At 45.0% G+C, this 141357-nt stretch overlaps 7 protein-coding genes, 1 long non-coding RNA gene and 2 pseudogenes across 12 annotated transcripts; 6 read left to right on the top strand and 4 right to left on the bottom strand.

Annotated features, from left to right (window-relative positions):
• Positions 1 to 6161: 6161 nt before the first annotated feature.
• On the bottom strand, positions 6162 to 7229 carry LOC136470281 (uncharacterized). Its single transcript, XM_066468176.1, has 2 exons — positions 6888 to 7229; positions 6162 to 6803 (listed from the first exon to the last, which is right to left on the bottom strand). The coding sequence occupies exons 1-2, from the start codon at positions 7227 to 7229 to the stop codon at positions 6162 to 6164; spliced, it is 984 nt and encodes a 327-aa protein (XP_066324273.1).
• A 137-nt stretch (positions 7230 to 7366) lies between these two features.
• Positions 7367 to 8946, bottom strand: LOC136470282 (protein ALP1-like; annotated as a pseudogene).
• Positions 8947 to 33138: 24192 nt separating this feature from the next.
• LOC136474205 (acetolactate synthase small subunit 1, chloroplastic-like) lies at positions 33139 to 38258 on the top strand. The gene is made up of 12 exons (XM_066471806.1): positions 33139 to 33475; positions 33626 to 33851; positions 34695 to 34778; positions 34895 to 34963; positions 35059 to 35142; positions 35222 to 35377; positions 36156 to 36245; positions 36513 to 36617; positions 36695 to 36817; positions 36901 to 37053; positions 37365 to 37430; positions 37850 to 38258. The coding sequence occupies exons 1-12, from the start codon at positions 33237 to 33239 to the stop codon at positions 37931 to 37933; spliced, it is 1479 nt and encodes a 492-aa protein (XP_066327903.1). The 5' UTR covers positions 33139 to 33236; the 3' UTR covers positions 37934 to 38258.
• Positions 38259 to 38501: 243 nt separating this feature from the next.
• Positions 38502 to 42517, top strand: LOC136474206 (uncharacterized). 2 transcript variants are annotated; one of them, XR_010762872.1, is made up of 6 exons: positions 38502 to 39052; positions 40931 to 41222; positions 41295 to 41364; positions 41449 to 41713; positions 41790 to 42006; positions 42114 to 42517. It is a non-coding gene; the product is annotated as an uncharacterized lncRNA (long non-coding RNA). The 2 variants fall into 2 exon arrangements; XR_010762871.1 differs by having other exon boundaries at positions 41790 to 42517.
• A 6508-nt stretch (positions 42518 to 49025) lies between these two features.
• Positions 49026 to 54715, bottom strand: LOC136474207 (probable GPI-anchored adhesin-like protein PGA55). Of its 4 annotated transcripts, XM_066471807.1 has the most exons (13): positions 54594 to 54715; positions 53995 to 54150; positions 53660 to 53916; positions 53471 to 53539; positions 53181 to 53322; positions 52920 to 53011; positions 52627 to 52797; positions 51284 to 51992; positions 50815 to 51175; positions 50622 to 50733; positions 49971 to 50083; positions 49770 to 49850; positions 49026 to 49477 (listed from the first exon to the last, which is right to left on the bottom strand). In XM_066471807.1, the coding sequence occupies exons 1-13, from the start codon at positions 54634 to 54636 to the stop codon at positions 49363 to 49365; spliced, it is 2421 nt and encodes an 806-aa protein (XP_066327904.1). In that variant the 5' UTR covers positions 54637 to 54715; the 3' UTR covers positions 49026 to 49362. The 4 variants fall into 4 exon arrangements, 3 of the variants coding, with proteins under 3 accessions (XP_066327904.1, XP_066327905.1, XP_066327906.1); XM_066471808.1 differs by lacking the exon at positions 49971 to 50083; XR_010762873.1 differs by lacking the exon at positions 49026 to 49477 and having other exon boundaries at positions 49815 to 49850; positions 49971 to 50357.
• Positions 54716 to 57230: 2515 nt separating this feature from the next.
• LOC136474209 (protein ALP1-like) lies at positions 57231 to 58583 on the top strand (annotated as a pseudogene).
• A 189-nt stretch (positions 58584 to 58772) lies between these two features.
• On the top strand, positions 58773 to 59720 carry LOC136474210 (uncharacterized). Its single transcript, XM_066471811.1, has 2 exons — positions 58773 to 59030; positions 59135 to 59720. The coding sequence occupies exons 1-2, from the start codon at positions 58773 to 58775 to the stop codon at positions 59687 to 59689; spliced, it is 813 nt and encodes a 270-aa protein (XP_066327908.1). The 3' UTR covers positions 59690 to 59720.
• A 1819-nt stretch (positions 59721 to 61539) lies between these two features.
• LOC136470283 (uncharacterized) lies at positions 61540 to 105247 on the top strand. Its single transcript, XM_066468178.1, has 7 exons — positions 61540 to 61681; positions 61726 to 61853; positions 61940 to 62221; positions 62405 to 62535; positions 64275 to 64455; positions 64525 to 64723; positions 105048 to 105247. The coding sequence occupies exons 1-7, from the start codon at positions 61540 to 61542 to the stop codon at positions 105245 to 105247; spliced, it is 1263 nt and encodes a 420-aa protein (XP_066324275.1).
• Positions 105248 to 112023: 6776 nt separating this feature from the next.
• On the top strand, positions 112024 to 112539 carry LOC136470284 (uncharacterized mitochondrial protein AtMg00810-like). Its single transcript, XM_066468179.1, has one exon. The coding sequence runs from the start codon at positions 112024 to 112026 to the stop codon at positions 112537 to 112539; it is 516 nt and encodes a 171-aa protein (XP_066324276.1).
• An 8895-nt stretch (positions 112540 to 121434) lies between these two features.
• Positions 121435 to 125445, bottom strand: LOC136470285 (uncharacterized). Its single transcript, XM_066468180.1, has 5 exons — positions 125418 to 125445; positions 125138 to 125305; positions 124873 to 125006; positions 124504 to 124785; positions 121435 to 121800 (listed from the first exon to the last, which is right to left on the bottom strand). The coding sequence occupies exons 1-5, from the start codon at positions 125443 to 125445 to the stop codon at positions 121435 to 121437; spliced, it is 978 nt and encodes a 325-aa protein (XP_066324277.1).
• Between the last annotated feature and the right edge of the window lie 15912 nt (positions 125446 to 141357).

The following is a 141357-nucleotide window of genomic DNA, read 5'->3' on the forward strand; positions in this document are numbered from 1 at the left end:
GTCCTTTTTGAGTAGTGGGCAAACCCGTGATAAAATCCATACTGATATCGTCCCACTTCCAACTTGGGACTAATAAGGGTTGCAACATACCGGCAGGTTTCATGTGAATGGCTTTCACTCGGCAACATGTGTCACATCTGACAACATATGCTGTAATTTTTTTCTTCATTTTGGTCCACCAATAACAAGATCTTAGTTCTTGATACATCTTACTACTTCTGGGATGGATAGATAGCTTAGAAAGGTGAGCTTCATCCATGAGTTTATTCCTAATCTCTCGATCCTTGGGAACCACAAGACGGTCGTCAAACCACAACACGCCCTGTTCATCCACTTTAAAGTGTTGAGACGACTTTTCTTTTATTTTCTCTTTGATGTGGAATATCCCCTTGTCGGTTTTCTAGCCTTCTATTATCTTACTCTCCAAAGAGCAACTAATCTGAATACTATGTAACACAGCAAGATGCATTAGATCAAACCCATCTTAAAGTAATGGCTGCACATTCAAGTAATGTGACTTTCTGCTCAAAGCATCTGCCACTACATTGGCTTTTCCAGGATGATATTGCACATTCAAGTTGTAATCCTTGATCAATTCCAACCATCTGCGCTGTCTCATGTTTAACTCTGGTTGGGTAAAGATATACTTAAGACTCTTGTGATCCGTGAAAATATTGCACATATTACCAAGTAGGTAATGTCTCCAAATTTTTAGGGCGTGCACAACTGCAGCAAGTTCAAGATCATGTGTTGGATAGTTGACCTCGTGCTTTCTCAATTGACATGATCCATAAGCAATGACTCTCCTTTCTTGCATAAGAACACAGCCTAATCCAGTTTTTGATACGTCGCAAAACACATCAAATGGTTTCTCGATATCTGGTTGTACTAGAACATGAGCAGTGGTCAACAGTTTCCGCAAAGTGTGGAAAGCTGCTTCACACTCCTCTATCCACACAAACTTGTGATCCTTCTGTAGGAGACTTGTCATCGGTTTGGCAATTTTTGAGAAATCTGCTATAAAGCGACGGTAATAACCCGCTAGTCCTAAGAAACTTCTAATCTTAGGAACTGTGGTCGGTGCTTTCCAATTCATAACTTCTTGCACCTTACTTGGATCGACTGAAACCCCATTCTCTGACAGAATGTGACCAAGGAAAGGAACTTCCTTCAACTAGAATTCGCATTTGCTAAACTTAGCATACAGTTGATGATCCCTAAGTCTGGTCAAGATAGTTCTCAGATGCTCTTCATGATCTTTCTCGTTCTTAGAGTACACCAGAATGTTATCGATGAACACCACCACAAACTTATCCAATTCTGGCATGAAAACTGTATTTATCAAAAACATAAAGTATGCAGGAGCATTCGTCAAGCCAAAGGACATGACAAGATACTCATACAACCCGTATCTAGTGGAAAATGCAGTTTTTGGTATATCCTGTGGCCTAATCTTGATCTGATGATAACCGGATCTTAAATCTATTTTTGAGAACACCTTGGCCTTGGATAATTGGTCAAACAGAACATCAATATGAGGCAAGGGATACTTATTCTTGATGGTCATAGCGTTGAGTGGCCTGTAATCTACGCACATTCTCAACGTCCCCTCTTTCTTCTTTTTCACAAACAAGGCGGGACATCCCCATTCAGACTTGCTTGGCCGAATAAACCCCTTTTTTGATAAATCTTCTAATTGCTTCTTCAGCTCAACTAACTCATCTGAAGGCATCCGATAGGGTCTCCTTGAAATCGGAGCTGTTCCGGGGACTAACTCAATTCCAAACTCAATCTCCCTATCCGGCGGAAGACCAGGTAGCTCATCCGGGAATACATCCAGAAATTCACACACTACTGGAATCTGATGAATAGGAATGACTGCCGTAGCACATGTAACACTTATAAGGTCTGTTCTTCGAGGCAATGGTACTTGGAAAGTACCCTCACCTAGGGGATCCTTAAGGGTAAGTACTCGACTTCCAGTATCTATGACTGCTCCCCAATCCTTCATCTAATTCATCCCTATAATGACATCCAAAACTAATCTAGGCATAACTATCAAGTTCACTCAGAACTTCTTGCTACCTAATTCAAGGGTTGCCCCTCGAACCATCCGGTTGGTCAAAACATCAGCCCCTGCTGAACTTATACGGTAACCATAACCCAATTCTGTGCATAATTGTTCATGTTTCTATGCAAATGCTTGACTCATAAAAGAATACGATGATCTAGAATCAAATAGAACAACTATAGGGTTTTTGTTGACAGGAAACTTACCAGCAGTGATAGGCTCTCCCTTAGGAATTTCATCCACTGTTGTACTATGCACTCTAGCATTATAAGTCTGCTGCTTCTTCTTGGGTGGGTATGGACAAAACCTCGAGAAATGGCTGGGTTGATCACAGTTATAGCAGGGTCCCCTCACTATCCTGACAGATCCCACAGCTCCCTTGGAACTGCCTTGTACCGCAGTTGCGGCTGCTTTGTTGGGCTGTACTGCCATCTTGTAAGGCTTCTGAGGTCCACAGAAATTCTGACTTCTTTGCTGAGGTGGCCTAAACCTAGCACCCGGTGCCGATGGGCGATATGGAGGATGACCTCCCATATGTGCTCTAGCTTGGGAAGGACCACCTTCAAGGGCTCTCTTACGTGTCTTGGCTGTGGTGCTAGCGTTCTTATTCTTCTCCTGCTTCAGACAGTCACTAATGAAGTCATTAAATCTGACGCGGTTGTTGGTACCAACATGCTTCATCATTTTTGGATTGAGTCCCCTCTTGAAACTGGCTATTCTTTTAGCATCTGTGTCAACCATGTCGGGAGCATAGCGACACAAGTTGTTGAAGGCATGCAGATATTGCGTCACGGTCTTGGTGCCCTTGTTCAACGCCAGAAACTCTCCCAACTTCATCTCGGTCAGCCCGGGTGGAATATAGACTCCACGAAAGGCCTCAGCAAACTCTCTCTAAGAAATCTGAGCATTTGGAGGGAAGGTGGTGCGATGGTGCTTCCACCACATTCCCACTGGTCCTTGCAACTGAAGTGCAGCATACTTCGTTTTCAACACCTCAGTCATCCTCAACACACGGAATTTATCTTCCATTGTGTTGATCCATTCCTCAGCATCGAGTGGCTCTGTTGCTTCCTTAAATACTGGCGGCCTAGTGTCCATAAAATCTTTGAAGCTGCTATATTGGTTCACACCCATGCCACCGCCTTGATTGTTACCATGTTGAACGTTGTTGGCGATGGTGCACAGAAAATCCTCCATGTTCTTCTGAGATTGTTCCGCATTGCGCTGACTCCCGAGCAACTGTGCGAGGAACATCTCAGGGGTAAACGGGGGAGGAGGTGGCAAATGCGGTTCATGGGGAGGTTCATTGTTGTTGCCGTGGTTTCCACCACCACCACCACCAGTCCCCGCACCATTAGCACCGGTCTCAGCGGCCTCATACGTGGTTCGGCGAGTGTTTGTCATCTGCATATTTCAGCAACAAGTAATGATTGAGTGAAGCTGTAATAATTGTGAGTGAAGGAAAAATTATGCTATACTGAATTTACTGGAGAGAATAAATTCATACAATAAAACAGAGGCACAACAATCGCATCCCAATTAAAACAACAGCACTTAATCAAATTACTTCAACGGCAAACATCGCGTCCATACAACCAATTTGCCAGCATACGTACACTAGACTTTTATGCGTTCAGATATCGCATTTGAAAATCAAGTTCCAACCACATGCCAAGTCTCATACGTTCTAAGCAACATACAATAGGTCACATGCCAACAAAAGAAAGGTCATCGCGACAGGACCTAGATACTAGCGCAAGGCAACTAGCCTACTCCTCGGGGCCATCGTCGGGATTGGAGACGTCACCATCGCCCCCAGGTGAAACTACAGGCTCATCCTCGTTGTCGTCGTCGATGTCCATGCCAGCGGCGTCTGGTGGAGCATATGGGCCAACCCCATTGTAGAGTGCGTGAAACTTCTCGTGCAGGTTGCCGTTGTATTCCTCTAGCTCATCGACCCTTTGCAACAGAAGGTCCCTCTTGTCCCAGGCTTTATTCCTTTTCTGAACCAACTGTCCAATCATGCGGTCTTCATTGTTGTTGGCTTGAGTCAACGTATGCACCCATTGCATAGCTCTATCACCTCTCTCAACCGCCTAATCTCGCTGTAAGTTCATATCAGCCAACTGCTCCTGCAAACTAGCTATAGCACATGCCTGTCTCTTCTTCTGCTTTCTACCCTTGAGCTTATCCTCGCCACGCAAGCCAGTCAAAGTCCAGTAGGTACTCTCGAGACCCTCATATGCTCTAATGGCGGCGAACATAGCACTCATTGCCTGGTTGTCGCTAGCCTGTCCTTTAGCTGGACCTCTGACCAATGCACTTCCCTAAGGCTGAACCCAAATGGCATCATGAGGATCATCCCTAGGAAAAGTGCCAGCTAGAGCTGCTGCAAGCTCACTGGGAAATCTGCTCATAATGTCCCTGATGACACAGAAGGTTGCTCCCTCTGCACCCTCAGCTGGAGTGCGACCCTCAAACTCCAAATGCCAACCATCCCAATCTGGAGCATCACCGAGAGCAGGAACTGTGATCTCCACCACTGCGAGTCCATCCTCTACTAACTGGCTCTCATTCCAAGAGTACACCGGCTCTTGACCCTCTGGGTACCCCACATCATGGAGCACTCTCCAAAGCAAGGTCGGCATGCCAAACTCGCTCAAGAAGGTGTCCGTGGTGTGGTGCTCCCTCAGGGCCAACGGATGTCGAGGTGATCTTCCTCCAGTGGACTTACGGGCGGTCTGCTTCGTGCGGGCCATCTATAGCAAAAGTTCTTTCATTACCTCGGGGAAACATATTTTTAGGTGATACAACTTTTATCAAAATGAGATAATCAATTTATAAGGGGAGGAATGCATGACATGAATAAAATGCACAAGTAACATGATGTATGTACGTGCCGTACGTTCTCACAAACTTAGGAAATAAATAATTTCTAACGACGAATTCGGTGGCATACAAACGATCTCTCAATACGTAGCTAATACGTTCTACACGATAGCGTTGTTATGTACCTGCAGAAGATTCATTTCAGCCCAATTCCCAATAAATGCATAAAAGCAGTAAATTTTTATCTACACGCTCTACACGAATCCCTAGATACGTGTACAACGGTAGTAACTACCCGAACCATCGTCCTATTGACGGCATCGCCTCCACAGACGGAAGACCCATACATGAGATACCTTTGTAAAACATGCGTAGAACATGTAATTACAACAGCATCATATAAGCATTCACCCTAGATCGGCGGTGTATCCGATCATGCTCTCACAACTCACACTTACCAAGGCATAGAGGCAAATGATTCATTCATTACCACTCAACAAGTGGCACTCATACAATAGCATGCCGTATGAGCGACGAAAGAGAAATATGATGCAAGAACCCCAAGTCAGTACTTAATTAAGCCACCTAGGGTCCGTTTGGTTCATAGCCAGAGTTTGCCACAACTAAGGTTAGGCATATGCCAGAGTAGTGGCATGCCAACTTTGCGGCAAAAACAAGGTGTTTGGTTCACTACCATGCCAAACTTTAGATGTGGCAGATTTAACTCCGGCAACTGTTTGGTTCATAGCCATATGAGCTGCCACAAGTTTGGCAAATGTATGTGGTAGGTGTTTGGTTCACGGCTAAAGTTTATTACAATTACCTTATTCTAGGAAGAGGTGAGCTTACCACTTGAAGTCACCACACCAGAATTTCGACACTTTTCACTCCAACATGGTGGAAAAGAATGCAAGTAATTAGCACCAGTGAACATACTGAGCAATAATTAACAGCAGGATGACAACTTGACATATCCATTCTAGTTCCTAGCTATATTAGTATACACAAAAGCATGATGAGTTGCAAAGGACCACTTCAGTCTGTCCTATACAAAAGCAGCAGCACCTACTGGTCTTCAGATTTGGGCTATATATAGTCATACAGAACCATCAACTACTACCAACCCTATCCAAAAGCATAAGCACATAATTTACTAAAGCCTCAATGATCAGTAGGCTTAGATGATGAGCACTTCCATAGTTCCATGTGCAAAAGAAGCAAAAGAAGTTCACCAAAAGACCCTTCAGCAAAAGTCCGACTATCATGGCTTACCATCTTGGTTACACAAGAACCGGTACACCCAAGTCTCCAAAGTTGTGTTACTGGAAGCACTGAGCCAACCACGCATACCTTCATTTTCAGCTCGTGCCAAGTAAACACCAACGGTGATTTTATCATCTGCATGGATAGGCAAAGCTTCTAACCTCTTCCACAATTCAGCATGTGGATCCATGGAAATTGGGACTGGCGGTGGAGGAGGTGGTTGAGTAAGAGTGTTTGCAATGACCTTCATAGTTGTGCTGATGTCTTCAGTGGCATCTGCAAAACGACTCTTAGACTTTGTTGGCTTCTTACTAGGCGACTTGACCCCTCTTGGTCGCTTCTTTCCAGATCGACGTGGGCTCTTTGAGCTATTTTCTCCACTACCTTCATAGTTAGGACTAGTTTTAGGACCTTCAGGTGAGGGTAATGTGTCAGAGTCATCACCTTCAAGGTCAATTCGATGTGCATAACTAGATATGTCATTAAGGCCTCCACTATCATCACTATCAGAGCCCTTATCATCATCCAAGCATGTTTCTTGATCCATGGCAAGAGAACCATCTGCATGGCTACCTTTGAAGAGCTCTTCCATCTCATTATAGAATTTGATGGGCTTAGAAAGCAAGCGCCTCTCTACATCCTGCATGTGAATACAAGACAATATTTAAGACTATGACCATGTAAATTCTGTATTTGTAATGCCAAGCAAAATTATGAGACATACCTTTAGCTTTTTCTTTTCAGATTCAGAAATAGTTACCTTGCACCTGATTGCATCAAATCCATTTCCACTGTTACTTAAAGCTGTCTCAACTATCCTCCACTTGTCCTTGTACTCCCTGTAGTGATGATTAACCTGTTCAATGGTTACACCCATGCCAAACTCTTTGTTTAAGGCATCAGCACACTTTGCATGGTGTGGCTTCTTCCACACAAAACCTGCATGCTGGTGTTTCCTATACTCAATATACCAATTCAGCATGAACTTAGTCTGGTCCTCCTCCCAAGTTATGGTTCTTGCACGGATAGGCCCATCAACATCCAACTTTCCTTTTTTCTTCACCATCTTGCCCAGTTGCAAGAAAGATGCAACAACTACAGGTATGCATAGGCTACAGACAATCATTCATCAGGAAAAAACTAAAACGGAAAAGGGCAACAAAAATTATTCTTTTATCTATACTCTATAATAAACAGAAATTTTCATATGCTATAACCTGATAACATTAGAATCAACCAGCACACTGCAGAAGTCTCATTACATTGCTCGCAAAAAAAGAAGTCTCATTACATGCCACACATATTTAGGAATATTGCATTCTTCATTACATGCCAATTATTTGTGCGTCACTACATACCAATCATATTCTCAGTGGGGTGATTCAACTCAGAGCTTGATTCACCTACTTTATCTCTCCACATACTACGTGCTATCTGATCTCTTTTAAGTACCCAGGCTTGACTCTCAGCACGTATGTCACGATATGTCCTATTGCTCCTTGGCAAAGCCCTGTACCATGATTCTTCATCGTAGACGTACTCATCATCAGCAGCATGCTCTAGTATCCAGTTGTGAAGCCCACAACATGCGAGAACAATCTTAACTTGTATTTTCAAAGGAAAATTTGGTTGACTTTTAAGGATTTGAAATCGATTCTTCAAGGTACCAAAAGCACGCTCAACTGTTGTCCTAAGAGAGGAGTGGCAGTGATTGTATAACTCCTTATAATTTTTAGGTTCTCTACCACCTTTATATTCTTTTAGGTGATAACGGACGCCACGATGTGGAGGGAGTATACCAGGTCTTGCTGCATATCCAGCATCTGCCAGAAAGAATTTTCCTAAAATATGAACATGTTGCTTAAGGTTAGAGATGAACTATGTATTGTTTAATTTGTCAAAAACATGACTCCCTACCTTCAGGTATTTTTAGGCCAGTGGGGCGTCTTAGAGCATCTTCAAGTACATAAGAGTCATGAGCTGATCCCTCCCATCCAGCTAAGACGTATATGAACCATAGGTCAAAATCAACGGCCGCAAGAACATTTTGAGTCAGGATAGACTTTCTACCCCTAAACCTGCCTTGCATGTGTGCAGGGACAAATGCTGGTATATGAGTACCATCCAAAGCTCCTATGCATCCCTAAGGAAGACAAATGATGTTTTGTTAGACTAATTAGCATGCCTCTCCTTTATGTTTCAATATCCTAGCTGAAGGTGTTTCATGACTATACCTCAAAGTAAGGGTGGAACCTTCCTAGGTTACTTGTGATCTTTGGATGTTTTTAAGTGGTCCTGATGTATATGAGTTCTCTAGCAAGTATTGCACACGCATCTAAAACCTCATTAAAGCACCTACTAACAGTCTCACCTGATCGAATGAACTCAAAACCAATAGCTCTATTAGACCATTTATGACCCACAACATGCATAAACATTGCCACTTGTTCTTCCACAGTCACATTCAATGTGTCCATCAAAAGACCATGTGATCTGAGACTTTGACAGAGCATATGAAAAACATTCTTTTGCATGCGCAGTTCAGAAATACAATGGGCCTCCGTACCATTATACAAACGATTTAAATGGGTTTCTCTTGAGATATCTCTGTCCAACATGGGTCCATATGTCACAGCTTCTCTGTCTCACTTTTGCATGTTTAGCAGATAAGTGTAACTAGCTAGACACAAAGCAATAGCAGCTAACAACCTTCTCCTCCAAATGTAGTACTGGTAGTAGTAAATGAAGTAATAATATATGAACCGACTCATCCTTCGATCCATCTGGTTAGCAAATATTCCCAAAAAAATAAAAATTTCAACACACATCGGATTGGGGAAAAATAATTTAGACAAATATTACTCACTTCTGCTAGATGATCTCTACCAACAACTCGTCAAAAAAAGCATTTTGAATGTCATATGTTTTTTGTATGGACTCAATAGAAATGCATTTGTCTTTTAGCAAAAGAAGCCACAAATAATGATCAGTACACAAGCCTCTGCAATCAGCTACCGAGAAAAACTTCCCTATTGGGAGATGTGCAGATGCATGTACCTGCATACAAGATGGTCTGACCTCGACACCGTCGCCCTGTGGCAGCGATGCGGAGGAACGCGACGCCGGAGGTAGAACCTCCACGCCAGGCCAACAAGCCGCGCAGCGTCGGATGCCGGGCCCCGCGGTGTTGCAATGGGAGAGCGACGCGCCCTCCGTGGAGAGCCGCGGCGGCGGCGGGCACGGTGTTCTTTTCCCCCCAACAGCGAACAGATAAGGAAGGATAAGGATAAGCGGTGAAGAAATATCCAGGAAAGGGTCCGCGCTCAGTTTCGCGCCATATATGCACACACGCGGCAAAGTTACGCGCCATTTTTTCCCGGGCTGAAGGCAGCTCGCGTCGGCACGCCAGAGTTGCGGCGAAGGAATCGTTCGCCGCACTTTCGGCAAAAAATCCTGTGGCAAAGCACTGTGGCAGCGCCGGAGATTCTTTGGCAGCCTCACCTAGGGTAGTAAACCAAACACCTACCTAACTCGGTTTGGCATGCCTAAAATGCGGCGCGGCAGATTATGGACACGAACCAAATAGACCCCTAAAGTCCTTAACTAGGCATAAAGGATATGATCACTGGCACACTTTATATTTTGAAAATCACGTTTTCTAAATGCCTTTTTGTTTTAAATACATTTGTGAACAGTAACACGCTAAACCATGCTCTGATGCCAGCTGTAACAGAACCGACCAATTATACGAAATTAAGTAAGAAAATCATCCGCTAGAGCAGACGATTTAGCAAACTTAAGCCCGTATAACCCGGTAGTCCGTGAAATCACAAAGGATTTCAAACCAACTTCCATTCCAGCCAAGATCGTAATAAGTTTAGCGGTCACCATCACATATTATATAAAAGTTTGCAATCTCAAATACATCAGAGTTTCAACATAGTTATTACAAAACAAGTTCGAATAAAAGTAGCGGAAGCCATTTGTTCAAACCACACACACACTCACGCGGAGTTCAAATATAGTGCCAGCGAATGATCATCTCCAACAAAAGCATTAGACGAGACGTAAGGAATGACCATGCCCATGGTCCTAAGCATCACCCATCACAGGATACAGGCAGTTGATACAGTAGCCGTAATACATCTGCCCATCTGCAATAAGTGGGAATAAAACCCTGAGTATGAGAAGGTACTCAGCTAGACTTACCCGACATAACCAAAAATAAATGACACCAAGGATTATGAAGGGCTTTATAGTAGGGTAGCTAACTCATTTGCAAAAGAAGCATTTTAAGCATTTTAAGACCCTTTTTATGAGCATTATTGCCAAGTTAATTATTATTAACCTGTCGACTAGATTTGCACCTATACTAGAGCAAACATGTGATTAAGCAGATAATGATAACCAATGATCATTAAACAACTTCCATACTGTCATATTCACTATAACTGTCCAAGTGTTCCATAAACATTTACTACGATGAAGTAACTCAAGTCAAGTGCTCACTATCCAGGAGCGATGGCGATTCGAATCGATTCCTAACCAGCTGGTGATTTATTCCTTACACAAACCTCACTCACCCGCTAAAGTGAGATATTGATCACCGAGTCAACTATCCAGGAATCTCGAGTTTGCTAGGAACCACATGTACCTAGGGGCCGACCGACTGCACTTTGGTCTTATCATCTCGCCCCCGTGTCCTACCACACCTGCTCTGGCACAGTGCGTTGCGGGCAATCTACTCGGCCCGAATAATCTCTCAGCTTCATGGTCAGAAGGTACTTTATCCGGCCAGCTAAATGTAAGGCATGCGTTTAACATGACTCGAGGCCCAACAATGGTTGGTCCTTAATCGACACAGACGGAAACACTACAGTCCAAAACTCTGCAAGTCTCCGTCCGGTCTCAATTTCATTTAACACTTAGTTATACCATGACTTCATAGTCATCCAAGCAGATCCAGGTAACCACCTATAGCTCGTAGGTGACAGGAAATCACCCGACTTGTACCTGTCTAAGCCAGCTAAGCATTGACTCAACTGCGGATACCCGGGTAACAAGGATATAGTATAACAAAGGTAGGCAAGGTATAATGCAGCAACAGTTGCAAATAACTCCTGAACGTAATGCATCAATTAAAGTAAAGCATTGAATTAATGATTGCAAACTAGGAGAAAATGCTCCGGGGCTTGCCTCTCTCGAAGGAGCTCGGACGGTGATCGGGGCACTCCGGAAGTTCCTCAACGTCCTCCTCGTCGGCTTCGGGCACTTCCTACGGCTACACCTCGAACTGCTCCTCGGGCTCCTTGGATATAACGACTGGGTTCTTGGTTTGTGATCCTATATGATGCAATGTATGTAAGTGCTTATGCAATCGGTGCATCGGATGAGATGAATACAATGGATATTTTTGAATGCAAGGTAGTCAACATCATCCAAGAAAATATACTACAAGCACATGTCATCTACTGCATTCTCTTCTACTACTAATATGTTAAGTCAACACATCTTATTAAATGCTTCAAAGATACACCAAAGCGAACATTATTAACTAACTTGCATTAAAGAGGATTATTTTATTTCATTTTAAACTAGGGCTACAACAGCAACCTATATTTCTGGTGCCTATAAAAATCTAAGAAAATTACAGTAGTATAGTACTACTCTAAGTAGACTACCATAAAATTTTCATGGTATTTGGATAAGTAAAATAGTCTACACAAAAATGACAAGGCATAAGTGCTTAAAAAGGCATAAATAGGAAACCTTAGTTAAAAGTGTCAAGCAACAGATTTCTCATTTTTCCTAGTATCACTCTATCATAAGAATAGCACTCACTAAATTTTACCTTTACTGGATTTATAGAAAAATTTTGAAAATTCACACAAGTATTAATCAATGATAAAAGGAAAATCTATAACTCAAAAACCACACAGGCACTAGCTCTGAAATTTTAACCAGAGCTTCTACTAAGCAAGACTAGCATACCCACAAAATTTCATAATTTTTGGACCACATAAACTCAAGATAAAATTTCAACAAGTTTGCATGCATCTAAAAACACATTTCAAAGTCCTATTTAATTCATCCAAAATTTCTAAAACCTGTGCTCATATAATATTTTTATTAAATACTAGACATTACCAGGAACTCAACAAAATTGGAACCATAACATTTGGATCTACCAAACTTGATTTACACATTTTTGAATCGTGCACACAAATCTATGGAAAAACAAAATAAACAAAACAAAAAGGAAAACCTAACCAGCTACTGGGCCAGCCCGAACAGATCCGGCGGCCCATGACTTGCGCGCGTACATAGCCCAGAAATGGCATAGCCCAGGTCCGGTTCCCTCGCAGCAGCGGCGGCTGACAAAAGGGACCCGTGCGTCAGTGACCGTAAAGCAGAGCACGGTGAAGAATGGCGCGGAAACAACGCCATCTCGCCGGCGGCGATCTCTCCGGTGGAACCGAGGGCAACGGCGTGCCCACCTCGACCTCCCGCATCCATAGCACTCCTAAAACTAGACTCTAGCTGACTCCACGGACGTCGACCATGGCCCACGGCGGCTCGGCCATGGCGCACGGTGGTGCTCCGGCGAACCCCGGCGGTTAGTGGCCATACAAGGCGCGCGTAAGCTTTCAGTGAACAAGACGGACCTTCCTACGCTACGGCTAATGGCTACGGTGAAGCGGTCAGGTGGGACCGCGTGAGATCACCGGCGGTGAACATGGTGGCCATGCCGTGGTGGTGCATGGTTCGGCAATGCCGCTCACCTACAGCTTGGCTGGCTCCGTGAGGGCGCTAACGAGGTCCGTGAGGCGATGGCGGAGCTACGGGTGGGATGGTGGTGGCTGTGGCGCCGTGGCGAGCTCGAGCGAGCTCGGCGGAGCTGATGGCGTCGGTGGTGCGCTGCGGCTGTGAATGGGGAAGGCAACGGAGGAGTGAATGAGGGCAGAGCGCGTGCGGAGGGCAGCAGGGCGCGCTCCTCTTCAAGCCAGCCAGCGCGCTGCATGGTCAGGGCGAGCCGAGCGCGTGGCGGACATGCGGCGGCCACCATCTGACCTTAGTCGGCCATGAACGGTCTAAAGCTGAAACATTGTAGCGCGATTCAGAGAACAAGGAACTAACTGACAGCGCCAAATGGTGATGCTCTATCTCCTAATCCGTTGATCGTTAGCGAAAGAAATCAAAACAAAAGTTGTACACCTACATGCCAGCTACAAAACTCATTTAGAGATCAATGTCTAATTTGCAAAGGACAGAGAGTAAAATCATGCCAAAGTCATGTTCAAGAAACTGAAAAGTGGAGTTTGTACTTAGAAAATTTCTAAGTGTTGAACCCAACCCAATTTCTGACTTGTGGGACCATTTAGAGCATGTTGTGCACATTTTCATGACTTGGTCACAAAATAACTTTTGTTCCTTATATAATTTGCTACAACTTTGTTTTAGGTTGCTCAGACATGCAAATATTCTAAGTGGTACTTTTTGAATAGTCAAACCAAAAAGTCCTAGGGTCAAAACAAGTCAAATCAGGACTTGGAAACTTAATTAGGCAAAATGATCAACATGAACATTGTTCCTAATGACCTTCTAAGTATAGCTAAGTTGTTTAACAATATATTTAGCCATACCACACATTTGTCATACAAGAATCAAGCACTGAATGTACTAAAACGATGAAAAACAATTGAAATGATACTTTTGTTTCATAGTCATGTTTCACATGTGAAAGCATCTAGGCCCCTATTTGGATTTCGGTGATTAATGTCAATACAAGATTACTATGACTAACATGTGTTTTGCAGAGACAATTAAGTTAGGTCATGGTAATGGAGATCGATTGGGCAATCGAGGTTGTCATGCCCCTACGATGGAAATCGTTTCGGTTTTCAAAGGTTGGACGACAAGGTTAAGGATAACTAGTTCTAAGTGTCGATTGGAGTTGGAGAGACACTTAGAGTAGTTTAGGACTTTGTTTTTCCTTTGGCCGTACTATGAAGGGGGGTATGAACGGGTAGCTTGACCTAGTTAAGTCTAGTGAGTTAGGTGTGGTGCACACTTGTTAAAACTAGCTCTAGGTAGCTCCTATGAATGCCTAAGACCTTTTGGAGCAAACTTCATTCACATATGTTCGGAAGTTGGAAGTGAATGGAGGGTCAAACACTGACCGGACGCTGGATTCGGTGCGACCGGACGCTGGCCGCAGGGTCCGGTCAGTTCATTTGACCGTGAAGATCAAGTCTGGTGTGACCGGACGCTGGGAGGTCATGTGACCGGACGCTGAGGGCCAACGTCCGGTCGACTCCAGTAAGGGTCCAGACTTGGGAAAGAGTGACCGGACGCGTCCGGTCAGTATGACCGGACCCTGAGTATCCAGCGTCCGGTCGTTTACAGTAAGCATCCAAGAGCGACCGGACGCGTCCGGTCGGTACTGACTAGACCCTGACAGCGTCCGGTCATCACTTGAAAACTGGTTCGCGGGTTGAACTGACCGGAGCGTCCGGTCATCACGACCGGAGCGTCCGGTCATCCCGCAGAGGCTCATAACGGTTCGTTTTTCAGGCTGGCTTATAAATAGAAGCTCCACTCATGAGTGGAGTATCTTTTGCTCATTCCAACAGCTTAGAAACACGTTTGTGAGTGCCAAGAAGAGCAAGATCCTAGTGAGGTGTTTGTGATTTGAGAATCCAAGAGAGTAGCCTCACTAGCAAATCAAGAGTAGCAAAGTGTGCATCCATCTTCTCATTAGGCTTCACGTGGTTAAGTGAGAGTTCGTGCTTGTTACTCTTGGTGATCGCCATCACCTAGACGGCTTGGTGGTGATTGGGAGTTTGGTGTTCACCCGGCGGAGCTTGTGGGTGATCCAACTCAAGTTGTGAGCGGCTTTGGGTGATTCGCCGCGACGGAGTGTCGAAGAATCAACCCGTAGAGAGCACTTGATCCTTGCGCGGATCAAGGGGGAGCTACACCCTTGCGCGGGTGCTCCAACGAGGACTAGTGGGGAGTGGCAACTCTCCGATACCTCGGCAAAACATCACCGCATTCCTTTCTCTCTCTATTTACTTTGAGCACTTACTTTGAGCATTTACTTTGAGCAATTCAATACTTGTCTTTACTTCCATAAGAATTGCTTGCTAGAGTAAGTTTGGAACTTAGGTTGAGAGGTTGTTGTGCTTTAGTTTGATATAAACACTTTTCTAGGCACAAGGGGTTAATTGGGCTATCCTTAGGATTTGATTATTGCAAGAAAATTTAGAATTAGCCCAATTCACCCCCCTCTTGGGCATCTTGATCCTTTCAATTGGTATCAGAGCCTCGTGCTCACGTTTTTAAGCTTAATCGCTTAAAGCAAGATGTCTCACGGGGATGGTCCTCCTCCTATCTTTGAGGGAGATGATTTTCCATATTGGAAAATCCGCATGGAGGCTTACTTAGAAGCTCTAGATGTTGGAATTCTTAGAGCCGCCTCTCAAGGGTTCCCAGCACCTAGGAATGCCGCACAACTTCAAGGCGATGAAGTGAATTATGAAAAATGGAATGCAAAGGCTCGCAACACCATCTTTAGAGGCCTTTGCAAAGATGTGTTTAATTGTGTAAGGAACCACAAAGACGCCCATGCACTATGGTCGGACATTTGTGCACTCCATGAGGGAACCAAGAGTGAGCGTGAGGAACGCTATCATCTTGTGATTAAAAAGCTAAATTCTTTTGAGATGTTTCCCAAAGAAAGTGTTAATGAGATGTATTCTTGATTAAATGTTCTTGTAGAGGAAGTCAATGGGCTTGGACTCACTCAAATGTCACCATCCGACGTTGTGAGAAAAATCTTGAGTGTCCTCCCCATTGACAAATATGGGCACATTGTGACCGTGCTACATCAAGGTGATCTTTTCGCCGCTACACCGACACAAATCTTGAGAAAGATCAATGCTCATGAGATGTACATGCACATCACACCACAAGATGGCTCATCCTCTACAAAGAAGAAAGAGAAAGACTTAGCATTCAAAGCTAGCCAAGACAAGGGCAAAGCAAGACTTGAGTATGAGAGCTCAAGTGATGAAGATGATGAAGAAAGCCTTGCCCTCATGGTGAAAAAGACCACCAAGATGCTAAAAAGGCTAAACAAGAGTGGCATCAAGTTTGATGGCAAAAAGAAGAAGTTCTTCACTAGCTCAAGAAGAAAGCCAATCTCCGAGATGGATTGCTACAATTGTGGCGAACTTGGTCATCTAGCTCATCAATGCACAAAGCCCAAGAAAGACAAGTTCAAGAACAAGGGCAAGAAAGATGATTCAAGTGATGAAGATGAAAAGAAGAAGAACAAGCCATACAAGAAGAGAGATGGCAAAAAGAGGGAGTTCTACAAGAAGAAGAAGAGTGGCAAGGCCTATATTGTCGGTGATTGGCTCACGGACATTGATTCATCAAGTGGATCATCCAATGATGATAGTGACGATGAAAAGGTGGCCGCCATTGCTATTGATCTTGCATCTTCACCACCACCATCGCCATCATCCTCTACACACCTATGCCTTATGGCCAAAGGTGAACGCAAGGTAACTAAGAGTGATGATAGTAGTGATGATGAACATGCTAGTGATGATGATAGTGATAGCGATGATGATGACTCACCTACTTATGATGATCTTGTCAAAATACTAAGAAAATATACTAAGATCATTAGAAAGAGTAGAGCTACAAATGAAAAGCTTGATGCTAAAAATGATTCACTCTTAGCTAAGTGTGATACATTAGAAAAGGCTAATGATGAGCTCAAGAAAACAAATGATTCTATATCATCCAAACTCAAGGAGCTCAAATCTTCTAAGAAAGAGCTTAAAGATAAAAATGATAAACTTGAGTGGGTACACAATGAGCTTATCACTAGTCACAATAAGCTAAAAGATGAATATGCAACTCTAAAGATCAATTATGATACCCTTATTATTGCACAAGAATTCTTACCAAATGAGCCACAAGATGTTACTAACCATGTTGTTAAGATTGATATAGCTACCTCATGTGATGATTTAATTGATGAAAGCATTAAGCATGGATCTAGTAGCAAGGGCAAGCAAGTGGTTGAATGCAATGACTATAATGAGTATGTCAAGCTCAAGAGTAACAATGAGAAGCTCATGAAAGATCTTGAAGAGATGAAAAGTCACAACACCATTGTGCTAGAAACTCTTGATCATGACAAAGAGGTGATCCTTGAGAATGAGAAGTTAAAAGAAGAAATCAAGAAACTCAAGGAGGAGAAGAACAATGATATTCTCAAGGAAGAGAACAAGAAGCTCAAGATGGAGAAAGAGCATCTCAAGGTGGGATTGAGCAAGTTTGCTAGAGGCAAGCATCTCCAAAGTGAGCTACTCATGAATACCGTCATGAAGATGGATAGAAGTGGCATTGGATATATGGCAAGTGTAGAGAAGAAGAAGGCTCAAGCTCAACACCAACAATCAAAGCCAAAGCCAAAGCCAAAGAGATGTTTTGAATGTGGACAAGAAGGCCATTTTGCTCATGAGTGTCAAACTCCACCACCACAACCCTTGCCCAAGCATGCTAGACCCTTTGCTTTCAATGCTCACTACATGCTTAAAAAAGATTCGAGTGGAAAGATGAAAGTCATGTTCTTAGGTCCCCCCAACAAGAGTAGGCCTAAGAAAATTTGGGTGGCTAAGTCACTTGTTGAGAAGGTGAAGGGCCCTCAACAAGTTTGGATCCCTAAAGCTTGAATCTCTTGTGTGTAGGTGAACTACAAGACCGGTGTAAGTCATTGGGTTATTGATAGTGGTTGCACTCAACATATGACCGGTGATCCTCGTATGTTCACCTCACTAGATGAAGAGGTAGATGGACAAGAGAAAATAACATTTGGAGATAATTCAAAGGGCAAGGTCAAAGGATTGGGCAAAGTGGCAATATCAAATGATCATTCCATCTCAAATGTGCTCTATGTTGCTTCATTGAGCTTCAACTTGCTATCCGTTGGGCAATTGTGTGATCTTGGCTTTCAATGCTTATTCACCGAGAAGGAGGTTGTTGTATCCAAGGTAGATGACAATCAAGTGATATTCAATGGATTTAGATACAACAACTTATATCTAGTTGACTTCACCTCCGAAGATGCAAACTTGAAGACTTGCCTATTCACCAAAACAACACTTGGGTGGCTATGGCATAGAAGACTTGCTCATGTTGGGATGAGCTCACTCAAGAAGCTTATGAAAAATGATTTGGTGAGAGGGTTGAAGGATGTGAAGTTTGAGAAGGACAAGCTTTGTAGTGCATGTCAAGCCGGCAAGCAAGTTGCAAACACTCATCCAACCAAAGCTTTCATGTCAACCACAAGAGTGCTAGAACTCCTACACATGGATTTATTTGGACCAACAACATACAAGAGTTTGGGAAGAAATCTCTATTATCTTGTGATTGTGGATGACTATTCAAGATATACATGGGTGTTCTTCCTTCATGACAAATCCGAAGTTGCATCTTGTTTCAAGAAGTTTGCCAAGAGAGAACAAAATGAATTTGAAGTGAAGCTCAAGAAGATAAGAAGTGACAATGGCAAAGAGTTTGACAACACAAACATAGAAGCTTATTGTGATGAAGTTGGAATCAAACATGAAGTCTCCACAACCTATACTCCTCAACAAAATAGTGTAGTTGAGAGAAAGAACCGGACTTTGATCACTCTTGCAAGGACAATGCTAGATGAGTACAACACCCCCGAAGCTCTATGGGCAGAAGCAATCAACACCGCATGTTATGCATCCAACCGCCTATTTCTTCAAAAGTTCCTTGTCAAGACACCATATGAGTTGCTCAATGGGAAGAAGCCGGACGTCTCCTTCTTTAGGGTGTTTGGTTGCAAGTGCTACATCTACAAGAAGCGACAACACCTAGGGAAGTTTCAAAGGCGTTATGATATAGGTTTTCTTGTTGGTTACTCATTGAAGTCCAAAGCATATAGAGTATTTAATCATGCCACCGGCTTGGTTGAAGAAACATATGATGTGGAATTTGATGAATCTAACGGCTCCCAAGGAGCACATGAGAATCTTGATGATGTAGGTGATGAACCATTGAGGGAGGCTATGAAGAATATTCCGGTGGGAGACATCAAGCCAAAAGATGATGAAGATGATATACAAGTCATTAACCAACCTTCTTCATCAAATGTACCACAAGATGGTGAAAAAGTTGGGAGAGTAGAAAATGAAGATACTCATATCTCCCATGGGCAAATGGTGGTACAAGCACAAGATGTTGATGCTCCACAACCTCCTCCTCAAGTGGTCAATAGAAGAAATACACCTCTCCTACAAGATCATCCACAAGATCTCATCATAGGGAGTCCAACAAAGGGGGTGATGGCTAGATCTCAAAAACTTACCTCATTTATTGCTCATCACTCTTTTGTCTCTTGCTATGAGCCTATCAAGGTAGAAGAAGCTCTAAAAGATCCGGATTGGATCAATGCCATCATGAAGAGTTGAACAACTTCACTCGAAATGAAGTTTGGAATCTTGAAGAGCGACCAAAAGGTGCAAGAGTGATTGGAACAAAGTGGGTGTTTCGCAACAAGCAAGATGATCAAGGTGTTGTTGTGAGGAACAAGGCAAGACTAGTGGCAAAGGGGTTCTCTCAAGTTGAAGGTTTAGATTTTGGAGAAACCTTTGCACCGGTTGCAAGATTAGAAGCCATCCGTATCCTTCTTGCATATGCATCACATCATGAAATGAAACTATATCAAATGGATGTGAAAAGTGCATTCTTAAATGACTTTATTAATGAACTAGTCTATGTTGATCAACCTTCCGGGTTTGAAGACCCTAGATATCCTAATCATGTTTATAGGTTGTCCAAGGCACTATATGGGCTTAAGCAAGCCCCAAGAGCTTGGTATGAGCGCCTTCGGGGTTTCCTTATTGAGAAGGGCTTCACCATTGGGAAGGTCGACACCACACTATTCACCAAGAAGCTTGATGGGCATATCTTCATTTGTCAAGTATATGTTGATGATATTATCTTTGGATCATCAAATGAAGACTCATGTAAAGAATTTGGTGAATTGATGTCTAAGGAGTTCGAGATGTCAATGATTGGTGAGCTTACATTCTTTCTTGGTTTTCAAGTCAAGCAAATGAAAGAAGGCATCTTCATCTCTCAAGAGAAATACATAAAAGACCTTCTCAAGAGATTCAAGATGGATGAATGTAAGCCAATCAAGACCCCAATGCCTACCAATGGACATCTCGACCTAGATGAGGGAGGTAACTCGGTTGATCAAACTCTCTACCGTTCTATGATTGGTAGCTTGTTGTATTTAACCGCATCTAGGCCCGACATCATGTTTAGTGTGTGTATGTGTGCTAGGTTTCAAGCTAGTCCTAAGGAAACACATTTAATTACCGTAAAAAGAATCCTTAGGTATCTTAAGCACACGCCAAGCATTGGCCTTTGGTATCCCAAAGGAGCTTTATTTGAATTAATTGGCTATTCTGATTCGGATTACGCCGGATGCAAAGTTGATAGAAAGAGCACATCCGGAGGGTGCCATTTGCTTGGTAGATCACTTGTGTCTTGGTCCTCCAAGAAACAAAATAGTGTGGCTTTGTCCACCGCCGAAGCGGAATACATTGCCGCGGGTGCTTGTTGTGCACAAATATTATACATGAAACAAACTTTACTAGACAATGGAGTAGTTCTAGAGAAAGTACCTCTTTTGTGTGACAATGAAAGTGCGGTAAAACTTGCAAATAATCCGGTTCAACACTCTCGCACCAAGCATATAGATATCCGCCATCACTTTCTAAGAGATCATGTAGCTAAAAATGATATATCACTAGAAGGTGTAAGATCCGAAGATCAATTAGCGGATATCTTCACTAAACCGCTAGATGAGGCTACATTTTGTAGATTGCGGAACGAGCTCAATGTACTTGATTTTAGTAATTTCACAAAAAATTGAGCTTGTGTTGTCCCTTGCATTCATTGTAATATACAACATGTTTAATTTGTGGAAATGCATATAGGGCTTGTCTAACAAGGTTAAGATAACCGCCGAAGAGCGTGTGAAGAAGCTTAACCTTGGATCAAACTTGACAAGCAACTAGATTTACTTACAAGTATTACATATGCATGAATTTCGTTTTGTCGTTTTGTTCCATTTGCCTTATTGTTGCCTATTTTCTTAAAAAGAATTATAGCCTAAGGCAAAATATTTTGAAAAATATGAGGGTTTGAGAGAGGTCACTCACATCAGTCCCAATTGGTGTTTATTTGGATCTTATTCAAGTTGGGACTTGATTGGGAACAGGCAGCGCGAAGGAAGTTTGAAGATTTGCTGGAAAAGGTGCACCGGACACTGCACCGGACGCTGCTGTTCAGCGTCCGGTCAGTTCACAGGAGGTGAACTACTGTTGAAGGAGTGACCGGACGCTGCGTCTGTGCGCCCGATCAGAAAGGGTTCAGCGTCCGGTCGATCGGAGGAAGATCAAGTTGTACTGACCGGACCCTGCCTGCGTCCGGTCATGGACCACCGGACGCATCCGGTCCCGATTCCAGAAGATTTGGACCTCTCTGGAATCGACCGGACGCTGGGTGGTAGCGTCCAATCGCTACCACCGGAGCGTCCGGTCAGTGGATCTCGCGCGTCTTAAGGACTCTTTTCCCGTTTCCTTTTCTATCGCGTTTAGGGGGTTATTTATCCGAACCTTTCTTCTTCCTTGACCTAACCCAAGCCGCCGCCGTGCCCTAGCCAAAGCTGCCAAGCCACGCCGCCGCTGCCTCGCCGAGTTGTCGCCGTCCTTTGTGCCACCGCGCTCGGCCCCCTCGCCAGCCACGCGCCACCGCGTGTCTCTGCCGTGCCCCCGAGCCCGCAGCCGAGCTAGGCGCCCCGGCCTCGCGCGCCACCGAGCCCCGTGCCAGCTCATCTCGGAGCACCGCCGTTCCGCGCGCCACCACGCCTGCTCAGCTCCTCGCCAGCCTCCTCGCGCCCAAGCTCGTCGTTCCACCGTTGCTAAGGCTGCAAATCTTCACCAAGTGCTCTTGCTCTATCCTCCCATTGTTTGGTAAGGCGAGTTTTTTGCGTTTCAATCTTGATCTCCAATTGTGACCTAGATCAATTCTAAATGCACTGATTCCCCATTGCATTCAGGGCATTTGACCTAACCCTAGCCCGGTTCCGAGGATCCCCCGCGTGATATCTTATCTCTTCTCGGATCGCTGTTCGTCAGGTAGAAAGCCACTCGATTCAATTTCGCATCTACATTGCTTTCTCTATTAGGATTTCGCATCTATTAGATATATGGTATTTATTTGTATATCCATCTATTCTTTCGTGCAGCGAGTCGGTTCCGTTGTGTTTCGTCTGGCAGTTGGCAGTTAACTCGGAGCCAAGCTCGCGAGTAAGGATCGAGGCCAAGCCTCGAAAGCGGCAGTTTGACAGTTGATTTTCATCAGCGGCAGTTCACCATCTTATCAGTTCAGATGGCTCGCACCAAGAATGTTGGTGGTGGCCCAGGTGATGATGACAGGAGGCCCCCACCTCGCCAGCCAGCCGGATCTAAAGGCAAGTCAACCAAGCAGGTAACATCCAAGAAGCGGAAGTACCCCGACGTAGAGACAACAAGAGCAGCAGCTGTTGCAGAGGCTGCAGAGCGTGCCGAGAGAGGTGGTACCCGCAACGGAGTTGTCATTGCAGATTAGCCAGTTTCACCCGCAGTCAGAGCTACGATTGAGGAGGTTGAGCATTGTCACGGTAGTCCAGCTGGGACTGCCACGCTTGCAGGACGATGGGTTGCCATTGAGGAGGGTCCGTCAGCACAGCAGCAGCCCCCATCAGCAGAGCCTCAGCCAGCCCAGGAGACTCAGGAGAGTCAGGAGACCGAGCCGGCACCTCAGCTACGCCGCTCGAGTCATACCAGTGCTACAGTTCCACCGCGGCCAGCTACATAGCGCAGGGGTTCACGTCCTCCGCCCAGACCATAGGGTCCACCTCTAGTAGTTCACCTCGACCTAAGGGCCGCTACAGCCAGGCAGGTTCAGCAGCTGCGGTTTGTTGAGTTTGAGGTTTGGTTTCCTCCGAGGAGGGATGAGAGAGCAGCTGAGGGGTTCTACACGCCACTACAGGAGGATTTCTACAATGCATATCTCAACAGTGGGGCAGTGTTCAGATCACAGAGGGTCTGTCAGATAGAGTCCATTGTGGCAGCAGCCGGAGAGGGCATTCGGCAATACTTGTCATATTTGCCAGGACTATCAGATCTGATTGGACGGACAGGGATATATGTACCTTCTTGGGTTCGTCAGTTTTATGCCTCGCTCTACATCGATCCTCATCACAGATTCATTCACTTTGCCTTCAATGGCAAAGACTACAGAGTGACTAGTGGCAGAGCCAGGGAGATACTGAGACTACAGGAGCAGCCTGTAAAGATGCATGAGGTTTGCTATGGACAGCAGGGGCCTCCCAGGCGTCCTCATGGAGGGCAGGTGCCCCCTACAGATTTAGTGCGGCATTGCTTCAAGGAGCCTTTTGGTGAGGGGTCGAGCAGGAACCCTAGTGACTTGACTCCTACAGCAAGGATACTAGAGGCCATCATCAGGAGGACACTGCTTCCCAGGTTGGGATACAGGGAGGGCCTGACTCGCTTACAGCTCTGGCTTCTCAATGCCATTATGCAGATGACAGTGTTTGACATCTGGGACCTCCTTCTTTCAGAGATGGAGGATACTATAGCTGAGGGATTCAAGGGTCGCAGGCAGCTTCCCTATGCTCACTAGATCACATTCCTCATCCGCAGAGTTGTGATTGATAAGCCCCCTGGCATGATGGATGAGTATACAGGTGCCACTACAGAGTTTCTAGCTTACAACCTGTCACAGAGGATCAGACATGCCACTCCTCCGGCACCCAGATAGCCTAGCCGTCGTCCCGACGTGCCAGAGTCCACAGCTCAGTAGGATGAGATCATCAGAGGGATTGCAGCCACTGAGGAGGAGGAGCTAGAGGCACAGCAGGAGGTGAGTGAGTACAGTGACAGCTCCGACGATGACTACCAGCCTATACCTCAGATGCCTCCACGCAGACACAATGCAGAGGCAGGTAGCTCTAGTTCTGCTCCACCTGCTCCACAGACAGACCCCGCTCTCATTGCTATTCTTGAGCGGATGCAGCAGGATCAGACACGACAGGCACAGGAGATAGCTACAAATTTCGCACAGTTTCAGGCTCGTCAGGACGAGTTTCAGCGGCAGCAGCAGCTCCTTTAGCACCAGCAGTTACTTATGCAGCAGCAGCTCATGGGATTCATGCAGCATGTAGTGACAGCCATTGGGATCCCACTGCCACAGACTTCGCCCCAGCTTGCACAGCCTCCTACCACTTCGACGACTCCAGCAGTACAGCCCATCGGGCTTCAGAGTCAGGGACAGCCTCTAGCTTAGTTTCCGTCACCTCCTATACAGGTGTCCCAGTGGTTAGCCTCACCTGGTGTAGCCCCGCAGTTCACTCCTTATCACATGGGTTTCTCACCAGAGCAGACGTCCTCACTATTCGTGCCTGAGTCGTCAGTCTCCAGGAGTCTTGGAGCATCATTCAGTGAGTTGACCGGCATGCCTACTCCGCCTCACATGCATACTGCCGGTCCGTCTACAGCCACTCCAGCTATCATGACTACTCAGAGGCTCCCCTCGTCTGTCGCCTCGTCAGATCCTACGACAGACATACTTGCAGCTTCACAGGCAGCACCAGCTCAGACCCAGACCGCTTCAGCGACACTTCCTGTTTCAGAGGGTCAGTCAGTTCAGAGCTCAGGGTCAGATGATGATGGCGCCCAGTTCCATCTTGCTCCACGTACTTCAGCGCCCGACTCGTCCGCTGCAGCCCCGCCGTCCGACCCCTAGGTTTTGGTGTTTGACGCCAAAGGGGGAGAGGGTTTGAGTATGTAGACTTAGGGGGAGCGAGTTTTAGGGGGAGCTAGTTATCTAGTATTAGCTTATTATATACATTTGGAGTTTTATTTGTGTGATACACTATTACTTATGCATTCGTGTGTTTACTTTCATGCATACTTTTATTTATATGTGATAGTGCTATCTACGTGGTTGTGATATTTGACATGTGTGACTTCTACTTTGCTTTATCTATATGTCATATCACTTGTGTAATGCTCATTTGTTTTTGCTTCCGCGTCTACACTTCAAAGCAAATGAGCTTTGTTATTTGTACTCATGCTTAATTCATATTCTTTGAGTACATTGTGTTGGCTTGGGTCATATAAGCGTGACTAACTCTTTTGTTCTTATTGACAAAAGCTTATATGAACCAAGCCCGTCAAAAACCTCACTCCATAACATACTCGAGGTGGTATTGTCATCAATCACTAAAAAGGGGGAGATTGAAAGCATCTAGGCCCCTATTTGGATTTCGGTGATTAATGTCAATACAAGATTACTATGACTAACGTGTGTTTTGCAGAGACAATTAAGTTAGGTCATGGTAATGGAGATCGATTGGGCAATCGAGGTTGTCATGCCCCTACGATGGAAATCGTTTCGGTTTTCAAAGGTTGGACGACAAGGTTAAGGATAACTAGTTCTAAGTGTCGATTGGAGTTGGAGAGACACTTAGAGTAGTTTAGGACTTTGTTTTTCCTTTGGCCATACTATGAAGGGGGGTATGAACGGGTAGCTTGACCTAGTTAAGTCTAGTGAGTTAGGTGTAGTGCACACTTGTTAAAACTAGCTCTAGGTAGCTCCTATGAATGCCTAAGATCTTTTGGAGCAAACTTCATTCACATATGTTTGGAAGTTGGAAGTGAATGGAGGGTCAAACACTGACCAGACGCTGGATCCGGTGCGACCGGACACTGGCCGCAGGGTCCGATCAGTTCATTTGACCGTGAAGATCAAGTCTGGTGTGACCGGACGCTGGGAGGTCATGTGACCGAACGCTGAGGGCCAGCGTCCGGTCGACTCCAGTAAGGGTCCAGACTTGGGAAAGAGTGACCGGACGCGTCCGGTCAGTATGACCGGACCCTGAGTATCCAGCGTCCGGTCGTTTACAGTAAGCATCCAAGAGCAACCGGACACGTCCGGTCGGTACTGACCGGACCCTGACAGCATCCGGTCATCACTTGAAAACTGGTTCGCGGGTTGAACTGACCGGAGCGTCTGGTCATCACGACCGGAGCGTCCGGTCATCCCGCAGAGGCTCATAACGGTTCGTTTTTCAGGCTGGCTTATAAATAGAAGCTCCACTCGTGAGTGGAGTATCTTTTGCTCATTCCAACAGCTGAGAAACACGTTTGTGAGTGCCAAGAAGAGCAAGATCCTAGTGAGGTGTTTGTGATTTGAGAATCCAAGAGAGTAGCCTCACTAGCAAATCAAGAGTAGCAGAGTGTGCATCCATCTTCTCATTAGGCTTCGCGTGGTCAAGTGAGAGTTCGTGCTTGTTACTCTTGGTGATCGCCATCACCTAGACGGCTTGGTGGTGATTGGGAGTTTGGTGTTCACCCGGCGGAGCTTGTGGGTGATCCAACTCAAGTTGTGAGCGGCTTTGGGTGATTCGCCGCGACGGAGTGTCGAAGAATCAACCCGTAGAGAGCACTTGATCCTTGCGCGGATCAAGGGGGAGCTACACCCTTGCGTGGGTGCTCCAACGAGGACTAGTGGGGAGTGGCGACTCTCCGATACCTCGGCAAAACATCGCCGCGTTCCTTTCTCTCTCTATTTACTTTGAGCACTTACTTTGAGCATTTACTTTGAGCAATTCAATACTTGTCTTTACTTCCATAAGAATTGCTTGCTAGAGTAAGTTTGGAACTTAGGTTGAGAGGTTGTTGTGCATTAGTTTGATATAAACACTTTTCTAGGCACAAGGGGTTAATTAGGCTATCCTTAGGATTTGATTATTGCAAGAAAATTTAGAATTAGCCCAATTCACCCCCCCTCTTGGGCATCTTGATCCTTTCAACATGTTTCACGTGATATATGCTCATGAATGGATGAATGATGCTCATGTTCATGAAATGTAAGTGCAATTAGGCAAGCCTAACACCAGGGGTGTTATAGACCTAATCGTCAAAGGAAAACACGGAATCTCGCCGCGGTACCTATGTGGAAAGACTCTAGAAGGATCCATGAGCCATGTCACTGAAGTAGAGGACTAAAGGATGACATGTGGGGCCGCCCAGCCCCTATGGGCCCACCTGTCAGCCTCGTCGCTATGTCGGTTTTCCACTGCCTCCTATGATGCATCTCTGCCGTTGCTTAAGTCGGTTTGATCTAAGGGCTCATGTTGGACCCTTAGGGCTATATAATCCAGTCCCTGCCTCTCCCCCTAGGCATAAGCCTCATTTGATCCTGAGAGCTGAGAAGCCAGAAACCCTAATTCATATGTCCACTAGGATCAGGGCTAGCAATCAAGAGAAGATTAATCCTCGATAGGATCTAGTCTTGTATTAGAGATAGATAGATAGAGTGAGAGAGAAGAGTTTTGGAGGAGTCTCGGCCTGTCGATGCTCTCTCTATGGCTTGTACCCTGGCGGAATCAAGTTCTTCTGGAACTTGCTTCTGAGATTTCTCTGGTAATCGACTTCTAATTCAAATAAGCATCTTGTTCATATTGTTCTTCAGGTTTGCGACTCTTTTTTTAGTACTTTAATCCTTGTAGCTCCTGGGTTAAAGTAGTATTCGTAGTGTAAGCATGGTGCTTAGACTCGGTTACTCGTGGATGTACTTTATTTTTTTTGGATCGGTGGTAGGTCGCAAGGGTGACTCTTATAGCCTCGTTGAATCCTCTGTAGTCCACCTCCCGTTAATAGGCCTAGCAGAATTTTGTTACTATAGGAAATATACTCTGCTTGTGTTTTATCTAGTAATATCCCCATAATTGAATAATAGAAGACAAAGCTTACCGAAGTTAGAACTAGAAGACCTTAGCAGTCTCCTCTATGCTCCTATTATCTAGCCTTGATTGTGAAGTTGGGTTAAGTTAGAATTAGTTACTCTCACCTCCGTTCCTTTGGGTTCGATATAAAATTGGGTTACTTTTGGTGAAGTGCTACAATTGTATAATATATGTGCGTTTGTGGATTATTCTGTGTGCATTAATTTATACCTACACCTCCCTAGGCCGGCTGTGGCCTTCGCGTGTGGCTCACTGGCTCCCCACGCTGTCGACGCCGACGTCCGCGCATGGCTCCTATCGAGCTCTCAAGGAACGACGCGGGGACAAATTCCCCATACGAGGACGAGGACGGGGAGGAGACGTCCCCCGTGACCAATCACGGGCACGGGGGCGGGGACAGGGGATTTCTTCCCCCGCAGGGACGGGGATGGGGAAGCAACCCCGACACGGAATTCCCTGTTGCCATCTTTAGCTGCCACCCTCAATTTGCTCACCATACTTCATAAAAATTGTCCTAGGGGAAAACTAGAGAAAATTTATCTTTGACACAACTAAACATAATAAGTTTTCGAACAAAGCGAGTACATGGCATTATTTTTCATACGTAATGACGACACATCAAATACTAAGCCTCATTCCACAACGGCTAATGCATCACAATTTTGTCCTGGCAACTAAAGTTTTTAATGCATAAATGACGCACCTACCAACAGTATAAGACATAGCCATTTATGTACCACCGACCTGCAACTAGTAGCCAATTTTTTTTTTTTTGCTTTATTTTAGTATAACATGGTAGAAACAAGAAACAAGGAGGTTCTTACGAAACCCAAACAAACCGCGTCATACCTCAGATGGGCTGTAGTGAAAGCGAGAGCATGATGCACGCGACAAACCAGAGTCTATCAGTCTAGCATGATTGGCTTTTGCGCCAGGACCCAGGAAGGAACAAGCAGGACACAGTGGTTAGTGCTGACGAGAGCTGGCTCCTTTTTTTTCTTCTTCTTCTTTTGCATGTGCTCGCGTAAAATCTAGTACTCGTACTAGCAAAGAAGAAGGCAGCCAAACATTTTGATGTGAATTTGTTGACAGTTGAGACGTAGCAACCACCAGCCGCCAAAGGAGGTTGCCGTGCTCGATTTTGACTATGAACCGAACAATAACATGACACAAATAAAATGTGATGCATGCTTAACTTAAGGCGTGGCAGATCATGGCTCTACCTAAACAAATAACCACAGTGTAGTTTACAATCACTACATAAAAAAGGTTTTGTGGCAACGCCTCCCTTTCTTTGTAGGGGTGGCTTTATATTGAGCCGTCCCCTACAAATGGTTGTCAAATGAGTCGTCCTTACAAATAGATTTGTAGAGGCGGCCGGTGTTATCAGCCGCCCCTATAAATAAACCGATTTATAGGAGTGGCTCTATATCCAACCATCTCTACAAATAAGATTTATAGGGATGGCTCAATGTTGAACTGCTCCTACAAATACACGTCCGTTATTAAAAATCGGGAAAGCTATATACGCCGTTATTAAAAATCGGGAAAGCTATATACGTCGCTTGAGTATGGTGCCTGTACTGCCGCTGTGTGTCTGACCCGGCCGGTCCAGGTGCATGGTGCAGGTGCATGCACCCCTGTCACATCAGCTAGGCCCTATACCCATGTATGCATGTTGGTTGTCACACGCTCCTAAAATACTCGAGTACGAAGCGGATAGATCCATTAAAAATTAAGCACTAAAATTTAAATTTTGTAAACAACCTTGGATAGAGAAACAACCAAAATAAAACTTGTAGATCTCGAAAAGTTATGAAACTTTGTAGTTGACAACTTTTTTATTTGAAATCATCTTGTCAAGGAAAACTACGTTTGGATTTCCAAAAATTTAAAATTTTAATTTTTTAAACGACCTCGGATGGACAAACAGTAAAAATGAAAGTTGTAGATCTTGAAAAGTTATGAAACTTTATAGTTGATAACTTTCTCATTTGAAATCATCTTGTCATAGAAAACTACGTTCGGATTTCTCAAATTTAAAATTCAAATTTTATAAGTGACCTCGGATGGAGAAACTACCAAAATAAAAGTTGTAGATCTCGAAAAGTTATAAAACTTTGTAGTTGACAAATTTTTCATTTAAATTAGTTTATGGCCTCAAACAATCAATTTATGCTCCGTTTTGTATAATATGTGGGGAACCAAAATGGATTGTAGACACAAGTAAATGTGAGATGTAGTGGTAGAGGAGATGGCGCGCAAAGGAGAGGCCGCGGGTTTGAATGCCGGCCGACGCAAAGTGTGCAAAAAATCTTGAAAAAATGCTACAATCATAGAGTGGGTTGTGTGGCTGCCGGTGGGGTCCTCCTCGGATAAAAAAATTGCTATTTTTGCCCCTTTTTTGTGATTTCTAAAAATTAATTTGTAGGGGCGGCTCAATATCCAACCGCCCTTACAAATCGATTTGTAGGGTGGCTGATAAGCCACCCCTACAAATCGATTTGTAGGGGCGATCTGAGAACCGCCCCTATAAATACATGATTTGTAGAGACCTTTGCGTAGGGGCGGCTGGACAAACCGCCCCTACAAACGGTCTTCACCCGCCCCTACAAAACCTTTTTTACGTAGTGAATAACACATGAGACATGATGGTTGTAGGTAAGTTTGCTATCATAAGATCTACAATTTGCATGCCATTGTCATAAAATTGAAATCCTTATTGACTCATAATGATTTTTTTTATTGTTATTTATGGATCACATGATTTAGCGACCAATGCCTTCAGTGTCATTGGCCTACGGAGAACTTATCATGGGAAGCCTATGCACCTTCAGTGTCATCTTAGCTCCATGGGACATATGCCTTTCGTTTTGTGTTTTTTTAACTAAATGTTGTTGTAAATTGTTCTTTTTAGGTTTTATAAAGAAAATATCTGAGTAGGAGTACATGTAGCCAACTAGCCATGCAGATGTACGGTTGTCTCCATGCATGTACCTATGCAAGGTAACACAGATTCTCTTTGAAAAATAGGGGTGGGGGTGGGGGGCGCACTAATTGTTTTGACGTTGGCATGTCAAATATTGGTTATGAACCAAACAATAACCGGTAAATAAAATGTGGTGCACACTTATCTTGTGGCATGGTAGATCATGTCTCTAAAACTATACGAACTAGCGTGAGCCCCCACGCTGCGCGTGGGAAGGAGGGTGGGAAAAAAAGGGGGAAAAAAAGACGTAACAGGTGTGTACTGCGTCATAACGGGCGCGTACACGCTGCGCGTGAGAAGGAGGGGAAAAAAGAAAAAAAAAGACGTAACGGGTGTGTATTGTGCCATAACGGGCACGTACTATTCTGTATCCCCACGCTTTGCGTGGGAAAAAATGGAATTTTTTTATCGAGCTGACACTGCACCTGAAAAACTTATCGGACTGGTACTGTTCATCCGGTACCCGGTACTGTTGATCTGCAGTGGTCTGAGCATGTGAACACGCCGGATGAACAGTAGGTCTGAGTATGTGAAAACTCTGGATGAACAGTAACGCGATGATGTGAAAGGCCTCCAATTTAAAGTTCTTATATAGATAACCATAGTAGTTTAGTACTTGTTTGGATCACAACTAGTAGATTATTGACGTTGGCATGTCAAATTTTTGTTATAAACCAAACAATAACTGGCAAATTAAATGTGGTGCATGTTTATCTTATGGCATGGTAGATCATGTCTCTAAAACTATACAAATATCATAGTAGTTTAGGACTTGTTTGCATCACAACTAGATTATTATAGGATTATAATAATATAAACTATGAACTACAATAATCGGTAAGTTTGGATTTTATGGATTATTATGATGGATTATTCTTAGTTCAAGTGAAAAAAAGTACTCTTAATCACCAAAAAGCATATCCGAGATGGGTTATTGGATTATTGTAACATGGTGTTTGGATGTAATAATCCAACTGATGATCTAGCCTCTTTAGATCACAATTTAATAAGTTGATTATTATAATCACAGTGCAATAAAAACACATGAGACGAGATGGTTGTAGGTAAAGTCTATTTGCTATCCTAAGATCTACAATCTTCATGCTATGTCATAAAATGATTTTTTTACGGATAAACATAATTTAGTGAGCAATGCCTTTGGTGTCATTGGCCTTATCATCCTCTATCCTTTATGTCCTACGGGGAACTTATCTTAAATTGAGAAGCTACCTTCCGTGTCATCTTAGCTCCCACATGGGTCATCTGCTTTTGTTGTGTGCTCTTATGTTTTAACTATTAGAAATTGTTGTGATTTGATCTTTTTTTTAGTTTAAGTATGTCTTATCCGTGAATGTCCCCGTGAGGGGAAGGCTTTGTCATCCATCGAACCAAACAAACACAATGGCATGTCATCCATGAGCAAGTCTTTCCACGAGTAAGCAAAAGCATTAGTGTATAACAAACCTCGAAAGACGAAGAAAAAACAAACAGGCTGCGCGTAACAAAGCCCATGCCCATAGCACCTGGCGAGCAAGACAGACACCACACCACCAGAGCCAAAAATGCGACAGCAACTTTTGGTCCCGTCTCCCGTGTCAGGCCAAGCACCTATGGTGAGAGCGGAAAGCCAGCACAACACAATGCGGCCACGCCGTGCGCGTGAACATTTCGTTTGCAAAGGAGACTGAGGAGAAATGACGGATTAGTCCTGGGCTGCCCGCTTGGGTGGACGACGGGCAGGCCGGGCGCGCGAGGGGCGACGAGCGTGAGACGAGTGCGAGAGCGTGCCCCCCCGGCCAGCTCGGCTCGCGCTCAACGTCAACGAGATACCGGATGAAATCCGCGGTCCGGCGCGCGCCCGGCCCGAATGCGACAGCAGGTCCACACCACCCCGTGACCCCACTGGCGGTTTGCGCGCGGATCACACGCGTAGCGACAGCCTCCTACTCCCTCCCTGCGCCACTGCAGGGGCAGCCTCGTCATTTCGCCCGACGCCACTTCACAAACGACCCTTGATAAACCCTACGGCTAAACCAGCCCACCAACCACTAGTCCACTACAGGCAGCCCCGTCCGGCCACCGAGCAAGGCCGCCCGCCCTGCCAAGTGCCACTGTCCCCGCCACCTTAGCGTCCGGCGGCAGGCATGTCTGTCGCCTCCTCCCACCACCTGCGGCCGACGCCGGCGGCGGCGGGCCCGGCGCGGCGGCCGGGCTGCGCCGCAGCGCCGCGCGTGTCGCTCTGGCCAGCCGGTGCCTCGCCCCCGTACCGCGGCCGCTGCGCCGTCGTGGCGGCGGCGGCGCCTGCCGCGGGCGCCGGCGGCGAGGCAGCCTCGGCCCCCGCCGCCGTGTCGGCGGTCGCCCCCGCGGCCGCCGCCAGGGACAAGTAAGCGCTCCCCTTGCCCGCCGAAATGCTGCCTCCTTTGTTTCTTAATCTCTCGCGGCGCGCGGGACTCGTGTTGTTTTGTTTGGTTTGTGCACGCGCCGCTTTGTCTGTTTTGTTATCTTCTTCTGATGAGGCTGCTCGGGATTCTAGCGCCAAATGCAGGGTGCGGCGGCACACGATTTCGGTGTTCGTCGGGGACGAGAGCGGCATGATCAACCGGATCGCCGGGGTCTTCGCCAGGAGAGGCTACAACATCGAGTCGCTCGCCGTGGGGCTCAACAAGGACAAGGCGCTCTTCACCATTGTCGTCTCCGGGACCGACAGGGTGCTCAACCAAGTCATCGAGCAGCTCAATAAGCTTGTCAACGTCCTCAGTGTGAGTCCGCCTTCTCAAAATTTAGCAGAGTCACGCGAATCCATACTTGATTTTGATGCCCCCGGTTTGAGCACTTGGTGACAATTCACTAATACAGTGAGATTTTGTTCCATGAGTTTAGCCCGCCCGAATCTTCTGTCCTTTTTATTCTGTTATAGGATCGTTTCCACTTTCGTGGAGCATCTTTTGTATAGCTAGACAGAACATGCGTAACTTTTTTCCTTCCTGATTTGGTCATAATCATCTTCAAAGTATTCTTTTCCCTTTCCCCCTAGAAATCGCTGCCAGCCTTACAGTCATGTCAACGTCAGGGACATACTCCTTTCTAGGGAATACCTCAAATGCAACATCATTATTATACGCCCTGTATTATGTTTATGTAATGCACTTTCTGTTTCTGCACCTGTGCCGTGTATGGTAAGCACAGTTGCTTTGGTTAATCATTTGAAGAAAAAATAAGATACTTGACTTCATTATTCTGACTATGTGGTAGTACTTATTTAGTTCAATTTTAATGCTACCCTGTACATGTCTATATCCTATAACCTAAAGCAGCCTTCCAGTTAGGAGTTATTCTGAGTTTTCTTTGTTCTTGCGATTTGAAGATGCTGGTTTCTTGGGGAAAAGATTTATTGTTCTCTCTGAATGTACTATGCAGATATTACGTTGCTTTACTTTCCTTCTGAATTCTTAGCCAGAAAAACTTCATGGATTACCATTCCTTCACTGTTTGTGTCAACTAAACATTTAGATGGTTTTAACTACCATGATATTTTCTCTCTAAAAATTATTTACTACTACTATTTTGTTGCCAACTTGCATTAAGAGTAATATCAATTACAGGTCGAAGATTTATCTAAAGAACCTCAGGTTGAAAGAGAGCTGATGCTTATAAAACTAAACATTGAACCTGATCAGCGCCCTGAGGTATGATGTAGCGTTGAGTTAGTCTTTGTAATCCAAAAGTTCAATTAGCATCCTGTACTCATGATTCTCAATTGCATGGTGAGCCTTACAACGGTGCTTCTTGTCATGACTGATAGGTCATGGTTTTAGTTGATATTTTCAGAGCAAAAGTTGTTGATATATCTGAGAAAACACTTACCATAGAGGTAAAAACTCAATCTCTAACTAGTGTACATATTTTGATTGGTATCCATTTTCCTGTACTGAACTGTATGTTTAATGGGCATTTGACCAATGTTAGGTAGCTGGAGATCCTGGCAAAATTGCTGCAGTGCAGAGGAATCTAAGGAAATTCGGAATCAAAGAAATTTGCAGGACAGGAAAAGTAATTTCTAATGTTCTTTCCTTGCATGGACACATATTTTTATTTTCTATAATGCTAATTTAGTGCCCTATCTTCTTAGATTGCTTTGAGACGTGAAAAGATTGGTACAACAGCCCGTTTCTGGCAATTTTCTGCTGCTTCTTACCCAGACCTTATAGAGGCATTGCCGAAAAATCCAATTACATCTGTAAATAGGACAGTGAATGGCAGTTTTGATCAACCATCCAATGCTGGGGTATGTAACCTTTTACTCTTAAAACTTTCTAGAATTTTCTTATATCATGTCCTGCTCTGTTTATAATTTTATACTTAGTTTTGGTCGAATGATGCATATAACCAATTTGAGGTGGATACATTAAAGAAAAAAAACCATGTGATTTCAGTAATGCCTATTCACTTGAACCAAATTCAGGTGAACTTCTATGTTAACGGATAAAAGTACCAATAATCACCGGCTGTATTTAAGTAATTACCTGCAGTGATGCTGGCATATTAGTTTTCTGAGCCTAATACGTTTGAACAATTACCTCGAGCCTTGAGAGGGGTTAGCTCACCAGAGTCAATTTTCCACTGAATGATACTACTTCCAGAAGCTATAAATGCACGGTAATGCAGAATGGTCTTATGAATAATCAACTGGTAACTGAATGTACATATTTAGTATTTGCACATATAAAACAGTACTACTGATGGGCGAGTCGTGCAGTACCATGACACCTGGTACATTGAACTTGTGTGAACTGTATGTATTTACTATTGTGTTAATGGGAATGTATTGTTGGGTGATACCCACCATAGTGCACAAACATACATAAATAGTATTAACAGGCATTGCAGTCTTAGTCATAGTTCACGTTTGCTCAATATGTAGTTTGGACGAATACTAATACCATTAATGGTTACAGCATGCTAGTTGTTCAGACTTCCATCGGATGCATTTGATACAATATTACAGTCTACACACTATTCCTGGCTCTTATAACACGTGTTGTTTTGACTTTGGAACTGTCCAGGGTGATGTCTATCCTGTGGAATCTTACGAGAGCTTATCAGCAAACCATGTACTTGATGCTCATTGGGGTGTTCTGGATGATGATGATGATGTAAGTATAGAGATTTCCATCATGTGATTTGCATTTAGTGCTACATGGACACTGCTGATTTGCTCTGCGCATAATTGCATCCTGAATCTAATTATAATGTGACTGGAGTGTGTTTTCATTTACACTTCCATTATGTTTGCAAGAAGTCAATTTGTAGGCAAAGCCTATCTAGCTTTAAGAAATGGTAATAATGCTTAACCTGCATCTTTATGTATACTGTTGTTATCTTGCAGCTGCTAATCCCAGTATTGATTTTGTGTGGTACAGGCAACTGGACTTCGCTCGCATACCCTCTCCATCCTTGTGAATGACTGTCCTGGTGTCCTCAACATTGTAACAGGAGTCTTTGCTCGCAGGGGCTACAATATACAGGTTTTCTTTTTCGAAAAGCTCTTTCTTCTTGTTGAATATAGTGCCAGACTAGTTATTGACAAGTGCATACTTGTCAGAGCCTTGCTGTTGGCCCAGCTGAGAAGGAAGGCATTTCGCGTATTACAACAGTTGTTCCTGGTACTGTTGAATCCATTGAGAAGTTATTTCAGCAGCTTTACAAGCTTGTTGATGTGCATGAAGTAAGCTGCATGTAATTCCTACCAAAATCATTTGTGTTTGCAAATTTATTATGTTAACTAACAAAAACATGCGATTCCTGCAGGTTCATGACATTACCCCCTCACCTTTTGCTGAAAGGGAACTGATGCTTATTAAGGTTTCTGTAAACACTGCTGCTCGGAGGGAAATCCTAGATATTGCCGAAATCTTCCGAGCAAAACCTGTTGATGTTTCTGACCATACAGTAACGCTTCAGGTTGGCATCCTAACAATTTGTGTGTTTCTCCCAGATTTCCACCAGTGCCTTTTTGCCAACACTGATGATACTAGAGCCAGTTTTAGAAAAAGCACTGTGCACACTGCACAGCCACAAATTAGATCACATTGCATTTGTTGATTTTCTGCTGCATAGTACCACTTGTGGTAACAATAACAACATCATGCCCATATAGAAACACTGAATGTTTGACACCAGTACTATTTTTTTCATGCTGCTTCATCTAACTGCTCCAAGCTACTAGTTATTGCAAAACTCTTGCATAATGGATCCCTTATTGATGATTGCAGCTTACTGGAGATTTTGACAAGATGGTTGCACTACAAAGGTTATTGGAGCCATATGGCATCTGCGAGGTATGTTGCTTGTCACTTCACATCAACTTAAGTGTGAAAAGCCAATTTTTGGGTCCTTTGGGATGAATGGACAGTCGAATGCCTTTTTATTTGATGCCAGCAGTTGTTTTGTTTTCTTCTGAGATTGCTTGTGATTGTGAAACAGAATATAAACAATTGTGCACAATGCCACATGGTTAAATAGTCCTAAATAAAAACTATTCGAAAGTACCCAGTGATGTTCTGTTGCAGCCAATTAGTAGCGCCTTTTGCAAACGAGACCATTTCTAAGTTCTGTTAAGACTATAATGAACCATATTCTAATTTGATTCCTCAGAGAAGCAATTACTGTACTGCTTAAGCTGTCATCAGATTTTACACCGAAAAGCTTATTTGATGTTTTGTACACGGTCGTCACCATTGTGTTGCACACATGACAGGTCGCCAGAACTGGACGAGTGGCACTGGTCCGTGAATCGAAGGTCGACTCCAAGTACCTACGCGGCTACTCTCTTCCATTGTAGCCTGGCATTTGTGATGATGGCGGGCCCGATAAAGAGCTTGGTTGGTTGTTCTAGAGCAGACCATCTCGCGCTGGGTTGTGTTGTGCAATTATTATGGACTTGTTTCGTTTATGTGGTGAACTCCCTGGCCTGCGTGTTCAATAATGTCCTCCCCCCCGGTATATGCGCGTTGAGGTTGCATATGTATCCCATCGACGGTCAGAATAAGATGCATAGCGTACCTGTTTACTTCAGCGAAGAGAGATGCAGGCATCGTTCGAAATCAGGTTGCCTGCGTTTTGTAGTTCAGTTCTATTTATATATACTGTATGGTGATTTCTGATTTGGTGAGAAGCGGAACATGTGGAGTCGTGGACCATCTCCAAATCCACATCCACATCAAACGGGTAGGGTATGGGGAGAAATTATTTTACCCACTAGAAACAGATAGGTTATGGGTAATATATATAATATTAAAGAGATAAAATTTCTGTCTTTTTTTCGTCTGACCCATTCTATTAGACCCAACCGTTCTCACTCGCACGCTTTCGGCCCACTAGCTTGTGTCTAGCTTCTTCTCAACGTCGCCGCTCCTCCCGGTGTTTCTCTCACGTCTTCCGCATGCGACACATATGGCATGCGCCGCCACCTCTCGGCACAGCTTCCTCCCCACCACTGCCTACCCGTCTTGCCGCGGCGTTGTGCCACCGATGGCTCCACTCCTCGATGCCCCGGGCCAGTGGCTAGGAACATAGGCAGTCTGTGGTAGCTAGAAGTTGAGGCAAGATGAATATTTAGCCCCTCGTTTGATGCCACGCTCCGCCGCTGCCCCGGGCTCCGGCGACCCTACACCCCCACGTTCTCGGTAGCATCGTCCTCGCCCGGCCCGGGCTTCGGCGACCCTAGGCCCTGCGCGCTCCCCGCGGCTTCGCGCCCGTTGTCCTCCACCCAGAGGAAGACGCCGCGGGAAGCGACGGAGAGTGGGCGGGCGCTGGTCTCCTACGGCGGCGGAGGTGCTGCCACAGGGGAGCCAGCCAGCCAGGTCCCAATGTAGCGAGTCGGAATCAGATTCCAATCCAACGAAGACACCAGCTCGGATCGGGACACCAGCACAGTGCACAGATCGAGAAAAATTCCATGGTAAGTTCGACAAGAACTCCACGTTCAACAGAAACTCCTTCACTTTTTCCCTATTTATATATAGATTAGAGATCTCAGTTAAAAAAGATGCCATTGGGATGTCCTGTTCTCACAGGCTTCCAATCCTGATCTTGCCGAGCTGAACAAATTCAGAACCACAAGAACTGTATAAAGATACTTATTCAGGAAATATAATACTTTGCTAACCACAAGAACTGTATAAAGATATTGTCGGTGCAGAAAGTGACAACGCGTAAACATTTGTAGTTTTACCGTACGTTGTGATCGGATGTGACTTAGCACTCAATGACACGGGGTTTATACTGGTTCAGGCAACGTGCCCTACGTCCAGTTTGAGTCGGTTGTTGACTTTATTCCTGAGCCCAGGTGCTCGAAGTTTGCAGTGGGGTTACAAACGAGAATGAGAAAGATGAGGGATACAAGAGGCCCGGTCGGACTCTGGTCTGAGGGGCCGAAAGTGACGGGAGCTCCGCTATGTGCTAAGTGTTCGAGCGTGTGCTCGAGATTTGAACCCGGTGGTTCTGTTGTTGTTGTGTGTTGAATCGGTGGAGAGTTGATCGTCCCTTATCAGGAGAGAGCGCATTCCCTTTTATAGATGAATGGGACGGCCTTACAAGCGAGAGAGAGAGTGTGCGTACGCTGGTAAGTCTTGTTACCCACGCCGTCGGGTACAAGATGATGGCAGGCGTCCACAACACTGTTGTTGTCAGATGCATGTGGGAGGTTTTATCGTGTCCTACCAGGTATGGTAAATGCCGGCGCCCACAACACTATGGATGCCCAGATGCATGTGGGGGGCCTACCGTGCTAGCCTGGTATCAGTTTTGATGGCGCCCACAACACTGTAGGGCAAATGTCGGCGCGCTCAACAATGTTTGGGTTCTAAAATGTCTGGAAGGTTGCAGGACACCCTTCTGATAGGTCATGTCGGTATTGTCCTGCAGGTGTGTAGAGTATGGTCTTTGGTACTGCGGTTGTCTTGAGCGCCCTGTCTTACTCTGTCCGTTGCGTTGGTCCTTATCGAGCGGGCATCCCCGATCGGTTGGTTTCCTGTCGGCTCCGACTGCGCCAGCCGGAGAAGAGTCGTAAGCAGAGGCTCGATGCTTCCCCGGTCGGAGAGGTGGGCCGGTGTCGGAAGCAGGCTTCGTTCCTCTGGCCAGGCCTTTCGGTCGGAGATCGGATCGCCCTTCTGGCCTGTTGTCAGGTTTTCTGGGCCGACCCAGTAGTTGCTCGTCGTTCGCAACGTCGTCCGCTGAGCCGAGCTTTGGCTGGGAAGCTGTCCATGAGGGACCCTGGGTTTATGAACCCGACATGAGCCCCCGGGTGATTCGGGTAGAATCGTCTGGGGTTTTTTATCTTGACGGCGGGTGCGCACGAGCGCATCCGCGGGTGTAGCCCCCGAGCCCCTGGACGATTCGGGTAGAATCGTCCAGGGTTTTTTTTCCGTGTTGCTAGCGGGGGAGTTTTTTGTTTTGACAGCAGATGTGCGCGAGCGCACCCGCGGGTGTAGCCCCCGAGCCCTCGGGCGATTCGGGCAGAATTGCCTGGGGGGTTTTTGTCAGCGGGCGTGTGCGTGTGCACCTTGGTCGGACAGAGTTGTTTTAACTAAGGCGTCGGGCGCAGGTTTAATAGTAATGGATAAGCCTTTAATTTTGAAAAAAAGAAGTCATTGCTTCACTCGAAAAAGGTTATTCTAATCAAGCTGATTTAAAGCTGAAAAATAGACTTTGATGGCATAGTCAGTGCAAATTCATTATATATATCGGATGTTACTTAAGAGGAAGAAGGCTAATAAATTGTAGATACAGACCCCTTTTCCAGAGACAGACTTAATGTTCCTTCTTGAATAAAGTGCAGATATTCTTTGAAAACATGGTTAAGAGGAAGAAGGCTGAAATTTCCGATTGGAAGGATAGAAATAAGTGGACCAGTATTACTTTCAAGCCTGATCTTGCAAAGTTCGGTATGTCTAAATTAGATGATGATATTGTTGGCCTAATGTGGAAGAGAGAAGTTGATTTTGCAGGCTTGCTTACCAACACTGTGACTGTCAAATTGGATGGAGAAAAGCTGCATGTAAATAGCTTCTTAAAATATGTAGATTTGTACATTCACTCAGCTTCCAAGGACATACCTCAAGCACCCCCAGGTTTATAAAGTTTCTTATCACATCCACAAATAAAACCTATATTATCTCTGATGACATTCTCATTTCTTTCAGGATACATGAGATTGTAAATGACAGGTGGGAGGTATGCGTGTGTCTAAGAGAAGGGCAACAATTTGAACAGGTAAGTCTGGATTATGTTCCATGCGAGTAGGTTCTCTATTGTGGTTTAAGTGACCTACCTAAATAGTTTTTTTGTTTGTTGTAGATCAGCTTTGTCAACCAGTTTGCAACAAGGGGTGGAACTCATGTTGATTATGTGGCTGACAAAATTGACACCCATGTGGCAGATACCAGTCAGAGTAGCAAAGATGCTACGTTCAAAGCACAAACTGTGAAAAGCTATTAATGGATTTTCATTAATTCTTCCATTGATAATCCGGCCTTCGATTCACAGGCCAAAGATAGATTAATATCCCCCATTGCAAGCTTTGGATCAGCGTGTTAGCTTTCTCAGAAGTTTTGGAAAGACAGTATGTTCTGTTCACTTTGGTAGCCTTAGATTGTGTGACTTGGATGCGCACTAATGATCACTTCTTCTAACTGCAGTTGAAAACCTGAGCAAGGTCTTCTTGCATTCTAATTTGAAAATAAGCAAGGAGCCTGTGGAAACTGATGGACCGGAGAAGTGCAGAGTGACTAGCATCCAGAAGCTCGAGGATGCGCTCTGTGCTGGTACCAAGGACTCCCATAATTGCACCTTAATTCTGACCGAAGGGGATTGAAAGGCCCCTAGTTTGGTTTTGATAATTGAGTGACAATATAGGTGGGCTAATGTGTTTAATTATGATATACACATGTGATTAATCAACATGCACACTTGTGTGAGCAACTCATGTCATGACGGTGAAGATGGCTTGGATTTGTTGTAAGGCTCATACGTGTGATGAAGGAGCTCATTGCATATGAGACATGACATGGAGTCATGTGACTAAGGTGGAGAAGATCAAGACAAGACTTTGATGGACCGGTTGCAAGCGTGAAGGGTAAGTTGGAGGCTTTGGAGCGATAGACCACGTGGCGGTAAAGCTTTAGCAAGACTTGGCGTCGATGGACGAAGGCAACGATAAAAAGCAAGTGAGGTCAAGATCGATGAACCAATAAGGTTACGTGATGATATGAAGTGGATCATATCATTTGTGATATGGTTGGTGCATGTGTTGCATCAACGATGGAGGAGTTAGAATAGAATGCGCAAGACAAAGATATATTTGTAGAACATTTTATTTCACCGGTCATAGGTACGTAGAGAAGTTTATAACCGGGTTTAGGATAGATGGCCGTACTATCAAGAGGGGCAAACTTGTTTGCATATCGGTCATCTATTGCCACTCGAGTGATCTAACTTTGCATCGTTGCTAGGATCGAGTGGCGTGGTGAATTGAGTGACTAATCCTTTAAAAAAATATTTATGAAAAGCTAACACACCTGCACAAGATGGTGAACACTTGGTGGTGTTAGCACATTTGCAAAGGTGGTGAAAATGGAGAAGAAATAACACTTTAACATGGTGAAAATAGTGGTGCTAACTCTCAGCCGGCAATTCCCTTTGCTAAGCAAGAAATTCTTGTTGAGGAATAGTGTGTGAGAGAGTGATTGGACGCTAGCCTCGGTAGGACCGGACTCTGCCTGGCGCGTCCGGTCAGTGTAAGCAGAGAGGCGCGGTCCTGGTCAAATGACCGAACACTGGCTCCTGGAGGTGATCGGACGTGACGCTCCTGCGTCAGGTTGTCGCTAACGTACGCTGACATCACCGCTCTGTGCAAGCGTAGTAAGCAGCGGATGCGGTGGTGAGTCCAGTCATTGATGAACGGACGCGTTCGATCGTGTTTTGGCATCTCTGGAAAGCTTACTAAACTCGACTGGACGCTGTGGCTTGGTGAGTCTGGTCATGCGACCTATGCGTCCGATCAGTTGGTGGCATGCGCGCGCGAAGAGAGCCGTTGGGCGAAAACGACTATTTTTAAACGGCTAGTGACACGTGGCGTCGCTGGCGCGATCGTACGCAGGCACCGCCACGTCCGGTCAATTCGACCTACGCGTCCGGTCGCTACGGGCTTAGCCCAGTGAAGGAGTAACGGCTATTTTTGGCCTTTGGGCTATAAATAGAGGCAACATATCAGGTGCAAACCAACTAATCTGTGCAAACTTGGTAACTACCGATCAGGACCACTAGATGCTGATCCAGTGGATAGGGTGAGGGGGCTTAAGCGCAAAAAAAAGGCCAGCGGGTGGGGGGCTTAAGCACAAAAAAATCCCACCTCTCACCCCATCCATTGAATCAGCATCTAGTGGTCTTGATTGGTAGTTTTCAAGTTTACATAGGTTAGTTGGTTTGCACCTGATACGTTGCCATAAATAGAAGGGGTCTCGGCCATGGCTGTGGTTAAGCACCTTGGGGGGACTTTGTGTCCATGCTTGAGAGTGCTTGGGAGCTCTTTAACTCACTTGTGCTTGCAAGAGTACGAATCGATTGCGAGTGAGTGATTCTAGTGAGATTGCATTGTGAGATTACATCGAGTGGCACTAGATGTTCGAGTTGTAAACCGGTGGTGCTTGTTACTCTTGGAGGTTGCTACCTCCTAGACGGCTTGGTGGCGTGATCTCCATCGAAGCACGTAAGGAAGCTTGTGCGGTGCTCTGGAGAAGACTATGAGGGGTGTTGTGCTTGTTCCGCGGGAGCCGCAAAGAGCAACTTTAGTAGAGCGAGACGTGAAGGGCGACAAGTGGTCCAGTCGTGTCAAGTGCTAGAGCTTGTGGTAAGCACTCCACGTGGAAGAGTGTGACTTGTGGGTCACCACTAGCAAGAGGACCGACGGCAACCTTGGAGCTTGTCTCAACGGGGACTAGCTTGGTGGCAACCAAGTGAACCTCGGGATAAAAATCACCGTGTCATCCTTGTCTTCCCGTTGGTTTGCATTTCCCTTTACACAAGCTTATATTTATATTTCATATATTGTGCTTGTGTAGTTGTTTTTGTAATTAGTTAGCTTGTGTAGCATAGAAGTAACTTCCTTGTGTAACTAGTTTACTTTTGTAGTAAATTAGTTACCTTGCTTAGTTTGTGTAGCTAAGTAAATTGAGCTCTCTAATTTAGCTTGTGTAGCTTTGTTATTGAGTATTGCTAGTGAGCTTAGGAGCTTTGTGCTTTTGCTATTAGCATGTGGAAGAGCTCCCCGTAAAGTACTAGTTGCATAGATTTGTGTGACCTTACTTCTAAAATTGGTTATGTGAGCTCTAGCTAACCTGACACCTTAGTTGTTTAATTAGGATCTTTTATAAGGTGCTTGAGAACTTAGATAGAGGGGTGTAGTCTTGGCTAGACCGTTAGTTTTAATTTTACATTTATCTCGGTTAGTCGGCACGGTTAATTTTAGAAAGGACAATTCACCCTCCTTTTAATCCGTTATCTCCACCCTACAGGGATTGAGCCAAGACCCTTGCTGTGAGTAATGCAATCTTGTCTAATGCGGCATTGCATTTTTACTACAAAATTGAACAAATTTGAGTCTTTACCTGGCAGATGGCTGGTCTATCTGAAGTCGGGAGTGATTACTTTGGACTAAAGACAAAGTATCAAATATTAGGGATGGAAATCCTCAGGTCATGGGAAACATCGAACTGTATAACATAATGAAAATTCTTTGTTTATAGTATGAGAATGTATAACATAATGAAAATTATTGGTTTACAGTATGAGGAGTATGATAGCACAGAAGGGTTAAGATATGAACAAGGTTAACATACGTACAACTTATGATTCATGAGAAATTCTAACGATGTTCCGCATTATTCATATTTTTTCTAATGTTATTCATTTATTTATTTGTTCATATTTCAGGGTGACGACGGTGCTCACATTAAAGGCTTGCTGATAAATTGTATTCATTCCCATGCATTATTCATATTTTTTCTAATGTTATTCATTTATTTATTTGTTCATATTTCAGGGTGACGACGGTGCTCACATTAAAGGCTTGCTGATAAATTGTATTCATTCTTATTGGCCATCACTTCTTAAGCTTACTTTATTGTTAGATTTTATCACTCCAATTATAAAGGTAGGGTAGGAGATGCATCTTTTTGATATTACCAATGTTTATTCGTGATTTTATTCATGTTTTCAGTTTGAAGGAGTTATTATAATTTTCATATCCGTATTGTGTGAACTTGCTGGTTAGCCATACTGATAACTGAATTTACTGTCTAGGCAACGAATATCGAGGACAGAAGTGTGCTACCGTTTTACACCAAGGCAACATATGATGAATGGAAAGCAAGTATTGGAGAAGATCTAAGTGATTTGTGGTCTATAAAGGCAGCATAGGATGAATGGAAAGCAAGTATTGGAGAAGATCTAAGTGATTTGTGGTCTATAAAATACTATAAGGTTTTATTCTGATTTCTTCTGATCTTGCCTCAATTTCTATCTTTATGTAGTCATTAGCTGCGACATCCATGGTTAGTTTTTTTGGTTAATAGAATCATAGCTGGTAACAGGGGCTTGGAACAAGCATAGTCGAAGAAGAGAGACAATATTTTAAGTATATCGGCAAAAATAGGAGAAATTTTATATGGGTTGATGAGGAGTGTTACTAATCTTGGGATCTAAGAAGATAAGCACTCACTCCATGAGTGAAGAGGTATATATAGATATTCATATGGGTCATATGGACCAATAATAGATGGGCCTTTACTTAACACCCCTTCAAACTCAAGGCGGAAGTGGAGGGGGTGGCCAGGTTGGCCGTTGCACGAGACGAAACAAACGAGCGCGGGCCAGGCGAATGGTACTGGGCTTCCGACCGACTCAGAGGCCCTATCTACGGGGTGGCCAGTGGCCTGCCAAGCCAATGCAATGCAGCAGCCCAGGAGTGGAGAAGGAGGGCGTGGCACTGGCACCCGATTCCGGGTAGGAAGGTACGGCGAGGTAAGCGAAGCATCATCCAGACTCTCGCTCGAGGGGCAGGGCGGGCGGCGATCCGAATCCAATCGCCGGAGGGAGGAAGCCACCGGTGGCCGCAGAGAGGGCGGCGGCGGTAGAGGCGGAGGGATGACGCGCGGGAAGCAGAAGATCGACTCGCAGCGGCGTAACGCGGAGCGGAACCAGAAATCCAAGGGGTCCCAGCTCGAGGCCCGCGCCGTCGGCCTCAAGGTCGTCTGCCCCATCTGCAAGGTAAGCCGGAGCCCCTCTCCGATCGCTAGCCATCGCCTGGACCTACCGGGTTTGCCTTGGCAGCAGATCCGGCCAATGTGTCCAGCTTTGCCGTATCCCTGCTTGCCTTGCCCCTATTCAGGCGAAGGAAGGACTGCCCTGCAGAGTATCCATCCATCTAGCGCCTCACTTTGTCTGGAAAATTTTGTGCCAGCAAATTGAAACGTTCCTTCTGCATACCATCAGTATTGCTCCAGCTCCAGCCTCCTTTAATCAGCCAGTTTGTATGCAGGCCAATCGTTGACACATGTTGTTCCAGCGTACTCATATTGTTGCCTTGGGGGGATTGGGACCGGTTAGTATTGATACTAGGCATCGTGACTAGAATGAGAGATTGAGAGTACTCGAAGTGGTGTGTCTGACACTTTACCACACCACATAAAGCTAGTGCTACAAAGAAGTGGCCACATAACCTTCTCCTAGCATGATTTGATCTCACGAGTAAAAGACTTCCGTCACCCTTTTTTCCCCAAAAGCGGAGTCAATACTTCAGAAAGAAATCCCTGTTGTGGAACCTTTTGTGGGTTCGTCTAAACATGTGTTTAGCTGTACTCTTTCATTACCCAGTACTTTCTTCATATGATAACTCAGAGGTTACTGTGGCATATTGGCTCTCGTCTTCTATATTTTCTGGATTCCTTTTAACTCGGGAGTAAAGCTGTTTACCTGGCTAGTTGCATTTGAGGAACATACCTGCTCACCCGGGCGTTGCTATTTCGGTAGGTACAATTGGCAAATGAAAAACAGCTGACCGATCACTACGGGTCAAAGCATCCAAAGGAGAAACCTCCAAGCACATCGAACACGGAATAACCATTACTGGTTATGATGCAGATTGGCTGGTTTGAGGATCTTTTAAGTCTGATCCATGCCTGGACCTTAACGTCAGTTATACTCTATAGTGTGTTTTATTTCCTCTTGTTTCAGGCAACACCCTTGATACGAGTGTGCATTTCTGCTAGTATGTTGTGTTATTCGTACCGCCGATGTATCTCCAAACTGTATGTGATCGCCATGGAACTGGGATGATGCGAAAAATTTATGATCATAACTATGTTCCAATGTTTGTGGCTTTTTACAACATGGTTTGTGCCAGTGCGTTCCCTACTCCGCCGGATCCTAATGGCTGTGCCCCTGCTGCTTGATCGGCGCCATGCTTCAGTTGGTATCTCCAAATGAATGAAATGAGGAAAATGAGCTCGTCGACCCCAAACAAGGACGGCTTCTCTGACTCCGACGGAGCAGATGGATCATTCTTAAACGGCCAATGCCATTAGCAGCAGAATCAGTGAACTGGCATCGTGGCAAAGTCGCTATCACTTTCGACAGGACAAGTGTATTTGCACGTCACCAACGCCACGATTAACTCATGCTGTAATATTTTGTGGAAATAAAACGTGCTTATATATTCTTCTTCTCATGCTGTAACATTTTGAGGAAATAAAACTCATGTAACATTTTTAGGAAATAAAACGTGCTTATATATTCTTCCTCTTCTCATTTTTACAAAGTTCCTTTGTTTTGTACTTGACGAGTATAAAAAGGGTTAGGAGCATTAGGAGCAGCTGGGGACTCTGTTGAGGACAACATATAATTTCACTTGCAAGGACTATAGTTGGTAAATTCCCAGTTTACCACATGGCACGGTATCATTCTCCGATACAATTATCTGGTGATTGGTGAAGTACCATGAATGCTGCTTGTCTCCTTAATGACGGACGTTTTCTTTTGGAGAGGCCGTCGGTAGTTGTTTGGCTACCGTTGGCATGCTAGCATTGATCTTGGTGTACCTCCCTAATAACGAAGAGAGGAGAGAGAAAGGTGCTCTCAAGCAGCAGCTGACTGCTCTTGGGCTTATTAACACAATCGAACACGCGTTGCAGCAAGCTACGACACTCGCCGCCGGTGCACAAACTGATGAGCAGAAAACATGCAAACCAAAGGTACCACTGTTGACAGCTACACGACGCTGATGGTGAAGTGGAACGAGACGAGGTACAGGAAGATGTAAATCAAGATGCACTCCCGGTCCTGGATGTTCACCAGAAAGCAGGCGTCTCTGGTGGCTGGTGCAGCAGGATTGCCGACGTGAGCCTTCAAGCTCTGGCAGGCTGTGCAAAGAGCCGCTGAATTAGGGATTCAGAAAATTGTTCTGGCAACTGATGCGACTTCAGTAGTTCAAGCAGTGACCTCTACAATCGCTGATCGTAGCTCGGCTTGTGGTTTGATCTGGGAACTCAAGGATGCATTAACTTCTAATTTTGTGTCAAAAATTGTAGCATATAACTCTCTGTCATGTAATTCAGCAGCGCATGCTTTAGCGAGTTTAGGTGCTAGTCTTGATTCAGACATGAACTCGGTCAGGGATTCTATCCCGGCTTGTATCCAGGTGTTGGTTGCCAATGATTTGGCACCGGTTGATGAGTAATGGAGTCTGCTTCCATGTTAAAAAAAAAGTTCTGGATTGGCCTGCCCAACTCTCGAGGAATTTGATCAGAATATCAGATATTCCATTTGGAATTTATGTTTTTAAAAAAAAAATGGAATTTCAGACATCAATATTAGTCAGCTACCAATGGCCAAAAAAGAGCAATCGAGACGAACACAAAAGAGCCTCTCTCTCTTTTTTTTTCCCTTCTTGTTTACCAAGCGTTTGCTTGGGGCGTGCTCTCAACAGTATTTCACAATAACAAAAAAGGGGAGGCAACAAATGCAGATCAACAAGGCTGCTGAACTACATCGCAGTAAGATTGGTCAAAATGAGAATCGGTGGCAGGTATTTACTCCGTGTTCACCTCGGAGTCCCTGACCTTACTTATCACAGTGGCTGTACCATTATAGAATGTGAAGGTCAACGTATGCAGTTAGGGTACCGGATTTTCGGATGCCCTGACCTTATCACCGTGGCTATACCATGATAGAATGAGATGTCCAAGGTCTGCAGTCAGGTACCAGAGGTTCGGATGTTTTTGGAGAACTTGGTACAGTCAAATGGTCCAACATCTTGTGCTTTCCGTTTAACCTGCAGTGATTTGCAATGAAAAGCTGTTACATTATACACTGAATGAATGGTTCGTAAGGAAGCCATTCATCGGTTGAGCTAATTTTGTTCTTGGTAAGGTGACCTTCGCATCTATCAATCTATTCAAATAGTTTCAGATTACTGTGAATACAAATTGTCGACTTTAACATTAGAATTTTTTGTTGGTATAAATGTACTGCACATGAAACATCATGGCTTACTGAACAATGAAGTTCCACTCCTGTGTTTTGAGAAACTATATTTCAAATTTGAAATTTTGCAAGAGCATTACCGGCGACCAAGGACTGGGTTCTGGAGCTGTATTGTCAGGAGGAGAATTTTGCACAGCACCAGTCTTTTGTTCCAAAACTTCCTGACAAGAATGTATCACACTCAGCTCAGTGACAAAAAAAGGAATTTGCAAGCTGCTAAATGCTACCACTAGTATTCTATGCTCAGAAGGGCGGGCCTGGTGCAAGCAGTAGAGTCTTACCGCCTGTGACCGGAAGGTCCCGGGTTCGAGTCGCGGTCTCCTCGCATTGCACAGGCGAGGGTAAGGCTTGCCACTAACACCCTTCCCCAGACCCCGCACAGAGCGGGAGCTCTCTGCACTGGGTACGCCCTTTTTTAGTATTCTATGCTCAGCTAGTCAGTTGCTGGGAAAAATATAAGACTGAATGATCGGTACAGTTAGATTTATTGATTCAGTTACTTGTTCCTAAATATTATAGCTCATTGCCATGGACTTATAGTAACCATATAATGCAGCAAAACCCAGGAAATATGGAAAGCCTTTACCTAGTACCAGGAGAATGGATTAGTGGCACGCAGCCAAATATAAAAAGCAAAGGCCAAAAACTGGAAAGCTGACTTGTGCTGCCTGTACTAAAGGATTGTAAAGAAATTAGCATGGTAGCAAGTTATGAAAATAAAGGGGAAAAAGAACCCATAGACTGTTCGTTTGGCTGTGGCTTGTCGTAAACGATCGTAAATTTCCAGCCGGAACAGTATTTTTCTCTCACACAAACCAGCCAGCAGTACTTCTTCACGAACCAGCAACGATACGAACCAGCCAACCGAACAGGCTAACAAGTCACAATAGCATGTACTTTACTACTTTTATTAGGTAGCTAGGTATGCAGACCTGCCCACGAGCCTCCATTACAGCAAGCCATTCTTCTGTAAATGGTACCAAGTTCTTCAGATGATCTTTAAGGATTGTATTTGCTGGTGATCTGTCTGGTGCCTTGTTCTTTCTGTAAAAGATGAGAATGAAACATTATAAATGCAGTTGCAAGTCAACTGAATGTATGCAGTCAAATATTAAACAGACATACTCTATATGTGGTGCATCCTGTATAGCTGACAATCTGTCTGTGTCAAGCACCATTTTTTCTTCAATATTTGGTTCTACTAATAAAGCATGCCGTCTTTCCACACAAGGTGTAGAAGCTTCCAATTTCATAGGAGAACAATCTGTGGTCCTATAATTGTGAATAAGCCCACACCCCACATCTAACAAAGGAGTTGCCTTTACATCTAATGTACTGTTTGTTTCAAGCTCCATTTCACCTTCAGTATTTGGTTCTTCTGACAAAGCTGGTTTAGCTTCATCACACAAAGAATCATTCAAATCTGAATGACTGTCAGCTAGGGTTGGCGTTTCATCTCTTAAACTGCCACAATGTGGCAACTGATCTGCACATATTGTAGATAATGATTCCATTAGCATAGGACATTCAATATTCTGGTGATCAAAGGAATAAAATCCTTGCAACAAATCAAGAGTTGGAGTGCAACTGCTACCTTTCAACAAAAAAGCTCCAAGTGCAGTCTCTCCAACATTAGAGTTTTCCAAGTCAATTGCTGCACTGGAATCACTGTCTGACTTGCCTTGACAACTAAGCTCACTAGAGGAGCATACTTCAGAAGAAATGCAAGAGGGTGACAATTTACTCCCTACAATAGGTTTGGTTGAGGAATAACTAGCTTGAAGAGGGAACGAATCCTCAACAGGTTCAATGGTTGAGGAACAAATAGCTTCAAGAGAGTAGGAATTATCAAGAGGTTCAATCTCTCTGATACTGCCCCTTCCTTCTATATGCGATGTCCCATTGTACACAACTGGCAGTGGCACACTATTTCCGGCATCATCATTCTTTTCTAAATTCATTGGCTGTGGAGTAGTAGTAGCTCCAGTTCCTGCCAATGAGAAATCAGCCTTTGGCCTTGCTTGATTATTTACATTTCCAGGTTTTTCTATGTATGTAGTAATAACTTTTGACAACGATTCCTTTTCTGGAATCACCAAAGATTTGAGATTGCTCTCTCTAGTCACAGATGGCACAAGATTGGAAGCAGCAGTGCAATTGGTTGACAGCTGCTTTGTTAGGTGGGGTCTGCTTTCCTCAGACTGCCTGTATCTGGGTGGTTTATCAAGCGCTGAAGTATTTGAAGAGAAGCACCTCCCCATGTTTCTTTTAGCTGCATCACCGTGTGACACAAGCGCTTTTTCCTGAACAGATCAGTCAATCAATCATATTTGACAAATGAGCCCTCACAGGAAAATATAAAACAAAACACAAGTGCAAAACCAACAGACTCAAAGTTACAGAATAAGATATTACAAATAAAAAATACACCAAGAATAGTGCAAGAGTGAGCATGATAGGCCGTAGGGCGCATGTATTTACATATATTGATCCCCTAGGGACTCTGTTTCCTATAGTGATACAAGATTACAACAAATGAACAGATTGATATGAACTAATGAAAGAGTCCCAACAACTATATCTGGAAAGGGTAGAAAGGAAAGCAATCTTAGGTACCTAATAGGCTAATATACAATATGTTGACAAATACAAAACAGTTTTTCAGGTAACTTTCATATCATACTATGTGTTTGCACAATTAATCAACTATGCATAACTATGTAACATTCAATAATTAAATCTTCCAGATGTACCAGGCCTCATATTTTCCCATACATTTGATAAGAACTTAGCCCAGAATCACACATTTGTTTATTTCTCAAATTTGCTATCAAGCCAGCTTATCATTATATTGTTGAGAAAATAGGAAATGCACCAATGCATTACACCACAACAAATAAGGCAATGTTCTAAAAATGGAAGGACATAATAGACTACCTGATTGAAAAAACCAACTGAAGATGAAGGCATTCGAAGTGCTGATGGCTTAGCAAATTTTGACGCAGCACTATCAAAGGGGCTGGATGGACTAATTTGTGGGTGTGCTGGAATTTTTTTGCATTTCACAGAAGCACTGGCTTCTTCACGTACTCCAGTAACAGCAGGCACCTGCAAAAGAAAACAGTTTGTTTAGGAACACTATTAAATATTGATTGACAAAAGATGCAGGCAGATTGGACAAGTGGGGATGCAGACCATATCAGTTATGATGAATTGAATATATAACTCACCGCATCCTTCTCTATGCTAGGTCCAGAAGATACAGAATTGATCTTCAATCTAGTAGGCAATCCAGTTACTCTGTGAACTAGCTCAGCTTTAACTGAAAAAATAGCAGTATATTGCATCAGACAGCTAGTAACAACACATGAGTGCCAAGAGCTAAGTCAAATAAACATACTTTATCACTGGGAAATCCTGCATGGTCTGGTAAAATAGAATTCCAGAGTTCGCCAGAAACCCAGTTTCTTTAGGGCATATACAAAGATTACCTGGAGCTATTTTTTTGTGTGATTCCAAACTGTTTGTCGCAGATGAAGTACTTTTTGGGACCTTAGGAAGAGAAGGTCGTGATTGCTTTGGTATTCTTGACATCTGAGCTGTAGAAGCAGATGAGTTTGGTACTTTCTTCTGTGTATATCTAAGTTAAGACTAACAACATTTGTAGTGATGAATGAATACTTAAACTTGTGGCAACGTATGGACAAATAAGTCAACCCTACTGTTATCAAGGGAAAAACACTAAGGCCTGCTCAATCCTGCCTAAAACTTCGTTAGGATATATAGATCCTGCTGGTACTCTTGGTGAGCATATTTGGATGCTTCTTGCAGAGTTTCTGTTTTGTGTTCCCTGCAATTGGTTGGGCAGAAAACAGCAATGTTATTGGATGATTGTAAGTGCTACAACCATAACAAGTAAACAGTGTCTTTAAAAGAAACAAGTAAAGAATGTGTTGAGTGATGAACTGACAGCAGGTTCTTTCTGTTTGTCCCTCTGAGGAGTTTTTGCTGAAGAAAACAATTTCCTTCCCTGGCTTTCTGCCCTGTGATATCTTGCAGGCAATTTTCCATGTGAATTCTCTGCGGCTTCCTTCAGCACATATGTGTTACCATATCTCCCTGACTGACACGATGGGGACATTATACTACTGACCCCTGAGCCAAGGCTCCTATTTGCCATCGGTTGGGAGCCAGTAAGCACAGAAAGCTCCGAATTATCCAAAACACCTACAAAGTTCATTGATGTTACTATTAAACCAGATCCAGGACAAACCAAAGCGCAGAGTTGACGAAGAAGAACCATACCTTCTTCAGTGAAAAAAGCAGGGTTCCAGGCAATGCTTTTCCTCAAGTTGAAACCTGCAGGCTTCTTCTTCCACCTTGTAGAGGCAGACCCTTCTTTAGGCAAGGTTGCAAAATCCAAGGGAGCATCTCCATCTTGAGAAATATTCTCTTTGTTGCCTGTGTTTATGTGTGGCAATTATGAATATATATTTAAGATTAGGATGGTATCCCTGAGTTCATGGTATAAAGTGGGCACAACCTATTGAACTGAACTTTGTAAGTTAGCAAGCATGGGCCTGTGGGAGCAGGAGAGCACTGCATCTAAAAGTATGCGAAACCGTGTTTTTCGCACTATAACAGTGGCAGGGAAGCACACTGGCACAGACCTAAACAAGATCAAGCGCATTGGACTGGATTAGCCACTGACGCAGAACCCAAGCGCCAGGCATCTTGTGAATCCCAGCGAGTAAACCAGAGACCACGAGTCACTAGACCCGAAGAAATTAAGCGCCATCCATGCAAAGAAATGTAACAGCTACTGGGGCTGGAGCAAGAAAACCCTAGCAAAATTGGGGAGCAGAAGCGAAGACGGAGAGATTGGTGGAGAAAGAGCGCCTCACCGGATCCGGCAGGCACGGAGGGAATGCGGCGCGGCGACGCCATGCGCGTATCTCAGGCGAGACCCTGTTTGAGATTTTGGGATCCGGAGGACGGAGGGAGACGGTGCGATGGGCCCCAAGAGGCCAAGACGGTTTGGTTTGAATCGTTTGAAACGGAAACGCGAGGCAGCGGGAGCTGCGATTTTTTTTCTTTCCTCCCTCATCACGTGACGTTTGGACCATTGGATTTGATGCCATGCCATACAGATTTGGGAATTTGAAAAACTACGCGTTGTTGTGGGACATTTTGCTTCCTGTCGTAGATCACAGTGCGGGCCATTTCTTCATTGCATGGATCACGGGTATAAAGGAACGTGAAAAAAATGAAATAACAAAAAGCCATTGATAGTAAGATGGAATTATAAGTACTCCATCTATCATAAATTATAAATTATTCTAAAAATCTTGAAGAGTCAAAGTATCTCAAGTTTGACTAAAGTTTTAGAAAGAATTACAAAAGTTTTATGACATCAAATAGATATATTATGAAAATATAATTAATGAAGAAGCTAATGATACTTAGTTAGTATCATAAATATTAATATCTTATCATATAAGTTTGGTTAAACTTAAGATGTTTTGACTCTCCAAGATTCTTGAAATGACCTATAATTTGAGAGGAATGAAGTATATATAGAAATATTTAATGCTATGTTGTACATATGATGGATGGTGGCATCATTGTGAGAACACCAATGTGAGGACCCTTCCCTCATCTCTCTCTGGTCACATGTTCTTTATCATGAATCGTGTGTCGTAGATTTGTAGGAGTATTGTTCTGAGCAGGTTATTAACAAAGGCAAATTAACATTTTTTTGTTCAGCATGAATGTAAGGGGCTCAGACCATAGTTATTAGGACCGGACCGGACATTGAATCGGCGAGGGTATTGGTTCACTGGTCCAACCGTTAAGAACCAATTGAACTGCCCACAAATACTTCAAACCGGTGTAATATAATAATACACAACAAATAATTAGCAATATAGTTGATCACATATACAAATAAGATGATAAAACATAATTATATGACCAGCTTTAGAGTTGTTTTATAAGATATGTAAAAAATAAGCATGAAAAGATAAATATAGAGAACTTACAAATTGGTGCAAAAAAAAGACTTGAATAGTAATTTAAATATTTACCGCTAAAAACAATATCAGATGGTGAAATAGAGTGCACTATTGTGAGAAGCTCGTTGTTCGTTGAGATGATCAAAATGGATATATTACTTGTCTAATAAATTGGACGGTTTTTATTAGCCGATGAAGTGGACCACTATGAGATTAGATAATTTTTGTACTGAGGTTTTGTTTTATAAGAGTTATATGGTGGGACGCTCTTATGTCGGTCATAAAATGCTTACAACCTCTGTTTTTGGGACACTACAGAAGGGGAGGATCGATAGTCCGGCTTCCGCCTCTCCACCGGCGGCCGCATCAACGATGGCCTCGTTCGCGTGTCCTTAAACCTGCCTTGATCCGCTTCTTTTTTTATCTGGAACAATGTTTTCCTCTCACAAATTCCTCCAGAATTCCTCCAAACCATCCAAATTGCTCCAGAACCATACTATCCGAACGGGGCCGATGCCTCCTTTCCTCCGCTCTTCCCAGTCCTCACCGGCACGACACCACCCGTTGCTTCACTAGGCAAAGGTTAGTGGATCTGTTACCGTCTGTTTGGTTGGAGTGCTGGAGCCAACCCGAATGGGTTCGACCCATTTTTTGGTTGTTTGGATGGAGGTTTGGGATGGGTTGGGTTCGACCCCAGGAGAATATTCCTCCAATATGCGGGTTCGGTTGCTCCGTCGAAATCTGGCGGACGGAGCCGCTCCGCTCGGGTTGAGAAATTCACGTGCGCTGCAGTAACCCCAAACCTTATCCCTTCACCTCCCCAAACCTTATCCCTTCACCTCCCCTCCACTCGACCGCTCCATCAGACCGCCGCCGCCCAGCGCCGAGCCCCGCATCTTCGCCAGGGTCGCGCAGCGCCGGCCTCGCCCAGCGCCGGCCTGGCCATCGCGCCGGCCCCGCCTGGTCCGCCGCGCCCGAGGAGCCACCCCGCCGCGCCCGAGGAGCCGCCCCGCCCGCCTCCAGGTCCGCCCGAGGAGCCGCCCGCCCGCCGGCCTCTGCCCCGGACCGGCGCCGCCCTCTGCCCCGGACCGGCCCCGCATCTCCGCCAGGGTCACGCCGCCCTCTGCGTCGCCCCGCCATCTGCCCCGGACCGGCGCCAGGTCGGCCCTCTGCCCCGAATCCCTGCAAGTGAGTACTGGTTTAGTCTTGTTCTGTTGTTACTTTTTCATAGCGATTTCATAGCGACTTCATTGATGCGATTGATGAAATGCCGAGAGGTTTGCGTACAACACCTAGATGGTTAGGAGCACCCTTTTCCTATGAATAGAAACAAACTATGGATGGTCTTTCAGTAGTATATTGTGCTCAGACTTAAATTGTAAGTAACTTTGAACCAAACTACATGAATTTTAAGACCATGTAACCTCTTATATGGAATTGGATGGGGTCTGCTTCTGAATATTTGCTTTTTACCTACCTGATCTATATTGATTGTGCTGTTGTGCTTGATTGTGCTGCTGTATGTAGATGAATAACAGGCTCAAGGCATTTGTTTTTGCTGCTGCTGCACATTGGTTGTTGTGTGTCATGGCAATTGTTGTTCGGACTAGGAAAAGAAAACGAGTTGCAAGAAGGGAATGGATTACTTATGCACCAATATATGAAAGGGATAGGAAGAGAATGGAATACCTCAATGACAAAATCTGGAAGGATGACACAACTTGTGTAAACATGCTGAGAATGAACAAAGCACGTTTCTTTAGGTTTTGTAAGTTGTTTAGAGATCGTGGTTTACTTGAAGATACCGTTCATATGTGTGTTGAGGAGCAAGTGGCAATGTTTTTGCATATTGTAGGGCACAATGTTAGGAATAGAGTAATTGCAACCAATTTTGGTAGATCCGGAGAAACGGTCAGTCGTTATTTTAACAAAGTACTTCATGCTATTGGTGAGCTACGAGATGATTATATTAGGCCCCCTTCATTGGACACTCCAGCTAAAATTGAAGGAGACCCAAGGTGGTATCCATACTTTAAGGTGTGAAGCTCAACCTTATGTCATATTCTAAGTTTATTTTTTGCCAAACCTAATTGACCTAATCTTGACTTCTTTGAACATCACGTAGGATTGTATAGGAGCACTTGATGGTACACATATAAGAGCCACTATTCCAAAGGAAATGCAGCATGTTTTTCGTGGTAGATACAAGCATTGTACTCAAAATGTACTGGCAGCCGTAGATTTTGACCAAAAGTTCACCTATGTGTTGGCCGGATGGGAGGGGACAGCACATGACGCACTAGTTTTACGTGATGCTTTAACACGTGAGGGTGGCCTTCATGTGCCACAAGGTAATACAAGAACCTATGTCTTGTCCATAAATTTGTTCATCAAAATTAATGGATCATTAAGATGTAACCTAACTATGCATCATATGTTAGGTAAATATTACCTAGTTGATGCTGGATATGGAGCCAAACCAGGATTTTACCCCCTTTTTGGGGTGTACGATACCACTTGAATGAATGGGGGAGGAATCCGGTGCAAAATGAGAAGGAATTGTTCAACCGTAGGCACTGCTCATTGAGAATCATAGTAGAGCAAGCATTTGGAGCACTAAAAAGGAGATTCAAAGTACTTGATGATGCCTCTCCTTTTTTTCCTTATGAAACTCAAGTTGATATTGTTGTTGCTTGCTGCATCATTCATAATTGGGTGATTGAAGATGGGAGTGATGAATTCAATATACCAAGTGACAACGATGAGGACACCCAGCACACCACATATGCTGGGACAGCAAGTGAGAATGCCATTATGCTAGCTTTTAGGGAAGGCCTGGCTGCCCAAATGTGGGCAGATCGTCAAAGTCATGGAAACTAGTATCGGTCAATGTAATATGTGTTGTATTTTTTTTCTTGGACAATGTAATAATTGTATTTGAGGGCTGAAATTGTATTTGAGGACATATTTCTACAGATATTTGATTGCCACGTTGTTTACTACTTTGTTTGCTACTTTGTTGGCATTATTATTTGAGGACATATATTGCATTGTTTATTTTGTAGGGGAATGGAAGCAGAGGGTAGTGCAGGGACTGGTGGACATGCTACTTGGACTTCAACTTGGTCAGCCTACATGCTCAAATACCTTGCCAATTTAGTGGTTAATGGCACCAAGACTTCATCCACCTTCAAGATGGTTCACCTTAAGACATGGCAAAAGAAGTTTCGTAAAATATGTGACCTTCGTGGTTTGAGTGCTGCTGGTTGGGATGAAGATACCTTCACTATAACTCTTGATGATGAGCACTACAACAATCATATTAAGGTATTTGCTGAATTATTAGTTCTCACATATAATAATCTAATAATAGTTGCTGAATTATTAGTTGTCACATAATAGTAGTTGCTAAAATTGTACATATACTGCAGGATCACAAGTCTGATGCTGATTTTCTAAACAAGCCTATTCAACACTTTGAGGAGATGCACACAATATTTGGAAGTACCATGGCTACAGGCAAGTTTGCAAAGGACTCGGGTGTGCCTCTAGGTACACAGGAAGACAGTACAGATGACTGGGACAATGAGGTGCAGAGGATGGAGGTACAGAGTGATAGTAATGCAAATGAAGACAACAATGTGGCAACTTCATCGGCTACCAAGGCCACCAATCCTAAGAAGAGGGACAAGGGCAAGAAGAGGGCCATGACTGACCAAGATCCATTGGTTGCTGCAATTAAATGGGGAAGTACCAAGTTAGCCAAGGCGATAAAGGAAGCGGGGAAACCTGACAATGATGTGCCGGATGATTTGTATGACAACTTGATGGCTATGAGTGGTAGTTTCAATTCGACTCACTTATCCTTCTACCATTCCTACTTGGTCCAACATCCTCACATAGCTAGAGCTTTCAACTCCTTGCCTTTTGAACATAAATTCAATTGGGTTGCAAAGCACATTGCTGACAACTACCCTGGGCAGTAAGGGTAAGTTGTAGTCATGGGATGGTTCTTTTGTTAGTACCACATAGAACTTTATATTTGTGGTCTAAGTAAGCTTGTGTCTTGCTATGTGGAAGCCTTGAACTTGCTATATATTGTGTAAGGCTTGAACTTGATGCATCGTGCAAGCATCAGACTTGATATTAGTGTGTAATGTGCCTATGGATATAGCCTAAGACTTTTATTTGTAATATGGCCAAGACTTTTATATGTGCCTGTTATATTATTTTGTGTGCTGATCTTTGATGCATGGTGCAAGCATATGAAATATTGCTATGTGTTGAGCACAAATATTGCTATGTGTTGCATAAATTGAGGAGGGTAACCTCACCATTTCAGTGCAAAGGTGACCATATGCAGGTTCTGTTTGAATCCATCCAACTAAACAAAAAATGGGATGGATCCGACCCCATCTCAGTCCTCCAACCAAACAGAAGACGGATCGAACCCATTCTCGCAACCAAACAAATCAAGGGTTGGAGCCGTCCCCAAAACGTGGGTTGGAGCCACTCCAACCCACTGATCCCACAACCAAACAGACGGTTATTTGCGTCCCCTTATCAGTTTAATTCCAAGTGGTAGCACCTACCTGAAAAACACTCAGTTTTGTTCTCCTAGTATGCAGATCTGCACGCAAAATTTCTTATCTAATCATCCTCCTGTGCGTACTGTAACTGTCAGGATGCTACCCTGCGTGTTCTAGATGTTCAATTTCAGTTATTTTGGAATTGTTCAGAGACAAACAAGCTAATGTAACCAGAAAACAGCATTAGCGTCATCTTCATAACTGAATAACTGATGCATTGCTGACGCTAATGTTGTATTCATGAAAATGGATAGACCTGATTGTAGTTTGCATGCACTACCAATACGATACCTGAAGACATAGATGTATTTTACGTTTCTTTTTGCCCCATGAATATTCAGGATTGCAATGGCACAGTGTGGTATATCCAGAGTAGTTCATTACTTTGTGTACATTACACACAGTTGGAACCAGATTTCTATTAACAACGAACTTAAAAAAAATACTTCCATGTTTGCCTCTACTTGTATTCGGTAAACAAATGAGTTATCGTTAGCCTCAAGGGCATACGGGTCATTTTATACTCGGAACAAACAAGCTACTAGAAAAAAAATCAGGTTTGTCAAAAACCCAACTTCTGCAGGGAGCAGCTTCTTAGAAAAACCTGCTTCTCAGAAAAGCAAGTCTCAGACAAGTAGTTGCAAACACTGCCAATTGCGTTCTGTCTTGAAGCTATTGCTAGCCTCCTTGTTTCAGATAGCTTTTGTCACTCTGCCCACTTTAACATAACGTGATGATGTGGGCTCTCATCCACTCCAGATTTAGAAGATGCCAAGAGAGGATCAAGGCTGTGGAAGCATAGGAGGAGGAAGGGAAAAAGCAAGCATGCAGAGGCAGAAGACTTCATCTCTGCTTAACTTCAAGCTAGAAGGTTAACATAGCGCAATCACTTTCCAAGGCTCTGCAGAGTGTTTTACAATATTATGCTGATACTAGTCATTCACATTTTGATCATTCATTGTCATGGCACATTTGTCATCATTATACCTGCATCTGACATCTATACAAATCATTTAACAGTTCCTGTTTTCACCCTATTGCACCAGATTTCACGAGTAGATTACGCAGGCTTTACCTGCTCCGTGGCTATCCTATGCCATCTGAATCTCAACGTAGTGGCAAGTTTCTATCTTCCATTTTCTGACCTGATAAATACTCCCTCCCTCTTTATTTTGACACATGCTAAGATCACTTATTCTATCACATTGGTATGTCATACTGTTATCCTCTTCTTTCGAGCAGCAGGCATGCACTTGGTGAATACATTCGAAGAGAGTTTTGATGACTTGGATGGCTACAGTGAAGAACATGCTCGGGTTAAATTACTTGCTTCAAGCATGTCTAATTCAGTTGTCTCCCTTGCTTCTTTTGAGGAAATTCCATACTTTTGTGAATTGACCACTAATCAAGTTTTAAAGCCTTGTGTTATGTAGGGAATGTGAGGCGTTTCACATGCACGGGTACTATTTTCAGACACACGCCTTACGAAATGACTATTCTAACTTCGGCTAGCTTGGTTAGATGCCTTGGAAATGAAGCTAAGTTTGTGAATAAGTTGAAGGTTACTTCTGCTTGTCATTTGTATTATTCCGTTGCTTCTCAAGGAGATTTTCTTGATGAGGTGATATAATTGTCACTTTGTTGCAGATTAAGGTGTGCCTGCCCAATGGCAAGTTAGCTGTAGGGAAGTTATGGAAATATGATTGTAACTATAATATTGCTGTTGTTAAGACCAAGTCTTTCCCGGAATTTCATGGAGCTCATATTCATGGAGTCCAATTTAATTCTGAATTGTTTCAAACTAATCTGGCAGCTATTGGACGTTGCTATGAATCTGGACAATTAATGGCTTCAAGTGGAATGCTGCTACATAAAAATAGCATACTTGATTGCCAAGAACTTATGGTCTCTACGTGTAAGATCACGAAGGTACTTTCCTTGTCTCAACAACTTTCAACCCTTAGGTGGAACATTAATAAAGTACAATTGGCAATATGACTAGACTAGGTTAGTTTGAATTAAAACAATGGATCTCATATTCATGTAAAACTTTATTCATATTATGCATTGTTTGTAACAATACTTTTCACTAACACTTCATTTTTGCGCTAGGCCGGGATTGGTGGTCCCCTAATTGATTCTAGTGGAAACTTTGTTGGCATGAACTTTTATTCTGAGGATGAAACACCATTCTTACCAGTCAGTATACTTTTGAAATGTTTCAAGCACTTTGAGATATCTGGGTACGTGTTCATGTTCTTCTTTATACATTTGTGGTATATGTCACTTGCAGTTGCATGTTGTCTGCATAATGTTGTTGGAATGTGTCCTGTATGCTCCATTATTTTAACAGGAGACTTATAGATTAGGCCAGGACTATTAATTGAAAGGATGATGTGTTGATGAAATTTTTAGTGGGTTATTAAATTGTTAACTCTTTTTCAAATGACTGGAAGAAGCTAAAACTAGCATGCTTAGGTGGTTTGTCATGATCTAAGTAAAGAAACATGTAGTACCTTTTCCTTTTTGTTCTTAACAACTCTTAATAATCATTTGCTTCTTCAAATTGGAAGAAGCAAATGATTATATTTTACATTAATTTGTGTTGTTTTGATTGATGTTTAATTTGAACTGTTTTATTAGATGGAAGACATGTTTTGGGAGCAGTTGTGGCGAAAACGGGGTCGTCCTAGAGAATTGTACCCCGACGAGTCTAGCAAAGATGCCCCCGTCTCTCCTGAACTCCCTATTCCTAACTGTGACTGTGGTCGTCCGGCCGACGTGTTTCAATCGAGACATCCGGACACAGCGGTTCGTTGCTTCTACACATGCAGTCGTTTTAATGTAAGTAATGGTTTCCGTATGTTTTTTTCATTTGTATTACTAGGTTACTAATATTTTGTTGGAATTTTGTTGTGTAGGCCCATGAGAGGTGCTTTTTCTTTCAGTGGATCGACGGTGCAGACAAGTTTGACCCCAGGTACCTCCTTTTCGACGATTGGTGGAGAGGGCGACATCCACGAGAGCACTTCGAGCGGTGGGTTCCACCTCCCCCTAACCCGTCTCCAATGATGACTAAGGAGAAGCACTTAGCCGCAGTTAGACGACTTGAGGAACCTCCTCTGTGTGATTGCAGAGATCGAGCTGTGATAAACCCTGAGAATACGTTGGAATTTGTGTGTCCAAACAAGCATGAAGTAAGTGCAAAGTGTATGTGTTGAAATGTTGAGTTATATGTGTTCATGTACTAATGTCACCTTATTTAGGTGTATTCAATGGCGAAGTGTCATTTCAAGGAGTGGTTGTATGATCCTAAGAACCAATGGCCAGAAGAACCTCCAAAGGCAAAGCAAAAGAAGAAAGAAAGATTAATTTACAAAGCATCTCCAGTCAAGTGCGAATGTGGTGTTAAATCCAACTACGGTCTAGTCCCTTCGGAGCTTGGAATAGGCCATTATTGTGGCCATATGGTTGAATATGATGAGGTTGGTTATTTTGTGGTAACCATGAAATCGTATTTTGTTTCTTTTGCTAAGACATGTATGATATAATTTTTCGTTTGAACAGAGCACTAGGAAATACAGGTGGGAATGATATGATAGTCAAGCTAAGTTCTTGGATAAACTGAAGGGGAAGCAAGTAATTGTACGAAAGAGGGGATATGGACTTGACTACGTCAACCTTTTCGTTAAACATCACAAAGACAAGATGCGTGAGTTTGCTAGACAGTGCGATATTTGTAATCTGATCGATGTTGGGCTTGACAAATGGGGATTGAAGAGACGGATGATGTTAGAGAAGGAGAGGGCAAGGAAGGAGGCAAGGGAGGAGACAAGAGTACAGATGCAGCTCTTGAACGAGCATGTTGTTGCATTATGTGCCAGTGAGTGCTTAAAAGCCTTTTTTTCGTTGCCTGATTTTAAATGTAATATAATCACGTTGCTAACTGATTGCATTTTGTACATGAAGGGATTGGATGTAGCGAGGAACATGCTGCAGAGGTGGCTCGTGCAAGGCACGAGGAAAAGAAGTTAGATGAGCACAGAAAACGAGCTGGTCGTACCGTTGAATCACCGATTATGTTGTCTACTGAGGGGGATGAGGATGAGGACGACACTGCCAGACTCAGCGAGCTCATCGCTCTAGCAGAGGCAGGCTTGCAGGTGGAGGAGGCTGAGGACGACACTAACAGACTGAGCAAGCTCATCGCTCTAGCAGAGGCTTACTTGCAGGCGGAGGAGGATGACGACGTGTTCTTTACTCAGGCCGCAAATGAAGCAGAGGCCGCTTATGATAGGCGCCATGGAGGTCAGAGCAATGTAGGTGAGCCTACCCACATGAACGAGGAGGAAGAGAACATGTTCTTGTCTCAGGCCGCAGATGAAGCGGAGGCCACTTACTACAGGCGAAAGGCAGATCAGGGCAATATAGGTGAGCCTAGCCACGACAACAGGGTTGTGGTTGAGGATTGGTACTCGGACGACGAGTTGCTTACTCAGTATGTTTCTGACTGAGGGTTTTTGATTGCGCCGTCTATTAGTTCCATGCTTTATTAATGATCAATGTAGCTATGTACTAGAAATTCCATTATGTTGTCTTATATTCCATTTAAACTATTGATGTATTGTACCCATGTATCATGTACTCGGATTACCCATGGTCGATCTTAAGTGATCCCATCTGTTTGTATCATGCGTTGAGAATTTCTAAAATGAACATAATCGAGTGAAATTATCTCAAATACAGTGCCATAGCCCACTGGTTCTGCCGTGCCATAGCCCAGGTTCTATCGCGCCATATCCCACGGCGTGGCAGTGACGTGGACATAAACCGACCAACCTCAATTGAGTTGTTGTCGGTGCTGTAAACAACTACAAGTGGTGCCACGACCGTGCGCAAGTTGAAACGAATATGAAGCAAATAAATGGACGATAAGTTGCCACATAACATTTTTATTGGTTCATGAGTCTGCAAGTTTCGGATGACAATATTCGTTCAACATAAGTTCGACGTAACGAACTAAGTCCTAGGAATGTAAGGATCCCTCGAACACCTCTTGGAAACCTCATCGTCCGGTGGAAGAAGAGGGTCGTCGTACTCCACCTCAAGAAGGGGGTACATCTGGTGCGGCGTGGGAGGGGCCATCCTATTACAAATTGATAAACAAAGGGTTAGAGTACTCAAATTAATAATATTCAAATTAACATTATGTAGCATTGCAAAATTTGAACTACTTGTTATGCAATATGAACACAATATGAAAGCACCTGCTGCCCTCATCTTCTATGCCTGCTAGCCTTGTGACCAAATTCTTTGCAAACGGAGCAAAGATTCCTACCACGGGTCTCGTTGATGTCTCCCCCCGCCATACATGTCTTCGCCGTACCCTCTCATAGCGTCCATGTCCCCCTTGAGTCGCTTCTTCTTCCTCCTACCCTTCCCTACCTTCATTAGATCTAGATGTGGCATGTAGTCATAACCATTATAAGGTGGCCAATGCATTGGGTCAAGGTATGGCTCGAAGCTCATCTCCCAAATACTAACGGTGTTCGAACGGAGATATAAGGGTGACATATATGGTAGACCCTCATAGTTGTACCCACGAACCCTATAGGCCATGATCATATGAGAGCAAGGGTCATGCATGCTCTGAGGGACGTTGCAACTGCACTCTGCCTTTTCAAGATCAACTCGGTAGTTTCGTTCACCATAACGTTCGCCGTCTAAGCTTGTGTCACCCTTGCCCCGTACACTAAAGATATGGCAGCGGGGTCCATACGGCTCGACGGTGTGCTGCTTGGCCAATTCCTCGGCCTCCTTTAAATGTTCAGCTCCGGCCTTTTCCAAAGCGCCCCTACTCAGCTATATTCCTCTGCGCAAGTTCCCACCTCTTCATAAAATATTTGTTGCACTTATGAAAGGAGAACTCAACAATTCCAGACACAGACAACGATCAAACTCTGGTGAATACATGGTTGAAGGACTCCGAGGAGTTAGTGGTCATGATGCCATACCTAAACCCCCCCATCATATGCTAACGCCCACTGAGCATTATGTTTCATCTGTACCTCTAACCATGCCTTTCCTGCTTCATTTACCATCTTGTCCAGTTCTCTATTTATCTCCTTAAACTAGTGCTCTGTACGTACACAACATAGAGCCTTTACCTTGTCACATACCTCCTGCTTCCGCTGACGTCGCCATAAATTAGCGGTAAAGTGTCTCATGCACCATCTATACACTAGAGGCGGGAACCCATCTATATGCTCAGCTGCAGCATTAAGAAGCTCTGGATGACGGTCTAAGATCAAACATATAGTGCGATATGGGCCAAGCACTTGTACACGTAGAAGCCGCATGAACCATGACCACGATTCATTGTTCTCTCCCTCTACCAAAGCAAAAGCCATGGGTACTATCTGGTCCTCAGGATCAATATCAGCAGCCATCATCAAGGTGCCCCTGTACTTTCCTGTCAGGAAAGTGCCATCAACAAGTACGACTGGTCGACAAAACTGGAATGCATATTCCGTTTGCGCGAACGACCAGAACACACGATAGAGGACATTCCTCAATGGGTCCCGAAAACACATCCCTCCGGTGTCCACAAACCATTTCAAGCCAGGGTTGTAGTAATGCATTGCACATAAGATGCGGGACACCCTATTGTATGCTTCCTCCTAACTACCCCATCGAATCGCTAGGACAATTTGCTTAGCACGCCAAGCCTTTCCATACTTCACATCGTACTTAACGAATCTAGATATGGATTGTTGTAAAGAAGACACTAAAATGTCATTATTGTCATCAACGAGCCCCAATATTCGACGGGTGAGGTAACGTGCAGTGAGCTACTGATGATTTGCCTTCCCCCTATTTGATAGGCAAGTGTGGGGTTTGACAACTTTACTTATCCTCCACTTGCCATCACTCTGTCTCTTTCCTGCATTTAACCTCTATATACATCTGTTTTTGCATATCACGTGGTACCTCAACTCCTGGTCCGAATGAGTGACGGTGTACGGCCTATGGTGGTACACAGCATAGTCCTAAAGGAAGAGCTTCATCTCTGACATTGTATTGAATATCATCCCCTTCCTAAGGGTTTCTTTCTCATGGTCATACAATGATTTCCTACACTTCTGGAGATTGGTGTCACAAACTACCATATCCATCATGTTGACATCCCTATTGTTCGGAACACCCCTGAAAGGTACGTTCATCGACCTTAGTTGCTCAAGCTCAGTCGATGTGTAAGGTGGTGGTGGAACATACTGCTGCGCTTTGCTAATTCTAGCCCATGAATCATAGGGGGTATCATCTGCTGCCAAATCTGTAATTAGTCTACCCTGAGCCTAGATACCATGCAAAACCTCAGTTGGTACTGGTAATGGCATAGTATGAACCGATACTGGCATGGCATCAACCGGTGTTGGCATAGCATATGTACCTCCTTGGTCATCATCAGAATCATCTGAATCACTGCTAACTACATCACCGATCCTGTCCTCCTCCTCCTGCTCCTCCTCTTCCCGTTCGAACTCATTCACATCGAAGTCATTGCTTATATAGCGTACTGTAGTTGAATGAAACTGCTCCTGCGTCAACTGACCATCCAAATCCATGTTATCCTGAGTTGCTTCCCCTTTGACCCCTAATTCTTGTTCATTGCCTCCAAAACCATCAATGGACGGGCCGTCCTAAACACCCTGCATCCTATACCCATTCTCCACCACCACCTCAGCCATGGACACATTAGAACCTTGGAGCACCCTAGTGTAGCGGGACTAGTGAGCAGGGTTGTGCAAGGGCATGAGGACATAGTGTGCCCTAGTCTTCCCAGTATCAAACCTCCACTTCAGTGTGAAATCACCGCCAAACTTTGCATTCAAATAGACACAAAGGTCGTTGAAGCTAGGAGGTTCATCAAACCATTCCAATTCTTTTTCCATATCCTCAAACATACCATCTTCTCTCCTAACACTTTCTCCATATAAAACTCTAACACAACAATCAATCTGCAAAAGCATTTCGAGAAACTTCATCAAGTCGTCGAAATCGTCGTACATAATGTCCATAGTAATATTAATACATATTCTAACTATAACTATACTAACTAATCTAATATTAACATCTATACAAGGCTAACTACAATAACTAATTAGACTAAATCCAATGTATAACTAGACTCACTAACTGTACTAACTAAACTACCTAACTTTACTATCTATACTAACTTACTATATTACCTATACTAACTAAACTAACTAACTATACTAACTATACTTTACTAATTTTATTTATTTTACTAACTTACTATACTAACAATGTCGATTCAATCAACAAATACACTAGGGGGTACCTCGCGGCGGTGACGCGCTAGACCGGGCCGGGAGGCGCGGGCGCTGGCCTCAGCAGGCGCGGCGGGCAGCCACCGTGCGTGGCCAGAGGGGGTGACGCGCCGGCGTGCGGGCGTGGCGTCCAACGGCCGTGGCGTGCTGGCGTTCGTGGCGCGGCGGCCGGCATGCTCGGCGGCAGGCTGGAGCGGGCGGGCACGGCGGCCAGGCGGCCTTGCTGCTCGGGCAGGCGGGACTAGCCGCGGGGCTTTTATTCGACTCTGCCGCGCCACGGATCAGCCTTTGTTGTCGTCACCACGTCAGCCACCCGCCGCGCCACCATGCTTGGCGCGGCATAGACTTTTCGCCGCACCATGGCAATAGGCGCGGCCAAAAGTGTTAATTTTGAAAAAAAATAGTGTTAGATTTAAAATTAGTTTACAAAAAGTGTTAAAATTAAAAAAAATTCTCCACATACACATGGCATTTATGTGGAGATGGTGAATTTTGTTGCAATACATTTGATTTTTCCACCCCAGTGTTCTCTGTATTTCTGTTGCTATTCTTATTCTATTTAGATGTGATTGTTTTGTGAATATATGATGATTGTTGAGCAAATTATGAGGCAGGAACGGTTACAGGTTACCCTAGTTGTGCTCAAACAAATTGGTTGGGTACTGTTTTGATTTTTTATAGTTCTTAAATCTAAACTCATCTCGCTAGGAAAAACATTATGGGTGAAACTAGAACTGCTAAATTACCATCAGAAATTTGGAACAATAGGTTTATCTAAACATAACATGTCTAAGTTACTGCATTTCACAAGGCGTGCAACATTGTTTCTTCTTCCATTATCCAAATCTTGATAACCATGACTTTGGGAAGCAGAGTAGGCACACCTGCATTCAAGCCTGAGGAAGGCTGATTTGCGCCCTTATTTCTTTTAGATCACTGATTTTCAATTTCTGTTGCAATTTTTTGTGTGCTGGTGCTAGAGATAATGGAAGGTGTAGTTCTGGCTATGGTTGCTAAGTATCTCTCAACTGAAATAAATAAATAGGGGAGAAGTAATTAAGAAACTATATTCTCAGGGCAGCTGTTCGTGGCTTTCTTATTCTGGTGTTAACCGCCATCAGGTAATGTATGTGTAGCATTAGTGAAAGCTCTAGTTTGGTTTTGGTGAATTGATGAAACCCTAAGTGCTAATCTAGTTTATCAAAGTAATTATGAGATAGGTGGCACTACTCCAAGTGATGAAGCAATTGTGAAGATCATGATGATGGTGATGATCAAGCACTTGGACTTGAAAAGAAGAAAGAGAAAAACAAAAGGCTCAAGGCAAAGGTATAAATTGTAAGAGCCATTTTGTTTTGGTGATTGAGACACTTAGTGAGTGTGATCACATTTAGGATCGATAGTCGTACTATTAAGAGGGGTAAAACTTATATCGAAATATGGTTATCAAAGTGCCACTAGATGCTCTAACTCATTGCATATGCATTTAGGATCTAGTGGAGTGCTAACACCCTTGAAAATATTTACGAAAATATGCTAACACATGTGCACAAGGTGATATACTTGGTGGTTGGCACATTTAAGCAAGGGTTAGGAACTTCACCGGCGGAGTATAGTCTGACGGTGCCACCGGCACCCTATACAAAAAAGACGGAGGTCACTGTAAGTGACCGGACGCTGATCTCGGAAGGACAGGCGCATCCGATCAGTAGAAGCAGCGAAGACGCTGGCGTCGGTCTCTGACCAGACGCTAGGTCACTTAGTGACCGGTCGCTGGAGGGTTGTGTCCAGTCCCGCTGACGTGGCAGTGCACAGAGGAGACGCCAAGTGATCAGACGTTGGGTGGGTCCGGTTGAGCATGACCGGACGCGTCCAGTCGTGAAAAATCATTTCTGGATGCTTACTAGAAATGATCGGACACTGAGGTCTTGCGTCCGGTCACTTCGCAGCAGTGCGTCCGGTCTTCACTTGATCATTGAGATCGGGCGATCAACGTTTGAAGAGAGAGGACACGTGGCACACATCACATGACCGGACGCTGAGGTCCAGCATCCGGTCAATATGACTGGAGCATCCGGTCACCTCGTGTTGTGTCCAGTGAAGGGGTACAACGGCTCTATTTCGTGGGGGCTCCTATTTAAGCCCCATGGCTGGCTCAAGCTCATTCTCTTGGCCATTTGCATTGACATAGCAACCTTGTGAGCTTAGTCAAAGCCCTCCCACTCATTTCCATCATTGATTCATCATCTTTGTGAGATTGGGAGAGAATCCAAGTGCATTGCTTAAGTGTTTGCATCTAGAGGCACTTGGTGTTCGTGTTTCGCTGTGGGATTCGCTTGTTACTCTTGGTGGTTGCCGCCACCTAAATGGCTTAGAGTAGCGAGGATCGTTGAGCAGAGGTTGGTGATTGTCTCTGGCTCTGATCGTGGTGATTGTGAGGGGTTCTTGACCTTTCCCCAATGGAGAGCTAAAAGGTACTCTAGTGGATTGCTCATGGCTTGTGTGATCCTCATCTTGTGTGGGTTGTGCGACACACTATTGAGGGTTTGGCATGTGATGCCAATTAGCACGTGAACCTCCAAGTGAGTGAATCACCACAACGAGGAGTAGCTTGCTGGCAAGCAAGTGAACCTCGGTAAAAAATCATTGTGTTCATCATTTGATTCCGAAGTGATTGGTCTTCATTGGTATTCATTCTTGTGATTGATTAGCTCATTCTTCGTGTAGCTAGTTGTCAAGATCTCTTTACATTACCGCAAACTAGTTGTCAAGCTCTTTAGTGTAGCTAGTTGTGAGAGCTTGTTAGTTTGATTAGTGTGGCTCTTTAGTTAGCTTTTGAGAGCACACTAACTTAGTGTAGTGTCATATCTATTGTGTGGATAGAAACTATATAAACTAGAATTGTGGTAGGTGGCTTGCATTTTTAGTAGGCTAGCGCAACACTTGCTTCGCCTCATATTTGTCTAACCGGTTTGTTAAGTGTTGTTGTAGAAATTCTTAATAGGCTATTCACCCCCCCCTCTAGCCATTAGGACCTTTCAAGTGGTATTGAAGCTAAGGTCACTGTGATTTGAGGCTTAACAACCTTCGGTGTAAAAATGGCTCAAATCAACAACACAAAGAAGCCACCCCAATTTGATGGCTCCAACTATCCCTATTAGAAGGCTAAGATGACAATTTATATCAAGTCAATCAATAGGAAGGTTTGGAAGGTGGTAGAGACAAAGATTGAGATTGAAGATGAAGAGGCTCCTATCGCCGTCGAAGAAATACTACTCTAAAATAATGACATTGCTCTTAGTGGCATCCATGATGCTTTGGATGAAAGAATATTTGAGCAAATCAAGAATATTGAGAGAGAGCTCATGAGGCATGGAAGAAATTGGAGGAATCATTTGAAGGCACTCAAGCCGTGAAGGGTGCAAAGGCATATATTCTCAAAGAGACGTTTGCAAGCTTTAAGATGAAGGAGGATAAGAGTGTGCCGGAGATGTTCCATAGGCTTCAAATGCTTGTCAATGATCTCAAAGCACTTGGAGAAGAGGTGAAGGACAAGGACTTCTCCCACAAGTTCTTGAGATGTTTGCCTTCAAGATTTGGCACATTGGTCACTATTCTAGTGAGGAGTGGTTTGGACACCATGACACCAAACCAAGTGTTAGGAGATATAATGACCGATGATACATATAGAGATGATGATGAGAAGGAAGAAAAGAAGGATAAGAAAGATGAGAAGAAGGATGAGAAGAAGAAGAGCGTGGCATTCAAGGCCACATCATCCAAGGGCAAGGTAAAGCAAGATACATCAAGTGAAGATGATGGCTCATGGGATGATGATGATGATGAGAAGATGTCTCTCTTTGTCAAGAAATTTGACAAGTTCATGATGAAGAAAGGGTATCGTGCTAGAAGAAAGAAATCTTCATCCAAGAATAAGGAAGAGTCAAGAAGGTGCTTCAAATGTGGAAGCAAAGATCATCTTGTTGCTCAATGTCCATACAATAGCGACAATGATGATGACAACAAGAAGAACAAGAAGGACAAAAAGGAAAAGAAAGAGAAGAAGGACAATATGATCTTCAAGAAGAAGAGTGGTTCATATGTGGTCACTTGGGATAGTGATGCTTCCTCAAGTGATGATGATGATAGTGATGATGACAAGACCACCAAGAAGAAGGCACTTGCAAGCATTGCAATCAATGAGAAGCCTTCTCTCTTTGACACTCCATCATGCTTCATGGCTAAGGCCACTAAGGTACAAATTTGTGATGATGGAAGTGATGAGGAACATGATAATGAAAATGAAAATAAAAGTGATAGTGATGATGATGAACCTACTAAGGATGAACTATTTGACATGCTAGAAGATGCTAGAGAACACTTTGACATCAAGAGAAGGGAATGCAAAAGCTTGCGTAAGGAACTAAAAGCCCTTAAGCAAGCCTTTGATGAGCTCAATACATCTCATGAGAGGCTAGAGGAAGCCCATGAGAAGCTTGGCAAGGTTCACAAAAAGCTTGAAAAGGCTCATTCCACTTTGCTTGATGAGCAAAATAAAAAAAAGCATGTTGAAACTTGCAATGTAGGCTTAACTTGTGATATAATTGATGAATCATCATCTATGCCTATCATTATTCCTCCCGCTAACCCTTCTTGTAGTACTTCAACTTCCATCTCATCTAGTAGTGATGGTTTTACTTGCCTCACTAATGGTTGAGAATGAAAACCTCAAGAAAAAGGTCAACAAGCTCACTCACACCTTGGCTAAGGCCTATGGTGGTGAGGACCGCTTGCTTATGTGCTTGGGTAGCCAAAGAGCTTCTCTCTACAAAGAGGGATTGGGCTATACCTCCAAGAAAGGCAAGGCAGCTTTTGCTCCTCACAAGACTAGTTTTGTGAAGAACAATGATCGGTTTTGCACTAGTTGCAAGCAAGTTGGTCATAAAGATCATGAATGCAAAAACAAGAGCAAAAATGCTAATGTATCCTCCATTAAGCTTGATTCTTTCTACATGCTTACTAGGGGTACAAATGGTGTAAAGGCTAAGTTCATTGGTAAACCATGGATGGGCTCAAAGAAGAAAGCCATTTGGGTACCAAAGAGCTTAGTGACTAACCTTCAAGGACCCAAGCAAGTTTGGGTACCTAAAAAGAATTGATCTTCTTTTATAGGTCAATTACAAAGCCGGAGGAAGACATTGGGTTCTTGATAGTGGGTGTACTCAACTCATGACCGGTGATGCAAGAATGTTCAACTCAATCAACACCAATGGCAATGATGGTTATGATAGTATCACATTTGGTGATAATAGCAAAGGCAAGGTCAAAGGGCTTGGTAAGATTGCAATATCCAATGACATGAGCATTTCCAATGTGTTGCTAGTAGAGAGCTTGAACTTTAATTTGCTATCCATGGCTCAATTGTGTGATCTTGGATTCAAATGCATATTTGGGGTAGATGATGTAGAGATCATAAGTGTAGATGGCTCTAATTTAATCTTCAAAGGCTTTAGATATGAGAATCTATACTTGGTTGATTTCAATGCTAGTGAAGCTAAATTATCTACATATTTGTTCACTAAGACTAGTATGGGTTGGTTATGGCATAGAAGGCTTGGTCATGTTGGAATGAAACAATTGAATAGATTGGTTAAGCATGACTTGGTTAGAGGCTTGAAAGATGTTGTGTTTGAGAAGCATAAGCTTTGTAGCTCTTGTCAAGCCGGAAAACAAGTTGGAAACACCCATCCTAAGAAAAGCATGATATGCACTAGTAAAGCATTTGAGTTATTGCACATGGACTTGTTTGGGCCAACACAATACACTAGCATTGGTGGTAACAAATATGGCTTTGTGATAGTGGATGATTACACTATATACACATGGGTATTCTTTCTAGTGGACAAAGGTGATGTGTTTGCAACATTCAAATCATTTGTCAAGGGAATTCACAATGAGTTTGAAACAACCATCAAGAGAGTAAGAAGTGACAATGGTAGTGAGTTCAAGAATACTAGAATTGATAAGTTATGTGATGAATTTGGAATTAGACATCTAAATACACTCCACAATCAAATGGCCTTGTTGAGAGGAAGAATAGAACACTCATTGATATGGCAAGGTCTATGCTTAGTGAGTACAATATGAGTCAATCCTTTTGGGCCAAAGCTATCAACACGGCTTGCTATTGTAGCAACCGCCTCTATTGTCACCCATTGAAAGAGAAGACACCACATGAGCCCTTGAATGGTAGAAAGCCCAACATTGCATATTTTTGAGTCTTTGGTTGCAAATGTTATATCTTGAAGAAAGGCACTAGATTGGGCAAGTTTGACAAGAAATGTGATGAAGGATTTCTACTTGGTTATTCCACTACAAGCAAAGCATATAGAGTTTGGAATTTAGATAGTGGTACTCTTGAGGAAGTTCATGATGTTGAATTTGATGAAACCAAGGGTTCACAAGTAGAGAATGAGAACTTGGAAGATGTTAGAGGCATTCAACTTTCAAATGCCATGAAGAACATGGATGTTGGTGAATTAAGGCCTAGACAAGTGAATGATGATGAAGATGATCAAGTGCAAGTGATCTCTAAGTCAAATGTGCATGATGATACAAAGCAAGCTAGCACAAGTGGCTCTCATGATAATGAACAAGTTCAAGTGGCTAGCACATCATCTCAAAACAATGATCAAGCAAGTGCAAGCAATCAAGTTCTAATCCTCCAACCAACCAATATTGCAAGGGATCATCCATTGGACACTATCATTGGTGATATTTCTAGAGGTGTGCAAACTAGATCAAGATTGGCTTCATTTTGTGAGCATTTCTCATTTATGTCATCCATTGAACCAAAGAAGATAGATGAAGCATTGAAGGATGTTGATTGGGTGAATGCTATGCATGAAGAATTGAATAACTTCACAAAAAATCAAGTATGGGAATTAGTAGAGAGACCAAAGGGACACAATGTGATTGGAACCAAATGGGTCTTTAGAAACAAGCAAGATCAAGATGGGATAGTAGTAAGGAACAAAGCAAGATTGGTAGCACAAGGCTATACATAAGTTGAAGGTCTTGACTTTGGAGAAACATATGCCCCAGTTGCTAGATTGGAAGCAATTAGAATCTTGCTAGCCTATGCTTGTGCCCACAATATTAAGCTCTATCAAATGGATGTAAAGAGTGCATTTCTCAATGGTTACATCAATGAAGAAGTTTATGTTGAGCAACCTTCTGGTTTTGAAGATGACAAGAAGCCCGACCATGTGTACAAGTTGAAGGCATTGTATGGCTTGAAACAAGCACCTAGAGCATGGTATGAGAGATTAAGGGACTTTCTACTCTCTAAAGGGTTCACGATGGGCAAGGTTGACACCACTCTTTTCATCAAGAAGATTGGCAAAGACTTATTTGTGTTGCAAATCTATGTTGATGACATCATATTTGGATCAACCAATCAAGACTTTTGTGATGAGTTTGGAAAGATGATGGCTAATGAGTTTGAGATGTCCATAATTGGAGAGTTAAGTTACTTCCTTGGTCTTCAAATCAAGCAATTGAAGAATGATACATTTATGAGTCAAGGCAAGTATATCAAGGACATGATCAAGAAGTTTGGCATGAGTGATAGTAAAGTCATTAGCATACCAATGGGAACAAATGGCAACTTGGATAGTGATGCAAGTGGCAACATGGTGGATCAAAAATTGTATCAGTCTATGATTGGAAGCCTACTCTATGTGACCGCATCAAGGCTGGATGTCATGTTTACTGTATGCATGTGTGCAAGATTTCAAGCCTCACCAAGAGAAACTTATTTGAAGGCTACAAAGAGAATATTGAGGTACTTGAAGCATACACAAAATATTGGTTTGTGGTATCCCAAAGGAGCAAAGTTTGAGCTAGTTGTTTACTCCGACTCGGATTATGCGGGGTGCAAGGTTGAAAGAAAGAGCACCTCAGGCACATGTCAATTGTTGGGAAGATCACTTGTTTCATGGTCATCAAAGAAGCAAAATAGTGTTGCATTATCAACCGTCGAAGCCGAATGCATATCCGTCGGTAGTTGTTGTGCACAAGTACTTTGGATGAAGGCCACTTTGAGTGACTTTGGAATCAAGTTCAAGAAAGTGTCATTGCTATGTGATAATGAGAGTGCAATCACGTTGACAAACAATCCGGTTCAACATGCAAGAACAAAGCACATTGATGTCCGCCACCATTTCATAAGAGATCACCAACAAAAAGGGGACATTTGCATTGAGAGTGTAGGAACCGAAGATCAACTTGCCAATATATTCACCAAGTCATTAGATGAGAAAATGTTTTGCAAGCTAAGGAATGAGTTGAACATATTGGATTTCTCAAATATGTGTTGATGCACCCCCACTTATATGACATGCCTCTCCTTCGAGCAATCCAAGGTAAAAGTTGATTGGCATGGCATACATCCTTGCTAAGGACATGATTAGTGCATCTAGTCATCTCTCAATTTTAATAGGCTCATTCATGAAAATCAAATGATTTTAATGATTGTATGGTACCACTATTGCTTCTATGCTTGACTTTATCTAGTGGTAGCATATGACATGTTTGTGGGCTTGTAAACCTAGTGTTTGATCTAGAAAATGAGCTCTAAGTGTTTAACTCAACATGGTACAAGATAAGCCTTATTTGGAGGTGTGGAAAAGCTTGTCCTTGGATCAAACCGAGTTAAATATCTTTGGCAAATGGTCTAGATTGGACCAAATTTTGGAAAAATGATCCTCACCCCATTGATTGATATTGATAATCCTAACCTATCTATAATTTAAGCCTTTATGGTCATTGATGACAAAGGGGGAGAAATAGTGTACAAAGATAGTGAAAAGACAACAAAGAGGGAGAATTTGACATAGGGGGAGAGATATGATAAAGGAAGGGGATCAATTAAAATCTTGAGCACACAAGTAGGGGGAGCAAGCTCATGAACTTGTATGGTGCATTTGAATGTGCATTTCATATGTTTGCTTGCATGGCATAAGTTTTAAATTTCAATATCCATGCTTGTGTGGTGTATGCTAGTTGTAGGTTTGAATGATGAAATGAAAATCTAGCATACATAGGTTATCTAGTGATTTCATTTCCAAGTGTTTTCAAGTGGTATCTAGCTAACCATGGTGCTAAGGATGGTATAATGGTGCACTCCGATTGATATCACGCTTTAAAGGTCCATCTTTTATACCTTAGCATCATTTGGTAGACATTGTCTCCTATATTTCCTATCTAAGCATATGTGCAAGCTTCAATCCAAACTCTTAGCACATATGTAGGGGGAGCAATTGCTACCATTTGGAGTTCATGAAACTTGTCCATATCCTTTTATATGTAGTAAATATGCTTAGACAAGCAACATGGATTCAATTAAATTTTAATTCATATCTTTGTGAAAGGGTTGTCATCAATTACCAAAAAGGGGAGATTGAAAGCTCTAGTTTGGTTTTGATGAATTGATGAAACCCTAAGTGCTAACCTAGTTTATCAAAGTGACTCCAAGTGATGAAGCAATTGTGAAGATCATGATGATGGTGATGATCAAGCGCTTGGACTTGAAAAGAAGAAAGAGAAAAACAAAAGGCTCAAGGCAAAGGTATAAATTGTAGGAGCCATTTTGTTTTGGTGATTGAGACACTTAGTGAGTGTGATCACATTTAGGATCGATAGTCGTACTATTAAGAGGGGTGAAACTCATATCGAAATGTGGTTATCAAAGTGCCACTAGATGCTCTAACTCATTGCATATGCATTTAGGATCTAGTGGAGTGCTAACACCCTTGAAATTATTTACGAAAATATGCTAACACATGTGCACAAGGTGATACACTTGGTGGTTGACAAATTTAAGCAAGGGTTAGGAACTTCACCGGCGGAGTACAGTCCGACGGTGCCATCGGCGCCCTATACAAAAAAGACGGAGGTCACTGTAAGTGACCGGACGCTGGTCTCGGAAGGACCAGCGCGTCTGGTTAGTAGAAGTAGCGAAGACGCTGGCATCGGTCTCTGACCGGACGTTGGAGGGCTGCATCCGGTCCCGCTGATGTGGTAGTGCATAGAGGAGACACCGAGTGACCGGATGCTGGGTAGGTCCGGTCGAGCATGACCGGACGCGTCCGGTCGTGAAAAATCGTTTCTGGATGCTTACTGGAAACGACTGGACGCTGAGGTCCAGCATCCGGTCACTTCGTAGCAGCGCGTCCGGTCATCACTTGACCGTTGAGATCGGGCGATCAATGTTTGAAGAGAGGGGACACGTGGCACGCATCGCGTGACCGGATGCTAAGGTCCAGCGTCCGGTCAATATGACCGGAGCGTCCGGTCACCTCGTGTTGTGCCCAGTGAAGGGGTACAATGGCTCTATTTCATGGGGGCTCCTATTTAAGTCCCATGGCCGGCTCAAGCTCACTCTCTTGGCCATTTGCATTGACATAGCAACCTTGTGAGATTAGCCAAAGCCCTCCCACTCATTTCCATCATTGATTCATCATCTTTGTGAGATTGGGAGAGAATCCAAGTGCATTGCTTGAGTGTTTGCATCTAGAGGCACTTGGTGTTCGTGTTTCGCTACGGGATTCGCTTGTTACTCTTGGTGGTTGCCGCCACCTAGATAGCTTGGAGCAGCGAGGATCGTTGAGCGGAAGTTGGTGATTGTCTCTGGCTCCGATCGTGGTGATTGTGAGGGGTTCTTGACCTTTCCTCGGCGGAGAGCCAAAATGTACTCTAGTGGATTGCCCGTGGCTTGTGTGATCCTCATCTTGTATGGGTTGTGCAGCACCCTATTGAGGGTTTGGCGTGTGATGCCAATTAGCGCGTGAACCTCCAAGTGAGTGAATCGCCACAACGAGGAGTAGCTTGCCGGCAAGCAAGTGAACCTCGGTAAAAAATCATTGTGTTCATCATTTGATTCCGAGGTGATTGGTCTTCATCCTTGTGATTGATTGGCTCCTTCTTCGACACGGCGGTATAAACAAATCGCTCACTCTCTTTACATTATCGCAAACTAGTTGTCAAGCTCTTTAGTGTAGCTTGTTGTGAGAGCTTGTTAGTTTAGTTAGTGTGGCTCTTTAGTTAGCTTTTGAGAACACACTAACTTAGTGTAGTGTCATAACTATTGTGTGGATAGAAACTATATAAACTAGAATTGTGGTAGGTGGCTTACATTTTTAGTAGGCTAGCGCAACACTTGCTTCGCCTCATATTTGTCTAACCGGTTTGTTAAGTGTTGTTGTAGAAATTCTTAATAGGTTATTCACCCCCCTCTAGCCATTAGGTCCTTTCAATTAGATAAACCTGTCTTGTAGAATATAGAAGGTTTGTAATTGGTCTGATATGGATTTATATGGTTTCTCCCAGTGGGAAGTATCATGTACATTGATTAGCTACCACATTTTTTTTCCTGAGTTGGCAGTAAACTAATGAGAGGAAAGCTGCATCTTCATGGAGATATAGCTTGCCCATGACATCTGACCAGTGGAAAATACACAATAGCATTGGGATGGTATTATTCCACATGATACTTGTTTTGGGTCAACCACAACATCATACAATAGTTAACTGCTTTGGGAATATTAAGAAACAAACACCAATACACTATGCATTGGGAGGGTAGGATCATACTTATGTTTCTATTACATGACAGCTTTAGAGAAAGTGATGAGACAATGCGTTGGGAGTAACCAGGCAATCACCATGAATTTGGCAATAAACTTGGTAGAAACTGAACTGTTATGATTATCAAATTGAAAATTTCATTTTATTCCAGACAAATAGTCTTGTTATTTTGACACTTGCCAGATTGTCTGGTAAAGTGGTTACCAGGCACTAATTTTGCTGTTCTCCAGCAGGATTAATCTGAATCTGATGATGGAAGCGCTGGCTGTCACTGTTTATCAGCTTATTTTATGGTTTTAGTTTCCTTCTTTTGTTAGGGTTGCTTTTATTTGATTTCATAGCTTTCATGACTGTGTGTGTTGGGGAGGAGGAGAGCATACTACTCCCATTTGTTGAAAAATAATTTGTGTAAAATGCACTGTACTCTAGGAATCATTTGTTACATCTGAGTATGACAGTGGAGAAGCATTTGACCTTTTGGTCACCATGTAAAGCATGGCGGTTTTTTTCCCCAAATCCTTTGTATTTTAATCGCCCAATTATATTTAATGAATCGTTTAAAGTTTATATAAGTTCATTTTAACTTCCAGAATTTTTTTGGACAACAAAACCAGGTTCATTTTAACATGAATTTATATAAATTCATGTTAGGTTTGATACTTAGCCAGAAAATATGTTATTAATTCATTTGCTAGTGGGCTGTGTATTCGCTCGACAAGTTTGGTCCCTGGTTCTACAACAGTTAGGACTGCTGCAGTTGGCTCCACAACCTACTGTGACCCGTTTCTCAGGGTGGTGGAAGAGGTCAACTGTAGCTGTCCCCAAGGAAGCGCATAGAGGCCTCAACTCCTTGATAATTTTGGTGGGTTACGAGATTTGGAGGTATCACAACTCTTGTGTCTTTGATAATAAGAGGCCAAGCGTTCAATAGGTCCTTAGGGCTATTAACACAGAGGGAGGGCTCTGGTGCTCGGCTGGGGCCTCCAAACTCTAGGAACTTGTATTTAGGTCGCTGCCTGCTGGAGCTTAAAGTACGGAGTTTTTTTTGTCATTTCTGTTATTTGTGTGGCGAGTCTGTAACTTAGTGTCCTGGGTGTGGGGTGTGTGAGTTGGGTCTCTTAGACCCTTATAACATTTTTTTTCTACCTTAATGAAATGACGTGCAGTTCTCCTGCGCTGTTCGAGAAAAAAATATATGTTATTAATTGCTTGAGTGCAAACACAAAAACGATAGTTGCAGCTATTTGTGAAAAATGAGTGACCCTTTTGAGTTTAAACACTAAGTAACTATTGTTTGTGTTCGCGCTTATCCCGATAATGTTTTGATAGGTTTTTGATGGATCCCCAGCAGCATTTTCTGGAATCAAAGGTGGTGATCTTATTTCAACGCTTGATGGAGTTGCTTTGTCCAATGCACAAGAGGTTCTATATATTTTGTGAAGTTTGTTTTCAAAGAAATTTAGTTTTCTCACGGTTATCCTGCAAAATCAAGCACTCATTTCGATTCGAGCTCTACCATGACATTTCAATATTTCATTCAGGCAAAGGATCTAAGGCTGACCTCTGTTATTTTCAAAGTTGTCGTGTTTGCACATGCTTTCACGTTTAGGAACACCTGCCTTTTCGTGTTATAGAAATAATGACTCGTAAGGGCAGCTGGATTTTGAATGGGGGCATATATCTATTCGTTCTGATGGTGGGATTGGAGCTTATCACTGAATAGTTAACTTGCAAAACAATGAACAATAATTACAGGTTGAAATATTATTTTTTACTGCATATGTCCCACAATTTTGAGTTCTGAGTTTCTGATGCTAAGTCAGGACTAATTCTGAAGATGTCTCCTTATTCGTTAGGAAAAGAGTATATGCTTGTATGACCGTACAAGGTTCAAAGAAAAAAAAGGTTCTCTACACTTGAGAGTTAAGATGAGCCATCATTTTTTTTTGAGAAAGTATAAAACAAGAGTAAACTTCATAAACCCAGGCTTTTGTGGGGTGTCAAGAACCCTAGGTTATATGGCACGTGCCACTTACACCCAGGTTTTACTATACTAGAGTTTTACAAAACTCCACCCTTTTACATCTTATCTCAAATCTGATGTGGATATAAGGTATGGAATGATATGGTTGTTTGGATTTATCATTTGAACCATGACATTCTGTATTTGCGACCCACATTATTCTAGGAAAAAAGGTGGCTGGTTTTGTGGAACACTAGGGCCACTAGTAGAGAACAGACCTTTGATCCTCGGCTAAAATGGGCTCTAGTCCCGGAATTTTTTGCCCCCGGGACTAGAAATACCTTTAGTCCCGGTTGGTGGCTCCAACCGGGACTAAAGGTCCCTGCCCAACGGCTACTGCGCCAGACAGAGGTGGGAGGTACCTTTAGTCCCGGTTGGAGCCACCAACCGGGACTAAAGGTATACTTTTACTCCCGGTTTGTGGCTCCAACCGGGAGTAAAGGTCTACTCCCGGGTCGTGGCTGCGCCCGGGGTTGGAAAGTTACCTTTAGTCCCGATTGGATCTATCAACCGGGACTAAATGTTCTCCCTTTATAAATCGGCCGTCTCCTCCTTCCTCCCCGAGCCCGAGCTCAGCACATTTTGAAGCTCACTGCAGTAGTGTTCTTGCTTCCTCCCTCCCTCCATTGTTCCTCCATCCATTCTTCGATTCCTCCGTCGATTCTTCAGTTGTAAAGGTTACCAATCTCATACTCTCATTTTTTACCATTTTCTTATGCCATTTTATTCACTATATATATTTATGGTTCTTTATTGTGGTTTTTTTTCATTTGTAAGCAATTTGAGCTCAAAATCACTTTAAGCTTGCATATTTACATGAAAGAAGGTTAAAGTATATATAAATATAAAGTTAGAAAATAGTTAGAAAATTATAGCAAATCCTTACTAGTTGAACTTGCGGACCGTGTTCAGGTCGGCGAGGATGTTCTCTGCCGAGCGGTAACGGACGTCAAGGAGGAGCTTTGATTCTACGAGGGAGAGCGATAACGGTCGTGGAAGACCGTGTTCCCTTCCTCGTAGAATCGGAGCTCTTCCTTGACCAAGTACGGTGCCGTCCGGTGGAGAAATCCTCGCCGAGCTGATCACGTAAGCAAGGTCAACTAGTACGGATGGTTATTTATTCACATGTCCTGATATCGTTGTAGTAGTCTGTCAATCACCGTACCTAAACGTAGTATATATAAATAAAAACTTAGAAAATAGTTAGAAAATTATAGAAAATCCGTACTAGTTGAACTTGCGGACCGTGTTCAGCTCGGCAAGCATGTTCTCTGTCGAGCGGTAACGGACATCAAGGAGGAGCTTTGATTCTACGAGGGAGAGCGACAACGGTCGTGGGAGACCGTGTTCCCTTCCTCATAGAATCGGAGCTCTTCTTTGACCAAGTACGGTGCTGTCCGGTGGAGAAATGCTCGCCGAGATGATCACGTAAGCAAGGTCAACTAGTACGGATGGTTATTTATTCACACGTCCCGATATCGTCGTAGTAGTCTGTTATGTGTGTACATTCCCATTCTTCTGTTAATTTGCGGAAATATCATATGAATTACTTACCTGCCGCAGTAAAAGACGAGAACACAATGACCATTAAAAATATCATTGTTTAGAGATCTAGATAATTTTATAGTTTGTTAATTTTATTTGTTTATAAAAGAAGAAATTTATAGTGTATTAAAAAATGAGTATAGAGAGTAGATGGCAACTGCTTCCGGGTCCTCGGCCTCTCATGGGTTTCCAAAGCGACTTAGGCCGGGCCTTCCTCTCATTCCATGCGGCAAGTGTCGTGATGAGATGAAGATTGTGATGGAGTACCGAGTGAAGAAGGAGGGTCCCAACAAGGATCGTATCTTCTACAAGTGTCCGGATGGCAATGTGAGTTATTTTATCGTATTTAATGATTATGGTTAGTTTATACCTATTTTCATGATGGTTGTGATTAAAGTTCTAGTTTTTTGTTTTAATTTCAGTGGGATGGCAGTGGACGATGTTCAGGCTTCTACTGGGAGGAAGAGTATGTTGAACTCGTGCAAAAATATCTTGCACAACAGGCAGATACGGCGGCTAATGAGGCAGTGATCCAGCCGAAGAAACCCAAAGATGTTGCACAATCGGGGGATCTATCTGTTTTAGTTGAGATTGGTCGCGAAATCCTTGTGCTCCTGAAATGTATTTTAGCTTTAGTTCTTTTAGTGGTAGTTGGGATTGTCTACATTGTAGCGATGCTTTCATAAATTTGTATCTTTTGTGGTGGCACGCATGTTGTATAAATAATTAATTATGATCTAGGTTTTAATATGATATTTATATCATGTAATGCAGATGAGCCGTCATTGGATGTATAATGCTGATCGCCGCTCACAAGAGTTCATTGACGGCGTGCATTCTTTATTACGTGCGGCCGAGACAAACAAACGCGACGGTTTCATGTGCTGCCCATGTGCCATATGTAAGAATACGGTGGAATATCCTTGCTCAAGGACTCTTCATTCACACTTGTTCAAGTCGGGTTTCATGCCAAACTATATTTGTTGGACAAAGCACGGAGAAACCGGTGTTGTAATGGAAGAAGATGAAGAAGAACAATGGGACGACAATGATATTATTCCTGATGGTGCGTGCTTCAATGATACTACAATGGGAGAAGCTGAAGAAGAGGTAGCCGCAGAAGATGAGCCGGCTGATGATCTTTGTCAGGTCATTCGTGATGCACAAAGAGAATGTGAAAGTGAAAAGGAGAAGATCAAGTTCGAGCGGATGCTAGAAGATCACAAGAAATTGTTGTACCCAACTTGTGATGCAGGGCAGAAAAAGTTGGGAACCACACTAGAATTGCTGCAATGGAAGGCAAAGAATGGTGTATCTGACAAGGGATTTGGAGAGTTACTAAAAATCCAAAAGAAGATGCTTCCGAAGTACAATGAATTGCCCGCCACTACCTACGAAGCAAAACAAGTTGTCTGTCCTATGGGGCTAGAAATAGAGAAGATACATGCATGTCCTAATGACTGCATCCTATACCGTGGCAAAGAGTACGAGAAATTGGATGCATGCCCGGTATGCCATGCGTCGCGGTATAAGATCAGGCGAGATGACCCTGGTGATGTTGAGGGCGAACGTCCACGTAAGAAAATCCCTGCCAAGGTTATGTGGTATGCTCCTATAATACCACGCTTGAAACGTCTGTTCAGAAACAAAGAACATGCAAAATTGTTACGATGGCACAAAGAAGACCGTAAGGTAGACAATATGTTGAGACACCCTGCTGATGGGTCCCAGTGGAGAGCAATCGATAGAGAATTCCCGGAGTTTGCAAATGACGCAAGAAACTTAAGGTTTGCTTTAAGTACAGATGGTATCAATCCTTTTGGAGAGCAGAACAGTAGTCATAGCACTTGGCCTATTACTCTAAGTATCTACAACATTCCTCCTTGGTTATGCATGAAGCGGAAGTTCATTATGATGCCTGTGCTCATCCAAGGCCCGAAGCAACCTGGCAATGACATCGATGTGTACCTGAGACCACTTATTGATGAACTTCTCATTTTGTGGAATAAAGAAGGTGTACGTGTGTGGGATGAGTACAAACAGGAACACTTTGATCTGCGAGCATTGTTGTTCGTAACAATCAATGATTGGCCTTCTCTAAGTAATCTTTCAGGACAGTCAAACAAGGGATATAATGCATGCACACACTGCTTCGGTGATATTAGAGGTGTATTCTTGAAAAAATGTCGAAAGGTCGTGTACCTTGGCCATCGTCGATTTCTTCCTGCAAATCACCCCGTAAGAAAGAAAGGTAAGCATTTTAAAGGGAAAGCAGACCACCTGACCAAGCCTCGCAACCGAACCGGTGAGGATGTACTCGATATGGTCAATGATGTGAAAGTCGTCTTTGGAAAAGGACATGGAAGCCAACCTATTCCGAAAGACGCTAACGGTCACGCACCCATGTGGAAGAAAAAGTCCATATTTTGGGACCTACCCTATTGGCAAGTCCTGGAGGTCCGTAGCTCGATCGACGTGATGCACCTGACGAAGAATCTTTGTGTGAACCTGCTAGGCTTTATGGGTGTGTATGGAAAGCCTAAGGACACATTTGAAGCACGACAGGACCTGCGTTGTTTGAGAGAAAGAGACAACCTGCATCCAGAGAAGACAGATGATGGACGCCATTACTTACGTCCTGCTAGCTACACTCTAAGCAAAGAGGAGAAGGAAATCATGTTTGAATGCTTAAACAACATCAAGGTACCATCTGGATTCTCCTCGAATATAAAGGGTATTATAAATGTGACAGAGAAGAAATTCTGTAACTTAAAGTCCCATGACTGTCACGTTCTCATGACGCAATTACTTCCAGTTGCATTAAGAGGAATTCTACCTCCAAATGTACGTCTAGCCACCGTAAAGCTATGTGCATTCCTCAATGCAATTTCTCAGAAGGCAATTGATCCAACTGATCTAGCTAAACTACAGAATGATGTGGTTCAATGTCTCGTCAGCTTTGAGTTAGTGTTCCCTCCTTCCTTCTTTGATATTATGACACACCTCCTAGTTCACCTAGTCAAGGAGATTTTCACTCTCGGTCCTGTGTTCCTACACAACATGTTCCCCTTAGAGAGATTCATGGGAGTCCTAAAGAAATATGTTCACAACCGTGCTCGCCCAGAAGGAAGCATCGCCAAGGGCTATGGAACAGAAGAGGTCATTGAGTTCTGTGTTGACTTTATTCCCAACCTTGACTCGATTAGTGTTCCTGAATCGAGACATGAGGGGAGACTAAGCGGAAAGGGGACACTAGGGAGGAAAACATATATTGGTACGGATGATGATTATTTCAATAAAGCGCACTACACAGTTCTACAGAACTCCTCTTTGGTAGATCCGTATATTGAGACACACAAGGATCTCTTACGATCCGAGTTTCCAGGCAAGACTGAAGCTTGGATTACGCATAAGCACATGGAAACTTTCGGCGGTTGGTTGCGAAAAAAATGTCAAGGTGATGAGAGCATCCATGAGCAACTGTATTTATTGGCTATGCAACCATCATGGCATATCGTCACATACAAAGGGTACGAGATAAATGGGAACATATTCTACACAGTAGCCCAAGATAAAAGGAGTACCAACCAAAACAGCGGTGTCCGCATAGATGCCACAGACCCGAATGGGAATAAGCAGACATATTATGGACGCATAGATGAAATATGGGAACTAGAATATGCACCTACTTTGAAGATCCCATTGTTCAAGTGCCAATGGGTCAAGGTGACCGGAGGCGGAGTAACAGTAGACAACGAGTATGGAATGACAACAGTAGACCTTAGTAATATTGGGTACAAAGACGAACCATTCGTCCTTGCCAAGGATGTGAATCAGGTGTTCTATGTCAATGATATGTCTACCAAACCAAAAAGAGGGAAAAACGATAATGACTCAACCAAAGAGCCAAAGCGCCACATAGTTCTTTCAGGGAAAAGAGTCATCGTGGGAATTGAGGACAAGTCGGACATGTCAGAAGAATATGAAAAGGATGACCGAATTCCGCCCTTCAAAGTGAACAAAGACCCTAGCATCTTGGTAAATGATGAGGACACTCCATGGTTACGAAGCGATCATAACCAAGGGACATACGTAAAGAAGAAGTTCACTGCTGTGCCCACTTGATGATATAGTGATTTAATATAGTGTGTGTTTGAGATATTATGTAATAATTGTGAATTCAGATGTTTATTATGTCATATTTCAAATTAAATCAATGTTTGATTTGGTGGGATTTCTCTCTCAAAAAGGTAAATTAGGATACTGAGTGATGAAAAATTAAAATATTAACGTTAAAAAGATGTGAAAATAAATTTCCTGTCCAAAACCAATAATTTTAATAATTTTAATTAAACACTACATTTTTGCATTAACGAAATAATAAATATTAGTTACATTATGTTTTATAATTCTAACAAAAAATAAAAAAAGTTAGGTTATCGATTTTTCCTATGTGCAATAAACAAAAATAAAATTCATATTTTTAACAAAATAATTTTATGCCTTTTATTTAATTTACTATGTATTTAATAAAAACTATTGCATTTCTATTTTATTTAACAAGACTATTGCTTAAAACAGGCGGGAAACGAAACTGCAGGCCACCTTTACTCCCGGGTGGGAAGCCCACCCGGGAGTAAAGGTGGGCTGCAGTTTCGTGGCCCGCCAAAAAAAAGCCTTTACTCCCGGTGCGTGTTACCAACCGGGAGTAAAGGTATACCTTTACTCCCGGTTGGTAACACGCACCGGGAGTAAAGGCACCTTTACTCCCGGTTGGTAATACGCACCGGGAGTAAAGGGTTTTTACTCCCGGTTGGTGGCTGGCACCGGGAGTAATTCTCCTCTGCTATATAACCTCCAGCGCCTGGCAGATCGATCTGCTCGTCTTCTTCCTCGTTGAACACCGCCGCCCTCTTCTTCGACCTCGCGCCGCGTCCGTTCGCCTTCCGTGACACCGGCGCCGCCGTCTTCTTCCTCGTGCGGCCTCCACCGCGCGCGCCCGTGCCCCTCCTCCGCGCTTGCCCGTGGCCCTCCACCGCGCCCTCCTCCGCGCCCGAGGCCCTCCACCGCGCGTTGCCCCACCGCGCCGGCCCGAGGCCCTCCAGTACGTACACTGCCGAGCTTCGAGGTGATATATTCGTCGATCTCTTTGTACATTCGTCCGAGCCCTCCACTGCCGAGTTATAGATCACGTCGAAAACTACAACTTTGGTGTAAGCCATGTCAACGGTCGAGGTCGATTGAAAATTCCAAATTTTGAATCACAAAATCTATAGAAACTAAAAATGAATATTTAGAACTCTAAATGATTTTAAATAAAAACATATCTTAAGGCAAGTTTTGAATATTTGGAACTCTAAATGACAAGTATAATTAAGGATCACCAATGAAATTACTTTAGAAATTAATTAGATCAATGTAAATCCATGGCTTGTATAATAAACACGCTATATATTATTTGGAAACAACGCTACGAACCATCCGCTAATGATCCAGCCCATCAACCGCCATATATTCATCACTATATGATATGCCATTATTTCAAGATGCAGTTTCAATAGAAGAATTTTTTCTATCTTCATAGATCAATGTTTGTTAACGAAATTTTATCCAAATATATTCATGTAGGGTCTTTTTTTTTGAAGGATTTGTTGTAGGATATATAATGGTCAAATAGGAACTCAATTTTGATACCCAGTTTATAAACTAAGCGTTTTTTAGTTTATCAAAAATATCACATGTTTCTTCATTTGTGAACTTTGAATATACAGATATAATATATTAATGTTGCTAAAGTAATATGAGCATTACATATTTTTTTCCGGGAAGACTATCTTCAAACTTTATATCATAGCATCAGAGATCGCCTGTAGAAGAAGAAAATAAATTCTTATCATTTCGGAAATAGTAATGGTTATATGAGCAATAAGACACATATACTTACATTTCATAATGGCTTATACTTATATTATTAACATAGAATTTTCTCATATGATGAATGACTACATGGTTGATCACATGGTACATAGGATCACAACATCACGCACCGACACCGCCCCGGCCCGCCTCACGTCATCGTCGTCGTCAGCACGCCGGCCCACCTCACGTCATCGTCGTCAGCACACTGGCCACCGCGCCGACACGTATATATACGTCATTTGTATTCATATGCATTTCGTCCATGCGTTTCTATGTATACGGCGGAGCACCGCCGCCCTCGTTCACCCATGTGTACAGACATATATACGGCGGAGTGGAGCACCGCCACTCTTGTCACACCGCCCTTTCTCGTGCCCTAATTCGCCCTAGTACCGACGTAGTTCGTCCTAGTGTGGCGAATTGCGTCCGTGATCGAGGGGCAAGATTTAATAATGCATATTGTTTGTAGATTTTACGCATGTAATAAGCAAAGATTTGACGTACTATATATTGGTTTTGTTTTTTGAAGCTAGATGGCCGACCCGAGAAATATGGATGAGGAGGAGTTGATGATGAATTTGATCAACACTGGCACTCAAGTTGCCGGCGATGATGGTGCTAAAAATAACGTGCAAGAGGATGTAGATGACGGGAGTCAGTACTTAGCTCTTGAACAAGATGAGCAACAACATATTGGCCAAGTATATATTTTTTATTATTAGCTATATATATATATTATCATATGTCTTATGTGTGCTCATGACATTAAAAATAATGTTTATGTTTTGTAGCCCTCTGGATCGACATCAACAACTACAACGAAGAGTAAAAATGTTTGAGGTCCCAAAAAGCCATTGGAGGGTCGCTTCATCATCTCGGAGTTCAATGTGGATACAGGAGAACCGGGGGGGGCCGAATAAAATGAAATTTGTGCACCACTGTGGTTACCTTGTACGGGACCGGCTCCCGATTAGTACCCGTGAATGGAAGAAGAAGACCAATGCTCCTCATATCAGTTTTGTCTCCGATCGTGACAAGGCGTTAATTTGGAATGATGTCTTGGTACATTTCACGCTCCAAACAGATGATTATGATGATATAATAGATGGTGATGAATTGAAGGAGCGAGTTAGGGATTGGGCAATGAAGAAGATGGCCACCCAGTTTTAGACTTGGAAGAAACACCTATACACGACGTATGTCAAGAAGAACATAGCACCAGATTTTACTGTCCCAGGCCCGATCTCAAAGCAGAGGCCCTATTGGGATGAGTTTGTACAGTACAAGACTTCAGAAGAGGGTGTGAGTCGGGTGATAAAGAACCAACGTAATGCCCAACAGAAGACATACCACCATACCTTGGGATCAGGTGGCTACCCGACTGCCATTAAGAAGTGGAACAAAATGGAAGCAGACCTTCTTGCCAAGGGTATCAGACCAGAATCACTCGAGTGGGGAGAACGTGCAAAGAATTGGTTTTTCGCTCATGGGGGAACACTAGACCAGGAGACAGGGAAGTGCGTTTATGGCGCAAGACTGCAAGAAGCAGCAGAAAGATTGTTTTATGCTCAGAGAGCTGCTGCTAGTGGTGCGTTCAGGCCCAACAGAGAGAAGGATGAGCTGACATACGCCATCGGGACTATTGAACATGGTGGCCGAACTAGAGGCAAAGGAAGTGTCTCGTGGGAGCATGGATTCCCTCAGGACAGACCTTCCTACAGAAGTCGCCAGAGAAAGAAGGAAGAAGAGGCACACCGGCTCCAGAGGTTGGAGGAAGCGGTGCGTGAAGCATAGGAGCGGGAAAAAAACCTTGAAGCGAGAATGCAGGAGGAAATCAAAAGGCAAGTGCAAATAGCAGTGAGTGCAAGCAAGCAGGCATCAGAGCCAGGAATCAACATTAGCCAATCTGTTCAGTTGAAAAGCAGCTGCGCTTCCACGGAGATACCAAATCAAGGGGACACAGGACTGCGCTTCCCTATGGATGACGTCACTGAACCTTGTACAACGTGTGAGCTACACATTCCGAAGGAGAATTCCACAATCAAGGTGGCTATCGGTCTTGTTAATCCTATCGACCGAACCAAGACACCAAGGATTCATGGGAATATAATCCAAGAAGGATATGCCACCATCTCGGTAGATAAAGCTGAAAAAGGTTTTAGTGATTTGCCTCTTGACATTCCTGGAGGTGATGGCGAGAAGACTCTAGGAGAAGCGGAGAAGACATTCATTCTATGGCGCAAGCGCTACATCATCATTCCAGGGATGTCGGCTCCACCTCCTTCTGAACTACCTCACCATAGGTACGTGCGGATGAAAACACTACATCATTAATTTGTATTGGCTTAAATAATTAACAATCTGCTCATAATAATATGTCATTCCTTTTTTTGTAGCAGATCCTCCCCCAACCTAAATCCAATTGTTCAATCGCCAGATCATCATAGTGCTCTGTACGATGACATTGTGTTGGAAGACGAGGCTGCATCCACACCCTCTCCAAGGAGGTCTCCAACGCCACAGCCGCCACCTCCAAGGAGGTCTCCAACGCCGCTGCCAACACCTCCAAGGAGGTCTCCAACGCCGCTGCCAACACCTCCAAGGAGGTCTCCAACGCCTCCCCCGCCCCCGCCTACCAAGAAGCCTAGCAAGAGGCCAGCCCCTCAAACGAAGAATCAGTCCCCGCCTGCAAAGAAAGCCACCGTGAAACCAAGGGCTATTCCCAAAATAATATCTGAAGAGAAGGAAGAAGGAACTGATGTATATAAAAAAGACATGTCTAGATTCTATGACAAACTTAAAATGAATCAAGAAGCAAGGAGAAACCCAGAGAAACCGTACTTCTTCGTAGCTCCGGATATTTTAAGAAAAAAGGTGACTTCTTACCAGCATCAACAGCGGGAATCTCGTAAGCCGTCCAAATCAACGTTATCAGACTATGACCGCACTCTCACCAAGTCAATTGAGGCGGCACAGAAAAAGAAGCGGGCAGGGAAAGGAGTTGCCCAACTCGGACAACAAGCGCACCAATCAATCCCCCCGCTAGTTGTTGGTAATGAATATGGTTCGAATTTAGGATTAATGCATCAGGCAAACATACCTCCGGATGTCGATTTGGATCACCTTGGTGAATTTCTTGATGAGACTGGTCTCGACCTTTACCAGATGTTTGGTGATGGAAACATTGAGAGTGCGGCGGAGGTTGATATTTGGAAGAAAAAATTTGTACTAGGCCAGAGTCTATACAACCCTCAAGCCTTATCTGATCTGGGGACGCAAATGTACCTGCTAAACAAGTGGTACATGCAGGCGTCTACCAGTAGAGACTTCTGCGTTGGTGTCAGAATTAGAGACGAACATTGGTTTCGTGGCGATGATGTTATGTATGTTGACTTTGCAGAATTTCATCAACTATGCCACCTTACCTCTCTGGACAAAGTTATCATTAGCTGCTATTGCCTGTAAGTAATAATTCTTTCGATCTATTATTAAACTCATCATATGTGTGCATATGCATATAAATTATCCTAACAAGTACTATATATATGCAGATTTACAATGACAGAGCTCAGAAAGGAAGGCTGCAATGAAATTGGTTTTGTTGATCCCCATATAGTATTCAAAGACCCAATTACTCCAATGACTAATTGGAAGTCTGAGTCAGAGAGTAACATCATGAACTTCTTAGTGAACCAACGCCACAAGAAGGATATACTCTTTCCCTATAACTTCAAGTGAGTGTTAATCATGTCGATCATAGCCTTAATGGCTCATATGTTGATTCTAGTTAATTAATGAGTGTTATGCGTTATATCCTATAAACACATGCAGCAATCACTGGATATTGATGGACATCGATCTGGTGAAAAGTCACTTGATAATCTATGACTCGATGAGAAAACCACAACAAGACTACCAAGATATGATAGATATTATCCAGAGGTAATTTTGGGATCTCTAGCAACTATATATACACACAAACATGATGATTAACTATATCTGATGACGTGGCAAATTTTTTATTGGGCAGTGTTTGGAAAACCTTTATTGAGAAGCAACACATGGAAAAATGCAAAGCGCCACTGAATGTAATCCCATTGAAAGTAAGTCCCCTGAATCGCATCATCTTTATTAATTAAACATATAGCTTTCACCGGATCACCAGATTGGATGACAAATCTTTTTCTCGTAAAGTGGTGTCTGAGGCAGGAACAGGGAAACAACTACTGTGGTTACTATGTTTGCAAGTTTATCAAGGTGCTCTCCCAAAGAACTCCTACAGAGAGACTCAAAGTACGTTAAAAATACACTATATATTCATTTAATTATTATTATTGATTGTGTTACTATGTCTTTATATATATATATGTACATATATTAATTTATTTTCCTTTAATTCAAACCTGTAGACTCGATGGTTGGAGGAAAAGGTCATACGGCAAGACCAAATCAAAGCAATTCAAGAGTCTATAGCCGGATTTTTTAATGAGCAGGTCATCGATTCCAAGGGCGAGTTCTACTTCGACCCAACACTGCCATTGAAGCCAAGCTAGAGGATGAGAAGAAACTTGTTATGTCACAACAACTATAATGCAATCTTTTGTAATATATGCACATGAAATAATATAATGTAAAATACACATATGCATGCATGCATGTAAATATATATATGATGCATGCATATATATATATATATATATATATATATATATATATATATATATAGAACTACTATCCTGTAGCTGGCTACAGAATAACTTATTCTGTAGCCACTTTGAGTTACGATAATTACTATGTTAATTTACGAGATTATAGTAACTCCTTACTAAGTGGTTTAATATAATGTTATGGTAAATATCCCTATGTGTTATAGTAACCCAACTATCGTAAATATGTATTGACATTACGGTAAATTAGTATATAAAATTATAGTAAATGGAGGTGGCTACAGAATAACTTATTTTGTAGCCGGCTACTGAATAGCCTCTCCCTATATATATATATATATATATATATATATATATATATATATATATATATATATATATATATATATATATTTCTATGCTTGAATTGTGTGATTTAATACGTTCATTGTGCTTGAACCGAAACATACTATATGCGCATATAAATGTATAATTAGCAGCGTACAATACGACTTCGAAAACCTATTTTGAAAAGAAAACAAAAAAATGAAAAGAAAAGAAAAAAGAAAAAAACCTTTAGTCCCGGTTCGTATTACCAACCGGGACTAAAGGTGCCGGCCATCGTGGCATGTCAGGAGGCACCTTTAGTCCCGGTTGGTGTTACCCACCGGGACTAAAGGTCCTCCTTTAATCCCGGTTCCTGACCCGGGACTAAAGGACCCCCCTTTAGTCCCGGATGCTTGCTCCCGGGTGGGGAACCGGGACTAGAGGGGGTTCCCCACCGGGAGTAAAGCTCGGTTCTCTACCAGTGGGCCATAAACTTGAGGTTAAATGATACATACCATGGTACCTAGGGTTTTGTCACATTAGGGATATATATCCTGGGAATTCTCTACTTTTTAGCGAGGAACCTGATTTATTTATGCAAAGCTTTGCAAAAGCTAACTTGCATGTGCGAATAGTTTGCAGTATCTTGTGCAAATATGGTTGTGTGTGTTTGTTTGTTTGTTGCGCACGTGTGCGTGCGCGCACCTAGGAAGGAGACTAGGACTCAAATTGTTATTCCTGGGTACCATAATTTGAATGTCACTATTAAATTATCACATTAACAAGCTACCGGTTGATCCATTTTATTACTTGTCCTACATGGGGAAAAATAAAGGAAGAGAGAATACTGCTAGCTACTAATATGTAGCAAGTACTTACTCTAATATCCTATTTAACTGTGGATCCATTTATTAAATTAGAAGAACATGCTATCTAGTCTTTTTTAGGGGGTCATCTATTGTGTTTTTTATGTATGACATGGACAATTTTTGTAGCTAGTAGTCGACAATATTGCTGGGGATGTCATTATGTGCGTGAATATTAAATCTCAAAATAATTATTTACTGTACAAGCATTGAACTGGTATCCTTTTCATTTTATTTTCCATATGAAATGTAATCACAACATTAAATCTTAGGTTTTCAGACATTTTTTAATGAGTGATTTGCAAAATGTCTGCATATACCATAGGCTTGTGTCTTCGTTTATTTTGGTTAGCGCAATCCAGTTTAAAAACTTTTCCTGATGAAGTTAAATGCTAGAGCCCCCCGCCCCAGTGTTATCACACATCCTTCTTGAATTGGTTCAACAGGTACGATCAATATTAGCATCATGTACATGCTAATTTGCATCATTTTTTTGAAAACACAGAACTGTTTTAATTGTATAAAGAAGAAAAAAGGGTGAGACCCTTACACAACACACACACCATCACACAAACACACACGCAACAAGGCATTGTTTCTTCTAGCTATAGCAAGAGAGGTAAGGAAACAGGAAATTCAACTATAAGATTTCGTACATTTCAACAACAACAACAAAGCCTTTAAGTCCCAAACAAGTTGGGGTAGGCTAGAGTTGAAACCCAGCAGAAGCAATCAAGGTTCAAGCACGTGAATAGATGTTTTCGAAGCACTCCTATCTAAGGCTAAGTCTTTGGGTATATTCCATCCTTTCAAGTCTCCTTTTATTGCCTCTATCAAAGTCAACTTCGGTCTTCCTCTGCCTCTCTTCACGTTACTATCCTGGCTTAGGATTCCACTACGCACCGGTGCCTCTGGAGATCTCCGTCGGACATGTCCAAACCATCTCAACCGGTGTTGGATAAGCTTTTCTTCAATTGGTGCTACCCCTAATCTATCACGTATATCATCGTTCCGAACTTGATCCCTTCTTTTATGACCGCAAATCCAACGCAACATACACATTTCCACGACACTTATCTGTTGAACATGTCGTCTTTTCGTAGGCCAACATTCTGCACCATACAACATAGCAGGTCTAATCGTCGTCCTATAAAACTTGCCTTTTAGCTTCTGTGGTACCCTTTTGTCACATAGGACACCAGATGCTTGGCACCCTGCTTTGATTCTATGGCTAACATCTTCATCAATACCCCGTCTCTCTATATCATTGATCCTAAATATCGAAAGGTATCCTTCCTAGGCACTACTTGACCTTCCAAACTAATATCTTCCTCCTCCCGAGTAGTAGTGCCGAAGTCACATCTCATATACTCAGTTTTAGTTCTACTGAGTCTAAAACCTTTAGACTCCAAAGTCTTCCGCCATAACTCTAGTTTCTGATTCACTCCTGTCCGGCTTTCATCAACTAGCACTACATCATCCGCAAAAAGCATACATCAAGCGATGTCCCCTTATATGTCCCTTGTGACCTCATCCATCACTAAGGCAAACAGATAGGGGCTCAAAGCTGACCCTTGATGTAGTCCTATCCTAATCGGGAAGTCATCCATGTCTCCATCACTTGTTCGAACACTAGTCACAACATTGTTGTACATGCCTTAATGAGCCCGACGTACTTCGTTGAGACTTTACGTGATGTAGACTAGGCCCGATCTTCTGAAAGGTATAATAGCGTCGATTGGTGGAGACTCGACGTTCACGATCTAGGCTTCGAACCAAGACTGATTCGGACCCCCGCAACCGTTACACCACTGCTCCGTTGGTTATCAACCACGCGAACGCGATTGACCTCGCCGAGAAGGCTTTCCTGCAAGCGAATCAAGAACACAAGCAAGAACGGGATGAACGCAATCTGAAATTGTAAATAAATATGAGGCTTATGAAAATAAGAAGGAGTTCAAGTCTTTATTCGAAAGGACTAATCGTCACAGGCGAACAAGATCAAGAACTAGGGCCCTGGTTCACAGCAAGCAGCCTTGGCGGCACAGTTGTAGCAAAACGATGTTGTTTCACGAGGAAATCAAGAACTAAACAAAATCCAAACCCTAAGGAGGGCGGCGGCTGCTATTTATAGAGTCTTGGGCGTCACCCCCCTGGACGCGCCCCCTAATGGGCTCAAACACGATACACGGTCCAACGGACTAAAAGACGGTGTCGCAGCACCCTGATAGATTCTGGACACTGACTTGTTTCGATGATTCCTGTTGATTCCGAAGGTCTTTTGACATGAAACCACTTGGATTAGCTTCCTTATCAAATTAGCTTTCCAACCATATGTGGATCGTCGAAAACAGAGTCCGGATGCGTCCTAGGTGACCAGTTTAAGGCAGACTAGTCCTGGAGGCCGAGGCAGACTCGAACTTGAGTTGTTTTGGGCCTCCACCTCGGGGACTCGAACCGAATTAGCCTCGGGCCTCCTTCTTGACTTGGACACCCTTGTTGGCCTCCTACCCCTCCATACCATGCACCAAATATGGTCATATGCATGGGTGTCATGTCCTCATCATCCTCCCCTTCTTGACGAAAAGCCGTCCTCGGCGTCGATTATGCTTGAAACTGATCCTGCACAACATAAAGGAGAACGGGGTTGCGAAGACAAAGGGAACTGAAATAATTGTGAGAAGGAACGTGACTATGTTTCCAAGTTTCTAGCATGTCATCTCGCATAAAATTTTCAGCAAGCATATAGACTCCATGATCTGAATGCACACGATGCATGTCAACACTATCCTGCAAAAGATTAGAACTAACCAAAGACAATGCAGGAATAGATGGTCTAGCAGACATAGGTAGCAACCAACAATGCTCCCCTTCTTGGAAGTGAACTTGTTTATTTGAGGAACATGAGAAAATGTTTGTATTATTATGGCTGCCCTCTAAACGATCATAATCTTGTACAACAAAAGGAGAATTCATATTACTATGAATGTATACTCGATGTATCATATATTGTCCATTGTTATATTTGCCAATAATATGATATGTGTGTTTAGAAAACCAAGGCAAATCAGCATATTTAAAAAGGCTCTTCTCCAAACAATCTAGGTTACATAAAACATCAAATTCAATGTAACCCAAAGTATGTAAAGAAGACAACAGTTTGAACTCATCAGTTTTAGTAGCAATATGAATAACATGTTTATTTTCAGCACAAGTGGTTGGTTCCAAAACATGTAAAACTGAAGTATCATCAACCAATTCCTCTTTATCACAAGGAACTTCAAGCAAATTATCATGGGACGAAGATAAATCAAGAGATGGTTCCACTAACAATTGTTCTATGATAGCATGGTTTGTGGAAGAATTTAGTACATTAAAACAATTCTCACCTTCCGTAAGTGTAGCACCATGTGCATTACCTGTGTTCTCAGCAGTAGTAATAGGTGCATTGTGAAGTGATGGCTCTGAATTTGCAAATGAGGTTGTGAGCTCCTCATTTTCTTATATGTTATCCTCTCGCTTATGTACATTATCCTGCAGAAGGTTAGTCATAGCAAGAGGAATAACAACAGACTCTTCCTCTAAATGGTGCACCTCATCATATAAAGTCAAAACATGAGGTGGATTAACAAAGGTTTCTCGCATAAGAAGTTTCATATCATTCCAAGTTTGAGGTTTATCAAAAGAATCTAAAGACTCCCACCAAGATAAAGCAGAATGTCACAAAACACTAGCTGCATTTTTTACCTTCCTCCTTGGACACATAAAGCGAGCAGCAAATATATTATCTATGGTAATTTCCCACTCCATGTACTCATCAGCACCTATACCATTATAAGTCGGTGGATACGAACAACCTGTCATTGTTAGAAGACAGCAAAAGATAACACAAAAGTATTATCCCTACCAACTACTTAGGTTGTGGACAAGGAAAAATAAGGCACTCAACTCTCAAGCGTCTTACCACGATCTTACAAGTGTTCTTACCAAAGCAACAGACGATGCAATCGGTCGGTGACTATGATACCGTTGTAGCTTGAGTGTAACAGTTGCAAGGCGAACCTATACTTGATTAGAAGAAAGTGGAGCTTGGACAGGCACAATATGGTAGCAAGGAATAGCAAAATTCACAACTGAATAGGAAAGCTGAATAAGTATCCTAAGTACTTGTCTTAGTTGCTGGCCTACTCACGTTCCAAGTACCAGATGTATCAAGTGATGTGAACAACAAGAATATGATTAGGAACAAGGTAAAAATTAGCACACGCAAACACAGCTCAAATGTCGCTCTCTATGTGCTCCTCTAGATATTGTTCCTCTTTTGCCCCTCTTTTTTTTCTATTTTTTTGGGCTGTCGTTGTTTTTTTGAGAAATTTCGACTTTTTCTTTTTATTTTTTTGATATTTTTTCTTCACTTAGGAGCACAAAAGAAGTAACCATAAAAAATATGAGCTTAAACAAGTGAAAGGCATGGCCCGTGGAATTTTTAGAAGACGTGCTCGAAATCGACAAAAACCATATGACCACGAAAAGAGGATCTTGTGACCACTTTTTGACCAAAATAAAAAATCTCTGACCCCAGGGATGGATGGATCCAAAAATTTTTTCTAATCGATTTTGATATATGGAACGTCGAAATCCGAGTTCGTATGCGAAAACTAGACCAGTTTTACGAACGCACTCCGAATTAGAGGACAAAACAGGAACAATGCGCGCAAAATTAGTCACGGCAGCAATGATTTGATGGAAACAGTGAAGACAAGTGTAGGAAATTAGATGGCGTGGACTAGGGTTTGATGGATACAAAGGAAACTCAACCAGACTTGGAGATGTTCATGGATTATGATGAAAAACAAAGGGGAAAACACAAACTGGACTAAAAACGATCTAAAACCAGCAACTAGAACTTGACCTAGGGCACAAACTCAACAACGCGAAACAGAGACAAAATTGCACGGCACAATGAGGCTATAGGACAGGAAATATGTGGTGGTGTATATTTTTTTTGCTTTTTGTGGACTATAGGTAATGCAAAAACAGTAACAATTTAAAGGGAAAAACAAAGTTATATCTAACGGACAACAAGGTCTCTGATACCACTTGATGTAGACTAGGCCCGATCTTCTGAAAGGTATGATAGCGTCGATTGGTGGAGACTCGACGTTCACGATCTAGGCTTCGAACCAAGACTGATTTGGACCCCCACAACCGTTACACCACTGCTCCGTTGATTATCAACCACGCGAACGCGATTGACCTCGCCGAGAAGGCTTTCCTGCAAGCGAATTGAGAACACAAGCAAGAACAGGATGAACGCAATCTGAAATTGTAAATAAATATGAGGCTTATGAAAATAAGAAGGAGTTCAAGTCTTTATTCGAAAGGACTAATCGCCACAGGCGAACAAGATGAAGAACTGGGGCCCTGGTTCACAGCAAACAGCCTTGGCGGCACAGTTGCAGCAAAACGATGTCTGTTTCATGAGAAAATCAAGAACTAAACAAAATCCAAACTCTAAGGAGAGCGACGGCTGCTATTTATAGAGTATTGGGCGTCACCCCCCTGGACGCGTCCCCTAATGGGCCCAAACACGATACACGGTTCAACGGACCAAAAGACGGTGTCGCAGCACCCTGGTAGATTCTGGACACTGACTTGTTTCGATGATTCCCGTTGATTCCGAAGGTCTTTTAACGTGAAACCACTTGTGTTGGCTTCCTTATTAAATTAGCTTTCCAACCATATGTGGATCGTCAAAAACGGAGTCCGGATGCATCATGGGTGACCAGTTTAAGGCAGACTGGTCCTGAAGGCCGAGGCAGACTCGAACTAGAGTTGTTTTGGACCTCCACCTCGGGGACTCGAACCGAATTAGCCTCGGGCCTCCTTTTTGACTTGGACACCCTTGCTGGCCTCCTACCCATCCATACCATACACCAAACATGGTCATATGCATGGGTGTCATGTCCTCATCATTATGTTTGTCCAAAGCCCACCACATAACATTCCTTGGTATTTTATCATAAGTCTTCTCCAAGTCAATAAAAAACATATGTTGGTCATTCTTCTTCTCCCTATACCGCTCTATAACTTGTCTTATTAAGAAAATGGCTTCCATGATTGACCTTTCGGGCATAAAACTAAATTGGTTCACAGAGACCCGCGTTATTGCTCTCAATCGATGCTCGATAACTCTCTCCCATAGTTTCATAGTATGGCTCATCAACTTAATTCCACGGTAATTAGTACAACTTTGAATATCTCCTTTATTCTTGTAGATCGGTACCAATATACTTCTCCTCCACTCGTCAGGCATCTTGTTCGATCGAAAAATATGGTTGAACAGCTTGGTTAGCCATACTATAGCTATGTCCCCGAGACATCTCCACACCTCGATTGGGATATCATCCGGTCCCATAGCCTTACCTCCTTTCATCCTTGTCAACGCCTCTCTGACCTTAGATTCTTGGATTCTCCGCACAAAGCGCCTATTGGTGTCATCAAAAGAGTCATCCAACTGAAAGATTGTGCCCGTATTCTCACAATTGAACAATTTGTCAAAATACTCTTGCCATCGATGTCGGATCTCATCCTCCTTCACCAAGAGATACTCCCTTTCATCCTTAATACACTTAACTTGGTTGAAGTCCCATTTCGTACATTTCAAGAATTCTAAAATTCACACTTACTCTCCTTGGCATAAAAGCATGCCCTTTCAGTGAAATGTATGCATGCTCATCATGTAAACACATGTCCACCTGTAAAATTGTCCATATGTGCACGGTGCTACAAAAGAAAACAGATCTATCTGTACAGAAAGGCTTAGTGTGTTTTTGTGTCAATTGTTTATTCCTTTTTGTACAACGTGAAACAACATAGTTTTGCACGTGTAACATGTTTTATATATTTTTAATAAAATGTAAAAATTACATAAAGTACATCATAGGTTCATATGAATTTAGGAAAAATACCATTTTTTTCTCTTGAAATATTTTTTCAATATGTAGGAGAGTTGACATCATTGCATTAAGATTTAAGAGAACAAACACATGCTATACGAGCAATTGACAATGAATTAAAACCTACTCCAGACGATTCAAATATCTGAAGCACAAATAGCAACTGTAGAATTTGCTCTTTTTTCTAAGAAGAATCTTAATGGGCTATATCTGCATAGTTCAATTTAACATTAATTTGTTTTGTTTCCCATATTATTATGACGTCGTGTCAAAAGCTATATATCCATATTTATGTTACTTGTTTGTACCATTAAATATTTTGAAAGCAATTGCTTCAGTAAGACGGTCTCCGATGGACGACCTATATGGAGACCTAAACCTAAAAATGGGTCGTGGATGGTACTGTATTAGCCTCCAATAGAATACTTATTTACGAGACCTATTTTGGGTTACAGTAGAGGCACAACCCAAATATGAGTATCTTCTCTCTTAGAGACTCATTTGCAGAAATGGTTCTCTTTTGGGTCCTGTTGCTGGAGAAGACCAAAAATGGGTATCGAACCCTTTGTCTGTAGCGCTACCTAAACGTGGAATGAGTCTTGTATTTTGGGTGATGTTGTTGGAGATAGTCTAAAGGCAAGGGCAATTTTTTCCGGAAGACAGTTCAGACTTCGGGAGGCCAATAACTTTAATATTTTTTATTTTTCTATAAATTTAATAACTACCATAAATTTGGATAGCTTTGTTTGGTTATTTCAGGGTTGCAAGAATCACTATGCCAACATAGTGCACTTTTAATACAAAGATATGCATCTCTGTTGCATGTTTGAAAAAAACATAGGGTGCCTGATGGTTTTATTTTGATCCTGCCAGTTCCATGAGTTGATTTTGGACAAGGCGGAGGTGCTGTAGAATACCCTGGAGGAATGGTTTTTGAGGTATGCTGCACTAGTTGTGTTATGCAGTTGGGATGATTCAACATCCTAGCTTGTTCGCTTGCTCGTAAACGATCATAAATTTCCAGCCGGCAACATTGTTTTTCTCTCACACCAAACTAGCCAGCAGTAAATAGTCCATAGTACAGTTGTCCATTTATATAACACTGTTGCATTTGGGAATAGGTGTCTGTGCTCAGGCCGAGTGATGGTTCTGGATTCATTGCAACTGTCAATGCTGATGTCGATACGATCAAGCAAAACAGGTTCTTTCTGACACAGCATAACTACATTGGATTTTTTGTGTGGATGTTTTCACCAAGGCCTTGTTTAGATTACATCCAAATTCCAAGTTTTTTCACTCTCTCTCCATCACATCAATTTTTAGCCGCTTGCATGGAGTATTAAATGTAGGTAAAAAAAATAACTAATTGCACAGTTTAGTTCGAAATCACGAGATGAATCTTTTGAGCCTAGTTGGTCCACGATTGGACAATATTTGTCAAATAAGACGAAAGTGCTACTATTCATCGGGTTGAAATTTTTTCGCAATCTAAACGAGGCCCAAGTTTCTTCAATTACATATGGCCTGTACTTGAGGCTGAATGGAGGCATCCAAGCACAAATGATGATAGCGACACAGATTCTATGTGGCCACGTCCTGTGACTAGAACTACACCTCTCTCTGAATTTCATATAAAAACCCCTAGCGGATATGACCTCGACTACAAATGAGTAGTCTTTTGTAGGCTGTGTTCTTGAAGGTTAAACTTTAAAGGTCGCTGTTCCTAAATATGATGTATATAATTTGTCCTCGGATTCATGTCTCAGCCTTTGCCACAACCTTCTAAACTAGATATTTCTAGGAAGATATTTTGCTAGGATTCACCGTTTTTATGTAGCTTATGAAACTTGTTAGCATGGGGTTGGTCCATGTATGCTGTGTGCCTGTCAGCCTGTGCAACAATCTGCTGCGGAAGATAGCAGATCGGTAACTATATTGGGCAAGATCAGTGCACGATAGATGTCTCACATGTATTTACTATTTTCTATACGCCTGGGTAAGTGGGTATCGCTAAGATGAATCCTTGACAAGCACATCGAGTGGTAAATTATCCTAAAATCTACTTAGAGAGTCCTCTCTAAATAAGTTTATATATAAGAGCACTTTTTTTTTGGAATTAACCGTTCCGTGCAAGTATTTCTTGTTCTGTTCCGTACGGCTGGAGCAGCTAATTAAGCACATGCGGCACGGATCGACTGGCCGCCTGGTCATGAAGGGCGTGCAAGGACCAAACGTGATCTGTTTAGTCTCAATTTGCAGCAGGTGCTGTAATCAGGTAGCAAGATAGGGAGTTGATGATTCTGACTTATTTTTAGACCAGACCATGCACCGAACTTTGTAATTCACCTGGTTTCGCCTGGAACCAACGTACTTCGATGGGAGTTTCAGAGAGGAGAATGGAAACGGTGGAACAGGCGTGGTTATTAGAGATCCAAATGGATCCTGATCATACACATACTTGAGCACACAGTGGATGCCCCAACAGCAGAGGTGATGGCACTCCGGGATGGATTGCTGCTAGGCGCTAGCTCTAACATATTGGCCGCGCCCCACCTCATGGAACAGGTCATCGACTCCGAAGCCAGCCACCCGCAGATGGACCGCGCCAAAGTCACAAGCGACGAGCGTCGCGAGGACATCCTCTCCTGTGAGTGCGACTTCAAGATCTGAGGAGCTCCCAGAAGGCCATTACCAGAAGCCATATCAGTTATCTGCAGGAACTATACTGAAATTACTCTTGTTGCTCTCTGCATTTACATCTATATAGGTACGTGACTACTGGTCTGAACTCAATGAACCCTTTCATTGTACTGTCAGGAGTTAATTTGATCTATGCAGCTGGCCAGCTACTTTGATCTATGTAGTTTATGTCTGAACTGAATGCAACCTTTCTTGCTACTGCAGGTGTCTTTTTTCTTCCTTCTGAAATCTTATGGTCACTACTAGGAACTATCTTACAGTTTAGTTTGTAATCTGTAATATGAAAACAGGAGTATTCTGTAATCTATGCCTCCTTCTGAGATATTTGCAGACTTCACAAGGAGTTCGTTGCAACAAGATAGATGCAAGTGTGCAGGTGCAGGTCTAGATAGAGAAGTGGCAGCTTATAAGTGCGTACAGTAGTCGTAGATTCGCAGGTATGCAGATCATAGCTGTAGCAAGGCCAAGTTTGACATTCAGCAAAAGAAGGCCTGATTTTTCATGGCGAACAAGGAATGATATGCAGCCAATTCCAAGAGTCAATAGACATGAGCCTGACGAAGTTCATTACTGCATGTCCTGGCATATGTAAAATATATATACTGCACCAGATAGTTGTCTTAATGTCAAGTTTTATACACTGAAGCAAATCTTCACCAATCTATTTAGTCCATGTCAAAATTCGTTCTCTCTATTTCCCTCTGTATGGAACCTACTGCTTAAGAGGGCAGAAAAAACTCAAAACCTCTTCATAATTTCTAGTGTGAAACCAACTTAGTCATTGTGAGCGATTTCATTGCCAAGGATGACACCATGCTTTAGTAGCCAGCAACATAATTGATATGGCACATTTGGGCCTTGTGCAAAGATTAAATTCTATGTTGTGTATTTATTTTTTTGAACAGCGCCCTTCAGGAGGCCAGGTGTGGGACGGCGGCTCGAAACCCCGCCAGCCGGCTCCCCACCTTGGAGCCTTACCACCGGGCCCGCCAGCCAGCTCTTCGCCTTGAGGCCTTACCACCGGGCAACCACCTTGAGCCTTACACCGGGTTCCTTGCCCGTCCGCAATACTGTGTAATATAGAGAAGTATTGATTCATCGTCAACTAACATATGTAAAACGATAATGCTTTGACGAGGACATCCGTCCAGGCGTGTCCGTTCGGACGCCCCCGTTCCTGGGACTATGCATCGATTGCGTCCGACAGGCAACACGTCGTTCTCCCACTCCTGAATATTTTCCCCACTCACGACACTCGCTTTCACCGCATCGTTTGCCCGTAGCGGCCGCGGCCCCTACGCCATCCGCGCCGCAGCGGTCGCATGCGCCGTCCGCCTGCGTACTTTGCCTCGCCGCTGCGCCCTATCCCGCGCCACGCAGGGCGTCCACCGCCGCAACCCATCCACCTCGCTCATCGCAACCATGGAGTGCAAAGCGCCACCACCACCTCGACCGACTCGGTGTTGCGGCTGCCGCACGCCCATGGACCGACTCGGCGTTGCGGCTGCCGCGCGCCCATGGACCGTGCTGCCGGGGAAGGCGAGGAGGACGTCGTGGTGGCGTGGGCTCAGACGACGGCTCCAACGCAGCGTAGAACGGCGGCGCTCGCTGGGTTGTGTCCACGAGATGGCTCGGCATCGTTGTAGTGGTCGTCGGGCACTTCTAGGTGCAGTGAAGATTCCACTTGGGGTCAGGGACATGGTGGCTCCTTTCGGCGTGCAGCGTCTTCGATGCCATGGCCTAGGGTGTTGGCCCACGCCGCCCGCCTACGTCACGTGCCCCCGCCCCCGCTCGTGCCACGTGCCCTGTCCGCGTGGATTCACCGCCTCCACCGCGTCTCCATCCGCCTGCCGATGCCACTTCCAAGGTCCATGCCACCAATAAGCTCCGCAACCGGTGACCTCCGCGCCACTCCGTGGCATCAAGCTCCGCAACGGCGTGGACCTCCGTATGTTTCATACGTTTTAGATGTATGTTTCATCTGGATGTTGCATGTGTTCATCTAGATGTTGCAAAACTAGATCTGGTGTTGCATATGTTGCAATGGCTATACATGTATATTGTAAATATATGTTTCAAATGTTTCTGCTGTTTTAGACGTACGCTGCAATGTGTTTTATCTGGATGTTGTAAAAGTAGATCTGGTGTTGCATATGTTGTAATGACTATACATGTATGTTGCAAGTGTATGTTTTAAATGTTTCGGCCGTTTCAGATGTATGTTGCAAGCGTTTTATATGGATGTTGCATATGTTGCAAAGGCTATATACATATGTTGCAAACGTATTTTCCAAATGTTTCACCTATTCCCAGACGTTTGTTGTAGTAAATACTTCATGTTGTAAGTGTTGTCACTAGCAGGCGCGAAAAAGCGAGCGAAGGCGGAGGTGGTCCTCGTGTGCGTGCGGGAAGCGAAGCGAGCGTAGGCGGTTTCCATGAGCATGCACAGCAGCAGGCGTGATGCGTGTAGCAGCAGGCGGCACGACGCACGCAGGTGTAGCAGCATGCCTAGCAGCAGCATGCATAGCGGCAGCATGCGTAGCATGCAGTAGGCACGCAGCAAGCGAAGCAATCAGTTGCGCATGCGTATGTGTAGCAGCAGCATGCATAGCGGCAGCATGCGTAGCATGCAGCGAGCGGGTAGGCACGGGCGGGTGCAACGTGCAGTTGGCGGATCAGGCGCGGGCATCCGAACGGGGTGTTAGACATAATCTGTTGTTCCCCATTTCTCCTTGATTGGAGACTGGTTGGCTCGGCCAACCACTCCTTGTTGGGAGTTGGGGACTGATTGGCTCTATCGAACAGTTCCTATAGCTGTAGCAGTAGTACATTAGTTGATAGCTATTACATCAGCCATGTCTTGGTAGTGAGCTGAGGTAAGCTTTGTACTGTTAGGAGTAGTTGGTGTACTCTGTACCTTAGCAGTAGATAGTTGGTATACCCTGTACCTTAGGAGTAGGTAGTTGGTGTACTCTTGTACTCAGTAGTAGGTAGTTAGCCAACAACTATGTACCTGGTAGAGGTACAGCTAGAGCTATATATATTCTATGCAAAGGGTAATGGAATACTCAGTTCAGTTACCACATTTAGACTACAGAGCTCTGGTTCAGAGCTATAGCGGAGAGCTCCGGCCAACGCTGGTGCTTGCGCAGAGTGTGTGTGTGAGCTGTTCTCAATATCTTCTACCTCTAGCCATAGTGTGTGGTCGACAACGCCGGTGAGTGGTCGGCTCACCCATTCCAAAGATCCAAGGGGCCAACAAGTGGTATTAGAGTCGTACAAGCGTCGTCGTCGGACTAACCGCTGGCTATGATGGATGGTTTGGAGATGGGCGACAGCAGCGGTGCTGCTATGACGGCCCAGCCATGACAGGAGGTCGTTGTGCGCACGATGCAGGAGGTTAGCGGCACCAGTTGGCCGATGCTGACTCGCACCAACTATGGCGAGTGGGCGGTGACCATGAAGGTCAAGCTCAGAGCCCTACGGCTCTAGAATACTATTGATAAGGGCACCGACAACGAAGAAGATGACATGTCAGCGTTGGAGGCTATCCTTGCTGCTGTGCCACCGGAGTACAGGGAGTCGTTGGGGGCGAAGAGCTCTGCTAAGGAGGCATGGGAGGCCATTGCGGTGATGCACGTCGGTTCCAACTGCATAAAAAAGGCGACGGCCCAGCTGCTGAAGCAGGAGTACGCCAACCTCAAGTTCAAGGATGGTGAATCAATTGAGGACTTCTCTCTCCACCTATAGACGCTCATTAGCAAGCTGAGGAGCCACGACATCACCATCGATGAAGAAGAGGCGGTCTCCAAGTACCTCCACTCTGTGCCAATGAAGTACATCTAGATCGCTCTCTCCATAGAGACGATGCTGGATCTGTCCACCCTCATCATTGAGGATGTGACTGGTCGGTTGCGGGCGGTGGACGAGCGCCTAGAGCAGGCGACAACAACGATGGACAGCGGCAAGTTGTTGCTGACAGAGGAGTGGGCTGCCCGAATGAAGGAGAGGAAGTCCGGGGAAGCCTCCTCCCGCCACGGTGGCGATGGCAAGCACCGTGGCAAGGCTTCTTTGGAGAAGAAGAAGAAGATCGACCCCAACGCCTGCTAGCGCTGTGGGAAGACAGACCATTGGGCAAAGGAGTACCCAAATCTCAAGCAGGAGAAGAAGGCTGAGTCTCATCTAGCACAGGCTAATGAGGATGACGATGCCACTCTCCTGATGATGACGTTCTGTGCATTGCATGACATTGAGGCAGAGGAGAAGGGAGAGGTGGTGATGGTGGAAGGGCCTGGGAAGGCTCTAAAGGCTATCAACCTCGATGAACCACGTGCCCAAGTCCACCTTGGATGTGTGGGCGATGAGCAGGAGCAGCGGTGGTACCTGGACTTCGGTGCCAGCAACCACATGATGGGCTCCAAGGCAGTCTTCTCTGAGCTGAACGACGACGTGGCCGGCACGGTGAAGTTCGGTGATGGCTCAAGGGTGGTGATCCGATGGCGCGACACCATCATCTTCAGGTGCCAGAACGGCGAGCACCATGCGCTAACAGATGTATATTACATCCCACAGCTGCGTTCAAGCATTATCAGCATTGGTCAGCTGGATGAGCACGACAGCGAGGTACTGATCAAGGACGACGTCTTTAGGATCAGAGACCGGGAGCAACGGCTTCTTGCCAAGGTTAAGAGGTCCCAGAACCGACTGTGCCTACTCGACCTTAAGGTGGAGCAGCCCATCTGCTTGGCTGCACGACACATGGAGGACCCGTGGCTATGGCATGCCCGGTATGGACATCTCTGCTTCGACGCTCTTGGTCAGCTGGAGAAGATGGTGACTGGGCTGCCTCACATTGAGCACGCAGGCGAGCTGTGTGACAGCTGCCTGGCCGGGAAGCAAAGAAGGATGTCATTTCCGAAGACGATGAAGTACCATGCGACAGAGGCCCTCGAGCTGGTCCATGGTGACCTCTGCGGGCCTATCACGCTGGCGACGCCCGACGAGTGCAAGTACTTCATCTTGCTGGTGGATGACTATAGCTGGTACATGTGGCTGTAGCTTCTGACTAGTAAGACCGAGGCGGCGGAAGTGGTCAAGAAGTTCAAGGCATGCGTAGAGACGGAGAGCGGCATAAAGCTACGCATGCTGCGGACTGATCGCGGTGATGAATTCACTTCAGTGGAATTCGCTACATACTGCGTGGATTAGGGTGTGGTGCGACACCACACCATGTCATACTTGTCATAGCAGAATGGCATGGTGGAGCAGTGGAACTAGATGGTGGTCGGCATGGCTCGATCCATGATGAAGGCTACGGGCATGCCAGCAAGGTTCTGGGGTGAGACGGTGACCAGGCGGTGTTTATCCTCAACCGCACACCCACCAAGGCCCTGAAGGGCAAGACACCATTCGAGGCTTGGCATGGACACAAGCCAAATGTGTCCTTCCTCAGGACATTTGGCTGCGGCGGCCATATGAAGAACACCAAGCCTCACCTCGGCAAGCTAGAAGATAGGAGCACGTCGATGGTGCTCTTGGGCTATGCGGAGGGCAACAAGGCCTATCGGCTTTATGATCCCAAGAGAGGCAAGGTGGTGATCTCTAGGGATGTGGTGTTCGATGAGAAGGCGGCCTGGGACTAGGACAGTCTAAGCACGGGGGAAGCTGGCGGCTTCACCAGCACCTTCGTCGTCGAGCACTTGGTCATCCACGGTGGTGGAGACGCTGGAGAGGAGGTGCCGACCACTCTAGCAATAGAGCCAAGAACTCCTAGGGCTATGCTGAGCACTCCGGGAGGGGTGCCGAGCACTATAGAGGGGGGTGCCAAGCACTTCAGCAGCAGTGCTGAGCACTCCTAGGGCTATGCCGAGCACTCCGAGAGGGGTGTCGAGCACTGCAGAGGGGGTGCCGAGCACTTTAGCAGTAGTGCTGAGCACTCCTAGGGCTATGCCGAGCACTCTGGGAGGGGTGCCGAGCACTGTAGAGGGGGTGCCAAGCACTTCAGCAGCAGTGCCGAGGGGACCACCGATCGAGTTCATCTCCCCTTCGAGCGACATCAACGAGTTCATGGATGCTTTCTACGATGGCGAGGAGGTCCGGTTCCGTAGGCTAGACAACATCGTCGGCAATGCAGGGGCCATAGGCCTAGCGAGTCAGTTGCTCGATGATCTAGAGCTGCTCCTTGTTAGTGCTGAGGAGGCACTGACGTTCGCAGTGGCTGAACGCGACGCTAATTGGTGACGGGTAAGGTTGGAAGAGATGAAGGCAATTGAGGACAATGGGACATGGGAGTTGGTAGATCCACCGGTGGGCTATAGGCCGATTGGCTCGAAGTAGGTCTACAAGATGAAGCGAGATGAGCGCGGCGCCATTGTCAAGTACAAGGCTCGGCTCGTCACCCGTGGCTTTGTGCAGCGTGAGGGCATCGACTTCGAGGAAGTCTTTGTGCCGGTAGCACGCATGGAGTCTGTCTGACTACTATTGGATTTGGCAGCAGTGAAGGACTAGCGCATCCATCACCTGGATATAAAATCAGCCTTCCTCAATGGCGAGCTAACGAAGATGGTCTTTGTCAGGCAACCTCTGGGTTTCGCCATTAAGGGAGCGGAGCACAGGTTGCTCCGACTACGCAAGGCGCTCTATGGGCTGTGGTAGGCCCCGTGAGCATGGAACGCCAAGATTGACGCCATAATGGGCAAGCTTGGGTTCACGCGGTGCGCAACCGAGCACGCACTCTACACGTGGCAATGGGGAAGGAGGAGCTCGTCGTCGACATGTATGTGGATGACTTGATCATCACCAACACACGTGCGGAGGACATCGATAGCTTCAAGCATGAGATGGTGGCTCATTTCAAGATGAGCAATCTCGGCACGCTCTCCTACTACCTCAGCATTGAGGTGAGGCAGGGGAAGCAGAGCATCTCCTTGGGCCAGCGCGCCTATGCGGAGAAGCTGTTGGAGCGGAGCGACATGGCGGAGTGCAAGCCATGCGCAACTCTAATGGAAGAGCGGCTGAAGCTGTCCAAACATAGCACGACAGCGAAGGTAGACGTGACGCGCTATCGGAGCATCGTCGGCGGGCTATGCTACCTCATGCATACTCGGCCGGACATCACATTCACGGTCGGGTATGTCAGTTGGTTCATGGAAGACCCGCGCGAACATCACTGGTCGACAGTGAAAAGGTTGTTGCGCTACGTCAAGGGGATGCTCGATCAAGCGATCATCTTCCCCAAGAGTGGCAACAAGGGAGGGTTGTGACTCACGGTGTTCAATGAGGCACCCCTCAAGGCAAAGGAATGTGAGCTAGAGCTCACTGTTTTCAGCGATGCAGACATGGCGGGTGACATTGATGGGCGATGGAGCACCTCCGGTGTGCTCGTCTTCTTTGGAGCAGCCCCCATTGCTTGGCAGTCGCTGAAGCAAAAGATCGTGGTGCTGTCAACGTGTGAGGCGGAGTACATCGTAGCGGCCACGATGACGTGCCAGGTAGTATGGCTGCGCCGGCTGCTGGGCGAGCTGACCGGCAAGGAAGCTCACCTGCCAGCTCTGATGGTGGACAACTAACCCACCATCGCCCTCATCAAGAACCCTATCCTCCACGACCAGAGCAAGCACATCGACATCAAGTTCCACTTCCTTCGGGACTACATTGATGGAGGGCAGATCGTCATCGAGTTTGTCGAGACTGGTAGACAGCTCACTGACATCCTCACCAAGTCACTCGAACACCTATGGTTCATGGAGCTGTGGAAGATGATTGGCATAGATGAGGTCAAGGCATCGGGCTAGCAGTAGGATTAGGGGAAGAATTGTTAGACATAATCTGCTGCTCCTCATTTTCCTTGGTTGGAGACTGGTTGGCTCGACCGACCACTCCCTATTGAGAGTTGGGGACTGATCGGCTCTGCGAATAGTTCCTGTAGCTGTAGCTGTAGTATATTAGTTGGTAACTATTACATCAGCCATGTCTTGGTAGTGGGCTGAGGTAAGCTTTGTACTGCTATGAGTAGTTAGTGTACTCTGTACCTTAGGAGTAGGTAGTTGGCGTACCCTGTACCTTAGGAGTAGGTAGTTGGTGTACTCTTGTACTCAGGAGTAGGTAGTTGGCCAACAACTATGTACCTGGTAGAGGTACAGATAGAGGTGTATATATTCCATGCAAAGGGCAATGGAATACTCAGTTCAGTTGCCATATTCAGACTACAGAGCTCTGGTTCAGAGCTATAGCGGAGAGCTTCGGCCAACGCTGGTGCTTGTGCAAAGTGTGTGTGTGAGCTGTTCTCAATATCTTCTTCTACCTCTAGCCATAGTGTGTGGTCGGCAACGCCAGTGAGTGGTCGGCTCACCCGTTTCGAAGATCCAAGGGGCCAACAAGGGGCTAGTATCCGAACGTCCGGGCGTTAGCCACGCCCTTTGTAAAACTGATGTGGCACTCTTAAATCTTAAAAACTGACAAACTTTTTCATTGAGACTGCTTATAAGTGTCCATGTGTCGGTGTTATGTACGAGCACCGGCAAGTAAATTTATAGTAATGCGCGTTAGGCTCAGATGGTGCGCTAAAGGACACAAGATTTATACTGGTTCGGGCCGAATGTCCCTACGTCTAGTTTGTTGCTGCTCGTGTTATCAGCACCGTGAACGGTCTGTAGTAAGGGGTACAAATAATCAAGAGAGGGACTGGTCCCAAGTCTCTGATGGAAGGGTTGAAGGTAGGTCAAGAGGTTCGAAGCAACTTGACTGTGTGTATCTATGTGTCGTATTGTTCAGTCTCAAGAGTCCGTCCCTCTGATGGAGGAAGCACATCCCCTTTTATAGATGAAGGGGCCGGCTTTACAAGGATGAGGGCTCTACCTTATTCTTGTGGCTCACGTCTACCCAATCCTCCTTCTTCATTCTGATGAGTGCGAAGGAAGATAAGTGCCTACAATACTATTGATGTCTCTGTAGAATATCAGGTTGATCACAGAACGTTGCCCTGCGTAGGGTATGAGCTGTAGTACAGTGGTTTTGACTTATTAGCCTCCCCTAGCCTTGCTCCGCACGCCTTTTGGTTCTTGTGAGTCTTTGTTGGAGGGACGAGGGGTCAGGATCCGGCGTAATGCCATGGTCAAGGCCTCCTAACTTGGTGGACCTGAGGGGTCGAGAAGCGGGCGCCGCTCCCTTGGGTCCATAGCGTGGTGACAAAAAATCCATTGTTTGTGGGGATAGCAAATCCTTTTCTGGAGCGTAGCGGTTGTCGTATATCTTTGTCAGGTTCCGTGTCCCAGGGCTGAAGGCGGTGCCTACAACTCTATAGGGTGAGGAGCACGCACCTGTCCAATCTTTCAGGCTCTGCGGCGCCCGGAAGGGTCTAAAGCACCTGTCCTGTCATCCCCTGGCAGTACTTTTCCTACCAGGGCACAGGGTATGGTCCTTGGAGCCATGGTTGACCCGAACATCTTGTCTTGCCCTGTACTTATCATCTTGAGGGAATGGGGAGAAGTTGTCTGGTAAGATGAATCCAATCTTTAGATATGGAGCAGGGTGAGACTCGTTCCTTGCCGTCGGGCGAAACGGAGACCAATTCCTATCTCTCGGGCGAGACCGACCTCGCCCCTCCAGGGTCGGGCGAGGCGGAATCTATCCCTCAGCCCTCGGGCGAGACCGAGCCCACCCTAAAGGCGTCGGGCGAGACGGAGTTTATCCCTCGGCCCTCGGGCGAGACCAAGCCTGTCCCAAAGGCGTCGGGCGAGACAGAGATTAACCCTGAGCCCTCGGGCGAGGCAGAGTTATCTCACAAAGGCGTCGGGCGAGGCGGAACCAAACTCCTATCACTCAAACAAGGGATGAAACGGAGCCCTTATGCGTCCAGAAGTTTTTCACGTTCGGTGGTTATTGGTTCCACCTTCTGGGGTACCCCGGTATTAGGTCCCCGACAGTAGCCCCCGAGCCTCTAGGTGATTCGAGTAGAACCGCCTGGAGGGTGTTTTTTTTACTTCGTCGAAGTTACTTTGCCAGAGGGTGCACGCAAGCACACTCGATGGGTGTAGCCCCTGAGCCCCCAGGTGATTCGGGTAGAGTCGCCCGGGGGGTTGTATCGGTCCCTTCGCGGGTAAGGCTAAAGGACTTAGTTTTTCATCAACTGGATGTTTTTCCGAGTGGGTCATGGCATCCCGTTCGCTGGGAACTGATTCAGGGCTAACCTAACTGGTGCTTCTGCCCTTGATTTTGGATCGTTCACGGATCCTTTCTTAGTTGGGCCGGCCGTCGAGCTTCTGGGCCCTTGGGGGGCCAAAGAAAAAAGAAAAGGCCTTCATGGCTTGTGTTTCCCAGGTGGGTAGAGAGTCCGGATTCACCTGGGGAAGGTGAACCATCCGCCGAGATTTTTGGGGTGAGAGGATAGGGACTGCGGGCGCGTGTCCCGTGACGTGACGCGGTGGCATGCGTGGCAGGCTTGGAGATCGAGGCGGACGGTTGCCCTTCTCGCATCCGTCGCCCCCTATAAAACCACGGGGTTCACCCCCAAGGTTCCGTATTTCGCTCCCCTGCCTTTGCGTTCTGAAACATCCGCCGCCAATCGCCCCAGCCTCCTGCGCCCATATCGCCACCACCGACCAGCTTGTGTTCGTGTTGTAGCCGCCGTTAAGCTCGCGCCTGCCCTCCTCCCCTATTGCTTTAATGGAGTTGTGGGGCAGATCTAACATCACCTCATGGCGTCTGGAGGGCCTCGTCCGCCGTGGCTTCTCCGCCCACTGTCCGCCGTTTAGGAGTGGCTGCTACCTGGCGACGAGGGTGAGCCGGTGCCGCCCGAAGGGTATGTTGTCTCTTTCGCCATCTTTCATGAGCGGGGATTTGCGGTACCCGCGCATAGATTTCTTCAAGGGTTGCTGGATTATTACGAGGTGGAGCTGCAGCATCTAACTCCCAATGGGATTCAACACATGGCAGCGTTTGTTGCCCTGTGCGAGGGTTTTCTGGGGATCGATCCCCATTTTGATCTGTGGCGATATTTCTTTAACATTAGTTTATCAAAGAGGAAGATTAGGGGAAAAGGTATGAACACGCCAATGGGATGTGCCAGCATCCATCTGCGCCATACCCGGTCGAGGGGTTACCCATACATGCGTCTGGCGACATCCAACAAGGGATGGCATTCGCAGTGGTTTTATGTTAGGGATGATGTGAGTGCCACCCTACCGAGGTACACTGGACGCCTTATTGTGGATGCTCCAGAGTCGTGGAGCTAGGGCATCCAGTCCAAAGACAAGAAACACATCTCTGACCTTCTTTCCACCCTCCAAGCCCTAAAGGATCAGGGTGTAAAGGGGATGGGGATTATCGGCGCCTACCATGCAAGGAGGGTGGCGCCACTGATGGCGCGCGTGCTTCCCCTGCATCGGATGATGCCTGGGATGTCGTTTGAAGGGACGGTGCTCGTTGACGAGGTGCTCCCTTACTCGGAAGTGGCGCAGCGCATCAAGGAGGCGATGGAGCCGACGAAGGATTCCGCCGATAGGGTCCTCGACATCGTGTATCCGGTGCCCGGACATCCCCCAATGCGGCCGGAGCCTGGGTTCTTTGAATTCATAAGCCCTCTTCTCCCGTGCTCTTTTCTTTCTCCTGAATCTCCCTTTTTTAATACTTGCTTTTGTGACGTTGGGATCAGCCGAGGGGGCTAGTCTTCAAGGATAGTCCGGTTCCGCTGCCGAAGGACAAGGCCGTGGTGGCGGCGAATTGACTCACGGCCGAGCAGGACAGGAAAGCAAGGGAGGAGATGAAGAAGGCGAAATGATTGAAGCAGGAGGCATGGGATCGGGGGGGAGGACATGAGCAGTGAGGATGAAGACGATGATGATGATGATGACGACGAGGTAGCCGTCAGCATGGATTGGGACATCCTGAAGGACGAGGACATGCTGACGAGTGGCCACCCATCCATGCAGGGACCCTTCCCTTTCCACGCGGAGGGAAGTGAATCGATGAGGTCGGTGGAGGCTAGCGAGTCCACTGCTTCGCACGGCGTGCCAGTCGAGGACCGGTGGGTGGAGGAAAGCGGGCCTGCCGCTGCTGACCCCAAAGCGATGGGGGAGGGGAGTGGCTCTAGTGCCATGCCCCGTGAGACAATGGAGGGGAGCGGCTCTGGTGCCGCGCCCCATGAGACGATGGAGGGGAGCGGCTCTGGTGCCGCGCCCCATGAGACGATGGAGGAGAGCGGCTCTGGTGCCGCGCCCCATGAGACGATGGAGGGAAGCGGGTCTGGAGCCATGCCCCCGAGGTAAGCCTCCCTGCCCTGGAGCAGGGAGTAGGCTCAAAACGGTCCCGCCCAGATGAGTCGGGGCAGGGATCTGGGGATCCGTCCTCAAAACGCTTCCGCCGGCCGAGGACGTCAACGTGAGCTGCTGATTCCCTTGTTTTCATCCTTTTTTCATTTCTATTTTGGTCTAATGATTAATACCTTTGTGCAGGTTCTTGCGGATGGGTCACCCCCTAGGGCTGGTGCTGAAGAAGGGTCTCGCCATTCAAGTAGGACAGATGGTGTCGCCTAGCGTCACCCCTGTTTCGAGCGGGAGTGATGCCGACGTTGGGGCCGCGTTGGCCGACCCGACGGCGTCCGTGGTGGCTCCTACGCCCGTGGAGGTTACTGAGCGAGTGGCCTCCTCCATGGCAGACGTGGAACAGCTGGCCAAGGGCCGCATACCTCCGGTGGAGGTGGTCGTGACCGCGCCAACTTAGGATTAGCCGGGCATGATCGTGGTGGCGCTCGAGGGCATAGTGCAATCCACGCCACTAGGGGCCCAGGTGGATCCGCCTGTGGCGCTCAAAGCGGCCCAGAGGGAGGAGGGTCCAGCCAGAGGATCCTCGAGTGCAGCGGTGGTGCCGCACAGGGTTAGGAGGGAGCCGCCCCGGCCCCTTTGTCGGGTGGAAGCCGCTCCCCTGCGCGGGGGGAGCCGCCGCTTCAGTGGATGGCCGCCCAGGACCCGACGTCAGCTCTGTTCTCGCTCGATGATCATTCTAAGAGCATGGAGCGGGAGGGTCTTGATATCGGAATTTCGACCATGCTGGAGGCCCTGGACCAGGCCAGAGGAGCCCTACGTGAAATTGTCGTTCCTACTACCCAGGTACTTGCCTGATTTTCTTCTTTCTCCGCATGTTTTTGTGTTTTCGCATTTCTGATTCCAGTCTTCTTCCTCTTCAGGTTCTTGTTGCTCATAGCCGGAATAAATCCCGCTTCCTCCGCGAGCAGAAGCCAGAGTGGGATCGCCTCTCCGAGGAGGCCCGGCTATGAGCAGACATGGCCGCACAGCTTGCTACCGCCCAGGAGCGAGAGGCCTAGGCGCATCAAGACGCGGAGGAGGCCCACGGGATGTTCGAGGATTTGTCGGCGAGGTCCAAGCTGGATGGGGAGGAGATCGCCAAGCTCCAAAAGGAGCGAGACGAGCTGCTGCAGAGGAATGTCGTGGCTAATGAGAAGGCCGGCGAAGTCCTGAAGGAGCTGGAGATGGAGCGGGACCTCTGGCGAAAGGCCGAGAGTAGGGCCACGGCCCTCCAGCAGAAGGTGGATGAGGACGTCGAGGTGGTCCGCTCTCTCCGGGCGGAGCTCGGTGACGCGGTGAACCGAAGGTTGAGCGCTGAAAACGTCTCTGTCAAGCTGGAAAAGAGGCTGCCCATGCACGAAGGGCCCTTCAGGTTGAGAGCGATGAGCACGATCTTCTGCAAGCTACGGTCGGGTTGGTCCTTAATGCCCTGAATGTGATGGAGCCGGTGGAGACCAGCCCGCTCGTGGCTCGTGTCGTAGGTATCACGGCTCGGGTGGGCCAGCTTGAGGAGAGTGCCTTTCACGCCGGGATCACCCAGGCCTTCACCGTCGCCCATGCTCATTATGAGAAGGAAATCAACCTGAAGGTGATGAGCGAAGGCTTCCCGTCCACCTATGAGGATGAAGAGCTAGAGGAAATGGAGGAGATGGTTGCTCCCCTTGCGAAAAACCTGGTAGACAATCTGAAAGAGATGGTTCTCCCTCCGCGGGAGTAATTAGTCGAACAATTTTGAGAACAACTTATATGTAATATGTGGACAAGTGTCGGTATTTTTCGAGTCTGGACGCGGTTTCGTGATTTTGTGTCATAATTTTGTTTTGTTTGATTTTTTGCGATCTTACCAATCTGTTCCCCTGAATTATGCCGCTGGTCATGATGCGAGGAGATTGTTTCGAAAGAAAGAAAGGAGGTAGCCGTACCTTAACCAGCCCCCAAGTAAGGTCCGACCCCCTGCATTTGCTGGGGTCGGGGGTTACTGGAGATCGGAACTGTGGCTTTGGTGACAGGGTGGACGAAGCCCATGGATGACATCACAATATTCCCCACCCTGTCTTCTAACAGAAATCCCCAACTAGGGATTCTATGGGCTCGGCAAGGTGGGGCCTTTGAACTTGTGTCCCTGTATTGATTGGCTTGAGCCCCTGAGCCTTGTTAGGGTCTGATAGGGGTCGGCCATTATTTGCGTGTTACCCCGTCCTCGGTTTTCGCAATCAGAGGGGCTGAGTGAATGACACTTGCCTTGATGGCTCGAGTATCGCGCTCAATGAGCTCACTAACGGGTACGTTCGTGTGGAATCCGGGTCCATCATTTGCTGATGGGGTCGGTAGAGCCCTCTGGTGGCACTCCACAACTTCTTAACCCGCCTCCCGGCAGATGCCCGAGCCGTTCGATAGGCTTTGGCGGCCCGATGGCCTCTCCTCGATGGAGATTCTGTGGGTTTGGCTCGGGGTTAGAATCGAACAAGAAAAGGTCGAGACATCCCTGTCCGCTTCTGAGCAGAGTCGGGCAGGGCCGCTGGGGCTTGTCTCAGTTATTTCTCCCTGGCTCTGTTTGGCATGAGGCGGCCTCGAGCCCTTCGTGGACCGACCTTCGAACCTCAGCCTGTGGACGCCTATATCGAATGAGGCGACGGCTGTTTCGTGATGCAACACGAAGCGTTGGGATGTTTTGCATATGTATAATATAATCGAAATGAAGGCAGGGTCGGTAACGTTACCATGGTGGTATGAGTGACTAAAAAGCTCCTACCAAATGTGTCCATGCGGGGTTCGGACCCTGATGTTCGTGATGAGGTCGGAGTAACCTGCATAAGAATTGCTATTCTTTGTTTTTCGTATCTCGGTGGCGATCCGAGCCGTTTAATTAACTTGGGCAGCCTGACAGCTTCTCCTTTGGGAGAGACTCTGTAGCCAGATCCCTCCAAACCCTTCTTGAGAAGGCAGACGTTGAAGCCGGAGACATGAAGGGCGTTGAGCATAGTTTTTCTGGTGAACAGAAACTCCGTAGCTATCGAGGCGTAGGGTCTGCTAGTTCGTCCAGTTTTTACTCAAAGTTTTATGCCCGTATTTTGCATCCTTAGTTTCAAGTGTACGGAGGGGGTTGGGTGGGGAGGATGTCTAGACTGGTAGACATCCTCGGCAGCCCCCGAGTGATGTTCGTGTTCCCACCGTTTGACGGGGTCGGAAGCTCGAGAATGAATTTTAACGCATAAAGTAAGAAAGCTGAGATGCTTATCTTTCTTTGGACGTTCGTTCGTCGTCTCTTCTGGGCCGAATGGCCGGCCCAGGAGATCCAAAAAGGTTGTGCCGTCGGATCGTCCTGTAGTCCTGCATGGGGAGGCGAAGGGTTGTCTACCTATGTGGGCGCCTTAATTGCCGCGGCCGGAGCGGGTCAGTGGCGGGCCATACCCAGGCAGTGTTCAGTTTGACCGAGGAGGATGCCTCATCGACCGGGGCGCGTCCCGTCAGTTTCGATGCGTCCCCTCAGGTATCAATCAGCATTGATTTTGTATTTAAAGAGGAGAAGGGAGAGGGTTTTTCATCCAACCTTTCGCCTTTCCTTAGCTGTAGTGGCTCTTCTTTAAATAGGGAGGGGGAGGGGAGTTCTCATCCCACCTCATCTTCTGCCTCCGAGCCGCTATCTCTCCTTCTTCTTCCTTTCCACCGAATGCGTTCGTGCGTCGCGGCGGTTCCTGAGTGAGGAAGAGTAATGCCAAAGAGAGAGAAAACTTACAGATTCGCTCGTGAATCTAGAGCGTGATGTCGAGCTGGAGGTTATCCAACGTAGATGAGATGGTGCGTGTCGCCCTTGCTGAGGAGTCGCTGCTACCGAAGGAGAAGAGGCGCCGGTGGGCGTCATACGTCGTCGACTACGCCGTTGTCCGCTGTGCTCCTCCTTTGGCAGGAGGCATTTCCTGCACATACGCCGTTGTCAGGGTTGTGGCTGGGGATGATGGCGTAGTCCCTGGACGCCCTGGCGGTGGCGTTGCTATCGAGGTTGCGGCTGACGACGATGGCGTAATCCCCGGACGCTCCGGCGGAGGCGTCGCTGTCGGGGTTGCGGCTGACGACGATGGCGTAGTCCCCGGATGCTCTGGCAGAGGCGTCGCTGTCGGGGTTGCGGCTGACGACGATGGCGTAGTCCCCGGACGCTCCACCGGAGGCGTTGCAGATGGTGGCGCCTTCGAGGATCCAGCGAAGCGGCGGGATATCGGGATGTCGCTGATGGAGAGCATGGCACGGCGACCGTAGTGGATGAGCTGGCCTGTGTACATGCCCCGGGCATCGCCGATGGAGAGCGTGGCGCGGCGACCGCAGTAGATGAGCTGGCCCGTGTACATGCCCCGGGCGTCGCCAATGGAGAGCGTGGCACGGCGACCGCAGTAGTACTTGTAGTAGAGCTAAGCAGAGACTGTAATGAAATAACTTTGTGGGGAAGCCCCCGAGTAAACAGTCCTCTAAATTTATAAGTATATTGTTCCTTTTTGTAATGAAATCGCTTTGTAATTGACGAATTTGTGTAAAAAATGAACAAAATTACATCCTTTGCTTATGGCAAGCAATTTTTTATCTTTCTCCTTTCTGTAGGAATGATTTTAGTGCTTTCCGACCCTTCTCATGGTCTAAGTCATAAGAAGCTAGGAACGTGGGTGAACTAATTCTGATTGAACTGGTGAGCAAAGAGGTTGCAGCCGCTGGGGCGTGGGTGTCTCGCAGTCCTACCAGTTGTATTCAGAATTGGTTCCCAAAATCTTAGCCCTTGGGACTCGTTTATGAGGCAAATGGAAAACCTAGAGAATGTTTGTAAATATAACACAGGAGGTTTTTTTGCAAGCGTAATACTTGTATTACATATGTCATATGTTACGATCACATGCCAGCCCCCGAGTGAGGTCTGACCCCTCGCAATTTGCAGGGGTCGGAAGTCACTAAGGATCGGGGTTTTGTTATGACAAAATCTGATAAGGAAGAGTGTAAGCTTATTTTAAGGATAGAAACGACGTAGTTGCTCGATGTTCCAGGCGTTGGTGAAGACCTCGCCGTTGATGGTTTTCAACCGGTAGGCGCCTGGGCGAAGTACTTCCGCGATGACGTAGGGCCCTTCCCAGGGCGAGGAGAGTTTGTGGCGGTCCTTGTTGCTCTGCACAAGACGGAGGACGAGGTCTCCGACGTTGAAGGCTCGACCCCGCACTCGTCGGCTGTGGTACCATCGCAACGCTTGCTGGTACTTAGCCGAACGGAGGAGGGCGATGTCGCGGGCTTCATCTAGCTGGTCCATGGCATCTTGGTGAGATGCTTCGGCCCCCTGTTCGTCGTATGCTCTGATTCTTGGTGCTCCGTAGTCGAGGTCCGTTGGGAGAACGGCCTCGGAACCATAGACCATGAAAAAAGGCAGGTAGCCGGTGGCCCGGCTAGGAGTTGTCCTTAGGCTCCAGAGCACGGCCGGGAGCTCAGCTAGCCAGCGTGCGCCGAATTTGTTCAATCGGTTGAAAATTCTGGGTTTGAGGCCCTGAAGGAGCATGCCGTTTGTGCGCTCGACCTGCCCGTTCGTCCGGGGGTGTGCGATGGCTGCCCAATCGATCCGGATGTGTTGTTCATCACAGAATCGAACGAATTTCTTACCGGTGAACTGCGTGCCATTGTCTGTGATGATGGAGTTCGGTACTCCAAAGCGATGGACGATGTCGAGGAAGAACAGCACGGCTTGCTCAGATTTGATCGTGGATATTGGTCGAGCTTCAATCCATTTTGTAAACTTGTGTATGGTGACAAGCAGGTGGGTAAAGCCCCCGGGCGCCTTTTTGAGCGGCCCAACCAGGTCAAGCCCCCAGACCGCGAAGGGCCACGTGATGGGGATCATCTGGAGAGCCTGGGCCGGGAGGTGTGTTTGCCGAGCGTAGTACCGGCACCCTTCGCAGGTGCGTACAATTTGCTCGGCATTGGCTACTGTGGTGGGCCAGTAGAAACCTTGTCAGAATGCATTCCCAACCAATGTTCTTGGTGCGGCATGATGACCGCAGACTCCACCGTGGATGTCGCTCAGCAGGAGTTTTCCCTGTTCGCCAGGGATACAGAGTTGCAAAATCCCGCTGTGACTCTGTTTGTAGAGTTCGCCTTCTACAAGAACGAAGGACTTGGCGCGTCGTGCGAGCCGTCGGGCTTCCGTCTTGTCTGCCGGTAGTGTGTCGTGGAGGAGGTAGTCGAGGTAAAGCATTCTCCAGTCATCGGGAGGGTCGGACTCCACTGCTGGGTCCTCTTCAAGCTCCATGACCTCGAGGTCGGGCGGAGCAGTTGGCGGATCGGCCCCTGGGGTCGGACTAGAAGGGCCATCGTTGGCTTGTTCCGACCCCGTGTAGCGTATCGAGGGTTTGTGTTGGTCACTGGCAAAGACGCCAGTTGGGACTGGCTCTCGGCCGGATGCTGCTTTTGCGAGCGTGTCGCCTGCTTCGTTGAGGCGCCTGGGGATGTGATTGAGTTCGAGGCCGTCGAATTTGTCCTCCAGCCGTCGGACTTCTTGACAGTATGCCTCCATCTTGGCGTCGTGGCAGCATGACTCTTTCATAACCTGATTGACGACCAGCTGAGAGTCGCCCCTGATGTCGAGGCGTCGGATGCCCAGCTCGATGGCGATTCGTAGGCTGTTTATGAGCGCTTCGTATTCTGCAGTATTGTTTGATGAGGGGAAATGGAGCCGAACCATGTACCTCATGTGGACCCCGAGGGGAGATACAAAGACTAGTCCTGCACCGGCGCCTTGTAATCATTCAAGAGTAACTGAATATTCAGCAAACTACATATGCTGCCCTACCAGCTCACAAAACTAATTTGACACGCAGCCTTTCTTTAATTGCTATAATGTTTATTCATTCATATTCACATCTTTTTTACTCACAATTAAAATTTAAATATTGTGTTATTTTTTACCTTATTAACAGGACAGGTACAGAGCAAAAGCTCACTGCAGTCCAGCTTGCTTCTTTTACGAATCATGTTCCCCTGTCTCACCAGTAAAGCTCGTGACTTGGAGTCCCGAGTTACAGCTATCACAGGCCGACCCAGCAAGGAGTAACATTCAGGAAGGTCATTAAGCGCCACCATGGGAAGATCAAACTGTATCTCAACAGTGACAACAGCAATATTATAGTGCAAATTGCACATTGAGATGCACCCATTGATAGTCCTTTTGTCGTGCAGAAGCACTTCAATCTGTGATCATTAAATGAAAGCCTAGTTATCCACGATTCCCCACATCAATGAAGGAAGTGAGTACATCAAATCTGCTGTTACGCTGACCTTAACTTCATCCGCTTTGTAAGCATCATGGTCTGTGTCAGGTTTCCTAACCAGCGTAGCTGAGGTGAGTATCCATGTCTCAGAACCCACATGATTGACCACCGTGCCTGTGCAAGCAAACAGAGGCTTCCCATCTGCACAATTGTGTAGCAGAACAGGATCAGAGTTTCACTCACAAGCTTAGCTTGATGACGAGAAACATGTGTAAAACTTGATGATGGAAAACACAGAGCCGTGCGGTACAGGTGGAGAGCAGTGAAAGTACCAACAGAAGAGACAAGTGAGACGATGGATTTGGACAGGCATAACACCACTTGTTTTGCATTCAGGGCTTCTTGGGTGAAACCCTCTGGATCGCTAGGATCATCCTCCTCAGCCTCCATATCCGAATCGCCTTCTGGATCCCCAAAAAGAGCATTCCTCCAGAATGCATCTAAGGAATTAAACAACCAAACAACTGTCGTTAAAAAAAAACGGTCGGGAGCCGAGGGGGAGGGGGAAGAGGACGGGAGGGGCATAAAAGTTTTGTATAATTTTGCCATCACCTCTTCGACTTGCATTGTCTTGGGCCATCTCCGAGATCTGCAAGAAAAACAAAAACGGGATGAGCTTGGTAAGTTTTCCCTGTATAAACGAAGCTAGCGATTACTCCAGGTAATCTGCAGCAGGAAGGCGGACTTCTTACCCTAATTTTATTTATTTATCTGATTATTTGGACAATACGCAGCTGCCGCGCCTTAAAAAACTACGAGAAGTGTTGCTATGTAAATTACGTCAATCTTGTGCCCTAATTTTAATTATTTATCTGATTATTTGGACAATACGCAGCTGCCGCGCCTTAAAAAACTACGAGAAGTGTTGCTATGTAAATTTCGTCAATCTTGTGCCCTGAGGAAGAAATACTTTATCAACACGTAAATGAGCGGAATTGCATTAGCAGGGCACCACGGAACACACGAACACAAAACCACATGAGAAGATGGAGAAAACGGTCAGGCTAGCGCCGGACGCCGCTCCCCACGCCCCGGGTGTGCTCGTTCCTCACGCCCCACCCGCTCCTATTCTGCACTGCTCGAACGACTGGTCTCACTCAGGCCGCGTGTCTTCACGCGGGCTCAAGTCGTCCGAACATCACCAGCATCACTGAGGCGAGCCAGCGTAAGACGAGGAGAGGGATGTAACATCCAATCTATTTTTGAAACATCTAAATGAAACATACGTTCAAAATAGTTAAAATATTTGCAACATATGTTCAAAAATAGTTAAAACACTTATGACATACGTTCGAAACACTTATAAAAACACATGAAAGACGCTTGAAAAGCCATTGCAAAATATATACAACATCCAGATAAAACATATGCAACACATGTGTGAAACATGTGCAACATTCACATAAACACACTTGCAACATACGTCTAGAAAAACAACTAAAACATTGGGAACAAAAACTTACAACACACGTGTACAACCATTGCAACATATGTAACATCCCGATCTACTTTTGCAACATCCACATGAAACACTTACAACATCCAGATAAAATATTTGAAACACTTAAAACATACTCTTGCAAAATGTGTTTCCAGCGCGCAATGTCACCTTGCTGCTTGGACGAATCATGAAGCTCGATGTCGCCGCGGCGCATGGAGCTCGTCGGTGCGCCTCTGGGCAAGGACCCGCTAAGCGGTCTGGGTGAGCACCTGCGCCAAGCGCGCGAGCAACCTTGGGCGTGGCGGGGGATGGAGGAGCCGTGGGGGATGGTGGCGGCGGCGCGCCCGAGTGGCCTGGCAGGGGCGGCGGCTGAGCACTGTGCCTCGGAGGCGGTGCAAACAGAATAACTTTACACTCCAAGTTTCGAAACTTTATACTGCAACATTTGAAACTATATACTCGTAGATGTTTAACTTTATCATCACGAAAATTGTTTCGAAACATATTCAACATGGATCTACTTTCATAGATGTTGTCATAATAAATGCAATGGTGCAAACCGAATTTAAAATATATGCTTGATAAGCAAGTTATCACATTTTAAAGTTTTGTATACAAGAGAAGTTGACATTCAGATGCCAGCAGATCAGCCGTGATTAGATATTATTGGACACTGTATTGACTAATTGTGAATGTTCCAATAGAACACTTGAATCTCTTTAAACCAAATCCACCGTTGGATTTGAATTCATTGTCCCTTGTTGCGAAGGGAACCCTTGTTGTTTGAATTTTCCCTTGCAATACTCCCCTTACTCTGTGGTCTATGACCCCACCGCCTTCATGACGTGTAAATTGGTAGTAGTTGCCTGGTTAATAGCTTATGGTGTCGCGATGAAACCGAGGGCTCCATGTGGAATAGCTACCACATGGTGACGCTGCTCGGCACGCGCTGGTATAAAGGTTGTTAACCAAGTACCTTTGCCAAGTTACACCGCCGTACCGCTTTTGCTACAAATAATTCCTTGAAAATGTTCAGGTGTTCAAATGAGAAATCCACAATGGGTTGATGACATAGTGTTCTCTCTAAGTAAAAAAAAGGAGTTGGTCTGGAGGGAGGAAGTATGACATGGTCTTGGTTTACACGGAAGACGGATGTGGTCGAGTAAAGAAAAGAAAAAAGAAGAGTAGTAAGGAAGGTTAGTCGTGGATAGTCGGGAGTAATTGTAAAAGCCTGAGTGGATGCCATGTCTCAAGCCCTGTGTTTAGTTGACCGTGTTGGGTCATTTCGCTACGTGCCCTGTGAACGCCATCTATGTCGGGTCCCTTAGCTTTCCGTTCTCGCGTGGCCGCGGACTCGTGCCACACTCGCCGTCCTTGTGCATGGTGCGCTTTTCCTTTTTTCTGGCATCTGGTCGGCTCTCCCCTCTTATGCCTCGTCCCTCGTACCGAACCCCCCATCCTCTCCCTTCTTTCTTCTTTTGGGGACATGATCGTCCACACGCCTGCCTCATCGAGCGGACTCCCTCCCCTCTCCTCTCCTCTCCTCTCCTCTCCCTTATCTTCTGCCCACTCGCGTAGGAAGTGCACCATGGACATGTTTATCCCCACGGCATGACCCGTCTGTGTATCCCATCCCCGCCATCTCCACTTCTGGTGTGTTGCGCCCCACCTCCGTTCGCCTCTATAAAATACTCTTGGTCCTTGCTCTTCTTCTTCATCATCCCATTCCCTCGCATTCGGAGTGGAGCTACGAGATCCAGTCATTATTGTGGAGCTAGGTTTGTCAGTTTGAAGTGATGGTGTGATCGGAGGAGAAGAAAGGATCTGGTTTTGTCGAAGAAGTTTAAGTTCCCTTTGGTTAGTTGGTCCTAGGATTCACGATGTTTTATTTCTCAGTCGACTGTTTCTGGATCTATTGGACCTACGCCATGTTTTAGATACTCATTATCTTGTTGTTTCTCCATTGCCCTCGTCTATCTTGACTTCTAGATTAAGTCTCGGTTGTACCAGGTTGCTCTTAACCATGTATCCCTAAATCCCTGTGTGGTTTAGTATTTGAGTTCGTGTAATCTTTCGTGTAATCCCTGGTCTACGGAATGCAATCATGTTTCCCCTCTTCTCGTTCTTGCTTCGAATCTCAGGACGAGATTCTTTTTAAGGGGGGTTGGTTGTAACACCTCTGGTGTTACGACCTTGTTTAGCACCGCGATTTAGGCCTAAGTAAAATTTTCAAAACGAGTTTCTCAGAATTTTTGATTTAAAATATACTTGATGCGATAAGCGAATCCCGTGTGACTTAGTTTTGTGGACTCAAGTAAATGTCCAAGTTAAATTACTCAGTACGTAAAGATATTTAGGAATGTCGAACGATGATTCAAGCAAACGGTTTGTTCTGTTAAAATTAAGCATGAAAAGCAACTTTTATAAATAAAATAAAATCCATTAAGAAATAGAACGATATATATAAGCTCACGTATTTATTTGGATAAGCACACTCAGTTGAAAAGCTTTGGTCTACTGACATGTTTACGTACGTATAGACTCGTTTTAGTCCCTAGGATAAGTTGGTAGTGTACCCGCGATAGCTGCCTATCTGGCCGCTTCATAAATTTATGTGGTTGGTGTGAAACACGTTATAGACGTGAGGTAGCGCAGCAGCTTAGCAGCTTCATTTATTTTTCCTAGCGCGGCATGAAGCGTACTCGCGTGGCATTGCTATTGATCACTGTCTCATTCTCATCGTGGCTCTGTATTTCTCTGTATTGCAAAGTCACCTCGTCCATCTCCATCCATGCTCCTTGACCTTTGCTTTTACTTCTCTATTGATTGCTTTTGTCTGCCTCCGCTAGTCCTTGTTGCCTCTGTTGTCTCCGTGGCCGGCGAGCAAAGCTCCAATTCACGAGTTCCCATGTCCCTGCCTCAGCCTACCTTGCTTGTCACTGACCTCGCTTGTCTCCTGCTGCTGCTTGTCCTTACTTCACTGTTCTCTCTATCAGACAAGTCGGCCGGTCACCTCTGAGCTGCTGCTGCCTCCTACCCTTGCTTCTAAGGTTAGCCCAGCCGCTACCCGACACTACTCTCCATTCCAACTTGCTCAGCCGTGCCCCACTGCCCCTGCATCAGTTGCGCCAAGTATGTTAGCCGTCTTTCTATGTACCAGCTCTGTCGCGACCTTGCCGTAGTGCTGAGCGAGCCATACAGCCGAGCTCCATTCTTAGGGCCACATATGAAGGGCGCCATCTCTTACCTCTCCTCCATAGCCCAAGCATCCGAGCTGCTAGTGCCATCAGCACCTCAGCTCGTTCCACTCGCCTCATCAGTCTCTCCCTCTTTTTCTCGCTCTGCCGTACGTGGCCGTCGTGCCACCTCGGTCCGCGCTGGACCACCATCCATTGGCGCTGCCTACCCACGCCGCTCCACTTCTGCTCGGTGCCGGGCCTTCGCCGTGTTAGCGCATGAGTGTTGCCCCTCCAGAGCCGCCGTTGCCCAGCACTCCCGCAGTCACCGCACTAGACCGAGCTGCCTTGCCAGCCTTGGCCGCGCTCGTGGTCTGCTGCTCCGGGCAATCTCCTACAGCACATGCGGCTACTCCCGCGTCGCGCACCGCTGGGCTATCGGCTAGCCGTAGCTACTCACCCCACGGTCGCTGCTGGCCATGCCACCCTCTTGTCGTTGTCCATGCCGGCGCTGCCCCGCTATCATCCATGCGGCTCCACATCGTCTTGCCACAGCCAGCCGTGGTCGCACGTGCTTCCATACCCCTCACTAGCCGGTTCTCCACCGCTGTAGTGCCCTCTCGGTCAGGATTGGTCGTTGGCCAAAGCTCCTCTGCCGTCCTCTACTCCTCTGTTGTGGAAGAGGAAGTGAAGGGTATGAATCCAAGCCGAAGTTTTGTACATGGTGCTTACTAAAAAATACGTGACTTGAATGAATAGTGATTGTGGATCTCAGAGCGAATAGGGAAAAGTGCGGGGTTCTTTCTGCAAAATGCGCATCATGTCTGTGGGCTTGGCCAGCCTACCGCCGTCATGCCTACACCGCGCGTGGGCCGTCGGCTGTCCTGCCTGGGCCACTTGCGCCCGCCGCATTGGGCCGGTCCTATGCCTGTGCGCCTAGTGAAAGGTCCTTGTTTGGTTTTGGTAATTGAGTGACAACCTAGGTGGACTAATTGTGTTTATGTGAGATACATAGGTAATTAGTCCACAGGTACATGTGTGTGAGCAACATATGCCATGAAGGTGAAAATGGCTTGGAAATGTTGCAAAGCTCACACATGTGATGATGAAGGAGCTTAAATGCACATGAGACATGACATTGAGTCATGTGATCAAGGTAGAGAAGATCAAGACAAGACTTGGCTTGATGGACCGGTTGCAAGCGTGAAGGGTAAGTCGAAGGCTTTGGAGTGATGGACCGCGTGGCGGTGAAGCTTGAGCAAGACTTGGCGCCGATGGACGATGGCAATGGTGAAGAGCAAGTAGAGTCAAGATCGATGAACCAATATGATCATGTGATGATATGAAGTGGATCATATCATTGTTGATCGTGTTGGTGCATGTGTTGCATTGACATTGAAGGAGATGGAATGGAATGCGCAAGGCAAAGGTATAACCTAGGGCATTTCATTTCACCGGTCATAGGTGTGTAGAGAAGTTTATGACCAGGTTTAGGATAGATGGCCATACTATCAAGAGAGGCAAACTTGTTTGCATATCGGTCATCTAGTGCCACTCGAGTGATCTAACTTTGCATTGTCACTAGGATCGAGTGGCGTGGCAAGTTGAGTGGCTAACATCCTTTGGGAAATGATTGTGAAAATGCTAACACACATACACATGGTGGTGTACACTTGGTGGTGTTGGCACATTTACAAAGGAGGTGGTGTTTGCAGGGGTGAGATGGATTTGGGGAAAATGGAATGCCTATTTTCTATTGCGCCGGATGCAAATTCTTGTGGTTGGCTCATTGGAGCAAGGGTGAAGAAGTTAGAAGTAAAAACGAGCTGATCATGAAGACGCTGGTGTCGGTCAACTGACCGAACGCTAGGTCTGAAAGCACCGGACGCTGGCAGGGTGCGTCCGGTCAGGCTGACGTACGGTGACGCAGAAGCTGGAGTGTGACCGGACGCTGGGCTGTGTCCGATCAAGTGTGACCGGACGCATCCGGTCGAGGTCGGTACCTTACTGGAAACGACCAAACGCTGAGGGTCCAGCGTCCGGTCAGTTGAAGCTGCTGCGTCCGGTCAGGTCAAGTGACCGTTGGAATTAGGACATGTGGTCGTCTACGGGCGACCGGACGCTGAGGTCCAGCGTCCGGTCAATACGATCGGAGCGTCCGGTCGACCCGATTTTTGCCCAGTGAAGGGGTAACGGCTAGTTTAGCCCTTGGGGCTATAAATAGAAGTGGCCTTCGGCCATGGCTGAAGTAGAGCACCTCAGGGGACTTTGTGTCCATGCTTGAGAGTGCTTAGGAGCCCTCCATCTCACACATACTTGATAGCGATCATCTGATTGTGTGAGTGAGCGATTCTAGTGCGATTGCATCGTGAGGTTGCATCGAGTGGCACTAGGTGATCGAGTTGCAAGCCAGTGGTGCTTGTTACTCTTGGAGGTTGCCACCTCCTAGATAGCTTGGTGGTGGTCTCCGTCGAAGCGCGCAAGAAGCTTGTGCGGCGCTCCGGAGAAGTGCTTGTGGGGCATTGTGCTCGCCCCGTGGGAGCCGCGAAGAGCAACTCTAGTAAAGCATGTCATTGAGCTACCCTCACTCAAGGGGTAGGTTCTTGCGGCGCCCGACGTGCGGGCTTAGTGGGTGATGCTAATTAGCCGCCGAACCACCAAGTGAGCGGTCGACACAACGGGGACTAGCGTGTTGGCAAACACGTGAACCTCGGGAGAAAAATCATCGTGTCAACCTTATTCTTCCCGTTGGTTTGCATCCCCGTTACACAAGCTTGCAATTACTTTTATACATATTAAGCTTGTGTAGTTGCTCTTATAATTAGATAGCTTGTGTAGCTTGCTAATTACCTTCTTGCTTGTGTAGCATAGAAGTAGCTCCCTTGCGTGGCTAATTTGGTTTTAGTAACCTTGTTAGTCACATTGCTTAGTTTGTGTAGCTAAGTCTTTGCGCTCTCTAATTAGGTATTGGTTGCCTTGTTATTGAGCATTGCTAGTGAACTTAGTTAGCTTTGTGCTTTTGCTTACTAGCATATGTAGGAGCTCCCTTGTTGCTTAAAGTACTAGTGGCATAGGTTTGTGTAACCTTGCTCCTAGAATTAGTTAGGTGAGCTCTAGCTAGCCCGGCACCTTTGTTGCTTGATTAGTATCTTTGGAAGGTGTTAGAGAACATAGATAGAGGGGTGTAGTCTTGGCTAGACCGATAGTTATAATTCCACACTTGTTTCGGTTAGCCGACACGATTAAGTTTTAAAAAGGACTATTCACCCCCCCTCTAGTCGCCATCTCGACCCTACACTTGGGCCGGTTGCCTGTCCACCTGGACCGCCGCGCCTTTGCCACGCGCTGTGCTCCAGCGGGCCCCGCCCACTGTGGACTGGTTTGGTGGCCGTTGCCCTTTTAATTTTCTAAAAGTATGTGTTAATTTAGTCTCGGAAATAAACTGGTAAAATTCATAGTAAATCATAGAAAAATTGTAAAAATATCAAACTAGTTTTGTTAGTCTCCTAAAATCATGATCTACCTATTAGTATATTTTGTTCACGTAGTTTGATAATATTCTCGGAAGCTATATAATTAATTAGAGGTACTTGATATTGTAAAAATATGAAATTAGAGGAATTTCCGTGATAAATCGGTGATAGTATTGACTCTGAGAATTTTATAGTAAATTACTAATATTATTAGCTGCTCACTTTAATTTTTGTAGCTCCAGAATAATTAGTTTGCTAAATAGATAATGATGTCCTATTTTGAATAATGATTAAATCGATAGAATGAAATAAAGAAACAACTTGGGTTTATATAACTAAAATATTTGTTAGGAAATAACGTCTTATCTTATTCAACAACATGGATATGTAGCCTAAGTCCAGTCGTCGTTAGAACTAGCTCATTAACTTAAGAGGCGTAAATCGTATTTTTACGAATCACGATTGCAGTCGATTAATTACGTCTTTGCATTTCATCGCATTGCATATCATATAGGTACGGTGATGGATCAACGGATCAATTGAAGGATGATTGGAAATCCGAAGATGGTGTAATGGTATTCTCTCCAGGAGATGATGTAATGGGCTTCCTATTTAGTTGATGGTGGATGATCTGAAGATGCAAATACTAACTTTTTAGTATATATCTTACCCAGACAAGCCCCGGTGCATAACTCCTACTTTTCTGCAGTTTAAACTATATTTGTGCATTAAGTTTTAAGGAGTTGAATGAAACCCACTTGCATATATATCTTTATCCTATGAGTCTTACTAGTATGACAGGATCGTATAGATTGCTATGTTGCAGGACTCCGGTAGAAGTCGAGTGATGGCTGTCACTCATGAGATATAGGGAAATATATTACTGTATTATTATCACTTGGAATATATAAATGGTGGAAAGGAAAAATTATGACCGGGCGGGGATATGGTTTGGGTATTGGTGGGTGTAAGAGGTTGTGTCGCCGTGGACGCGGGGCATGGCTTGGTTACACTGCTTTCCCTGTCTATGTCGGTTAAGGATCGGTCGTTGCATAAGCCATCGAGGCAAGTTGTGGATCTATTGTCCTGAGCACATACTTGGGTATGGGCGCTTGGAATACTTGTTGCTCTCTTGTCATGGGTTCTAGCTCTTTCCAGATCGACTGTCAGGGTTATTTTTTGGTGGAGGAGGTCATTGCACCGCACTGAGTCCGGGACTCAGGGGTGGGGGCTTGGAGTCCCAGTTTGGACGAGGACCTAGGACCTTAGGATGGGAGGGTGATGGGTTGGTCCTGCTTGTTCCTTGGGTACAAGCAGGCGTGTGTTTTTGGGGCACCCAGCTGGGCACATTGGTTCGCGAATCGCCGCTGAGTCGGTACGGCTTGTCTTATGCCTAGCAATGTAGTAAGAATTGAAAGATGAAAGATGGAATGGAAAAAGGAAATCTGATTGCTTACCACCTGCTTGAAAGTATCATAGGTGCTTACATAGAATGGTTAGTTAATGAACCAATGCGGCTATTAATAAAAATCGAATATAAAGACGCACGCTTAGTAATGCTTCCTGTAAATGCAATAAACCCACAAGCCAGATAGCCTTGCATATCCTTGGAGTCTTTTCTTTCCTCCTATCGGGTAAGTCTTGCTGAGTATAATTAAGTACTCAGAGTTTTATTCCCCCTATTGCAGGTGACAGCTGGAGGCTTGAGCTAACCTTTGTGTGTGGATTCCTCCCAGTGGGCTCAGAGAGGATTTCCTTTATGCTGCGATCGTAGTCTTTATTTATAACTCTCACTAAATGTTTTTATAAATGAAAGTTTTATAATCTGTTATCATAGTTTACATATCAATGATTCATCATGTCAAGATTAGATAACTATTTCCGCTGTAATTCTGATCACATATTTATATTTCGCTGTTAACTTAAATTGTTCATAACTCTGATAATATGATTACATTCCACTGTTATAATAATAAATATTATACTCTGATGTTATATTAAAAGTGATGTAAGAAATGGTCAAGAATGATGTAAGCTTTATTCTCTCATTTGTGATCCTGATGGCAAAAATGTGGATTTTCATGTTCTCCCCTAGGGTGTGCCCGATGGAACCGAGTAATTTAGTGTTCTCCCTTGAGTGCTTAGTATCTAATGGAAGACAAGCACTTCTATGAGGCATTAGATTAGACGGTTCAACCACAGGTGGTATCAGAGCATAAATGAGAAAATAAAGCTTCAAAAACCATTTCTAAAATAAAATTTGACAACAATTTTTTTTTCAAAAGAATAGGATGTCTTTATGCAAACTATATAAGTAGCCCTATTATTATGGTTATGTATCCAGGATAGATGGCACTTTTCCTATGGCAGAACCACCTAATCTAATGCCTCCTAGGAGTGCTCGTCTTCCATCAGACACTAAGCAATCATGAGAGAACACTAAATTACTCGGTTACGTCGGGCACACCCTAGGGGAGAGCCTGAAAATCCACATTTTTGTCATCAGGATCACAGATGAGAGAATAAAGCGTATATCATTCTTAACCATTTCTTACATCACTTTTAATACAACATCAGAGTATAATATTTATTATTATAACGCATATTATTAGAGTTATGAACAATTTAATTTAACAGCGGAATATAAACATGTGATCAGAATTACAACAGAAATAAATACCTATTCATGAAATGATGAAGCATTGATATATAAACTATGACAATAGATTATAATACTTTCATTCATAAAAAATATTTAGTGAGAGTTATAAATAAAAACTATGATCGCAGCGTAAAGGAAATCCTCTCTGAACCCACCAGGAGGAATCCACACACAAGGGTCAGCTCTAGCCTCCACCTGTCACCTGCAACAGGGGGAATAAAACCTTTAGTACTCAATTATACTCAGCAAGACTTACCCGACAGGAGGAAAGAAAATACTCCAAGGATATGCAAGGCTATCTGGCTTGTGGGTTGATTGTATTTGTAGGAAGCATTACTAAACGTGCGTCCTTATATTCGATTTCTATCAATAGCCGCATTGGTTCATTAACTAACCATTCTATGTAAGCACCTGTGCTACTTTCAAGCAGGTGGTAAGCAATTAGATTTTCTTTTTCCATCTTTCATCTTTTAGTTCTTACTACGGTGCTAGACACGAGACAAGCCGTACCGGATTACCCGGTGATTCACGAATCAATGCCCCTAGCTGGGTACCCTGAAAACACATGCCCCGCTTATACCAAGGCACAAGCAGGACCAACCCATTACCCTCCTATCCTGGGGTCCTAGGTCCCCGTCCAAACTGGGACTCCAAGCCCCCGCCCCTGAGTCCCAGACTCAGTGCGTTGCAAGGACCTCCTCCACCAAAACGAAACCCTGACAGTCGGTCCAAAAAGAGCCAGAACCAACGACAAGAGAGCAACAAGTCTTCCAAGTGCCCATACCCAAGTATGTGCTCAGGATAATAAATCTGTGACTTGCCCACGATGCCTTATGCAACGACCGGTCCTTAACCAACACAGATAGGGAAAGTAGTGTAACCAAGCCATGCCCCGCGTCCATGGTGACACAACCTCTTACACACACCAATACCCAAACCATATCCCTGCCTGGTCACAATTTTTCCTTTCCACCATTTTTATATATTCCAAGTGATAATAATCCAATAATATATTTCCTATCTCTCGTGAGTGACAAACAATCACTCGACTTCTACCAGAGTCCTACAGCATAGCAATCTACACGATCCTGTCATACTAGTAAGACTCAAAGGGTAAAGATATATATATGCAAGTGAGTTTCATTCAACTCCTTTAAACTTAATACACAAATATAATTTAAAACTACAGAAAAGTATGGGTTATGCACCGGGCTTGCCTGGGTAAGATATATCAACAAGTTAGTATCTGCATCTTCAGATCATCCACCATCATCTGAATAGAAAGCCCATTGCATCATCTCCTGGAGAGAACACCATTACCCCATCTTCGGATTCCCAATCATCCTTCAATCGATCTGTTGATCCATCATCGTACCTATATGGTATGCATTGATGCAAATGCATAGATGTAAATAACCAACTGCAACCATGACTCATAAAATATGATTTACGCCTTTCAAGTTAACGAGCTAGTTTTAATGACTAACGTACTAAGCTATGTATCCATGTTGTCGAATAAGACGTTATTTCCCAACAATTATTTTAGTTATATAAACCCAAGTTGTTTCTTCATCCCGTTCTATCAATTTAATCTTTATTCGAAATAGGACATCATTATCTATCTAGCAACTAATTATCCTGGAGCTACAACAATTACAGTGAGCACCTAATATTGTTAGGAATCTACTATAGAAATTTTAGATCCAACACTATTACCAATTTACCACGAAAATTCCTACAAGTTCTCCTTTTAACAATATTAAGCATTTTCAAAATAACTAGAGCAACCCTAGAAACATACCGAGTCTATGTGAACAAAATACACTACTAGGTAGATCATGATTTTAGGAACTCAACAAAACTGGTTTCACCATTTTTGGATTCCTATACCACTTTATATTGATTTTACAATTTAAACTAGAAACCGATTTTTGAAAAGCATTTCAGAAATGAAAAAGGGCCGGTGACCACAAACTGGCCTAGCAGCCCATAGACGTGCGCGCGGCCTACAGCCAAGCATGGCACAACGGCATAGCAAGGACGCGATGGCCTAGGCGGATGAGAGGCCCACCACGCGTGGAAGCAGGCCAGCCCCGTGGGGCGCGCGGCACCCGGCCTAGGCAGGCGGCACAAGTTGGCCCAGCCACGGTGGCCATAGACCGGCCTAGCACGAGAGCAGGCCAGCCCAAGCGAGCACGCTGCTAGCGGCCTAATAGGTCGGCTCACGCGTGGTGAGCGCAGCCCAACACGGGCGGCGGTGGTAAATTTGCGATAAGGCCCCTATACTTTCCTTAAATTAATCCGCGGTACTCTAGACACTATTCAACACTATTAACCTGAGTCACGTATTTTGCAATGAAAACCTTGTATTAATTCTATTCTTGGATTCTCACCCTTCCTTCCTTCTCAAAGCATGGCATGGAGCAGAGCAACCGGCCGGCAGCGACGGCGGCAACGGTGCGGTGGGGCCGGGAAAGGCGCGGAAGTGGCGGAGAACTCACCGATGGGCTACACAGGGACCCGCACAGCCACGGGCTAGCCTTGGCAAGACTAGAGCTAGGCCCCGGTAGCCTGCCCGCATGAGCCATGGCGTCGGCGAGTTGACTGTGGCGGTGCTAGGAAACACGAAAAATGGCGGTCGTGGTCGTGGCCATGGCATGCTGTGGCAGTGATAGGTCGCGGTGGCCGAGAAGTAGGCCAAGGCAACGATGTGAGCCGCTACGATGGCGTATGCCGGTGACCGAGGCAGTAGCTCGGGTGGCTGCGCAGCGGCAGAGGAGTAGGGAAGAGAGGGACGCCAGTGCTGCGGTACGGCGCGAGGCCACGACAGTGCATGAGGAGATGGTGGTGGCGGCCATGGTGCAGTCATGCCAAAAAGCAGCGGGACTAGCGCGAGAGGGGCTGAGGGGCGTGCACACTGCGCTCCCCTGCGAGGGTGATCGGCGACGGGTGGGCGCAGCTATGGCGGTGCATGGCATGATAGAGCAAGCAGAGAGACCGAGAGCACGAGTGAGCGGGGAGGGAAGAGGGGTGGCTATGGTGGACTAGAGCCATGGTGGGGCACTATGGGACGTGGCATGGGCAGCGCAGAGCCGAGGGCGCGGGCGCACTCGAATGCGAGGAGGAGCTAGGTGTCATGCACGGCTCGTCACCAGCTTCATAGGCTCGACGAGGGAGGGGATAGGGCAGCACAGCACCACGTGGTCGGCAGTGGCGTGCCAGCACGCGCACAGGAAGGAGAGAAGATGGCGTAGAGAAAAAGGATGAGGAGACCTAAGCGAACTTGTCCAAGCACGTGGTATGGTCAATGAGTTAGAAAGGACTTGGCGATGCAGCAACGATGCTCTGCTTCATGGCAAGAACAGAGAAACTTGATTTGAGCGAAGCAGGTGAGCAGCAGAGCTAGACAGCTTGGTGTAGCAGAGGCAACAAGGACAAGCAGATGTAGACATGGATAAGACCGTGGCAGCAGAGATAAGCAAGGCAGGCAAAGAAGTAAATGCAAAGGCCAGAGAGCATGGATGCAGACGGATGAGTAGACTTTGCAAATGCAGAGCCACGACGAGAACAAGACAGCGATCAATAGCAGTGCCAGGCGAGTACGCTGCACGCCAGGAAAAATAAACGAATCTACTGCGCTCTCTCTCGTCAGTTCATGCATATCAAAATAAACCCATGAGTATATATATATACATCGTTTTATTTATTAATGGATTTTATTTTATTTATAAGAGTTGCTTTTCATGCTTAACCTAACAGAACAAACCGTTCACTTGATTCATAGTTCGACATTCCTAAATATATTTACACACTGGGTAATTTAACTTTGGCGTTTATTTGAGTCCACAAAACTAAGTCGCACGGGATTCGCTTATCGCACCAAGTATATTTTAAATAAAAATTCCGAGAACTCATTTCTAAAATTTTTCTTAGGCCTAAATCACGGTGCTAAACAAGCTTGTAACACTAGGGGTGTTACAACCAACCCCCCTTAAAAAGAATCTTGTCCCGAGATTCAAAGCTAGAACCAAAAAAGGGGGAAAACGCGATTACATTCTGTAGACCATGGATTACACGAAAGATTACAAGACTTCGAATACTAAACCACATAGGGATCTAAGGATACCTAGTTAAGAGCAACCTAGTACAACTAAGACTTAATCCAGAAGTCGAGATAGACGAGGACAATGGAGAAACAACAAGATAATAAGTATCCAAAACATGGTGTAGGTCCAACAAATCTAGAAATAGTCGACTGAGAAGTAAAACATCGTGAACCCTAAGATTTACTACCCCAAAGGGAACTTGAACTTCTTCGACGAACTAGATCCTTTCTTCTCCTCAGATTACACCATCACCTCAGACTGATGAACCTAGCTTCACAATGTCGATTGGATTTCGTAACTCTACTCCCAATATGAGGGAATGGGGATGAAGAAGAAGAGCAAGGACCAAGGTATTTTATAGAGGCGAATGGAGGTGGGGTGCAACACACCGAAAGCAGAGATGGCATGGATGGAGTACATAGACGAGTCATGCCAGGGGGGTAAACATGGCCATGGTGCGCTCCCTACATAAGTGAGCGGATGAGAAATAAAGGAGAGGAGATAAGAGGGTGCGCTCGATGAGGGAGGCATGTGGGCGGTCGAGTCCCCAAAAGAAGAAAGAAGGGAGAGGATGGGGCGTCCGGTATGGGGGACGAGGCGTGGGGGTCGAGAGCCGACCGGATGCTCGAGAAAAGGAAAAGCACACAGTGCACAAGGACGACGATTGCGGCACGATGCCACGGCCACGCGAAAACGGGGTGCTAAAGGCCCGATACAGACAACGTTCATAGGGCACATAGTGAAATGACCCAGCATGCAAAGCGCGGTCAACTAAAAACAAGGCTTGGGACATGACATCCACTTAGGCTTTTACAATCACTCCCGACTATACATGACTAACTTTTCTTACTACTCTTCTTTCGTTTCCCTTTCTCGACCACATCTGTCTTTCATGTAGACTGAGACCATGTCATACTTTCTTCCTCCAAAACCACCACCTCTTGTTTACTTAGAGAGAACACTATTGCATCAACCCATTGTGGATTTCCTGTTTGAACACCTAAATATTTTCAAGGAAAAATATTTTGTAGCAAAAGCGGTATGGCAGTGTAACTTGGTAAAGGTACTTGGTTAACAACCTCGATACTAGCGCGTGCCGAGCAGCGTCACATGTGACAGTTGTTCCATAGAGAGCCCTTAGTTTCGTCATGGCACCATAAGCTATTAACCAGGCAACTGTTACCAACTTACATGCCCTGAAGGCAGTGGGGTCATGGACCATAGAATAAGAGGAGTATTGCAATAGAAAATTCAAACAACAAGGGTTCCCTTCATAACAAGGGACAAGGAATCCAAATCCAACGGCAGATTTGGTTTAAAGAGATTCAAGTGTTCTGCTGGGACATCCACAATTAGTTGATATAGTGTCCAATATTATCCAATCACGGCTGACCTGCTGGCATCTGAATGTCAACTTCTCTTGTAACCCGCTTAACATCGCCTTGAAAACTTTAAGCACATCTACTGAGACCTAAAGGCAGATGGACGTAATCACACAACAAAAAAAATAAAATGCATATTCCAACAGTCTCATATGGGTACATCATACAGGCATCAAGGCTCTCATTCATGACACAGCATTCACCTTCCCTATGATGGACGATCTCAACACTATGAACGACAACAACGGCAAG

The sequence above is a fragment of the Miscanthus floridulus genome, chromosome 8, assembly GCF_019320115.1.
Source record: "Miscanthus floridulus cultivar M001 chromosome 8, ASM1932011v1, whole genome shotgun sequence".
Taxonomy (NCBI): Eukaryota; Viridiplantae; Streptophyta; class Magnoliopsida; order Poales; family Poaceae; genus Miscanthus; species Miscanthus floridulus.

Excerpts from the sequence above, each read along its gene's own strand:
- LOC136470283 (XM_066468178.1), top strand. The coding sequence starts at position 61,540 with ATGCACTTGGTGAATACATTCGAAGAGAGTTTTGATGACTTGGATGGC. Across the intron at positions 61,854-61,939 it reads AGTTTGTGAATAAGTTGAAG|ATTAAGGTGTGCCTGCCCAA; the intron begins GTTACTTCTGCT and ends ACTTTGTTGCAG. Across the intron at positions 62,536-64,274 it reads AAGCACTTTGAGATATCTGG|CGAGGAACATGCTGCAGAGG; the intron begins GTACGTGTTCAT and ends GATTGGATGTAG.
- LOC136474205 (XM_066471806.1), top strand. The coding sequence starts at position 33,237 with ATGTCTGTCGCCTCCTCCCACCACCTGCGGCCGACGCCGGCGGCGGCG. Across the intron at positions 33,476-33,625 it reads GCGGCCGCCGCCAGGGACAA|CGCCAAATGCAGGGTGCGGC; the intron begins GTAAGCGCTCCC and ends TCGGGATTCTAG. Across the intron at positions 36,618-36,694 it reads GCAGGGGCTACAATATACAG|AGCCTTGCTGTTGGCCCAGC; the intron begins GTTTTCTTTTTC and ends CATACTTGTCAG.
- LOC136474210 (XM_066471811.1), top strand. The coding sequence starts at position 58,773 with ATGGAAGCAGAGGGTAGTGCAGGGACTGGTGGACATGCTACTTGGACT. Across the intron at positions 59,031-59,134 it reads ACTACAACAATCATATTAAG|GATCACAAGTCTGATGCTGA; the intron begins GTATTTGCTGAA and ends CATATACTGCAG.
- LOC136474207 (XM_066471807.1), bottom strand. The coding sequence starts at position 54,636 with ATGGCGTCGCCGCGCCGCATTCCCTCCGTGCCTGCCGGATCCG. Across the intron at positions 53,323-53,470 it reads GAGTACCAGCAGGATCTATA|CAGAAGAAAGTACCAAACTC; the intron begins TATCCTAACGAA and ends CTTAGATATACA. Across the intron at positions 50,084-50,621 it reads TAATGGAGGCTCGTGGGCAG|AGAGCTCCCGCTCTGTGCGG; the intron begins GTCTGCATACCT and ends TACCCAGTGCAG.
- LOC136470281 (XM_066468176.1), bottom strand. The coding sequence starts at position 7,229 with ATGGTGAAGAAAAAAGGAAAGTTGGATGTTGATGGGCCTATCCGTGCA. Across the intron at positions 6,804-6,887 it reads CTGAAAAGAAAAAGCTAAAG|GATGTAGAGAGGCGCTTGCT; the intron begins GTATGTCTCATA and ends ATTCACATGCAG.
- LOC136470284 (XM_066468179.1), top strand. The coding sequence starts at position 112,024 with ATGGGGAAGGAGGAGCTCGTCGTCGACATGTATGTGGATGACTTGATC.
- LOC136470285 (XM_066468180.1), bottom strand. The coding sequence starts at position 125,445 with ATGGCCCAAGACAATGCAAGTCGAAGAG. Across the intron at positions 124,786-124,872 it reads ACAAAGCGGATGAAGTTAAG|ATTGAAGTGCTTCTGCACGA; the intron begins GTCAGCGTAACA and ends TAATGATCACAG. Across the intron at positions 121,801-124,503 it reads GTACCTGTCCTGTTAATAAG|CGACATCCCGATATCCCGCC; the intron begins GTAAAAAATAAC and ends GCTCTCCATCAG.